The sequence below is a fragment of the Trachypithecus francoisi genome, unplaced genomic scaffold (assembly GCF_009764315.1).
Source record: "Trachypithecus francoisi isolate TF-2019V2 unplaced genomic scaffold, Tfra_2.0 Lachesis_group5, whole genome shotgun sequence".
Classification (NCBI taxonomy): domain Eukaryota; kingdom Metazoa; phylum Chordata; class Mammalia; order Primates; family Cercopithecidae; genus Trachypithecus; species Trachypithecus francoisi.
This window is the reverse complement of record NW_022681470.1, coordinates 87,915,367-88,047,080: the sequence shown is the minus strand read 5'-3', so window position 1 is coordinate 88,047,080 and position 131,714 is coordinate 87,915,367. Positions and strand designations below refer to the sequence as shown.

At 47.4% G+C, this 131,714-nt stretch overlaps 8 protein-coding genes across 15 annotated transcripts; 4 read left to right on the top strand and 4 right to left on the bottom strand.

Annotated features, from left to right (window-relative positions):
- Positions 1-2,262: 2,262 nt before the first annotated feature.
- Positions 2,263-11,648, bottom strand: ADAMTS4 (ADAM metallopeptidase with thrombospondin type 1 motif 4). Its single transcript, XM_033199791.1, has 9 exons — positions 10,504-11,648; positions 9,087-9,410; positions 8,701-8,833; positions 8,002-8,172; positions 6,466-6,752; positions 6,171-6,357; positions 5,748-5,923; positions 4,603-4,778; positions 2,263-4,102 (listed from the first exon to the last, which is right to left on the bottom strand). Exons 1-9 carry the CDS (start codon positions 11,134-11,136, stop codon positions 3,676-3,678), a joined length of 2,514 nt encoding a protein of 837 aa, XP_033055682.1. The 5' UTR covers positions 11,137-11,648; the 3' UTR covers positions 2,263-3,675.
- A 2,871-nt stretch (positions 11,649-14,519) lies between these two features.
- On the top strand, positions 14,520-29,900 carry NDUFS2 (NADH:ubiquinone oxidoreductase core subunit S2). 3 transcript variants are annotated; one of them, XM_033199792.1, is made up of 14 exons: positions 14,520-14,986; positions 15,943-16,049; positions 21,284-21,474; positions 24,359-24,479; positions 24,649-24,761; positions 25,022-25,096; positions 25,275-25,352; positions 25,496-25,581; positions 25,780-25,899; positions 27,852-27,981; positions 28,893-28,988; positions 29,152-29,235; positions 29,369-29,426; positions 29,665-29,900. In XM_033199792.1, the coding sequence occupies exons 1-14, from the start codon at positions 14,892-14,894 to the stop codon at positions 29,700-29,702; spliced, it is 1,392 nt and encodes a 463-aa protein (XP_033055683.1). In that variant the 5' UTR covers positions 14,520-14,891; the 3' UTR covers positions 29,703-29,900. The 3 variants fall into 3 exon arrangements, with proteins under 3 accessions (XP_033055683.1, XP_033055684.1, XP_033055685.1); XM_033199793.1 differs by having other exon boundaries at positions 14,849-14,986; positions 15,922-16,049; XM_033199794.1 differs by lacking the exon at positions 15,943-16,049 and having other exon boundaries at positions 14,858-14,986.
- Positions 29,901-30,416: 516 nt separating this feature from the next.
- Positions 30,417-34,667, top strand: FCER1G (Fc fragment of IgE receptor Ig). The gene is made up of 5 exons (XM_033199796.1): positions 30,417-30,573; positions 33,418-33,509; positions 33,674-33,709; positions 34,134-34,154; positions 34,300-34,667. Exons 1-5 carry the CDS (start codon positions 30,525-30,527, stop codon positions 34,360-34,362), a joined length of 261 nt encoding a protein of 86 aa, XP_033055687.1. The 5' UTR covers positions 30,417-30,524; the 3' UTR covers positions 34,363-34,667.
- A 3,029-nt stretch (positions 34,668-37,696) lies between these two features.
- APOA2 (apolipoprotein A2) lies at positions 37,697-39,082 on the bottom strand. The gene is made up of 4 exons (XM_033199790.1): positions 38,996-39,082; positions 38,751-38,826; positions 38,321-38,453; positions 37,697-37,925 (listed from the first exon to the last, which is right to left on the bottom strand). The coding sequence occupies exons 2-4, from the start codon at positions 38,800-38,802 to the stop codon at positions 37,808-37,810; spliced, it is 303 nt and encodes a 100-aa protein (XP_033055681.1). The 5' UTR covers positions 38,803-38,826; positions 38,996-39,082; the 3' UTR covers positions 37,697-37,807.
- Positions 39,083-41,341: 2,259 nt separating this feature from the next.
- TOMM40L (translocase of outer mitochondrial membrane 40 like) lies at positions 41,342-46,018 on the top strand. 3 transcript variants are annotated; one of them, XM_033196291.1, is made up of 10 exons: positions 41,342-41,534; positions 41,853-42,002; positions 42,286-42,353; positions 42,658-42,750; positions 43,035-43,136; positions 43,283-43,388; positions 43,585-43,707; positions 43,826-43,902; positions 44,114-44,216; positions 44,352-46,018. In XM_033196291.1, exons 2-10 carry the CDS (start codon positions 41,888-41,890, stop codon positions 44,489-44,491), a joined length of 927 nt encoding a protein of 308 aa, XP_033052182.1. In that variant the 5' UTR covers positions 41,342-41,534; positions 41,853-41,887; the 3' UTR covers positions 44,492-46,018. The 3 variants fall into 3 exon arrangements, with proteins under 3 accessions (XP_033052182.1, XP_033052181.1, XP_033052183.1); XM_033196290.1 differs by having other exon boundaries at positions 41,343-41,534; positions 41,753-42,002; XM_033196292.1 differs by having other exon boundaries at positions 41,367-41,534; positions 41,840-42,002.
- NR1I3 (nuclear receptor subfamily 1 group I member 3) lies at positions 45,066-54,044 on the bottom strand. Of its 3 annotated transcripts, none has more exons than XM_033196287.1 (9): positions 53,688-54,044; positions 52,433-52,572; positions 51,810-51,940; positions 48,563-48,732; positions 48,202-48,341; positions 46,732-46,874; positions 46,517-46,633; positions 46,212-46,332; positions 45,066-45,323 (listed from the first exon to the last, which is right to left on the bottom strand). In XM_033196287.1, exons 2-9 carry the CDS (start codon positions 52,537-52,539, stop codon positions 45,194-45,196), a joined length of 1,059 nt encoding a protein of 352 aa, XP_033052178.1. In that variant the 5' UTR covers positions 52,540-52,572; positions 53,688-54,044; the 3' UTR covers positions 45,066-45,193. The 3 variants fall into 3 exon arrangements, with proteins under 3 accessions (XP_033052178.1, XP_033052177.1, XP_033052179.1); XM_033196286.1 differs by having other exon boundaries at positions 46,729-46,874; positions 53,688-54,042; XM_033196288.1 differs by having other exon boundaries at positions 45,068-45,323; positions 46,212-46,317; positions 46,729-46,874; positions 53,688-54,041.
- A 20,603-nt stretch (positions 54,045-74,647) lies between these two features.
- On the top strand, positions 74,648-100,887 carry PCP4L1 (Purkinje cell protein 4 like 1). Of its 2 annotated transcripts, XM_033196934.1 has the most exons (4): positions 74,648-74,909; positions 77,147-77,192; positions 99,114-99,168; positions 99,775-100,887. In XM_033196934.1, exons 1-4 carry the CDS (start codon positions 74,648-74,650, stop codon positions 99,829-99,831), a joined length of 420 nt encoding a protein of 139 aa, XP_033052825.1. In that variant the 3' UTR covers positions 99,832-100,887. The 2 variants fall into 2 exon arrangements, with proteins under 2 accessions (XP_033052825.1, XP_033052826.1); XM_033196935.1 differs by lacking the exon at positions 77,147-77,192 and having other exon boundaries at positions 74,652-74,909.
- Positions 100,888-124,045: 23,158 nt separating this feature from the next.
- On the bottom strand, positions 124,046-129,284 carry MPZ (myelin protein zero). Its single transcript, XM_033196933.1, has 6 exons — positions 129,142-129,284; positions 126,541-126,707; positions 126,007-126,220; positions 125,628-125,763; positions 125,407-125,467; positions 124,046-125,276 (listed from the first exon to the last, which is right to left on the bottom strand). The coding sequence occupies exons 1-6, from the start codon at positions 129,236-129,238 to the stop codon at positions 125,175-125,177; spliced, it is 777 nt and encodes a 258-aa protein (XP_033052824.1). The 5' UTR covers positions 129,239-129,284; the 3' UTR covers positions 124,046-125,174.
- Positions 129,285-131,714: the final 2,430 nt, after the last annotated feature.

Genomic DNA, 131,714 nt, shown 5'->3' with positions numbered 1-131,714 from the left:
CACTGGGAACCATGTTTACTGGAGAGAAGAGAGTGTGGGCAGTCTTTCCTCATTGCTGCAGAGGAAGCAGGCGCTGTGCTGGCTGGTGTAGAGTACAGGGTGCTGTGTAAGGCACTGCCTGGTACAGAACTTGATTAGCAAAGCCCAGCTCCAGTGAGCATAGCACATATAACCACTACAACCTCCATGGCCTGCCTCAACCCCATAGTCCCAGCTTCACATTCCAAGCAGTGTTTGGCATCCCAGCCAGGGGCTGCTATGGCAGAATGAAGTGCCTTTGGTGCCCCCATTCTTCCTTCTTCCACCTCCACCTCCACCTCAGGGTCTTCTTTACCTATAATTTCTCCCTCAACCCCACATCAAGTACCTTCCCCAATCCCTAGCAGTACTGCTTCTGCCTCTCAAAACTCCAAATTCTTGCAGGGTCTACCTACCACCCTTGCCCATCCCTGTTCCATCCATGACACACGCAGGACTGCCCAAGTTTATTTATTTATTTTTATTTTTATTTTTTGAGATGGAGTCTCACTCTACCACCCAGGCTGGAGTGCAGTGGTGCAATTTCAGCTCACTGCAACCTCCACCTACCAAGTTCAAGCAATCCTCCTGCCTCAGCCTCATGAGTAGCTGGGGCTAGAGGCACTTGCCACCACACCTGGCTAATTTTTTGTATTTTTTTTTTAGTAGAGATGGGGTTTCACCATGTTGGCCTGGCTGGTCTTTAACCCCTGACCTCAGGTGATCCACCCACCTCAGCCTCCCAAAGTGCTGAGATTACAGGTGTGAGCCACCATGCCTGGCCCCCTTTTGTTTGTTTTTTTGAGTTGGTGTTTTGGTCTCTCACCCAGTCTGGAGTATAGTGGCACGATCATAGCTTACCATAGGCTTGAACTCCTGGGCTCAAGCAATCCTCCTATTTTAGCCTTCCAAGTAGCTGGGACTGCAGGTGCCACCATACCCAGCTAATTTTTCAATCTTTTTTTTTTGGTAGAGATGGAATCTTTCTATGTTGCCCAGGTTGGTCCCAACCTCCTGGCCTCAAGAAATCCTCCTGCCAAAGTACTGGGATTACAGGCGTCAGCCATCTCATCCAGCCCCAAATTCTTTCTCAAGCAATGCACCTTGCCCAGAGGGAAAATTTAGTCCCTCCCTCTCCTCGGGCATCAGGTATTCTGCCATTTTGGGGCACCTGGCTCCCTTGCCTCAGATCCTTTTCCAGGTTATTCTTTTTGCCTTCTTGCCTATTTCCTGCCAAACCACGTCCTGTTTTTTCGTTTTTGTTTTTGTTTTGAGACGGAGTCTCACTCTGTCGCCCAGGCTGGAGTGCAGTGGTGCGATCTCGGCTCACTGCAAGCTCCGCCTCCCGGGTTCACACCATTCTCCTGCCTCAGTCTCCTGAGTAGCTGGGACTATAGGCACCCGTCACCACGCCCGGCTAATTTTTTTTTTTTTTGTATTTTTAGTAGACACTGGGTTTCACTATGTTAGCCAGGATGGTCTCGATCTCCTGACCTTGTGATCTGCCCACCTTGGCCTCCCTAAGTGCTGGGATTACAGGCGTGAGCCACCGTGCCTGGCTGTTTTTGTTTTATGAAATTTTATTATAATCTCACATCTTCTAGGCATTCTGCTGAGTTTACACTGGCAGATTCTGGAGACCCCATTCCATCTTCAGGTAGTCACGGGGTAACCTCTCACATGGCCATGGCTATAACCTTTAGTATTTTGAAAATATTCTAGCATTTGTTCCCAGAACAACTCTGTGGAAGTAGATACTATTAGTCCCATATGAGCAATCTAAGGCTCAGCATCAGTGACTTACCCAACACCACTCAGCTAATAAGATGCCGAGCCCCAAATCAAATCCAGACCCGCTGGCTCCCACTCCAGTGCTCTTTCTACTGTTGTGAAACCCAGACCCCTCAACTATCACCCTTATTACTAAGCACTCATTTGTGTTGATGCAGTTGTTCTTGTTATCTGTTCTTGTTATCCTGCACCTTCATGTTCTTGTCAATTGTATTTGTAGCCATGTGTTTACTATGTCTCCTTCCTGTGATTGGGAACCTCCAGAGGTGAGGGATGAATTTTCCTTTCTCTGTTGGTCCCTCAGAACCCCAGATAGGGGTCTGCCAACAAAAGGAACGGACCCTGAGGATAAAGGCAGGCACCATGGATGTGGATCTTTGCCACCTTCAAGTGCATATAGAGAGTGGATGTGGACAGAAATTTGATAATAGTAAGTAACAGCGCTGCCATTTGTTGAGCACTTACTAGATGCTGAGCATTATGCTAGTTCTTTATTTACATTATTTAATCCTCACAACAAACTTCTAAGGGAGGTCTTATTATTGGCAAATGAGAAATCTAATGCTCGGAGACATGGAGTTAGGATGCAACCACATCTGTCTAACTCCAAAAGGATCATATAAATAGCAGAATTAAATTTAGATTTTAAAAATATGTGCCGGGCGTGGTGACTCACGCCTGTAATCCCAGCACTTCGGGAGGCCGAGGCAGGTGGATTAGCTGAGGTCAGGAGTTCAAGAGCAGCCTGGCCACATGGCGAAACCCTGTCTCTACTAAAAATACAAAAATTAGCTGGGCATGGCTGGGCACAGTGGCTCACACCTGTAATCCCAGCACTTTGGGAGACGAAGGCAGGTGGATCAACTGAGGTCAGGAGTTCGAGACCAGGCTGGCCAACATGGTAAAACCCCGTCTCTACTAAAAATACAAAAATTAGCCGGGCATGGTGGTGGGTGCCTGTAATCTCAGCTACTTGGGAGTCTGAGGCAGGAGAATTGCTGGAACCCGGGTGGCGGAGGTTGCAGTGGGCTGAAATCACGCCATTGCACTCCAGCCCTGGTGACAACAGCGAGACTCTGTCTTAAAAAAAAAAAAAAATTAGCCAGGGCGTAGTGGCAGAAGCCTGTAATCCCAGCTACTCAGGAGGCTGAGGCATGAGAATCACTTGAACCTGGGAGGCGGAGGATGCAGTGAGCCGAGACTGTGCCATTGCACTCCAGCCTGGGCAACAGAGGGAGATTCTGTCTCAAAAAAAAAAAAGAAAGAAAGAAAGGAAATAAAAAAAAAAGATAATCCCTCACTCCCTGAAGGCCCACCCTACCCTTTACTTTTCTTTTCCCAAAAAATAAAATTCAAGAAGAGGAAAGCAGAGCAGGTTGTACCTCATACATAAGCACACACACATTTTCTCTCACACACACACACACCACTTATACCTATCATCACCACCCTGGATTTCCTAGCCCCAGGGTGAGGGCTATGAGGGGTCAGGGGTCAGGTTCCCCCGGACCCTAGTCCTTGTTCCCTTCCCTGATGCTAAATAAAAGTGAATAAATACTAAATAAATACAACTGGGGCCCAGGCCCACCCTGCCTTCCCCCTCCCTCCTGTGACCCGCAGGGCAGAGGGGGCAGTTTAGATGGAGGGCTGTCTATCAGCCCCTTCCATCCACTAACCCGTCACTGCCTCCCAGGGCAGGAAACCAGGGCAGGGCCAGCCTGCACATTAGGGTGAGAGGAGGGGCAGGTCTCATGCCCACAGCCCCTCCCCACTGAGTCTTAGCATGAGGCAGCAACAGAAGCTCTCTCTTTCTCCCAGCTAACTCCGAGGCCCCGGTGCCCACAAAGGGCAGCCGGGATAGTGAGGTTATTTCCTGCCCGCCCAGGGGCGCCGCCGAAGGATCTCCAGAATCTGTGCTCTTCGGTGCAGCCAGTCCTGGGGAGTGGGGCGTGGTGTTGAAGGGGTTGGCCGGGGCACAAAGAAGCTGTATCGAAGGCGTGCATCCTGGGGGTTGCCAGCCACTAGGACTTGCAGTGTCAAAGGCTGGGCCAGTGGCCCATGGCCTGACAGTGTCTCTGAGGCTGCAGTGGCCCCGCTGTAGCGCAAGCTGACTGCCCCAGGCAGTACCACATCTGTGGGGGAGGGCATCAATGTGTATTCACCATTGAGGGCATAGGAGCCATCTGGCAGCTTCAGGGCCAAGTAGATGCTCCGGTGGCCAGGGTTTCCCTGCTGCCGGACAAGAATGTGGGTGGCCCCTGCGGGGATAGTGACCACACTGTTGTATCCATACCTGTGTGGAAGGAATAGACGGAGAGCTCAGGATCACCTGAATCCCCTCAGCTTTCTGAGCTGTGTTTATGTGACTACATGTTTGTACATGTGTGTAGATGGTTGTCACCCCATCCTATATGAACTGTTCAGTCTGGATCAGAGCTACATGCACATGTGCCCTTTTGCCTCTTATCTCTGGACCTTTACACCCACTGCCCCCTTATTGAGGTGCCCTTCCAAGTCCCACTTCCTTGGTACCTGTCTAATTCCTACCCCCCTTCTGAGACTCAGCTCAGAGGTCACCTCCAAGGAAGCCTTCCCTGATGTCCACAAGGGCACTCACAACACCCTGTTCCGACCTCGGATGAACACATGGGACACTGCACTGTAGCTGCCTACTCATCTATCTCCCGCTAGACTGTGAGCTCTTTGAGAGTGGAAACAGTGCTGAGTTCCCCTCTGCATCTCCAGGACCCAGAATGTCCAGGAAGGTAGAGAGAGGAATGACGGTGAAAGAACCTGAATTTTTTGAAGGAGCCTGACTGCTTGCTGCAGCCAGAACCGTCCCCTCCGCACACCATGCACTTGTCAAACTTCTTCTTGGAGCCAATGATGCGGTCACAGCCAGCATGGATGCAGCGGCCCTGGACACAGACCGAGGAGCTGTCCGGGGAACAGGGGGTCCCATCTACCACCTGAGGAGAAGAGAAAGAACAATGCCGAAGGTTCCTCCTAAGTCAAGAGGGGTTGGTAAGTCAAACAAGACCCATGTCCCATTAGGGAAGGGATGTCAGAAAAGTTGGATGAAGTAAGGGATGTAGATGGGTGAGTGCCAGCCACCATGTGGGTGATAATCATAACAATAATAATTATTATCACATATAACATCTAGCCAGCATTTTCAGAGCACTGAGTATGAATCACACAGCATGCTAAGTGTTTTACAAACACAAAAGTAAATCTCACCACCACTATTTGAGGTTTTTAGGGATGGAACGTTGAGGTTTAGAAAGGTTAAGGAACCTGTCCAAAAGCCATACAAATGGCAAGCAGAGGAGCCAAGATGGGAAGTGCAGGTCTGTCTGGTCCTAGCAGCAAGCCCTAAACCTTCATGGCACTGTCCCTAAATGGACGCTAGAGGGCAATCAGCCTGTAGAAATTCTCAGGTTGGGGCGAAGGGAGCAAAATGCTCCTAGGGCTTGTTTTTATTTGTGCAGCCTTCAACCCACCACCCTATCACAGAGACAGAATGTGGGGACTTCAGTCATCTCCAGAAGGCCTGTCCATTGAGGGCTGGTTGTCCAGGAGCTGAATGAGGCCACCACTGTAATTTGACAGAGGAGCCCATGGAAGAGGGGTCAAGGACTTGCCCCAAAGGCCACACATTCCATTCTCCCCAAATGCAGCACTAGAAGATGGCGAGTCAGAGGAAAAGAAACTACAGGAAATAGGATAGGCTAGAGGGACCTACTGGCCAAGTATCTGGAGTCTGGGGCTTGTTTTCCTGATACCCATGTACAGATAAGTCTGAGTGGAATCCTGGACTGGGCTGGCATGGCTGTGGGAACAGGGTTACTTTGGGGGATCTTTGTCATCAGAAAGCAGAGGGAGCACTGGGCGGGGGTATGACCATAGACAGGGCCTGGGGGTGTCCTGACCCTCACCCGTGGCTCCAGCACATAGTAGTAGCCCAGTGCCCGGGCCTGGCAGGTGAGTTTGCACTGGTCTTGGGGGGCCACGCCTGTGTAGCGAGGAACCCAGTCCATGGGCCCTGGGAAGCTCTTGAAGAGGTCGGTGCGGTGGTTGTAGGCAGCACACTGTTCCTCGCGGAAGGTCAGGGCTGGAGGGGTAAAACAGTCAGAGCCCCTCCTTCCTCACATCACCCCATACCCCTCCACCCAGCTCCTGAGAGCTTTAGACAGCACAGCTCTGCTCTTCCCCACAGACGGCCAAGGACAATTCCCAGAGGTTAAAGGCACTCCCCACAACAGCAGGGGAATCAACACCCCCTTGGTCTTGCACTCAAGGGACAGTCCTTCCGGCTCTACTGTCCCCTCCCAAGGGCTCCCATCCCTGCTACTCCTCACCTGAGCCAGTTGGGCAGTCCTCGGTGTTGCAGGAGCGGAAGCGGGTACGGCGGCCCTCACAGTACTTGCCACCATTCCGGGGGACAGGCCTAGTGCAGTCTCGGGAGGAGAACTGGACACCACCCCCACAGGTCCGAGAGCAGTCACCCCATGGTCCCCAGGGACCCCAGCCACCAGCCTGTGGAGTCTGCAAAGGCACAGAATGGAAGTGGGGCATAAGTGAACTCTCTCCCGGGCTTAGGGCTGATCCCCACACCCCTGGGCCCTTTACCCCACCCCTGCCCTAGGATCTCACATGGAAGTCCTGGAGCTGGTCCATGTGGAGGCAGCGACCACCCATGCAGGCTTGTGCGGGCCCGCAGGGTGTGCCATCGGCCCAGGGCGAGTGTTTGGTCTGGCACATGGCATGGCCATTGAGGTGGCCAGAGCACCAGAGGGCAGCACAGGGCGGTGGCAGCTGTGGACAATGGCGTGAGTCGGGCCCGAAGGTCAGCTGGCACTGGCGGTCAGCATCATAGTCCTTGCCAGGGAAAGTCACAGGCAGATGCAATGGAGCCTCTGGTTTATCTAAGAGACAGTGCCCTGAGAAGGGGGTTGGGGCATAAAGTCAGCAACAGGCTCAGGGGAGCATTCAGGATTGCCAGCAGAAAGCTTAGGCTCCCTGGGTCTTTATGGAGCCTATAAAAACAATCCTAGGACTATAAGAGGATTAAAATTTTTTTTATTTATAATTTATATTTTAATTACTTACTTTTTTTTTTTTTTTTTCAGAGACAGAGTCTTGCTCTGTGACTCAGGCTGTAGTACAGTGGCATGATCATGGCTCACTACAGCCTCAAACTTCTGGGCTCAAGCAAACTTCCTGCCTTGGGCTCCTAAGTAGCTGGGATTACAGGCATGTGCCATGTCCAGCTAATTTTTTGGAATTTTTTGTTGCCATAAGGTCTTGCTGTGTTGTCTAGGCTAATCTCAAACTCCTGGTCTCAAGCAATCCTCCCACCTCAGCCTCCCAAAGCATTGGGATTACAGGTGTAAACCACTGTGCCTAGCCCTGTAAGAGGCTTTAATGGGCAACTATAATTTATTGGATGCTTATTATGTGATGAGCATTGGCTAAATGCTTGACCAGCATGTATTTAACCATGGCAAATACCTATGAGATAGGTACCACTGTTATACTTATCTGACACATCAACTACAAACAGAGAGGGGTGAAGTAACTTACAGTCACACATCTACACCTGCTTAAAGAACAGAATAAGAGGCCAGGCATGGTTGCTCAATGCCTGTAATCGCAGCACTTTGGAAGGCTGAGGTGGGAGGATTGCTTGAGCCTAAGAGTTCGAGACCAGCCCAGGCAACACAGTGAGACCTCATCTCTATTTTAAAAACAAACAAACAAAATGGAATAATGATAGGAACTCAGTTCTGCCTATTCTAACCAACTATAGAATACTTGAGTTTGCTTCTCATCAACATCTCTGCCTAGTGGCAGTCATCCTGCTATTCTTGCATACCTCACTGCGTGACAAGGTAATCACGTCCTTCACAGCCAGCCCATTCCAGTGGTGGACAGTTCTGGCCCTCAGAAGGTCTGTTCTAATTCTACTGAGCCAAAATTCACCTCCTCTAGCTATGCTGTTTATTCTGGGAGGAAGTGAGAACTACACAAAGACAGAAAGACAGCAGCATTTCTCACCCCTTCCCACACTGCAGAGGAAGCACACTTGGGGGAGGCAATTTGGCCCATGCAGAATGCAGCAGAAGTGAGAGTGCCCTGGAGGACAGGAATTGAGTCCTACTCAGGGAAAGGTAAGTGCCATCTGCTTACCATAGCCATTGTCCAGGAAGTCAGTGATGAAGCGGGCACTGCAGGGGGACCAGGGCTCCTCAGGATCCACATGAGCCATCACAGGGGCCATGACATGGTGAGAGGTGCTCAAAGGCCCATTCAAACTGATGCATGGCTTGGAATTGTCATGGAGCATGTTGAAGACATGACCTGTGGGAGCAGAGGCCCTGATAGGATCTGAGGGTCCCTTCCTCATGCCCTGAGGGACTCCATCATAAATCTGGCTGCAGCTGTGGATGATCAGATCCATTCCCCACCTCACCCTGCCCCCAGTCCCTTCCTTTCTGGTACTCTCAGGGCTCCCAGTATGTAGCCCCGTCTCTTTCTCTGTCTCCTCTTCCCCAAAATATACTCCGAGCCCCTCCCTATCCATTTTTCCTTATAGCCAACATTCCCAACTCTGACCCCTCCCATTCCCTCTCTGACTTCCCCTCCAAATACACACACGCACAGAGAGAGAGAGAGAGAGAGAGAGAGAGAGATCACAGTAGTTTCTACCAACTAATTTAATAGAAAAATGTAAATGTATGTCTACACCTGGAGCAGAGAGGAGTAATAGCCCTATACCTAGGTCTGGGGGAAGAATACCTTGGGGCCCCCATTAACACTGTGGTGAACTTAGTAACCCCTCCCCCACCTTCTCCTCCCTAATACCTTTCTCATCCACCCCCACTTTACCCAGTTCATGAGCTGCAGTGAAGGCCGACTGGAGCCCATCATCCTCCACGATAGCACAGCTCCGAGCCGGGTCGCACACGGTGCCCACATCAGCCATACCCAGTGTGTCGCAAGTGGAGACTCCACACAGGTCCTGTGGAGAGGGATCATAGAAGGTGCATAGACAGCCAAGACACCTGGGTCCATTGGGTTGAGATCTAGATTCCTGGGGACCTGGGCACTGAGGACCCAGCGCTGTCAGGGCCTAGGTAGCCACACATGGCAGTGTGGCTGGGGCAAGGAACCATGTCACACAACTCCAGGAACATCATTTGCATCATAGTCTATGTAGTGGTGCTTCTTAGAATTGTGCAGTGCATGGCCTGCAGTGCTGACTGGGGCCTCACCTGACGGGTAAACAGAATGGCTGTGTCAAAGTGGTCAGGGTCCGAGTCCTCAGGGGTGTTGAGGCCCCGCTGCCAGGCACAGAAGCTGCGCAGGGTCTGGGCAGCACTGGGCCCCACTTGGGGCCCCTCCTCGCCTGACCCCAGGATCACTAGCCGAGTCACCACCAAGCTGACAGGATTGCGGATGCTTGGGTGCTTGAAGGCCTTGGCCGCTGCTGCCATCACTGTTAGCAGGTAGCGCTTTAGCCCTGCACCGTGGAATGCGGCCATCTTGTCATCTGCCACCACCAGCGTCTCCACGAATCTACTCAGTGAAGCAAAGCGCTGGAGAGAAAAAGGGAGAGGAAGAACCTGAAATAGCCTCTCAGACCCATGGGTTGGTCGATTCTCCAATCCCTCACTTCCTGGGTCTTGAACTCAGCGTAGTCAGCTGGGCGCCCCCCCACCCCCCCCATTCCTGACTCCTGGCGGGTCTTGGTTGGGCCCTTCCCCCAACACCAAATCCCAGGGCTTTTGTGGTAACTCTGAGGAGTCAGCAGCTGGTTCTAAGAAGGGGAGGAGAAAGGGACGCCACATCCCAGGGCTGCGGGAGCCCCAGAGGTGAGAGCAGCCTGGACTGCCATCAGGAGGCACTTTGGGGTTCTCCAGGCCTGAGTGTGTCTGGGACCTATCGGACCAGGGCTAGAGGGCTGGGCTGCAACGTGTCTGCCCTGTGTGGTTGGAGGAACGATTCAGTCAGCAGCTAGGGCCAGGGCCAGAGCTCAGCGTGGCGGGTGTGGAGCGAGCGTCTGGTCTGGATTAAAGCTGGAGAGGGAGGAGGGAGGAGGGAAGGGAAGAAGCGGGAGACTAGGAGTGGGAGGGAGGAAAGGATGGAGCCTCAGGCAGCCTCGCAGTCCGGCCACAGTGTGGGAAGGGGATTGACCAGAAGGAGGTATGGGATACCCTCCCTCTCTCGCCACTCCTGCCGTAGTTTGCAGTTTGCCACAGTGATTTTAAAGGCAGCATCAGAAGCCAGACACCAAGCCCTAGGGCCTCAAATCTCACTCCTTTAGCTGGGGGTGGGGGATGAAAATCAAATTTGGGGCAGAGAAAAGAGCCAAGGCCAAGGGGCTGTTAGGAGACCTTTACTGCTGGGGACTGTGCCAGTAGGAGATGCCATGGCCAGGAAGGGGTGGGGTGGAGAGGGGGAGCAGTTATTCCCAGCCCAGAGTCTCTGGCCCACCTCTGAAGGAGAAGGGTGAAGGGGAGAGGTCTGAGCCTTACCAAGAAAGGAGGCTCATGGAAAGAGGAAAGGCAGGCAGAAGGGAGGGAAGCAGAATGGCTAGAAGTGGAAGTGGGTGGAGAAAGGGTGAATAGGGGTCAGTAGGACAGACATGGCGGGAGGACACCGCAAGACACAGACTCCAGGGCTGCCTACCTTGGCTCTTCGGGGTCTGGGGCTGGGGCTTCCAGGAGGAGCCTTGACGTTGCACATGGGACCTTGGCCGCTGGCAGGACTCTTCCGGCGTAGGATGTGAGCCCCAGGTCCCCCAGCGGAGTTAGGGGTGCCTCCCTCCAGGGGCTGGAGGTGGAGTTCAGCCCCCCGATACTGTAACACCCCTAACAGGGCTCCCCCATCCCAGTGCAGAGATGCCACCGACTCCGGATCTCCATTGATGGTGCCAGTAAGGTAGGTGCCAGGCTCTGCTCCACCCAGCAGCTCAGGCGCCTGGCCCAGGTACTGCACTGTCAGCCCCTCGACCTGCACGCCGGAGTCCTGCTCCAGCTCTAGTAGCAGCGTCTCCCCAAAGGCCTGCAAGCGGCACAACAGCCTGGCAGGGGCGCCCGAGCCAGGCAGGATGCTGCCGTTGAGCTTCTCTGGAAACACGATCTCCTCCTCCCGGGGGAGGGGGCTGGCCAGCCAGGCCGAGGGCAGGAGAGAGGCCAGCAGTAGCAGAAGCAGCCACACCAGCCAGGAGAGCGGCACAATGGGGAGCAGGAGGCAGGGTTGGGCTCCCGACAGCCAGCGCCCCGCCAAGCCCCTCCCGGGATGCGCGCCTGTCTGGGACATGGCACTGGTACTGCAGCTGGGAAGGACTGAGGCCGTCTGGGGCACCAAGTCCTCCACACCCTAGCTTTGGAAAGCTCCTCTCTGTTAGCCTGGGGGCTTGGACTCCTGCCAAGGTCAGAGGCAGTTTTCAGAAGGGCTGGGGACCTTTAAAGGAAATGGAGAAAACTTAGTCCTGGGGCTTGGGAGAGGCGCCCAGGGGTCTGGCTTCTCCAAACTCTCCTCCTGAGCCCTCCTTTCCTGGATCTTTGTCTTTCCCTGCCTGTGTCTTCTGTAGCTTCTCTGGCCTCTCCCTCTGTAGGAGGACTCTGTCTGGGCCGCTTCTGTGCCTGCCCTGTCTCTGCCTTCTTCCGCTGTGCCTTTGTCTCTCTTTCCTCCTCTGTCTCTCTCGTGCCTATGGGTCTGTGGGTCTCCCTGTGGGTTCTCCCCAGCCTCTCTCCGCGCCAGCTCTTTTAAGCATGGTGAGCCTCTGCGATTGATTGGCTGATCTCTAAGCCACTCAGCTGAGCTCTGTCGGTGGGACTCAGATGGGTGTATCATCGCTTCCCAAAAAAATGGGACTTGCCCAGGGGAGGGGAATCTCTAGCAGTCGAATGGATAATAGGCACTGGGCCAGCTGATGACATAGCCTTTTCCCAAACTCCACAATCAGCCCTCAGCTGTCTCTTTCCCTTTTTGGTGGGACAGAGCCCCAGGAGAGGCAGAGAGTGAGGGAAAGGGCCTGGCCAGCATGCACAGATAGGATAACAGTCCTGGGAGAATTCCTGCTCTTATAGTCTAACCTAGCATGGCCTCTCTTTTCTCAAGGCTCCCTCATGCTGCCCTTTGGCCCCAGTGGCTGGTTTCCAGGGCTGCGGGGACTGAGTGAACTGCCTGAGAAAAGAGGGTAGGGAACAGGTAAGGAGACATCAAGAGGGAAGAACAAAGAAAGGAGGTAACTTGACATGGCTCAGGGTAGAACTGAGCAACTGGGAAGAGTAAAAGAGGCAGGGTAATGGGGGAAGCAAGGAGACAGTGATCATGGAGTTGACTCCCCAAAGGTAGGATGATCCTGCTTGGAATGAACGTACTGGAGGCGGCAGATGACAAGGCAGGAGGGGTTAAAGACTTTTCCTTTTATAGGCTGATCCAGGATGGCACCTCCTCTTTTCTAACGTCCCTTCTCTCCCTCAGGATCCCCCTTCCCGAGTTACCACTACCCACCCCCTCCAAAGCCCAGAACAGCCATTCCGCCTCCGTTTCCCCCCAGGGTTCCTCCTCCCCACTTCCTGACTCCCCATTTCCCTGGCCCAGCTCCCAGTAGCTTCCCCCAGGCTTTTGGCCCTTCTCCTACCCACTCCCAACTGCCCTAAACCCTCCCCCAGGCTCAAGTCAGCCAGCCCCCAGCATAGGCAAGACTTGCTCTCAGGAACCCAGATTCACCCAGTATCAGTCTGGGGGAATCCCCACCTGGCTCCCACCACCCACCCCACCTTGCTCTGAGAACCCAATGGTTCCTGGAATATCTAGTAATCTTTTCTTTTTAATTCTCCCTGTGGCAGAGAGAGGGTGGAGGCAGCATTGTGCTTATAGGGAAATTAGGGTACTGGGAGAAATCCATTGCCTGGGGTGGGAGAGTGGCTGGGGAGGAAGAGGTGGTGTTAGGGAAGGAAGCAAATTATTCCTTTGACTTTGAATAGGAGGGAACTCGCAAAAGAGGTCTTGGGTGTGAACTCTCAAGGCAAGGAAGGGTTCAGAAGTAGGGGCAATTTCTGCTCACCCCATCCTCTGGCTGCTTGTTTCCCCAGGAAATCCCCAGGAAGGAGAGTGCAGTCAGCAGTCCCTTTCCTTTCCCAGAAGTGGACCACCTCCTCCTGCCTCTATTCCCCTATTCACTCTGCTTTGTCACCTCCTGTCCCCTGCATATCATGTCCGTCAGAATACTTCCTTTCCCCCTCCCTTCCTGCTCAGGTCGGTAATACCTGCCCTGGTGCCTGTCACTTCCTGGATCACCCACCCCCTTGTGACTGCCAGACCCACCTCTTGACCCACCACTTGCCTGACCCTGGTTCTAAGCCAAGGGGGCTGGGACTAGAGGAATCAGACAAGGGATGGGAGACCAGAAGGGGCAGGGGCAAGAGGAGCTATCACCAGAGAACTCTACTGCCCCTTTCCACTCCCCTATTTGAGATGAGGACAAAGGGGGTGACTAAGCAGTGAAAGACAAAGGGCTTTAGAGTGGTTGCAGCAGTGTTTGTGGGGGTGTTGGCAGCCGGTAGAAGGCACAAAAGCTGCAGTGTCCTAGGCAGCCCCTCAGAAGCCCCCACGCCAGTCCCAGCTCTAGCTGCCCCCAGGGCCACGCAACCCAGAGTCTATCCTGACTTCTCCCAAGCTGGATCAAGGCAAATAAATGCAATCCTTCCCATCCCCCACCACCATGGCCACATTTGCTGTGTTTCAACAATAGACAGAAAGAAGGCCCAGGGAAAGAGCAAGGAATGAGGAGAGCAGAGGGACCAAACCTCTGCCCTGGCTCTGTGGCAGCTCCCTTGTCTAGCTCAGGTCCTAGTCAGTTCCCACAGCCAAGGATCTGGCCCCACCCTTTGGTACAGTTCCCATTAGGTCAATTCCCAGGCCAGAAGTCTGGCTTTCCCCTCTTTCTCTGCAGTGAAGAATTCCTCCGTCTCTGCTTCCTGGTCTGTCTGCCTCACCCTGCTGCGCTGCTGGTGGGCTGTGTCCCAGGGATCCTGTCTAGGGGATATCTGGGGAAGGCGTCTTTTCAGGCTCAGAGTTGGAGAGTAGTACAGACTCTACGGGTGGGTGGCCCAGCTGGAGTTGGGCTTAGAGGCAGAGGGAGAAAACAGGAACTAGCCTCTAAGGCTGGAAAAGTCTTTGTCCATACAGAATTGGGATCAGACTCCTGGTGCTACTACATTTCCATGCTATTGGCCATTACCCAGGAGGGCTATAGCAGGGTCAGAAAGACGTTAGGGAAAGGTGGCTGACGCAAGACGGAAGTGGGGTGTGAGGCATCTCTAAGGGTGCTTCCTGGGTCTATGATTCTGTAGGTTCGGGAAGCCTGGCGGATGTCAGGGTCACCCACAGAGGACCTCCATTCCCCCATGTGGGATGAGGTGGCTCCTACACACCCCCATACTCCCCTCCGCACCACCAATGCCGGTGGCCTTGGCAATCCTATTGTTTTTTGTTTTGGTTTGGCGGGAGCTCTCAGACCCGCCCAGCCCCACTTAGGCTCCTTTCTCCAATCTCAATTTAGGACATCTGGAAATTAGCTGGCTTTCCCGACTCCGATCTTTTGGATTCAGTAATGGGAAGGTAATTGGCAAAGCCTGGGGCTACCCTATAAGGGCAGGGCTCAGATACAATCCGAGAGCAGGACTGAAGCGGGAGGGCGGCTAAGGCGGAAGGGAGTAGGGAAGGAAGCGCCGCGCGTTTCCGAGATACGCAAGCGGGCTCGGCGAGAGAGCACGAAGTATTTGCCCCTCGCAGGAACGGCAATTTTCCCTTGCTCGCTCCTAGAAAAGCCAGCCAGGAGCTGTGGGAGGAACTGCCCTCAGTAAAGATGATGGCTGTCATCGTTATCTAAACGCAAGTGAAGCCGAGTCACAGGACCCGGATGTTGTCAGGTCGACGGTAAACGACCCTGCCAGCTTCCAAAAGGGCGGCTTCACTGTGCGAATAGGTGAGAAGCCAACAAGGAGGCGCGCTGGCGTCACTTCCGCCCGGTTCTCCTTCCCGCAGTCTACAGCCGGAGTAAGATGGCGGCGCTGAGGGCTGTGTGCGGCCTCCGGGGCGTCGCGGCCCAGGTGCTGCGGCCGGGGGCTGGAGTCCGACTGCCGATTCAGCCCAGCAGGTGAGATCGAGGGCAGCCCTCAACACACTTTCTCCAAGGCTAGGGTTTCTCAGGTTGGGGACGCTTTACTCCCCCAGAAAAGAATAACCCAAGACTGTGACCCCATTGTCCGTCCCTGATTTCTTGGGCTACAAGATGCGGTGTCGTCCACTCTGGCGAGGGAGGGGAGAGGGTCTAGAGTTCGTTCAGTCCAGAGGTGAAATCAGCGGAGTGGGAGACTCTGCTTTTTAGTCTCAGTAATTTGAATGCACCTCTCCTGTCATACCTCAGTAAAACTCAGCCAGAGAGCCAGAATGCTCGCTGTCTCTGTCGTTGACCTTGAATAAACACTTTTCTCACTTTCATGTTCACCTGGTTGATAATATCAATACGATGAAAATATAAAGAAGCTAGGATCCCAACCTTGCATGCTCAGGGGTGATGGGTGAAATTATTCCAGGAATAATTTGTTAGTAGGAATTGAACCTTTAGAGTTCCAGCTTATTTTGCCGAAGCTACATTAACTTCAGATCAGTGACTTGGCATTAAAAAAAACCCAGGACATTGGCCGGGCGCGGTGGCTCACGCCAGTAATCCCAGCACTTTGGGAGGCCTAGGCGGGCAGATCATCTGAGGTCGGGAGTTCGAGACCAACCTGACAAACATGGAGAAACCCCATCTCTACTAAAAATACAAAATTAGCCGGGCTTGGTGGCGCATGCCTGTAATCTCAGCTACTTGGGAGGCTGAGGCAGGAGAATCGCTTGAACTCGGGAGGCGGAGGTTTCAGTTAGCCGAAATCGCGCCATTGCACTCCAGTCTGGGCAACAAGAGCGAAATTCCGTCTCAAAAAAAAAAAAAAAAAAAAAAAAATTCCAGGACATCCTTCCTGGGTCCCCTTGAGAGTAAATGGGAACACAGGAACCACACACTGTTCAGGCCCTTTCTTTGTCTAGGATTTGTCTTTAACTCCCCAGAGGTGCTCGGCAGTGGCAGCCAGATGTGGAATGGGCACAGCAGTTTGGGGGAGCTGTTATGTACCCAAGCAAAGAAACAGCCCACTGGAAGCCTCCACCTTGGAATGGTGAGTGACCAGAGTTGCTGTCCCAACCCACACCCATCCCTGCCCCCAGCTGATTTCCTTTTCTTTTTGTGAGACAGGGTCTCCCTCTGTCTCCCTGGCTGGAGTGCAGTGGTGCAAAAGTGGCTCACTGTAGTCTTGAACTTCTGGGCTCAAGGCAACCTTCTGTCTCAGCCTCCCCAGAAAGCCAACAACGGGCCTGTGCCACCACAACTAGCTGATTTTGAAAGTTTTCCGGCCGGGCGCGGTGGCTCAAGCCTGTAATCCCAGCACTTTGGGAGGCCGAGACGGGTGGATCACAAGGTCAGGAGATCGAGACCATCCTGGCTAACACGGTGAAACCCCGTCTCTACTAAAAAATACAAAAAACTAGCCGGGCGAGGTGGCGGGCGCCTGTAGTCCCAGCTACCCGGGAGGCTGAGGCAGGAGAATGGCGTGAACCCGGGAGGCGGAGCTTGCAGTAAGCTGAGATCCGGCCATTGCACTCCAGCCTGGGCAACAGAGCGAGACTCCGTCTCAAAAAAAAAAAAAAAGAAAGTTTTCCTTTTGTAGAGACAGGATCTTGCTATGTTGACCAGGCTGGTTTCAAACTCCTGGCCTCAGGTAATCCTCCCAACTCAGCCTCCCAAAGTGCTGAGATACAGGCTTAAGCCACCATGCCTGGCCTCCAGCTGATTTCTAAGTGCTCTTGAGCTCTCTGTCTTAGGCAAGTTTTAGCCCCATCCTGTTTGTTTCTTTCACTATGAAATTCAACAGACATAATAGTGATAATAACAGGTATTTGTGAAGTAGAGAAGGAAAGGAAGGATGTTGCAGAAGAAAATAAAGAATGGGTCCCAGTAAATACCCAAAAGTCCTTATCAATTTAAATCTTTTTTTTTTTTTTGAGACGGAGTCTCGCTCTGCCGCCCAGGCTGGAGTGCAGTGGCCGGATCTCAGCTCACTGCAAGCTCCGCCTCCCGTGTTCACGCCATTCTCCTGCCTCAGCCTCCCGAGTAGCTGGGACTACAGGAGCCCGTCACCTCACCTGGCTAGTTTTTTGTATTTTTTAGTAGAGACGGGGTTTCACCGTGTTAGCCAGGATGATCGCGATCTGCTGACCTCGTGATCCGCCCGTCTCGGCCTCCCAAAGTGCTGGGATTACAGGCTTGAGCCACCGCGCCTAGCCCAATTTAAATCTTAATGCCAGCTTTTCCCATGTTCAATACATGTAAGGTTCACTACATTATCTCCCTCTCCAGACAAGGTGGTGGTTTTCCCGTTGGTACCCAAATGAAACCTATGTGAATACAAACCATTTTTTTCCTATCAAAACTAGCTCTTCCTTTTGAGTTTTGGTTTTGATCATTGGCACCCTCATTCCCCTAATCCCTCAGGATTGAAACTTTTTAGTCATCTTTGGCTGTTTTATCTTGCCATCCATGTCTATGTCCAGTAAGTTACCAAACCATGTAGATTCTTTCATAATGTCTCACATCTGGTCATCTCTCCTTTTTAATTTTCATTGCCATCATTCTTATTCAGAGTTATCTTGTATTAGACCCTGATTATTTTAGGAGTCTATTTACTGAGTTTTTGCCACTGATGTTGTCCCTTTTCCATCTATCCTATACAATGTCATCACCTTCATCTTCCCCAAACATTATTTTACCATGTTATTCATACTGTTGCTCAAAAACCTTCAAAGACACTTGCAGTTACTTTCCACAAACTTACAGTAACAATAGCTGAGTGCTTCCCATTTGCCAAACATTTTCATATGCATTATTTTGTTTAATGTTTACAACAGCTCTATGAAAGTATTACCCCAGTTGTGAGGAAAGCATGGTCTAGGGAGATTAAAACTTGATTAAAGGCCGGGCGCGGTAGCTCACACCTGTGATCTTAGCACTTTGGGAGGCCGAGGTGGGCGGATCACCTGAGGTCAGGAGTTCAAGACCAGCCTGGCCAGCATGGTGAAACCACACCTCTACTAAAAATACAGAAATTAGCCGGGCGTAGTGGCATGCACCTGTAATCCTAGCTACTCAGGAGGCTGAGGCAGGAGAATCGCTTGAACCTGGGAGGCAGAGGTTGCAGTGAGCCGAGATCATGCCATTGCACTCCAGCCTGGGTGACAGAGCAAGACTGTCTCCAAAAAAAAAAGTTAAGGACACACAGGCAGATTTGTACTCTTTGTGTCTGTCACACTCCAAAGCCCGTGATGAAGAATTTTGGTGGATAAGGTGGGCTCTGGTTTCAAATCTCAACTCTCAATTTACCAGTGAATAAAGCACCTATTTATAGCATTATTTTAAGGATTAAATGAGATAACATGTGCCTGGCACATGTAAGTCCCCTATAAGTGTTCATTGTTATTAATGATATGTACAGATAATTGAATCACTGCCCCCTACTTTGTCCCAATACTTATCGTCCCTCTCTTGGAAAGTCCCAATAAGAGTTCCACGGATGTTTACTTCCTTTTTTCTAAGATTTGGCCCATGTTGATTTCATAGCCTGGAATGCCTCTTCTCCCTTCTAGCTATCTAAATCATTTCCTATATTTAAGCTCAGATCCTACCTACATGAAATCTTCCCAGTGTTCTTTCCTTTTTTAAAAAACTTTTTTTTTTTTTTTTTTTTTTTTTTTTGAGACGGAGTCTTGCTCTGCCACCCAGGCTGGAGTGCAGTGGCCGGATCTCAGCTCACTGCAAGCTCCGCCTCCCGGGTTCCCGCCATTCTCCTGCCTCAGCCTCCGGAGTAGCTGGTAGTACAGGCGCCCGCCACCTCGCCCGGCTAGTTTTTTGTATTTTTTTTAGTAGAGACGGGGTTTCACCGTGTTAGCCAGGATGGTCTCGATCTCCTGACCTCATGATCCGCCCGTCTCGGCCTCCCAAAGTGCTGGGATTACAGGCTTGAGCCACCGCGCCCGGCCAGAAAAACTTTTTTTTTTTTTTTTTGTATTTTTAGTAGAGACAGGGTTTCACCGTGTTAGCCAGGATGGTCTCGATCTCCTGACCTTGTGATCCGCCCGCCTCGGCCTCCCAAAGTGCTGGGATTACAGGCTTGAGCCACCGCGCCCGGCCCCTTTTTTAAAAAACTTAATGGCTAAGGCACTTTCTTGGTTACTTTTTTTTTTTTTTTTTTTTTTGTTGAGACGGAGTCTCGCTCTGTCGCCCAGGCTGGAGTGCAGTGGCCGGATCTCAGCTCACTGCAAGCTCCGCCTCCCGGGTTGACGCCATTCTCTCGCCTCAGCCTCCCGAGTAGCTGGGACTACAGGCGCCCGCCATCTCGCCCGGCTAATTTTTTGTATTTTTTTTAGTAGAGACGGGGTTTCACCGTATTAGCCAGGATGGTCTCGATCTCCTGACCTCGTGATTCGCCCATCTCGGCCTCCCAAAGTGCTGGGATTACAGGCTTGAGCCACCGCGCCCGGCCTTTTTTTTTTTTTTTTGAGGCGGAGTCTCGCTCTGTCGCCCGGACTGGAGTGCAGTGGCCGGATCTCAGCTCACTGCAAGCTCCGCCTCCCGGGTTTTACGCCATTCTCCTGCCTCAGCCTCCCGAGTAGCTGGGACTACAGGTGCCCGCCACCTCACCCGGCTAGTTTTTTGTATTTTTAGTAGAGACGGAGTTTCACTGTGTTAGCCAGGATGGTCTCGATCTCCTGACCTCGTGATCCTCCCGTCTCGGCCTCCCAAGTGCTGGGATTACAGGCTTGAGCCACCGCGCCCGGCCCCTTTTTTAAAAAACTTAATGGCTAAGGCACTTTCTTGGTTACTTTTTTTTTTTTTTTTTTTTTTTTTGTTGAGACGGAGTCTCGCTCTGTCGCCCAGGCTGGAGTGCAGTGGCCGGATCTCAGCTCACTGCAAGCTCCGCCTCCCGGTTTTACGCCATTCTCCTGCCTCAGCCTCCCGAGTAGCTGGGACTACAGGCGCCCGCCATCTCGCCCGGCTAATTTTTTGTATTTTTTTTAGTAGAGACGGGGTTTCACCGTATTAGCCAGGATGGTCTCGATCTCCTGACCTCGTGATTCGCCCATCTCGGCCTCCCAAAGTGCTGGGATTACAGGCTTGAGCCACCGCGCCCGGCCTTTTTTTTTTTTTTTTTTGAGGCGGAGTCTCGCTCTGTCGCCCGGACTGGAGTGCAGTGGCCGGATCTCAGCTCACTGCAAGCTCCGCCTCCCGGGTTTTACGCCATTCTCCTGCCTCAGCCTCCCGAGTAGCTGGACTACAGGTGCCCGCCACCTCACCCGGCTAGTTTTTTGTATTTTTAGTAGAGACGGAGTTTCACTGTGTTAGCCAGGATGGTCTCGATCTCCTGACCTCGTGATCCTCCCGTCTCGGCCTCCCAAAGTGCTGGGATTACAGGCTTGAGCCACCGCGCCCGGCCCTTGGTTACTTATAAATTTGACCTCTGTTCGTAGTTTTTCACATGTACTTCTTTCCCAAATTAAAATGTAAGCTTCAGATTAGGTGGGCATGGTGGCGTGCGCCTGTGGTCCCAGCTACTCTGGAGGCTGAAGCAGAAAAATTGCTTGAATCTGGCAGGTGGAGTTTGCAGTAAGCCGAGATGGTGCCACTGCACTCCAGTCTGGGCGCAGCGTGAGACTCTGTCTCAAAAAAAAAAAAAAAAAAAAAAAAACAGTAAGCTTCTTAAGGGTAAAAGTTCGTTAGTGGGAGTAAGCATTAGGTATACATTTCCTGACTGGTTGGCCATTCATTGGATACATTTGGAGGGCAGTATATCATAGTAGTTAAGATGTTTGGATCCTGGAGCTAAACAGGTTGGGTTAAAATCCTGATTCTGCCACTTACTAGTTTTGTGATCCTGGAAAAGTCATTTAAGCTCCATGGCCTCAGTTTATCCAATAAAATGGAGATAATGATAGTACCTATTACTCATAACAGTTGTAGGAATTCAATCAATTAAAGTGTCTAAGGTAGTGCCTGGCACATAATAAAGCTATATATGTGTTATCTATTATTAAAAAGATATTGTATGCACACTGACTATGAACCATGAAAAAAGGTATTCTAGGACACACAGAGTGAGATTCATGGTGTCTGTCATCAGAAAGTTTAGATCTTCCTTTTTCCCATCTAAGGGTCCTCTTCTGGTTATAGTGGAGATTAGGAAATTAACAAAGTATGCAATGGTGAGTTAGAAGATCTATAGGAAGAGGCTAACTCCCTGCTGGTTTTTGGGGGATCCCAAGGGAATAACTGTTTGGCTCTGAACTATTTCCTACTTCTCAGATGTGGACCCACCAAAGGACACAATGGTGAAGAACGTGACCCTGAACTTTGGGCCCCAACACCCAGCAGCGCATGGTGTCCTGCGACTAGTGATGGAATTGAGTGGGGAGATGGTGCGGAAGTGTGATCCTCACATTGGGCTCCTGCACCGAGGCACTGAGAAGCTCATTGAATACAAGACCTATCTTCAGGTGTGGGGGGCGAACAGGGGCCTTTTGGTGGGATCTGGGGCTGCTTTAGCCTGGGGCTTTGCCAGTTTGCTCCCCTTAAAACCTGAGGGTAAGAGGGTGTTGAAAGGAGTAACCCGTTCAGGTTACTCTTGGTTGGGTGGATGGAGGGAAGTGGCAGGGGATGCTTGAGTCATCAGGATTTGGTTTATTCAGCAGCAGTGCTTTGAAGCTGGAGCTACACTCAGCTTTTCTCTGGCTTTTTGGCTGGCCCCTTTGCCATTACTTGAGTGCCTCAGTTTCCCTGCTCTTACGTTAGACTAGTGCGTCAAAGCCAGTGTCCCTAGGGGCAGGGAAAGAGAAGAGAGACGTTAACTTGCTAAGATTAACAGCTGATTCTTGTATCTTCCAGCTGTCTATGTTTGTTTTCAAAACATTCAGTGAGTCAGAGCAACTGAGAGGGGGTTTATGACAGAGTTTGCCATTTTTAGGAGAACTGTATGACCCAAATGATGAGGGTCAGATTTGAAGGAGTTGGATCTCTAATAGGAATCTGAAGTTTTTTTCTTCATGAAGAAAGGTCGTGATAACAGGATGGTAGGATTAGGATTTAGATCCAGCCCATTGTCGGGGTGAACAGTGACTAGAATGTGATTCCCCAAGAGAGTCTCAGCGATGACAGTTTCTGGTCCCAGAGTCTATGGGTTAACCCCTGTAGCATTAACCCTTGTCACAGTGACATCAGAATAAGAACAGGCTGTCCCAACTAGTAGCATCTTAGCTCCACCCTCTTCCTGGAAGCAGAAGCTGGTTCAGCAGACAGCTAGGACTTAGCTTTTTGGCATTCTGGAGGAAGGACCATTTCTACCTGGTGCTCTGTCTTCCTCAAATACCTCACTCTGGTTGGGCGTGGTGGCTCACACCTGTAATCCCAGTGCTTTGGGAGGCCGAAGAGGGTGGATTACTTGAGGTCAGGAGTTCGAGACCAGCCTGGCCAACAAGGTGAAACCCCATCTCTACTAAAAATACAAAAATTAGCCAGGTGTGGTGGTGTGTGCCTGTAATCCCAGCTACTCAGGAGGCTTAGGAAGGAGAATCACTTGAACCCGGGAGGCAGAAGTTGCAGTGAGCCAGAATCGTGCTACTGCACTCCAGCACCTGGGCAACAGAGCAAGACTGTCTCAAAAAAAAAAAAAAAAAAAAAAAAAAAGATAAAAAAAACCCCTCCCAGATATTCTTTTTTTTTTTTTGAGACGGAGTCTGGCTCTGTCGCCCAGGCTGGAGTGCAGTGGCCGGATCTCAGCTCACTGCAAGCTCCACCTCCCGGGTTTACGCCATTCTCCTGCCTCAGCCTTCCAGGTAGCTGGGACTACAGGCGCCCGCCACCTTGCCCGGCTAGTTTTTTGTATTTTTTAGTAGAGATGGGGTTTCACCATGTTAGCCAGGATGGTCTCGATCTCCTGACCTCGTGATCCGCCCGTCTCGGCCTCCCAAAGTGCTGGGATTACAGGCTTGAGCCACCGCGCCCGGCCCAGATATTCTTAAGACTGATTGCCTTTCTCCTTCAGTATCTCAGGTTTTTTGTTTGTTTGTTTGTTTTTTCCCCTGAAACGGAGTCTTGCTCTGTCGCCCAGGCTGGAGCGCAGTGGCATGATATTGGCTCACTGCAAACTCTGCCTTCCGAGTTTAAGCAGTTCTCCTGCTTCAGCCCCCGGAGTAGCTGGGATTACAGGCACGCACCACCATGCCTGGCTAATTTTTGTTTGTTTGTTTGTTTGTTTTTGAGACGGAGTTTCACTCTTGTTGCCCAGGCTGGAGTGCAATAGCGCGATCACGGCTCACTGCAAACTCCTCCTCCTGGGTTCAAGCGATTCTTGTTCCTCAGCCTCCCAAGTAGCTGGGATTACACGTGCCCACCACCACGCCCAGCTAATTTCTGTATTTTTGGTAGAGACGGGGTTTCACCATGTTGGCCAGGCTGGTCTCAAACTCCTGACCTCATGAGCCACCCGCCTTGGCCTCCCAAAGTGCTGGGATTACAGGTGTGAGCCACTGCGCCCGGCCAGTATCTCAGTTTTTTAATTTTTATCATTTTTTGAGATGGAATTTTGCTCTTGTTGCCTAGGCTAGAGTGCAGTGATAAAATCTTGGCTCACTGCAACCTCTGCCTCCTGGGTTCAAGTGATATTTCCTGCCTCAGCCTCCCGAGAAGCTGGGATTACAGGCATGCACCACCGTGCCCAGCTAATTTTGTATTTTTAGTAGATTACAGGCGTGAGCCATGTGCCCAGCTGGGGACTCTTGACAGTGGTATCCTGGAGCTAGCTCATACTGACTTGCAAGAGTGTAGTTGTGAAATTTTCAGGGGTTTTGTGAGCCAGTTGTTGAACACAGCCATTGTTAGAAATTAATTTATATAAACTTATGATTTAATACATTGTATTAAAAGCAAAGGTAACATTAAATATTCAAAGCTCATTACTTGATGTATCATTGTACAATAATGTTTTACCACATTGTACTATGCTCTGCCCTTGAGGTATTTGCTTTGAGGTATTTGTGTCTGTATGGTGAAAATACCGTATAATAGTGTGGTACTCTTCCCAGTGCTGCATTCAGTTACATGATATTGGTAACTTAAAATTGGCCATTGTAGGAGTAGTTTTACCACGGAAATTGGCAAACACAACAAATCAGAGTCCTCCCTCACTTTGGAGAGCCAGTTTTTCAACATTCACCAGCATACTACTGGTTTGGGGAATATTTTACCTGCCTTATTGGGGCTCCTAAAACTAGAAAGGCTTATGCAGCACCAACTTTTGGTGCCCACTGAGAGCAAGGCTTCAGGCAGCCAGACTGTGGGCTCCTGAGCCTGTTAGATGTGACCCACATTCTTCCCTCTTCCCAGGCCCTTCCGTACTTTGACCGGCTAGACTATGTGTCCATGATGTGTAATGAACAGGCCTATTCTCTAGCTGTGGAGAAGTTGCTAAACATCCGGCCTCCTCCCCGGGCACAGTGGATCCGAGGTATGGCCCCCTGGCTTTTTGCATGGCCCACTGTGAGCATAGCACAGTGCCTTTTCCACCACTTCCCCGTTGAACCCAAGCTTAGTGTTCAGACCTCAGGCTCTGCCCAGACCCCTCTGTCTGCCTCAGTGCTTGGCTCCTATGTATGGTCTTCTTCTTGTCTTCACAGTGCTGTTTGGAGAAATCACACGGCTGTTGAACCACATCATGGCTGTGACCACACATGCCCTGGATCTTGGGGCCATGACCCCTTTCTTCTGGCTGTTTGAAGAAAGGGAGAAGGTAAGGGAGGGAGGAAAGGATAGGAATAGGGAAGGAAGTGCAGGAAGTAGAGAAGGTATAAAGGAGACAGAAGATTAAAAGAAGAGAGAACATGGGAGAACATTTAGAGGGAGAAGGTATGTTTAACTTGGGCTATGTTTGTAGAGACTGTAGCATGGGGGGTTGGTTGGGCACAAGAAGGCAGAAGGTTGGAGGTGTAGGCCGTCATAGAACCTGGGGGCCTGGGACGTTGACACTGATTCCCAGCGTGTTCTATCAAGATGTTTGAGTTCTACGAGCGAGTGTCTGGAGCCCGAATGCATGCTGCTTATATCCGGCCAGGAGGAGTGCACCAGGTGAGCAGGTCCCCGGCTTCCCCAAACGTCCAGCCCAGGCCTATTTTCCCTGTGGCCACTGGAGGGCAGTGCTGGATGATGAAACTCCAAGCCTGTAGCCCTGGGGGAGGGGATGCTGAGCTGGCTGTCCTCAGCGGAGGCTATGCCACATTCAATAGCACCTCCGTTTGGCTTCTAGGACCTACCCCTTGGGCTTATGGATGACATTTATGAGTTTTCTAAGAACTTCTCTCTTCGGCTTGATGAGTTGGAGGAGGTAAGCTAGGAGTCAATGGGAAAAATCTCTCTTTCCCCAACAAGAAGGGCTTGTGGGGTTTTATTCCCCAGCTGTAAAGAAATACAGAGATATTTGAAGAGTGTAAGGAAGAGTGTTAACACACCAGTTTTCTCGATCAATAGATGCTGACCAACAATAGGATCTGGCGAAATCGGACAATTGACATTGGGGTTGTAACAGCAGAAGAAGCACTTAACTATGGTTTTAGGTGAGGGGAATACAACTTCTCTCCTTAAGAGTGGGGATGGGAGTGGGGGAGTTCCAGCCTAATATCTTGTCTTTTAAGACTAGGCATCCTTCTAGTCATACCCTGAATGTGAAGGAGCAACAGGGGAGCCTAAGGAAGAATGAGCCTCCTTACTTAGTTTGTGGAGAGTGGCCCTTATTCCCATTATGCTCTCCACAGTGGAGTGATGCTTCGGGGCTCAGGCATCCAGTGGGACCTGCGGAAGACCCAGCCCTATGATGTTTACGACCAGGTTGACTTTGATGTTCCTGTTGGTTCTCGAGGGGACTGCTATGATAGGTAAGGCCCCAATCCTTTCTCAGCTGATCATCCAGCTAGTTTCCCCTGCCTCTTCTCTTTGCTACTTCCTTCTTTACCCTACTTCTCAGTGTCTGTGGGAGCTCTTGTGTGTGTTAGATGAGGTTGCTCTCAAAACACTTGCACATATGTGGAATCTTAACTTATTTTTTTCTTTTATGAGACGGAGTTTCACTCTTGTTGCCCAGGCTGGAGTGCAACGGCACAATCTCGGCTCACCCCAACCTCTGCCTCCCAGTTCAAGTGATTCTTCTGCCTCAGCCTCCTTAGTAGCTGGGATTACAGGCATACGCCACCATGCCCAGCTAATTTTTGTATTTTTAGTAGAGACGGGGTTTCTCCATGTTGGTAAGGCTGGTCTCGAGCTCCTGACCTCAGGTGATCCACCCGCCTCGGCCTCCCAAAGTGTTGGGATTACAGGCGTGAGCCACCATACCCGGCCTATGGCATTTTAAAATCTTTACATTATCCTTTTCTTAGATGGAGCTAACTTTGGCTGCATTTTATAACTGAGAAAGCTGAGGCATAAAAGTTAGGGATTAGCTGGGATTATTCTGCAGGAGTGGTTGAGACTAGAATCCTCCTGATCCAGTGTTCTTTCTAGTAGATTCTAAGCTTCAAATTCTCTTCCTGGGCCGGGCGCAGTGGCTCACACGTGTAATCCCAGCACTTTGGGAGGCCAAGGTGGGTGGATCACTTGAGGTCAGGAATTCAAGACCAGCCTGGCCAACATGGTGAAACCCCATCTCTACTACAAATACAAAAAATTAGCCGGGTGTGGTGGTGCATGCCTGTAAGTCCAGCTACTTGGGAGGCTGAGGCAGGAGAATTGCTTGACCCTGGGAGGTGGAGGATGCAGTGAGCTGAGATGGAGCCACTGCATTCCAGCCTGGGCAACAGAGTGAGACTCTGTCTCAAAACAAAAAACCAAAAACAAAAACAAATTCTCCTCCTGTTTTCTCACCCTGAGTCAGATTTGTTACTGTGTATTTTTTGTTGGTCTGTTTGTTTTATTTTTTGAACCTCGTAGCTGCTGTATATTTTTGTTTGTCCATTTGACTCTCACCCATTCTGTGGTCCAAAAAGTGCTTAAGGAGGTAATTAAAGAAATAAGTACTACAGGCCATGTTCTGAGAAAATAAGGAGAGGGTTTGGGGAAGCACCCAAGAGTAGAAGCGAAAGACTACAGGGGGCTGGGCATGGTGGCTCACGCCTGTCATCCCAGCACTTTGGGAGACCAAAGCGGGCGGTCACTTGAGCTCAGGAGTTGGAGATCAGCCTGGGCAGCAAGGTGAAACCTCGTCTCTACAAAAAATATTCGAATGTGGTGGTGCATGCCTGTAATCCAGGCTACGTTGGAGACTGAGATGGGAGGATCACTTGAGCCCAGGAGTTCGAGGCGGCAGTAAGCTGTGAAACCCTGTCTGGAAAAAAAAAAAAAAAAAAAAAAAAAAAGACTGCAGGGTTTATAAGCCAAGCAGAGACGCTGTACTTGGAGAAAAGAGTGGGGGGGGGCCGGGCGCGGTGGCTCAAGCCTGTAATCCCAGCACTTTGGGAGGCCGAGACGGGTGGATCACGAGGTCAGGAGATCGAGACCATCCTGGCTAACATGGTGAAACCCCGTCTCTACTAAAAATACAAAAAAAAACTAGCCGGGCGAGGTGGCAGGCGCCTGTAGTCCCAGCTACTAGGGAGGCTGAGGCAGGAGAATGGCGTAAACCCCGGAGGCGGAGCTTGCAATGAGCTGAGATCCGGCCACTGCACTCCAGTCCGGGCGACAGAGCGAGACTCCGCCTCAAAAAAAAAAAAAAAAAAAAAAAAAAAGAGTGGGGGGAGTTGACCTAACCCTTTTGAGGGTGGCCAAAGGCCATCCTTCCCAGCCCCATACCTGCTCCTCTGACTGTTCTTCTCTTGCTCTGTCTCATCTACTTCAGGTACCTGTGCCGAGTGGAGGAGATGCGCCAGTCCCTGAGAATTATCACACAGTGTCTAAACAAGATGCCTCCTGGGGAGATCAAGGTTGATGATGCCAAAGTGTCTCCACCTAAGCGAGCAGAGATGAAGGTTGGCTGCAGGGAGGGGAAAGCTTGGGGTGTTGGAAAAGGGCCAGTGGCTGGGGAGGAATATCCTTGAATTAAATCCTATCTTTCAGTTTTCTTTCTTTTTTTTTTTTGAGACAGAGTTTTATTCTTATTGCCCAGATTGGAGTGCGATCTTGGCTCACTGCAACCTCCACCTCCCAGGTTCAAGCAATTCTTCTGCCTCAGCCTCCCAAGTAGCTGGGATTACAGGCATGTGCCACTATGCCCAGCTAATTTTTTGTATGCAGTAGAGACAGGGTTTCACCATGTTGGTCAGGGTGGTCTCGAACTCTTGACCTCAGGTGATCCATCTGCCTTGGCCTCCCAAAGTGCTGGAATTACAGGAGTGAGCCACCACGCCCAACCCAGTTTTCTTTTTATAGAGAATTCACTGTATAATAAGAGATTATTTAAAAAATTTTTTTATTATTACTATTTTTGAGACGGAGTCTCACTCTTCGCCAGGCTGGAGTGCAGTGGCGTGATCTCAGCTTACTGCAACCTCGGTCTCCTGGGTTCAAGCAATTCTCCTGCCTTAGCCTCCTGAGTAGCTGGGATTACAGGCACCCACCACCACGCCCAGCTAATTTTCGTATTTTTAGTAGAGACGGAGTTTCACTGTGTTGGCCAGGCTGGTCTTGAACTCCTGACCTCGTGATCTGCCCACCTTGGCTTCCCAAAGTGCTGGGATTACAAGTGTGAGTCACCGCGCATGGCCATATAAGAGATTCTTAATCTTCGGTATTTCTCCTGTTTTATTCTGTATCCTCTCTGCTTACTGACTGACATGTGGCTTTAGTCTCCCAGAGGGTAGAGATTATTTTCTGTGCTGGAGAAGGCCTAGGAGACAGAGTTTGGATTTAGTTTATTGATGCTCCTTTTTCCTCTCTTCAGACTTCCATGGAGTCACTGATTCATCACTTTAAGTTGTATACTGAGGGCTACCAAGTTCCTCCAGGAGCCACATATACTGCCATTGAGGCTCCCAAGGTGAGGAGAGGAGGGGAAGGAAAAGACCATATGTAAGGTTAGATGTTTATCAAGACGCTCATTCATCAATGAGAGAGAAAACAGGAGGATGAATAGAGGTTTTGTTGGCAGAGAAAAACACTCTTCCTGTTAATAGAGACATCCAACCTTCTTCCTTGAACAGGGAGAGTTTGGGGTATACCTGGTATCTGATGGGAGCAGCCGCCCTTATCGATGCAAGATCAAGGCTCCTGGTTTTGCCCATCTGGTAAGAATCAATCCCAGTAACTTTAACTCCATTTAATTAAACCTGACCTTGGTTGAGGTTTTTTTTGAACTCTTCTTTCTCCCCCCACCTTGCAAGTCTTAACCTAACATTGTTGCCATCTCAATCTCCCTAGGCTGGTTTGGACAAGATGTCTAAGGGACACATGTTGGCAGATGTCGTTGCCATCATAGGTACGAGGCCTATTGTGTAGTAGAGGTATCCTAGACAAAGGAGTTGGGGACGCCCACTGGGGATAGAAAGAGAACACTTCCTGTTTACCATAGGCCATGGCATGGCCTCAAGTCCTCAATCTCTTGAGCACAGTAACAGGTTCTGGATCTTGGGTAACACCACCTTCTTTGTTTGTTTGTTTTGCCTCACAACAGGAAGATAAGTAACACCACTTTTTCCCTCCATCCTCTCACCTAGGTACCCAAGATATTGTATTTGGAGAAGTAGATCGGTGAGCAGGGGAGCAGCATTTGATCCCCCGTGCCTATCAGCTTCTTCTGTGGAGCCTGTCCCTCACTGGCAATTGGCGTGTGTGTTTGTGTGTGTGTGTGTGTGTACATGTTCATGTACACTTGGCTGTCAGGCTTTCTGTGCATGTACTAAAAAAGGAGAAGTTATAATAAATTAGCCGTCTTGCGGCCCCTAGGCCTAAACTTCTGGTATGTGTTTCTCAGTATCTTAGTGTCCTTCACTTGGACTGTGAACCTAAGATTGTTCATTAACCCTCCATTCCTGTTAGATTCAGTCAGGTCTTTGCAATTTTTCCTGCTCGTCTCCACCCCCTTCTCTGACTCTTGTCCTTTCCACTTCTCTATTCCCCGTTTCCTCTTTCCCCTAGTTCCCTCCTTGCCCAAACCTTCTCAGTGCCCACATAAATTGGTAAACCGGAGACTCCAATCAAGACCTGAGGTGAAGTTCCAGTTGGGAGGGAAAGGGCTATAGTGGGGTCTGAGGGAGTGTCGACGGGCAGTTGAGCACAGATAAATCTCTGAACCAGGTGGAGTGGGAAATGGCAGATGTAGACAGTCTTTCCTGAGTGTGAGTCTCCTCATTCTATGGGTTAGGAGTTGGTCATTGAAGGGCTGACGCTTAAGAGCCCAGATCTCCCAACTCCCTTAGTTGGCCCTTCCGGGAGCCGCCCGGTCTCTTGCGCAGGAAGGGGAAGGGGCCAAAGCGTGGGGGAAGGCGTGGCAGGAAGGGGGGGACTCTGTGGTCAGGGAACTGCTTGCTGAGCACAGCTGCACAGTGCTGTCAGAAAGGCCGATCTCCAGCCCAAGATGATTCCAGCAGTGGTCTTGCTCTTACTCCTTTTGGTTGAACAAGCAGGTAAGAGGGTTTGGTGAGGATAGCGTGAGCTGGCTCCAGGGTGGAAATCCAGAGCATGGGTCTTAGGGCCAAGTCAAACACAGATGAAAGAAGACTGACAGTGGGCAGGTGGGCATAGGGAAACCCTGAGGCTAGTCCTATCCAGCCCCGACCCAGGGCACCAGACTCATATCTCCTTCTTTCTTGTTGCCCTCTTACCTCATTCTAGACTTTTCTTCATATTATTATTACTATTATTTTGGAGACAGAGTCTTGCTCTGTCACCCAGGCTGGAGTGCAGTGGCACAATCTCTACTCACTGCAACCTCCACCTCCTGGGTTCAAGCGATTCTCCTGCCTCAGGCTCTCGAGTAGCTGGGACTACAGGCGCCCACCACCATGCCCGGCTAAGTTTAGTATTTTTAGTAGAAACCGGGTTTCATCATGTTGACCAGGGTGGTCTTGAACTCCTGACTCAAGTGATCCACCCACCTCGACCTCCCAAAGTGCTAGGGATTACAGGTGTGAGCCACTGCACTCAGCTATTATTATTATTTTAAAAAGACGGTCTTGCTATGTTGGCCACATAGGTCTTGAACTCCTGGCCTCAAGCAGTTCTCCCACCTCAGCCTCCCAAAGCGCTACTGTGCCTGGTTGACTTCTCTTTTCAGGGTTGATAGAAAGTGGCAGGGGAAGGGTCTGGTTGTATGGCATGAAGGGCGGGTCTGGTGAAAAGCTTTGTTTCCCATGATCAGCGTTTCCCATGGGGTGCATTTGGTCTTGTCTGCTGGGAGCTGATCTCTAGCTGGTTTAATATACAAAGCACCCTTGGCGCCTGTAATCCCAGCTACTCAGGAGGCTGAGGCAGGAGAATCACTTGAATCCAGGAGGTAGAGGTTGCAGTTAGCCAAGATTGCACCATTGCACTCTAGCCTGGGCGACAGAGCGAGACCTCATCTCAAAAAAAAGAAAAAAAAAAAAAGACTATATATGTATATATAATCGTAGAGAGAGAGAGACAGAGAACCCTTTAGGAAGGTAGGAGTCTGTTCTTGTGCTTGGGAGTAAGGCAAGGATATAGCCAAGACAAACAGACGGGATTGCTTTTTCTATGGGTCATTGCTAATGCTCCATTCTGTCAGCAGTTGATATGAGGATGGGCAGCATGAGATGCCCAGTTCCAGAGACCTGAGCGTGAGCTAAGAAATAGAGGCAGAAATGGGAAGGTCTCTGCAGCTCTATGGCTCCAGTCACTAAGAATTCCCACTCTTGGCCGGGCGCGGTGGCTCAAGCCTGTAATCCCAGCACTTTGGGAGGCCGAGACGGGCGGATCACGAGGTCAGGAGATCGAGACCATCCTGGCTAACACGGTGAAACCCCGTCTCTACTAAAAAATACAAAAAACTAGCCGGGCGAGGTGGCGGGCGCCTGTAGTCCCAGCTACTAGGGAGGCTGAGGCAGGAGAATGGCGTAAACCCGGGAGGCGGAGCTTGCAGTGAGCTGAGATCCGGCCACTGTACTCCAGCCTGGGCGACAGAGCGAGACTCCGTCTCAAAAAAAAAAAAAAAAAAAAAAAAGAATTCCCACTCTTTGTTCACTCTGGGTTGTCTGTGCCAGATTGGTGTGTGTGTGTGTGTTGGTGGCAGCTGAGTGTCGGGGAGGAGGAGGTCAGTAAACTTCAGGGGAACTGTGGAAATTGAAAGACAATGACTGGGGAGGAATTCCAGCAGCCTAGCTGAGAAGGTGGGAGCAAGTATTAAGTTAACCACTGGTCTGCTGCCGTGGGATGAGGAGGGAGGAGGCCCGCTGAGGCCCAAAGGAAAGCATGGGCTTTAGAGGCAGAAAACCTGCATTTGAGTTCCAGCTCTGTCACTTAACTCTGTGGCTCTGAGTGAGTTACTTAGCTTTTCGGAGCCTTGGTTTCGTCACCCATAAAATGGCAATGATGATGTTTCCCTCACAGGGTAGTTTTAAGATTTGTGCAATATCATGTGTGTGAAAGAGTGTTGCAGAATAAAAAGTACTTGACCGATGTCAGTAATTGACCGGCATTAGTCACATGTTCCCTACTGGTCTTCTGATAGGGGGTGAGAGCAGTCTCTGGCGCCCAAACTTGATTTGATTTTTTTAAATTGCACAAAACTTCCCCCTCAGAGGCCCAGAGAGTGAGTAATAGGGCAGAGTAACAGGAGCTGGTATCCACATAGCTGTGGTCATTCCCCTAGCCTTGTGTTCAGAGCCAAAGGTATCTGTACGGTCTGGGAAAAACAGACACTTTTTTTTTTTTTTTTTTAAAACATATTTAAGTGTCTTGTGGCGGGACAGAAAGCAACAAGGCTGAGGCTAGGAGATGACCAATGACAGAGTAATTGCCTTCTCTCCCTTCCCCAGCTCACATCCTTCCTGTCCAGCCCTCAGCCACAGGTCACAGGACTTAGTAGAGACACTTCTGTGGTTTCTTCACTGAAATTTGCCACTGCCTCTCCCTCCCACTACCCCTCTTGGCTGAGGTTTTTGTTTCAGTCGGGTGGACTCAGATGGGTCCCTTGAGGTGGATAAATCGCTCAATGGTGCCTGAAAAACCCACAGTGCTACAAAGAAAAGGTTGGGGGCTGAGGGGGAAGGCCTCAATTATTAGTCCACGTAAGTCCCATCTCAATAGAACCCTCACACTTCCTATCCTAGCCCGACCCTACGGTTGGGGGAGAAGAGGGCAGTGGGAGGCCAGAGAGAAACAGAATTTCTTCCCTTAGACGGCTCCCCTCCAGGCTTTGTCCTACCTCCCAGAGCCCCTTCCCTTCTCTCCTCTGAGTACGAGATCCTCCCTGATGCCCCTGACCCTACGGGCACCCTCTATCCCCTCAGCGGCCCTGGGAGAGCCTCAGCTCTGCTATATCCTGGATGCCATCCTGTTTCTGTATGGAATTGTCCTCACCCTCCTCTACTGTCGACTGAAGGTAGCACTGGGCAGGGTGGGGTAAGGGGCTGGAAGGGGAAGTGGGAAGGGGGCAGCAGCAAGGATTCGAAGAGAAGGAATAAAAGGGGCTCCCCGACAAAGTTTGCAGGGAAGGGGGATGGGCCACTAACTTCCCCTTTTCTGATAACCTTTCCCTCATTCCAGATCCAAGTGCGAAAGGCAGCTATAGCCAGTTATGAGGTATGGACCCTCCCACACCTGGTGTCAACAACTTTTCAGCCCTTCAGCCCTTCTGGGGCTCCAGCCTGGGATTCCGGGCCTGTGGGAGGGCATGCCTCTCAGGTGCTGATCTGCATACACCTCAGAGGCCTCCCTCCCACCTTACCTAGCCAAGCCAGAAGTAAAATATTCGACAGGTGACAGGGAAGAATCAAGCATAGAGTGACAAAGAATATGTGAGAGACTTGGATGTGGTATGTCGGGTGTATATGTGTGCTTATAGCCATGTGGGCATATAGGCATCCATGGTCCAGAGCATCCATGTGAGTGCTCTCTCACATGGTGGCTGGCCGCCCACGCCCCATGCCTCCCTGGGTGGGGCAGATGCTGAGGGACCCTGGAGAAGGTGTGGGTCTCTAATGCTTTGCTTCTTTTGTCTCTGCAGAAATCAGATGGTGTTTACACGGTAAGTGTGCCTGCCTCCCCTACCTGGGAAGCCAGCAGAAGAGGGTGGGATTTTGAGCGATCTTTGGAAGGGGCGGGGCCTGCAGAGGTGGGAGGGGCCTTTGATGGGCTCCAGCTCCTGATCACCCTTTGACTCCCACCTCCAGGGCTTGAGCACCAGGAACCAGGAAACTTATGAGACTCTGAAGCATGAGAAACCACCACAGTAGCTTTAGAATAGATGTGGTCATATTCTTCTTCGGCTTCTGGTTCTTCCAGCCCTCATGGTTGGCATCACATATGCCTGCATGCCAATAACATCAGCTGGTCCTACCCCTATAATGATCCTGTGCCCTAAATTAATATACACCAGTGATTCCTCCTCCCCGTTAAAGACTAATGCTCAGATGCTATTCACAGATGTTTATATTCTAGTCTCACTCTCTTGTCCCACCTTTCTTCTCTTCCCCATTCCCAACTCCAGCTAAAATATGGGAAGGAAGAACCCCCAATAAAGCTGCCATGGACTGGACTCTATTCATTCATTCATTTATCATATATTTATTCAGTCTCTACTAAGCACCAGATACAGTTTTTCACTTCCAGAACTCATAGTCTAATGGACTTCAGGGCTATTTTGATGACTGAGGGGTAAACGTTGACTATGGCTGGGGGAGGGATAAAACCTTTGACCTCCAGGTGCTCTGAGGATGGAGCTAGAGCAGGTACTAGTGTGTTGGGAGTCTAGGCATATTTGGAAACATAAGAAATGACTTCTGTATCAGCATGGCCTTCTGTGTTTGACGATTGAACCAAGGTTGGGTTGTAGGGGAGCCTGGGTGTCCCCAGATGGTCACCAATCCAGACAGCACCAATCCAGTACATGCATATGGGAATTAGCATAGCTGAAAAGCCAAATATGCAGAATGGATGGTATGACTAGGCATGTGTGAAGCTCCTAATGGAAGGTTTTATAGGAATAGTGAATTTTCATGGCATCTGGGGCAAGTGGGAGCTTAGAGGGCCAGATGGGTTAGTGGTAGGTAAGGCAAAGGGAAATAAGTTGGGTCCAAATGGCGGGTCATCTCCCTCAAGTGCATGGGTGGTGGTCAAGGCCCTGTCAATGCCTGTCCTGTTTTCAGAGTTATGAGGAATATTTGCCTGGAAGAATGTAAACCTCAGGAGATGCTGCCAGTCCTACTTGTGACCCACAGTCTTTTCAGAATGGGTCTAGAGACTCCAAGCTTACCCCTGGCATAACCCCCAACCTCCACAGTGCTGCACAACACTTCACACTGCACAGCGACTTACACTTTTCAAAGTATTTTCCAGCTCATTGTACCATTTGATCTGCTAATTAACCCTGTGAGGAAATTCAGGCTCTTTGAGGTTAATTAACCTGTCCAAGTTCAGCTTGCAAGGAACCGACTGAGATCACTTTCGTCTCTGCACATTTTGCCACATGAGAAAAAGCAGATATTGGGAAAGAGAAGGGGTAGTGAGTAATCATGAATGGTGAGGGTCATGAAGGCCAGATGAAGGAGGTTGATCAATATCTGGAAGGAATTGGAGCCATCTCCAGTGTCTGCAGGGGAAAGGTGATTTCAGATGAGATATGAGAAATGAGCCAGGGTAGGAAAGTAACTTTTTCTTTTTTTTCTTTATTTTTTTTGAGATGGAGTCTCCCTCTGTTGCCAGGCTGCAGTGCAGTGGCGCGATCTCGGCTCACTGCAACCTTTGCCTCCCAGGTTCAAGCGATTCTTGTGCCTCAGCCTCCCAAGTAGCTAGGACTACAAGCACCACCATGCCCAGCTAATTTTTTTTGTATTTTTAGTAGAGATGGGGTTTCACTATGTTGGTCAGGATGGTCTTGATATCTTGACCTTATGATCTGCCCGCCTTGGCCTCCCAAAATGCTGGGATTACAGGTGTGAGCCACCAAGCCTGACCTGGAAGTAACTCTTTTGAAGATAAAGTGGGAATAAAATTTTATTGGAAAATGTTTCATTTTCCCTTGCTCTGCCTCTTGGGATTGTAAGTCTCTTCCCATCAGCTCAGACTGATTTCCATTCCATTTTCATTTAATCCAGGTATCACAGCTCCCAAAGTTTTTCTAGTCCCACATGTCCACCAAATTGGATACTTGCCAGGCCTTTAAATGGCTACCACAGCTACTAGTTCCAGGCTCCAAGATGGCTACCAGGCCAGTTCTATGAATAGTACCTGGATAGCAGTGGAGGAGAGGCTTGGAATGGGTCTTCCACAGGCAGTGTCTAGATAAGAGGATTTTTGTTTGTTTTTTGTTTGTTTGTTTGTTTGTTGGGACAGAGATTCACTCTTGGTGCCTAGGCTGGAGTGCAATGGCACGATCTCGACTCACTGCAACCTCCACCTCCCAGGTTCAAGCGATTCTCCTGCCTCAGCCTCTTGAGTAACCAGGATTATAGGCATGTGCCAACACTCCCGGCTAATTTTTGTATTTTTGGTAGAGACGGGGTTTCACCACGTTACCCAGGCTGATCTCGAACTCCTGACCTCAGATGATCTGCCCACCTTGGCCTCCCAAAGTGCTGGGATTACAGGTGTGAGCCACTGCACCCAGCTGGGCTTTTGCTTTTAGTTAAAAAAATATATATTAGGGGGTCTCACTGTGTTTCTGAGTCTGGTCTCTAACTCCTGGCCTCAAGTGATTCTCCCACCTCAGCCTTCCAAAGTGCTGGGATTACAGGTGTGAGCCTCGTTACCTGGCCTGGACAAGAGGTTTTAAATGGAGAAATTAGAGCACTTCCAGGGAGAGGAGCAAACTTGAGTCTTTTATTGTGGGAAAGGGGGAAACATAGTGTTGCCCTGGCTCAGAAGGGAAAGGAGGGTCTTGGTTGATACCTTGGGAAGCTTTCTTTTCTTCATAGACTAAGAGGAGATTCTGAGGGGTACCCTCGTTTTCTTTTTTTCTTTTCTTCTTCTTTTTTTTTTTTTTTTTTTGAGATGGAGTCTCACTCTGTCACCCAGGCTGGAGTGCAGTGGCACGATCTCAGCTCACTGCAACCTCCGCCTCCTGGGTTCAAGCGATTCTCCTGCCTCAGCCTCCCAAATAGCTGAGATTACAGGCACGTGCTACCACACCTGGCTAATTTTACCATGTTGGCCAGGCTGGTCTGGAACTCCTGATCTTAAGTGATCCACCTGCCTCGGCCTACCAAAGTGCAGAGATTACAGGCGTGAGCCACTGCACCCCACCGGGGTACCCTCATTTTCTATGACATCCAGAAATCGAGGGATTCAGTTTGTGAATTCTTCCTTCCTCTCCTAGTTCCGTGTGCAACACAAAGCCTCTTTAGTGTTCTCTTGCAGAGTCATGCCCAGCCCGTAGAAGACTCTTTGGGTTTGGAGAAGAATCATGGCACCCTCCCCCTGTCATTTTCATCAGTTGTGTCTTCAATCCTTTCTTCACCCCTCCACACCCAAACTTCTCTCCTTCTAGAAGCAGACTTTTCCTTTTCCTTCCTCTTCTCCTCCCCTACTCCCCTACTTTTCCCAGTCCCCCAAACATATCAGGCTCAGAGCTGGATTCATTCAGCATTTATTGTAGCAAAGAGTGGGTAGGGAGAGGAGCTCCAGGCCTGGCCAGTGGGTTCTAGAGGCCAGCTGGGGTTGGAAGACAATGGTCTGGACACCTCACTGGGTGGCAGGCTGTGTTCTAAGTTCCACAAAATAGCTCAAGAAGTTAACCAGATCCGTTCCAGCCTTCTTGACCAGGGGTGTCAGCTGCTCCTTTGATTTTTCAAAGTAAGCCCTGGATAGGTGAGGGGATTAGAGTTTAGTTTGAGGGACCCTAGGCACTGGCAGGGGCCTTGGTCGTGGTGGGAGGTCAGAGCGGACTGACTCAGGTCCCCAAACTCTAGTCCCTGGTCCATTGCATGGCAAAGCCCCTAGGTGGGAGTAGAGCCAAGACCTTTGCTGGGTAGAGGAACAGACCCTAGAGACTGAAATTCAAGGCCCAGTTCTTGCTGTTCCTCTCTATCTAAGAAACGTGTGGGATCTTTAGGCAACGAAGGACTTTTTCTCTCCAATTTAAGCCTAATCTGCCCTAATCCTCACCCCTGGGTTCAGTCTTCTGGGGGGCCTCTCATCTTCCCTTCTTCCTTTCCACAGTTCCACAGCCCCTGAACTCCTTGCCCTTAGACTTACTTGGCCTGGGCCTGAAGCTCTGGGCTCTTGACCTTCTCCATCAGGTCCTTGCCATAGTCAGTCACCGTCTGGAAGTACTGAGAAACCAGGCTCTCCACACTTGGCTCCTCTGCCTGTCTCCGAACCAAAGCTCCTGCACACACACACACACACACACACACACACACACACACACTCTTTTCAGCTGGGTCCACAGCAATAAATCTTGGCCTCTTGCCATACCTCTGCCAGTACCCACCCCAGCTCTCTGCCCCCTCCCCAAAAAGGTATCCAGTCAGATCTTTGGATGGGCTTTCTGGGCTTTAGACAGGGAATGATCTTCCTTTTAAGCCCTCTGGTTGCCAGACCTGGATATAAGAGTATAGGCAGATAGGTAGCTATAACCGCCAGCACATTCTCCCTTTTGGTCCCCTCTCCATATCACACCCACCTTCAAGGCTGCAGATGGTGAGGAGCAGCACAGTTGCTGCGAGCAGCTTCATGTTGGTGACAGTGGGGAAGGCGGCCTAGGAAGAGGGTGGTGGGGGTTGGGGGGACACTGAAGACAAATGGGCTTCAGCTCCTCCCCAGGGATCTCCCTACCTGCTGCCCATTTCAACCTGGCTCTCTCCCTCTCCACAACTGCAGCCCAAGCCTCTTTGGATGCTGCTTACACCTCTTGCCTCCTTATCTTACCTAGTCAGCGTCTCTGTCCTTGGCGTCTGTGCCTGCCCTGGCTGGAGAGGTAGGGGCTATATACCTGTCTGTTTACCCACCCCCTGTCAGGTGACAGGAACTATGATGGGCCCAGTAGGACAGGGATTATGTTAGGATAAACAAGTTGGACAAATGGGGGAGGAGAGGACAAGCACATGGAAGACTCATGGTGATGGGGTGAGAGGCAGGGGGTACAGCCCTTAGTGGAGGCTAAGAAGGTACACTTCAGGTATATCTGAGGTTCATTCTTTTGAGATCTGAGGTCCTTGGACTTGAATGCAGCAGGAAGCAGGATTCCAAGTTACTTCTCTGGAAAGCTCTGATATATCAACCCATGGAATACCATCAACCATCAATGGAAAGCTCATGGTATCTTTATTCCATTGTGGGTAGATCTCATTTCTCAACCTTATCTCACTTTACTGCAATTTGGCAGAGAGATATTGGGGAGCAGAAGAAAGGAGAAAGGAATTGAAATCAGGGACAGGGTTGAGGGCTATGGGGGTTAGGAAAATGAGGGTCGGGTAAGAGGCAAGTGTAAATGATTTTGTCCGTTTTTGAGTTAATGTGTAATGAGATGGGGAGAAAACAGGAGAGCCCAGAATGACCTGGATGCTGATCAGTGAACATACCCTACCCCCAGTAAAACAAATTCAGAAAACAGCTTCTGCCCATCCCCTCCCAATGGAGGGCTCTGGCAGGAAAAGAGGTGAACAAGAGGCTTCTGCCAGGGTAAAGGTTGAAGGTGCCTGGTCATTTGATCACCTTATCAGTTCTAGGCAGTGATCAGCCAATATTGAGTCACCAGGGGCAATGGCCCTGGCCCTTGTCTCACTCCTGTTGGGGGTAGGGGAGGGGGATAGGTACATTCTCAGGTTCAAAGCATTTGGGTGAAATCAGTTAAATAGATATCAGAAGCATTTGTATCTTTCACCCTTTTGCCCCCCCAAGCATACTCCCTGAGTATGTGGAACATTCCTGAGAGGTGAGAGTAGAGGGGCAGAGCTAATGAGGGAGGTAGTGATCAGAGACCAAGAAATCTTTGTTTTTTAACTTTTGTTTTAAATTCAGAAGTATATGTGCAGGTTTTTTTGTTTGTTTGTTTTCCTGAGACGGAGTTTTGCTCTTGTTGCTCAGGCTGGAGTGCAATGACATGATCTTGGCTCACTGCGACCTCTGTCTCCTGGGTTCAAGCGATTCTCCTGCCTCAGCCTCCCAAGTAGCTGGGATTACAGGCATACGACACCACGCCTGGGTAATTTTGTACTTTTAGTAGAGACGGGGTTTCTCCATGTTGGTCAGGCTGGTCTTGAACTCCCGACCTCAGGTGATCCGCCCACCTCGGCCTCCCAAAGTGCTAGGATTACAGGCGTGAGCCACCGCACCCAGCCTATATGTGCAGGTTTGTTACATACATAAACTTGTGTCATGCGGATTTATTGTACAGATTATTTCATCACCCAGGTATTAAGCCTAATATCCATTAGTTATTTTTCCTGATCTTCTCCCTCCTCCCACCCTTCACCCTCCAAGACCAAGAAATCTTACTCCATCTTCAATTATTCCCCTGTGGAGCGCTTAGTGCTTGAGGTCAGCCCTTTGGCTTGCCCCGGTCCTGGGAGGGAGTGCATTTGGGGGCCAGGCTCCATATTCCTAGATTTTATTGGCCAACTCTGCCTGGGGACTCAGGGAAGTAAGGGTTAAATACAGAGAGCAGCTCTTTCAGCGAATAGTTCTGCTAGAACTTACTGCTCTGCTCCAAACTCTCACACCGGTTTCCATTCCACCAAGTGGGCAAGAGCGGGAACTTCGAGAGATGCAGACCTCCAGAAGAGAAGGGTGGGTCCCTGTTCTAGGGAGTGCTGCGTTTAATGAGTAGTACTCATTTGGAGGTGTGCTGTGGAGGGCTGTGAGGGGGATTTCCCATGGGCTCTTTGGGAAGAGGGGAGCGATAGAAATGAACCAGGTTTCCAAAGAAGTCTTCATAATGGTTCTTTCTGCCACCCTTCACACAAAGCCAGTCTACAAGCTGTAGTTGCACTTTTCTCAAGGGTGAAAGAAACTACACGGGGGGAAGGAGCTTCAGTGGCCCAAGCTACAAGATGCTCCCTCTAGTGTCTTGCAGGCTCACAAATTTTCCCGACCTTGGAGAGGCCTAGTGATCTAAAGCCTTCCACTTAAGTCTAAGGGGCCACCAATCAAGTCCTGCCCGCCTCTGCAGCTCCAGGGTTGAAGCTCTTGGGCCGTCACACCTGCCACTCATTTTCTTCCTCCCTTCCCATTGGCTCGGGGTAGATAGAGAGGCTTTTTTTTTTTTTTCTTTCATTGATTGGGCGGGGCCCAATCAGGGGTGGGTTGGGTCTTGACCGCTTTCTTTGCCAGATTCAAAGATGGCGCTTATGGCCACGCTAAGAATGCAGCGTGAAGCTGCAGTTCTGCCATCACTCAAGATGGCTGCCCCCATCAAGATGACCGGGGTGTGCCGGGGCGGAAAGGGGCAGCATCATGGTCTGAGATGGTAAGGGATACTGCACCATTGAGGGCCTGGTCTTGCGGTCTGGGAATCAAGCGTAGAGAGACTAGGGAGCTAGGTGAGGTCTGCGGTGGGGGCTAGGATCAGAGAAAGGGAGAGAGGACAAGGGTGACAGGTGGGGGTGAGAGATCAAAGATGGGGCGGGAGTGTGCCTGGGGTTGTCTCTCCATGAGTGCTCTCCTTCCCTACTCTTCCCGTTCCAGGTCTAGCATCGGACCATGTGGAAGTTTCTGAGACTAGGGAGCCGGATAATGGGGGGTGGGACCCGTTGGAGGGTAATGGGGCAATAGCGTCCTTTCACAGGCTAACCCCGGCCCTTCCCCGTCCTCTGGACTAAAATGGGGAACACATTGGGCCTGGCACCAATGGGGACTTTGCCCCGCCGAAGCCCCCGCCGAGAGGAACCCCTGCCCAACCCTGGGAGCTTCGATGAGCTGCACCGGCTATGCAAAGGTGAGAACTTGGCATTGGGGTGTCTCAAGATGAAGCGGCAGAGGAGTGGAGGGTCTTGAATGCTGGATGTCCGGCGATGGGAGCAGGAAAGGGGAGATCACAGCTGGGGCATGCAGCATCAGGGAGGATCAGGTGCCCAAATGAAGTGGAGCATTTCACTGCAGGACTCGAAAGGAGGTTAATTCCTCCAAAGTGTTCCCTATGGAATTGAAAGGGGAGCCTACCTTTTGAGGTAGTGGTTCTTTATCTGTGCTTATTCCTTCCCTTCTCCTACCCCTTTCAGATGTATTCCCAGCACAGATGGAGGGCGTGAAGCTGGTTGTCAACAAGGTTCTGAGCAGCCATTTCCAGGTGCTCCCACTTCTCTGGCCCCTCCTTACTATTCCCTTTCCTGTCAAAGGAAAGGATCATCTTCTCCTTTCCTTTGTACTCCAGCCCTAGCCAGTCTATGTGGGACAAATGAGGGAGGATGTGGGGTTCTCTTTACCTCCCTGCCTGTGGGGCTTGTTGCTTTTAATCCGATGACCCTCTCTGTATATGTTGGAATATTTGGGATTCTTGAGAGGCCCTCTGAATGGGTAAAAGATGAAGGGTGGGATGAGGGATTGAAGTGGAGCAGGAATGCGCTTTTCTCCACTGACTCCTCTTTCCTCAGGTGGCTCACACTATACACATGAGTGCCCTGGGCTTGCCGGGATATCACCTCCATGCGGCCTATGCAGGGGATTGGCAGCTCAGTCCCACTGAGGTGAGGGCTCCACACACCTGGGTCATCTCCCTAAAAGCCAATCTGGGACCCAGGTCTGGAGGAAGAGGAATTGTGTGTGTTATGGGGAGGAATGGGCCGTAACCTGACTTTTGTGTCTCTTCTGAAAGGGAGAGTGTAGAGAAACATTTTCTGTGAAGAGCCCAGAGTGTGTCTTTGTGACTCCACCAGGGGGCACTGTGCACTCTTAATGAAGTTCTATATTTGGGTTTAGGCTGAGTGATGCCATCCGGCTCAGCCTTACTACTGTGTATACCCTTCCACAGGTGTTCCCCACTGTGGTAGGGGATATGGACAGCAGTGGCAGCCTGAACGCCCAGGTCTTGATCCTCTTGGCAGAGCGGCTCCGAGCTAAGGCTGTTTTCCAGGTGACCACAATTCCTGCCTCCGTCCCCTGAGGCACTTCCTCTTTCTCTTTCTTGGGTTTCCTGCTTTGAGGGCTTGGAAGGAGGAGCAGAGTCAATAATGATCATAAAGAGGGAGGGAGATTTTACTTCTTGCTCTTGCCATTCAGACGCAGCAGGCCAAGTTCTTGACATGGCAGTTTGATGGCGAGTATCGGGGAGATGACTACACAGCCACTCTGACCCTAGGAAATCCTGACCTGATTGGGGAGTCGGGTGAGGAACTGGGACAGGGTTCTTTTTATCTTGGCTGCCCATTTGCTAATGTTACTATGCCTCTTCATCTTCTGTACAGTTTGGAGTTTAGAAAAGGAACTTCTTGGGCATGCTGGGGTGGAGGTTATTGGGGGTGAGGGAGCAGGTCTGGGTGTTGTCTCTATGACTGACTCCATGTCTCCCCGTTCCCCCACAGTGATCATGGTTGCTCACTTCCTGCAGAGCCTCACTCATCGGCTGGTGCTGGGAGGAGAGCTGGTTTATCACCGGCGGCCAGGCGAAGAGGGGGCCATCTTGACACTGGCTGGGAAGTACTCCGGTATGGGGTGAAGTGAAGTAGTGGTGGGTAGGGGGGAAATTCTGAACTTTTCTGGGGTTCCTGGCCTGTGTCATACTACAGTTAACACTCCTTCCCCTCTGTACTTTGGATTTTACAGCTGTACACTGGGTAGCTACATTGAATGTGGGATCAGGCGGGGCCCATGCAAGTTACTACCACAGGGCAAATGAACAGGTGAGACCTCTGATCTCACTCCCCTCCTCGTCAGCAAGTCAGTCGTGAACTTTTGCTCATCTGGACCTCTGTTGCCCTGCTGACCTATTTTTCTTCCTACCACGCTGCGTATATATTTCCACGCATGCCTTCATTCTGCTGATCCCCTGTCAGGACCCTTCTGGTCTTCACTGATACTGATCTCTCTCTCATCCTTGCCCGTGGTTCTCAGGTTCAGGTTGGAGTGGAGTTTGAGGCAAACACAAGGCTACAAGACACAACATTCTCCTTTGGTTACCACCTGACTCTGCCCCAGGCCAACATGGTGTTTAGAGGTGAGGGTTATTGGGAGACATTTGGCTATGCTGAGGAATGGGGGATGCAGAGGGAGGGAAACTTGACCTTATTTCTGGTGACTACTTCCTCCAATCCCTGTTAAATAACCTAGTGGGTATTCTCTCCCCCAACAGGCTTGGTGGATAGTAACTGGTGTGTAGGTGCTGTGCTGGAGAAGAAGATGCCACCTCTGCCTGTCACCCTAGCCCTTGGAGCCTTCCTCAATCACTGGCGCAACAGATTCCATTGTGGCTTCAGCATCACTGTGGGCTGAGGTTGTCCAGAGCCAGCCCCCACAGCAGCTGGAACCTCTGAGTCAGGTGCCCTAGGGCCAGAGACTAGGCCCCTCTCCAGAGCCTACCTTGCTGGGTGACCTCTAGGACCCAGGAGCAGAGTGGCGGATAGGACCATGCCCTCCTCAGAACTGGAGCTGCCACAGGGGCAGTTGATGAGGCAGAGGTTTGAGGATCCCCCCTCTGCTACCAGCCCCAATATCACCTTCCCCATGCTCTTGTGGCTCTGGACTAAGGGGAAAGGATTAAGGGGTATGGCTGAATTCCCCCTGGCACCCCTTGCCTCCAGGCTTCCTTCTTCCTTTCCCTTTGGTTAATCCTGCATGGGATTAGCTGACCGTCCTGTTTTCCATCCCAGAGCCTCCCAAGGCTGGGAAAGTAGGGCTGAAGGGCTAGATATTTGGTCTCAGAAAGTAGGGCCCACCCATTCCCAGAAGGAGCTTCTTTACCTCTTAGCCCTGAGGCTTCCTCCTTCCCATCTTCTGTGCTTCCAGAGAACAACTTTGTTCCTATGGCCAACCCCACTATCCCCATGACCGCATGAAGAGGCAGTTATTGCTTTAGTCTTTCATTGCAAACACTGGGCTCCCTTTGAACCCGGCCCAATCTTTGGTCCCAGCATTTCCCCGCTCCAGTGTATCCAGGGTGTCCCAGGTGAGCTGGGGAAGGAAGTGAGCCTGGTCTCAGCTGCAGATCTCCTGGAGCAGTGGCATCATGGCAGACAGGCCCTGGATGTGCTGGATTTGGTACCCGTAGGCCTCATTAATGCTCCGGAGCTCAGCCAGCAGGCCCAGCAACTTCGCATACAGAAACCTTTGGAGGAAGTAGTGGGGTTGCCAGGAAAACAGGAGGGAAATAAGGCATTTGGGAGTCTTGTCTTGAAGCCCTGATCCCCTGAACTATTCCTCAGTGAAGCCAGGTCTGAACATTAGAGAAAATCATGCTCTGGTATGACAGACGATCAGAGGTTCCAAAGGTCCTCCAGGGGGCCTCAGTCTGACTCTGTCTTCTTTCACCATGCTCAGTTTTTTCTGAACCCAGAGCTCTGAGGGCCACGTGTGAAGAAAGTTCCAGACTTGGCCAGAACTCCAACTGTGTGGAATCTGAGGGCCTGGCCTTCTAGAGCAGGTTCTAGAAGGTGGATGTGTTCTATGGTATAAAGCATCCCCTTTCTGGCCAAAGTAGCTTTTGGAGGAATGAGCAAAACAGAAGCAGTGCATACCTCAGAGCCTGGATAAATCACAGACTATTGAACCTGGAACTGGCTTTGGCCATGAAACTGTGAATTGCCATAACTTCAAGGGAAATGAAAAATCAAAGGAACTGGGCCAATGGCGAGGAGAGGAAAGGCCAAGGCAAGAGAAATGTCTGCGTTAGTCTGGAGAAGTTGGACTAGTGAGGTGATGGATGTCATCAATCTCAGGAATGCTATTACCCAGAGCCTCTGAGCTACTACTTTGCATCTGTACTGAATAAAAAAAAAAAAATCTGGAAAAAGTGAGATGAAACAGCAGTATCCAAATTCAGTAATTTGGAGGCTGAAACGATGTGAGACAGGGATGGCCAGGGGGAAGGACTAGACCCCAAGATACCTGAATTCCCTAAGGAAAGGACAGTAAAAAACATTCCTCCCAAGCTCAATGTTTCGCCAACCCATGCCTGCCCTGGTGTGGCCTCCAAGCCCTCAGTGTCCCACCGTACCGATCCCGGGGCTTTTGCTGCTGGCCCTTGATGTAGCTTTGCAGAGTCAGTGCCATCTCCTCTTGCAGCTGATCAATCTCATCTCTCTGGGTAACTCCAGGTCGGTCTGTAAGATAGGGAGCTGGGAAGGACAAGGTGGGTGGCAGGGGTGGGCCTGTGTGGTGCCCCAGGGACCCAGGCTGGGATAGACCTAGTCTGCAGGTTTGACAGCTAGGCTAGAAGGCCTGGGGTGGATGGACTCAAGGAGCTGAATGTTTGGGCAGAGGTGGTGCAGCAAAAGGCTCTGGGCTTTGGGAGATGCTCACCAGGAGAGAAGAGGGCCATGGCAGCCAAGAGCACATACTCAGGCTCCTGGAGCTGCAGTTTTCGTAGTGTTCCATGGAAGTGAAAGAGCAACTCCAAAAACTCTACCTGGAACCCCACTGCGGGAGATACTAGGATTAGGAGCCTCTAGGTCATCTGACCACATACTGTACCATGAGGACACATGCCCCCTACTGCTCTAGCACCATCTCACCACGGGCTGCATCTTCAATGGTGTAGCGAAGAGGCCCGCAGAGGAAGTTTTGTGTTTGGAGACAGAAAGTGGTATTGAGTACGATATGACAGATTTCCACAGCTGCTCCCTTGAGAAGGGAGATCTGGTCTTCAATGGGCAGGGAACTGTGCAAAACAGGAAACAAGGGCACTTTTCAATTTTTTTTTTTTTAGACAGAGTCTTGCTCTGTCACCCTGGCTGGAGTGCCGTGGCACGATCTCTGCTCACTGCAACCTCCGCCTCCCTGGTTCAAGCAATTCTCCTGCCTCAGCCTCCCAAGTATCTGGGATTATAGGCATGTGCCTCCATGTCTGGCTAATTTTTTGTATTTTTAGTAGAAATGGGTTTTCACCATGTTGGCCAGGCTGGTCTCCAACTACTGACCTCAGGTGATCCATCTGCCTTGGCCTCTCAAAGTGCTGGGATTATAGGTGCAAGCCATCGCGCCCGGCCCACTTTTTAATTTTTTGTTTATTTATCTTTGTTTTTTGTAAAGATGGGGTCTTACTATGTTGCCCAGGCTGATCTTGAACTCCTGGGCTCAAGCAATCCTCCTGCCTTGGCCTTCCAAAGTGCTGGGATTATAGGTGTGAGCCACTGTGCCCAGCCGACAAGGGCACTTTATTATTATTCTTATTAATTAATTAATTTTTGAGACAGAGTGTTGCTCTGTCACCCAGGCTGGAGTGTAGTGGCCTGATCTCAGCTACAGCAAACCTCCTCCTGGGTTCAAGTGATTTTTCTGCCTCAGCCTCCTGAGAGGCTGGGATTATAGGCGCACACCACCACACCCAGCTGAGTTTTGTATTTTTAGTAGAGACGGATTTTACCATGTTGGCCAGGCTGGTCTCAAAGTCCTGAGCTCAAGTGATCCACCCGCCTTGGCCTCTCAAAGTGCTGGGATTACAGGCATGAGCCACTGTGCCTGACCTATTATTATTATTTTTAGCTCTCATTTTTTGAGACAGACTCTCACTCTGTCACCCAGGCTGGAGTGCAGCGGTGCTATCTCGGCTCACTGCAGCCTCAACCTCCTGGGCTCAAGTGATCCTTCCACTTCAGCCTCCCGAGTAGCTGGGACTACAGGCACCCACCATCATGCCCCGCTAATTTTTGTATTTTTTGTAGAGATGGGGTTTTGTCATGTTGCTGAGGCTTGTCTCAAACTTCTGGACTTAAGCGATCTGCTGGCCTCCACCTCCCAAAGTGCTGGGATTACTAGTGTGAACCACTGCGCGGCACCTCAAGGGCACTTTAGATGCAAGCCTGTACTTCAGAGATGGAGAAGAGCTCCCAGTTCTGATTGGCACAGTTAAAAACAAAGCTGGGAATTCAAGACCTAATGCTTGGAAAGGCTGAGGCGTGTGTTAATTTGTTGTCAGTGACTTTTCCGGGTGGATATACAACTTACTGAAGTGTTTGCCTCCTGAAAGATGAGGGGAGGTCACTCACCGGAAGACAGGCAGGTCCTTGGTAAACTTGATGACTTGCTGTACCATGAAAGTGTTGATGTCTGCGAAGTGTGTGACCAGAGGCAGCACAGGGGCCAGGGTGGGCAAGGGCTGGTGATGGATGAACAGATGAGCTGGAGGCTGCAACAATCAGAATATTAGCTAGAGGCCCTGGCCCTAGGGCCCTCCTTTAGGCCTCGCCAGCCTTATCTTGGAAGAGTTCCTTGCTGAGAAGCCTGCTTAGGCTGGGGTTCTGGAGATCCATCCTCTGTATCGGTGTATGGCATATACCCCTCTCTCTCAGACCAGCCTTTTTGGGTGCCCTTTTCGTTGTATTCCACCCAAATCCTGTCGGTGCTCACCCTAAACTGCACAAACTGTTCAAACATGGTGCCCATGTGGCGGGTGTGGGCCCCCAGGAGTGTCTGGATCAGCTCTTCTTGCTCATTACTCAGTTGCATAGGTGTTTGCTGTGCCCGCCGCTGGGCCTGCTTTGCTCGCCGCAATGCCAGGGCTTCTGCCGACAGTATCACTGTGCAGGGCAAGAGATCATGACAAAGCTGTTGAGACCAGCAGAGCACTTCTCTCTGCTGGTCCCTGATCTGGGGCCCCTCAGCCACCCTGCACAACGAAGGATGGGGGGAATGGGGGAATTCCTGAGGTTTTCTTGGGCTTGGCTAAAGTCCTAGAGGCTCCAGGAGGCAGGGGGTTCCTACACACTTCCACCAACCGTGGGAGAGAAGGGAAGGGTGGCGAGGAAAGTAGGAAAGATGTGAGGAAAGGTGCGAGGGCTTTTGGGGAAACAGTGTAGAGGGAGGGGTCTTGATACCTAGAGCATCACCTTATGTGATTTTTTTTTTTTTTTTTTTGAGACGGAGTCTCGCTCTGCCCCCAGGCAGGAGTGCAGTGGCGCGATCTCAGCTGGCTGCAAGCTCCGCCTCCCGGGTTCACCCCATTCTCCTGCCTCAGCCTCCCGAGTAGCTGGGACTACAGGCGCACACCACCACGCCCAGCTAATTTTTTTGTATTTTTAGTAGAGATAGGGTTTCACTGTGTTAGCCAGGATGGTCTCGATCTCCTGACCTCGTGATCCGCCTGCCTCAGCCTCCCAAAGTGCTGGGATTACAGGCGTGAGCCACCACGCCTGGCTATGTGATATTTTAAATGATCCTTCAAAAATAATCAAATAATCCTTTCAAATAAACACTTACCTGATGTTTTAGCAAAATTTCAAAACTTCTGAGGTTAAATTCCACTGAATGAAACAACCACAGGATAGGCAGGGCTGGTATTAATCATATATATATATATATATATATAATATATATATATATTTTGTCTGTTTTATTTTGTTTTGAGGTGGAGTCTGTCACTCAGTCGCCCAGGCTGGAGTGCAATGGAGCAGTCTTGGCTCACTGCAACCTCCACCCCCCGGATTCAAGCAATTCTCCCTGCCTCAGCCTCCAGAGTAGCTGGGATTACAGGCACCCACCACCACACCCGGCTAATTCTTTTTTTCTTTCTTTCTTTTTTTTTGTATTTTTAGTAGAGACAGGGTTTTACCATGTTGGCCAGGCTGGTCTCAAACTCCTGACCTCAAGGGATCCACTCACCTCGGCCTCCCAAAGTGCTGGGATTACAGGCGTGAGTCACCATGCCCAGCCTAACTAATCATTCATATATATACACACACACACACACACACACACACACACACATATATATATATATATATATATTTTTTTTTTTTTTGAGAAAGAGTTTCACTCTTGTTGCCCAGGCTGGAGTGCAATGGCGTGACCTTGGCCCACTGCAACCTCCACCTCCTGAGTTCAAGTGATTCTCCTGTCTCAGCCTCCCAAGTAACTGGGATTACAGACGCATGCTATCACGCCCAGCTAATTTTTGTACTTTTAGTAAAGACGGGGTTTCATCATATTGGTAAGGCTGGTCTCGAACTCCTGACCTTAGGTAATCTGCTTGCCTCAGCCTCCCAAAGTGCTGGGATTACAGGCGTGAGCCACTGTGCCCAGCCCAGTCACAATTTTTAGAAATGTAGACAGGCTTAGATTCCAGTGGCAGGACCAAGGTCATAAAATAAGTAATGTAGATTGAATTCAAACCAAAATCTTTTGACTTCTACAAAAGATCCAAGATCGAACCAAGATCTTGAATTCAGACCAAGATCCTTTGACTTCTACAGTTTCCTTTCATTCTTCCACAGTGAGAATCGTGTGATATGGAAAAAACAAGTTTGGGAGTCAGGTAAATTTGAGTTTGAATACTGACTGTACAACTTCTTCCTTCTTCTTTTTCTAGAGAGGGCATCTCTGTTGACCAGGCTGGTCTCGAATTCCTGGCCTCAAACAATCCTCTTGGCTCAGCCTTCCAAAAGTGCTGGGATTAGAGGCGTGAGCCACCGCGCTTGGCCTGCACAAGTTTTTAGTTGAATTAACTTGGGCAAATTAACTTCTGTGAGCCCCAGTTATATCATCCTTTGGGAGCATAGCACAGTTACTTGGCACAGAGAAAACATTAACTAATTCAATTATTGAGCACCTACTAGGTGACAGGCACTATACTCAAGAGATAGAAAATAAAAAACACGGCCGGGCGCGGTGGCTCAAGCCTGTAATCCCAGCACTTTGGGAGGCCGAGACGGGCGGATCACGAGGTCAGGAGATCGAGACCATCCTGGCTAACACGGTGAAACCCCGTCTCTACTAAAAAAAATACAAAAACTAGCCGGGCGAGATGGCAGGCGCCTGTAGTCCCAGCTACTCGGGAGGCTGAGGCAGGAGAATGGCGTAAACCCGGGAGGCGGAGCTTGCAGTGAGCTGAGATCCGGCCACTGCACTCCAGTCCGGGCAACAGAGCGAGACTCCGCCTCAAAAAAAAAAAAAAAAAAAAAAAAAAAAAAAAAAAAAAAAAAAAAAGAAAATAAAAAACACACCTGTAATCCGAGCACTTTGGGAGGCAGAGGGGGGCAGATCACCTAAGGCTAGGAGTTTGAGACCAGCGTGGCCAACATGGTGAAAGCTCTTTTCTACTAAAAATACAAAAAATTAGCTGGGCGTGGTGGCATACGCCTGTAATCCCAGCTATGCAGGAGGCTGAGGCAGGAGAATCGCTTAAACGCAGGAGGCGGAGGTTGCAGTGAGCCAAGATGGCACCACTGCACTCCAGCCTAGGCTACAGAGTGTGAGACTCCATCTAAAAAAAAAAGAAGAAAAGAAAAGAAAAAAGCTAGCCATGTGGATATCTAGGACAAAAGCATTTCAGGTAGAGGGAATGGCAAGTGAAAAAGCCTTAGGGAAGAGTGTGCTTGGTGTTTCTAAGGATGACAGTGAAGCCAGTGCAGCTAGAATTGATTGAGTAAGGGGGGAAGAGTCTGATAATAAAGTCTGAAAGGTGTTGTGGGAGAGCTAGATCATGAGATCATGTACTTTGTGATGGGGAGCCATTGGAGGTCTTGAGTGAATACTGACATAATCCGACTAGTTTCAAAAAGAGTACTGTGCCTGCTATGTAGAGAATGCATTGTTGGGAACAAGGACAAAGTCAACAGACACAGTCAATGCATTCTTGGGATGTAGGGGGCCAACTCACTGTCTTTCCTCATGCCAGCATCTAAGCACTTCTGCAACCTGCAGGCTGGGCAGTGGCGCCTCTGAATCTTGCTGACTTCACAGCTTCCAGCAAAGGGGCAGGTGGGACCAATGCTTTTGCTGACTGTTCTCCTGTGAGACACAGAGATGTTGTTAGAGTCTGGGATGCAGTGAACAGACACATGGATAGGTGAGGGGCTGAGATGACATGGTCTAAAAGACCTGGGAATCTGGTGAAATGGACTAATCTGAGCTGTGCCCAAAGGTCCCCAGGGGTGGATAGGGTCCAACACATCTCAAGCATTTCCATGACAACACAGGATCACTCCAGAAAGCCTACTTGATGTATACTAGCTAGGTGCTTCACAGGCAGTGGGTACATAATAAGTGCTCTTGACTAATGGGCTGTGTCCATCAGACAAACATTTAGCCTTCCCTCTGTTATGCTGCCAGTTTATACAGTGATGTGTTTGACAAGATGTAGGTTGCCATCCACAGGGTAATTAGACTCTCAGATAAAGGAGTAATGTAGCTGGACAGGCTTGGGCACCAGCGAGGGTGTAAAGGCTGACTGATAGGGAATTTGGTTTGAAGGGCTGTTTCCACTGGGGAGGAGACTCTCACCTGAAGAAACCCTTGCAGCCCTCACAAGTCAGCGCGTTGAAGTGGTAGCCTGTGGCCTGGTCCCCACATACCACACAGTTCCTCAGCTCATCTTCCCTACTGGCCATGACGTCAGGTGTTGGGGTGGCTGTTACAGACTCCTGAATGTGGGAGGGGTCAGCAGTCAGTTCTGGGCCACGCTTGACCCTTTTCTGTCCCTTCTACAGAGTCTCTTTCCAAACCAAACCAAACCTGTCCTTGACTTGATCCCCAGCATTATCTTTTGTGTGTTTCTTTTTCTTTTTTTTTTTTTTTTGAGACAAGTCCTCATTCTGTCACCTAGGCTAGGCTGGATCTCTGCTCATTGTAACCTCTGCCTCCTGGGCTCAAGCTATCCTCCCACCTCAGCCTCCTGAGTAGCAGGGACTATAGGTCTGGACCACCATCTCCAGCTAATTTCTGTTTATTTATTATTATTAATTTTTGTAGAGATGGGGTTTTGCCATGTTGCCCGTGTTGATTTTTGGTTTGTTTGTTTTGTTTATTTGTTTGTCTGTTTTTTGAGATAGAGTCTTACTCTGTTGTCTAGTGTTGCCTAGGCTGGAGTGCATCATAGTTCAATGTAACCGCACACTCCTGGGCTCAAGGGATCATCCTGCCTCAACCTCCTGAGTAGCTGGGACTATAGGTACACACCATCACACTAGGATATTTTTTCTTTTCTTTCCTCCCTCTCTCCCTCCCTTATTCCTTTATTTCGTTTTTTGTTTTGTTTTGTTTTGTTTTGTTTTGTTTTTTTTCCTGAGACTGAGTCTTGCTCTGTTGCCCAGGCTGGAGTGCAGTGGCGCAATCTTGGCTCGATACAACCTCCGCCTCCCAGGTTTAAGCGATTCTCATGCCTCAGCCTCCTGAGTAGCTGGGATTACAGGCACCCGCCACCATACCCAGCTAATTTTTTATTTTTAGTAGAGATGGGGTTTCACCATATTGGCCAGGCTGGTTTCAAATTCCTGACTTCAAGTGATCCTCCCACCTTGGCTTCCCAAAGTGCTGGGATTACAGGCGTGAGCTTCCGCGCCTGGCCTCTTTTCTTTCTTTTTTGTAGAGATGGGGTCTGTTATGTAACCTAGGTTGGTCTTGAACTCCTGGGCTCAAGCGATCCTTCTACCTTGGCCTCCCAAAGTGCTGGGATTACACACGTGAGCCACCATGCCTAGCCCCCAGCATTATCTGTACTTTATTGCATTTAGTCTTTGGCCCCCAACAGATTTCCTACCTGCTTCTCTTAGGCAGCATATCATCTGCAGGCCACAGAATCCAGTATGGAATCCCTTTCCCCAAACTCCCACGCTGTTGCTGGTTTTCCTCTGATCTCAGGAGTTACCAGTGATTGGAGTTAGGGATTATGACCCTTAGTACCTGGAAAACAAGAGATGTCTGTTTTATGTGGCCTTCAGTGGCTCTCAGTGACTGTGGGGTTAGGGCACAGACTCTGGACTCTGGGCAAAGGTCTGGGTGGGAGGTTTTCCCAGCATGACAAAAGTGCTGGTTGGTGGCACATGGGGAGGGACTCTGGTGGGCGGGAACCTTGTGACTCATTGGAAGCTGCTTCTTATTAGAGTCATCGAGATTTTTCCCTGTTGATGAGTTTAAGGCTACATCTGCAGCCTCCTGTGTACAGAGATCCTGAACAAGCTGGGAAGAGAGAGAAAGAGAGAGAGACAGAGACAGACAGACAGAGCAAGCTTTTTCACACATAGTAGGTCAGTACTAAAAGAAGAGGTGTAACAAGGCTCCCCCAAAAAAAGTTTTTAAGAGACTAGGGGCCGGGCACGGTGGCTCAAGCCTATAATCCCAGAAATTTGGGAGGCTGAGGCAGGAGGGTCACTTGAGGTCAGTAGTTCGAGACCAGCCTGGATAACATGGTGAAACCCTGTCTTTACTAAAAATACAAAAATTAGCTGGGCATGGTGGCACATACTTGTAATCCCAGCTACTTGGGAGGCTGAGGTGGGAGGATCGCTTGAACTCGGGAGGCGGAGGTTGCAGTGAACTGAGATCATGTCACTGCACTCCAGCCTGGGCAGAGAACAAGTGAGTCTCTGTCTAAAAAAACAGAGAGAGAGAGACTAGGATCTAATTAAGAGCTTATGCAAAGAGCCCTCTCACTTCCTAACTAGGGAGGGCTGAGAATTAAATCGGAGTGACCACAGGGCACAGTGACATTCCCTGTACATCCCCCCTACTCTGGAGATAGGTAGAGGATGGTTTGAGCCCAGGAGTTTGAATCCAACCTGGGCAACATAGCAAGACCCTATCTCTAATAATAATAACAATAATAAAGAGTGCTATTTTTTTTAAATAATTTTTTTTTGGCCGGGCAGGGTGGCTCATGCCTGTAATCCCAGCACTTTGGGAGGCCAAGGTGAGCAGATCACGTAGTCAAGAGGTCTGGCCAACATGGTGAAACCCCGTTTTTACTAAAAATACAAAAATTAACTAGGGATGGTGGTGCATGCCAGTAGTCCCAGCTACTTGGGAGGCTGAGGCAGGAGAATTGCTTGAACCCGGGAGGCAGAGGTTGCAGTGAGCCAAGATCGAACCGCTGCACTCCAGCCTGGGTGACAGAGTGACCACGCCCGGCTAATTTTTGTATTTTTAGTAGAGACAGGGTTTCACCATGTTGGCCAGGCTGGTCTCAGACTCCTGACCTCATAATCCACCTGCCTCGGCCTCCCAAAGTGCTGGGATTATAGCCGTGAGCCACTGCACCCGGCCTATTTTTCTTTGTTTTGCTATTATGTCTTCTGCTTCTTTACTTGCGTTAAATTATAATTAATGTTTCTCTAAAGGTGAGTTAAAACCCCAAGTGCAGGCTAGAGTCATAAACACACACACACACACAGAGAGAAAGAGAAAGAGAGAGAGAGAGAAAGACTGAGTTAAAAAGATCCTTGTTTGGTTTACCAGAATGAATTGGTAGAACCCCTAATCTCAAGTGGTATAGCATCTAACTATGCATAACTTTGCATTTTGAAATAAACTGAGTTCCAGAGAGCACAGATGCTTGGATCTGTTCCTTGGGAGATGGTAAGAATATTTATGTGTATGTATCTGTTGGTGTCTTTGTGACTCTGACAATTCATACTAGTTTATTCAATCAACAAATATTGTCCAAGAATCCACCTATGTCTTAAGACACTAGAGTTAAAAGATGAGTAAGATGCTCTCCTACTCTCATGAATTTTAATCGCTAATGGGGGAAATAGACCTTTACACTTATATAAAGAAATAGAGTCAGATCAGTGATGGTGCCATGCACAGAGCATTACGGCACTGAAAAAGTAGGGCACTTAATTCTGCTTTGGCGAAGGGGTATTGAGGAAGAGGCAGGAGAGACTTTCTGGAGGTGTGGCAACTGAGTTGACTTTTAAAGGGTAATGATGAGTTAGCCGGGGGGAAATATAACAGGCAGTTGAGGCAGAGGGTGCAGCCTGAGATGGTCAAGAAGCCAGATACAAAAAGGTAGATGTGGTAGAACCACAGATGGGCCTCTCTTGCTGGAGCATAACATTTCAGGCTGGGAGTGGGAAGAAATAAGGTTGGAGAGGTGTGATATAAGGCTGAGATGTAGGCAGATCACAGGAGACCTCATGTGTCAGGCTAAACACTGAGTCCATCAGGAAACTTTGAAAGAGAAAGCTGTGAAATGACACTGTCATATCTTTTTTTTTTTTTTTTTCTGAGACGGAGTCTTGCTCTGTCGCCCGGGCTGGAGTTCAGTGGCCGGATCTCAGCTCACTGCAAGCTCCGCCTCCCGGGTTTACGCCATTCTCCTGCCTCCGCCTCCCGAGTAGCTGGGACTACAGGCGCCCGCCACCTCGCCCGGCTAGTTTTTTTTTGTATTTTTTAGTAGAGACGGGGTTTCACCGTGTTAGCCAGGATGGTCTCGATCTCCTGACCTCGTGATCCGCCCGTCTCGGCCTCCCAAAGTGCTGGGATTACAGACTTGAGCCACCGCGCCCGTCCCATTGTCATATCTATATTCTAGATAGTTTATTCTGCTGGATGTTGGATTTGAGGGGGCAGGACTGGAGGCAAAGAGACCAGTTAGAAAGCTATAGCCATAATGTAGGCGAGAGAAGATTAAGCTTGAGCTAGGATAGTGGAAGGATGTAGGAGAGGAGAGAGTTTTGAGAAATACGTGGAAAGTGAAATTATTGGAATTTGGTGACTATTATAATGCCTGGATTAAGAAAGAAGACAAGGAATTAAAGATAACTCCAGGTTTCTGGCATGGGTGACTGAGTGGACGGTGGTACTGCCAACTAGGAGAGAGACTACAGGAGGAGGACAAGGGCCCTCCATACTTGGGTGCCAATCCATTTTCACAGTTGACAATTTACTCCAGTAATAAGTTATCAAGTGTCCACTCATGATTAGCACCAGAAGGAGAGACAAAAGAGAGTCCCTATTACAGACACTTCCAGATTAATTATGAAGACTGAATAAATAAATTGAATTCCTAGGTCTTAAAAGAAAATATATAATCAAACAAATGTTGTGGTAAAGACTATGTATAATATTATAGGTATTAATTGCTCCCTTAATTTATTCTTCTTGTGTACCCAGTATGAGCAGAGTACTATGTAAAATTCCTTGCCTGTGTTAACACTGTAAGATAGGTAGTATTGTTATTTTGCAGATGAGAAAACTGAGGCTCAGATTGTTTAGATAACGTATACACGGGCCAATATACCCAACAGTTTATTAGATGACTCCACTTGGATGTCACATAGGCACCTCAAATTCAATATGTCTAAAATTGAATTGTCAACCCTCCACAAACTAACTTTTCTTATATTACCTAACTTGGTGACTAGTCCAACGTGAGAAAGTGGAAAGAACATGGGCTTTGGGGTCATATAGACTTAGGTTCAAATTCTGACTGGCTCTTGCTAGCTGAATTACTTATTTTTTGCCACTTCTCTAATTGTTTGCCATGTCTGAGACCCAGCTCCATGGGGCCCTGGGAATCAGATATCATCAGGCTGAGCCAACACTGGACCAGGGAAGGGAGGCATACTTCCTCTTCCTACATCAGCAGTGAATACTTAGGGAGAAGCTAGGCTAGAAAGATGTTCTGGTCCAGGGCTGCCCTTCACCTAGGGCCAGGGATTATACCGAGCCTTGTTCTTCTTGCAGAAGTCCACCCTGAAGTTCTTTGAGATGGGGTTTCCTTTGGAACAGACTGCTTTGGGTTTGCTCTTCTGTGTACAGAAACCCTCCCCTGGCTTCAGGGTCTCTGCTGTAAAGCAGACAGAGAGTGGAATCTGCTGCAGGATGCCCCTGGCATCCATAGTGAACAGGCTTTCAGGGTTAACTAATACCCTCACCCTCTTCCAACATGCCTCTTCCAGGCCAGGGTCTGAAAAACACCTGTGAGGATTGTGACCTGATGGGTTAAACTCTCTGAATTTCAGTTTTCTTTCCTGGAAAAAAAAGGGTTAATAACACTCGTTATCCAGGTTTACTGTGAAGACTAAACAAAGTAATAAAGTAGTAAAATGTAAAATTCTTTACACTGTGCTTGAAACATGCAAGGAAATCAACACATATTCATTCTCTTACCTTCTTCCTTTCCTCCCCCTTTTACTGCTGTCTTCTCCCAGATGCCAAACCACAAATTGGTGAGTCACCTAGTCTCCTTTCTCTCCCTTATTCCCTATAAATGACCAAATGCCATGACCCATCATTCCTATCTTCTGACCTCTACATGCCCACTACCTCTTAGCTGCGTTTAGGCCCTCATCATTTTCCACTTACTGCTGCAGCAGACTATTCAATTATTCTCCCTGCTCCCAACCTCATCTCCTTCCAACCCATCCTCCATGCTGTTGCTATTTCTAAAATGCAAATTTGATCGTGTCTCTCCCCTGCTTAAAATTCTTCATTTGCTTTCCATCACCTTCAGGATAAAATCCAATCTCTTTAGCATGTCACACAAAGTCCTTTGTGATCTGGCCCCTATTTAATCACTCTGGCTTCAACTATTCTGTCTCCACTTCCCTCCCCTGACCTAGTACATCACACTTTGGCTCTAGATGTGCTTAAGCATTTAGAGTTCCCTGAACAAGCTGTGCTCACCCACCTCTGAACATCTGCCCTTGTTGTTCCCTCTGGTTGGAATCACCTCACACACCCTTCTTTTCAAACCCTCCTCCCTCATCCTCCTGATCCTCTTGGTCCTTCAGGCCTGGGTACTGCAGATCACCTCTGTGAGCCTAATAGAGCTACACCTCTGTACACAAATTTGTCACAGCACTTATCACACTCTAGGACAACTGTCTGTTTCTTTCTGACTCTGTCAATCAACTGTGAGTTGATGAAGTCAAGGGCTGCACCTGTCATGTGGGGATCCTTAGGGTTTTATGTACTCCAAGCATATATAATAAATATTTATGGAATGAATAAATGGACTGGGATACAAATTAAGATCTGATTTCAAATCCATGCTCTTTTCATGCAACATCACATGCTATTGTTTATGAATGAGTACACTCATTCATTCAATAAATATGTAATGGGTATCTACTTTGTGCCAGGCATTGTGCTAGCACTATCTTCTGAATACATTTCTATTTCCCTTTTAGCTGCTTTCTTTTTTGAGATGGAGTTTCGCTCTTGTTGCCCAGGCTGTGAGTGCAGTGGCGTGATCTTGGCTCACTGCAACCTCTGCCTCTTGGGTTCAGGCAATTCTCCTGCCTCAGTCTCCCAAGTAGCTGGGATTACAGGCATGCACCACCATACCTGGCTAATTTTGTATCTTTAGTAGAGACTGGGTTTCACCATGTTGGTCGGGCTGGTCTCAAACTCCTGACCTTAGGTGGTCCACCCGCCTCTGCCTCCCAGAGTGCTGGAGTTACAAATGTGAGCCACCACACTTGGCCTAGCTGCTATCTTTCAAAGCTTGTTTTTTTTTTTTTTTTTTTTTGAGACAGAGTCTCACTCTGTCACCCAGGTTGGAGTGCAGTGGCTTGATCTTGGCTCACTGCAACTTTCGCCTTCTGGGTTCAAGTGATTCTCCTGCCTCAGCCTCCTGAGTAGCTGGGACTACAGGTGCACACCACCATGCCCGGCTACTTTTTGTATTTTTAGTAGAGACAGGGTTTCACCATATTGGCCAGGCTGGTCTTGAACTCCTGACCTCATGATCCACCTGCCTTGGCCTCCCAAAGTGCTGGGATTACAGGCATGAGCCACCACACCCGGACTTTCATAGCTTTTTAAAAAAAATTCTGAGACATGACCACTCCGGGAGGCGAGGCAGGTGGCTCACTTGAGTTCAAGACCAGCCTGGCTAACATGATGAAACCTTGTCTCTACTAAAAATACAAAAAATAGCCAGGTGTGATGGTGGGTGCCTATAATCTCGGCTACTCAGGAGCTGAGGCTTGAGAATGCGTCGAACCTGGGAGGCGGAGGTTGCAGTGAACTGAGATCTTGCCATTGCACTCCAGCCTGGGTGACAGAAGAAGACTTTGTCTCAAAATATATAATTAATTAATTAAAAAATAAAACAAAATAAAATAAAATAAACTCTGAGACAGGTCTTGTTCTGTTGCCCAGACAGGAGTGCAGTGGTGTGACCACCACTCACTGTGGCCTCCACTTCTTGGGCTCAAGTGAATGAATTTCCTGCCTTGGCCTCCCAGGTAGCTAGGACTACAGGTGCATGCCACCACACCTGGCTAATTTTGTTTATTTTTGAAGAAACAGGGTCTCACTATATTGCCCAGGGTGGTCTCGAACTCCTTGGCTCCAGCAATCCTCCTGCCTGGCCAGACTCACATTAGTCTTCTAGTCCTATTCCTGACTCCTTTCATACTTCTGAACTGTTCCTACCTGCTGTTCCTACTTGCTATGTTTGCATTTGCTATCTGACTGACCTCACTCAAGTATCTATCAAGCCAAATATCCAGTCTGGGCCTGTTGTGTCCTGTTTAGCCTCCCATATTCTGGCACAAACACTTCTTTGAACAGGAGGAGTTCCTTTCTTTTGAGCCTTATAATCTGGTTTTAATCTTCTTTCTTTAAATTTACCACCAATCTCCTATGGTCTATTGAATTCAATGGGCTTTCTTTCATGTTTCTCCCAATCAACCATCCTCCCTTCTGCTTTTGACCTCCTAACAACTACTTTCTCTTCTTTGAAACTTTTCTCCCTAACTTCTATGATATTATGTATTCTTGGTTCTCCATTTGTATTTCTAAGAGGTCTTTGTTTCTTTCTTCTCTAATTGATCCTTCTTTTTTCTAGGCCCATGAGTTAGGAAAAACTATGAAAACTATGGAAACTGTGGGGTTTTTTGTTCCCAAATGCTCCTTTTTTAAAAAATTTTGAGACGGAGTCTTGCTCTGTCACCAAGCCTGGAGTGCCGTGGTGTGATCTCGGCTCACTGCAACCTCCAGTTTCTGGGCTCAAACAAGCCTCGTGTCTCAGCCTCCAGAGTAGCTTGGATTACAGGCGCCTGCCACCACCCCTGGCTAATTTTTGTATTTTTAGTAGAGACAGGGTTTCGCCATGTTGGTCAGGCTGGTCTCAAACTCCTGGTCTTAAATGATCCGGCTGCCTTGGCCTCCCAAAGTGTCAGGATTACAGGTGTGAGCCCCCACGCCTGTGACCTAAACTTGATCTTCCCACCCTTCTTTCATGTTCTTCGCTAATGCTTAATTTCTACATGAGGCTCTGGTAAAAAGTAAAAATGTCTAATATTTTAACATCACAGTTTACAGAGTTTATATGCTTCATTTCATTTACCCTCATCTCAGTATGTGAATGTCTCCAAAATCTACAACTCTAGTTCCAGGAAATCTTGCTGTTCTTTTTATTTTTTATTTATTTATTTATTTTTATTTTTTGTAGATATGGCATCTCACTATATTGCCCAGGCTGCTCTTGAACTCCTGGGCTCAAGGGATCCTCCTGCCTCGGCTTCTCAAAGTGCTGCAATTACAGGCATGAGTCACTGTGCCTGGCCAAATCTTGCTGTTCTTAGTAGTCACTCTTTTTTATTTTTATTTTTTTGAGACAGGGTCTCACTCTGTCACCCAGACTGGAATGCAGTGGTGCCATCATGGCTCAATGCAGCTTCAACTTCCTGATCTCAAACAATCCTCCCGCCTCAGCCTCCTAAGTAGCTGGGACTAGAGGTACACACTACCACACTCAGCTAATTTTTATTTTTATTTTTTGTAGAGATGGAGTCTCACTGTGTGGCTCAGGTTGAGTAGTCACTTCTGATGCCTCTGTAGATTACATTTCATTCTGTTCCTTTCTCTGGACTCCCACTGCACTTGCCCAGACTTCTATCAGGTAACCTATAACAATACCATGCCTTTGCATTCACATGACTGTCTCTCCTCTACTACACCATAAGCTGTATGTTGTGTAGGTTTTTCTATCCCAACACTCAGCATCTGTCCTGGTCATAATGTGTGCTTAATAGCCAATGAAAGATTGAAGAATTTTCCCAATTTCCCAATCTTGAATTCCAAAGTCACTGTGAATCCTCCTGTAAATCTTTCTAGTCACCAAGTCTTGTAGATTTCTTATGTCATGTGTTTCTTGATGCTGTGTCTTATCTTCTGTTACTGTCACTACACTCACCCAGGATCCTACACTTTGTACAACTGCAGCGTCCCCATCTAGGCCTTCCTGCTCTTAGTGTTTCTCTTGTCAAATCAGTCCCATGTTTCTTCTGCAAGAATAACCTAAAGGTGCTATTTGTATAAATTAGCCTTGTATGAAGGCTAAATTTAAATTCCTTATTCTGATACTCAGGACCCTGCCATATTGCCTGCAATTTCTCCATTCAAAACCTGAGTTTTCGCTCACTATTTTTTTCTTATTGTCACCCAGATACCAGAGAGACACATCTTTTCCTCCTTCTTCTCTTCTGTTCTCCATTTGTTTATATTCTACTCTTCCTTTAAGGCCTAACCCAAATTTCACTTTCCCCAGGAAGTTTTTGATTATTTTGGTCCCGGCTGATGTCTGTCTTCTTTGACTTATTTATTTATTTATTCATTCATTCATTTATTGAGACAGAGTCTTGCTCTGTCGCCCAGGCTGAAGTGCAGTGGCATGATCTTGGCTCACTGCAACATCCACCTCCTGGGTTCAAGCGATTCTCATGCCTCAGCCAACCGAGTAGCTAGGACTACAGGCGTGCGCCACCATGCTTGGCCAATTTTCAGTAGAGACAGGGTTTCATCATGTTGGCCAGGCTGGTCTTGAACTTCTGGCCTCAAGTGATCTGCCTGCCTTGGCCTTTCCAAAGTGCTAGGATTACAGGAGTGAGCCACTGCACCCTGCCTGTCTTCTTTGACTTATTACTATTTTTTTTTTGGAGACAGAGTCTTGCTCTATCCCCTAGGCTGGAGTGCGGTGGCATTATCTCAGCTCACTGCAACCTCTGCCTCCAGGGTTCAAGTGATTCCCATGCCTCGGCCTCCTGAGTAGCTGGGATTACAGGCACCCGCCACCACCCAGCTAATTTTTGTATTTTTAATAGAGACGGTGTTTCACCATGTTGGCTGGGCTGGTCTTGAACTCCTGACCGCAGAGATTGGCAATTTATGGCCTATGAGCCAAATCTGGCCTGCTGCCTGTGAGCTAAGAATGGTTTTACATTAATATTAAACATTTTTTAAGGAAGAATATTTTGTAACACATAAAAATTACATGAAATTTAAACTTTAGTGTCCACAAATAAAGTTTTACTAGAACATAGCCACAGCTATTTGTTTACATATTGTCTATGTCCTCTTTCTTTCTTTTCTTTTTTTTTTTTTTGAGATGGAGTCTCACTCTGTTGCCAGGCTGGAGTGCAGTGGCGTGATCTCAGCTCACTGCAACCTCTGCCTCCCTGGTTCAAGCGATTCTCCTGCCTCAGCCTCCCAAGTAGCTGGGACTATAGGCACATGCCACCACACCCAGCTAATGTTTGTATTTTTAGAAGAGACAGGGTTTCACCAGGATGGTCTCGATCTCCTGACCTCGTGATCCACCCCCCTTGGTCTCCCAAAGTGTTGGGATTACAGGCGTGAGCCGCCACGCCTGGCCGTCTATGTCCTCCTTCAAGCTATAAAGGGAGACTTAAGTAGTCTTGACAGAGAACATATGTGGCCTGCAAAGCCTAAAATATTTATCATCTGGTTGATACAGAAAAAGCTTACTGATTCCTGATCTCAGATCTTGAATTCTCTTAATAATCTTCATAGCTGTTTAAGAACTTTGGAAAGGTCTGCTCCACTATAGATGAGCTTTTGACGCTAATTAATGGTTCATTAGAACAGTGGGGGAAGTTGGAGTAGTAGGTTTTATAGAGTGTGTAGGAGCTATCCTAGTTAGAAGCTTAGTAACTTAGGCAACTGGATTCCCATTGGAAAGTGAGAGTCAGAGGATCTCAGGTGGATGAGGGAAAAGACGTGATCTTTTTTCCATGTTCTCTTTTTCTGACTTAGCAGAGGAAATGTAAAAGCAAATGGGATCTAGCTACAGAAAGGACTATTTGAGGTCTTACCTGAATCTGGTTGTTGAGAAGAGATCAATGGTTGCTGACTGAGAGAAGCTCTACTATTAATGACACAGTTATAATAGGCAATGAAAGAAATCATCAAAAGGGTATAACTGCTAAAGCTGAAAGTGGCCTTGGCTAACTGAAGCTCTAAGTAGGCTAAGAGGTTTTACAATACCTAGGAGTATTATAGGCATGATAATTTAAAGGATTTCTTTAAAGAAGAAAAGAAAGCTAGATATTTAGATAAACAAGAATAGCAACTGAAGTTATTGGAAAGTTCGTGACTTTTACCAGGTGTTCTATTTCTTCTCATCTTCCCCTAATCATATTGTTTCCTTAAAATTATTTAGCATAGGAACCTTTTTTTTTTTTTTGATATGGAGCTTCACTCTTGTTGCCTAGGTTGGAGTGCAATGGCATGATCTCGGCTCACTGCAACCTCTGCCTCCCGGGTTCAAGCTATTCTCCTGCCTCAGCCTCCCGAGTAGCTGGGATTACAGGCATGCACCACCATGCCCGGCTAATTTTGTATTTTAGTAGAGACGGGGTTTCTCCATGTTGGTCAGGCTGGTCTCAAACTTCCAACTTCAGGTGATCCGCCTGCCTTGGCCTCCCAAACTGCTGGAATTACAGGTGTGAGCCACTGCACCCGGTCCACAGCATAGTATATATTTATATTTAGTAACAAATTATATAGATCGGATTGTGGGGCCCATCTTTCACATCTGCCCCGTACACTTTGACAGAGTCCACTTGGCTAGTTTGGGTACTCAAATATGGACCACCAGATGGTGAGTTGCTACCTGAAATGTGTGAAAAAACAAGCTAGGCTCTAGGAGACAGGACTTGCATATTTTAATGGAAATGATAGGTGCAACATCTTAAGAAGTGTCTTTTTAAAAACAGCTTCACAGCCTTGACACAGTGGAGAGCACATTGTCAGACTGAGACTGAATGAATAAACAGTTGTAAATTAACTTTTGTTGGGCGTCATTTACCTATTCAAGGGGACACTGGAGATCTTCATTTTGTTGGAGTGAGTTTTTGTTTTTGCATTGTGTGGGAGGTAGTGAGAAGTGAAGCCCGCTGGACTTCTGGGTTGGGTGGGGACTTGGAGAACTTTTCCGTCTTACAAGAGGATTGTAAAATGCGCCAATCAGCACTCTGTAGCTAGGATTGTAAAGTGCACCAATCAGCGGTCTGTAGCTAGAGATTTGTAAAATGGACCAATCGGCACTCTGTGAAGTGGACCAATCAGCAAGACATGGGTGGGGACAAATAAGGGAATAAAAGGTGGCCACCCCAGCCAGCAGCAGCAACCCGCTTGGGTCCCCGTCCATGCTGTGGAAGCTTTGTTCTTTTGCTCTTCACGGTAAATCTTGCTGCTGCTCACTCTTTGGGTCCATGCCACCTTTAAGAGCTGTAACACCGTGAAGGTCCGCGGCTTCATTCTTGAAGTCAGTGAGACCAAGAAAACACCAGAAGGAACAACCCTGGACACATCTTGGCAACCTAGATGGGACTATTACCAAGTGGTGAGTACCATTGGACCCCTTTCGCTTGCTAGTCTGTTCTATTTTTCCTTAGAATTCGGGGGCTAAATGCTGGGCACCTGTTGGCCAGTTAAAAGCGACTAGCATGGCTCCCGGACTAAAGACATGGGTGTCAGGCTTTCTGGGAAAGGGCTCTCTAACAACCCCCGACTCTTCTGAGTTGGGAGCATTGGTTTGCCTGGAACCAGCTTTCACTTTTTCTGTACTTCTGGGCTGATCCAAGGGTCGACAGAGAGGAAAGCCACTCAGGTCCGGGTTCCTGACAAAAAGTTAGTTGACCATGTAGCCATGAGCGGAACTGTCAAAGTCACATTGCCCAAGCGAGACTCGCCCATCTATCCTGTCTATCCTGACCCTTGCCTCCTGGGTTCTAACGCCTGTCAGACAACTTCCTCCGGCGTCTCTTCTCTGAGGCTAGTCCCACTTCTAAAAACCACTCCCTGCCTCTGGTGCTTTTCCAGTTTCTCCTATAAGAATGACTTCTAGTATAAATTTCGGGACTCAGTTCCTTTCTTTAGGCACCCAGGCTCACCAGTTAGACATAATTTTTGCCCAAAGCCCTGTCAGATGGGGAGACCAACTATCCTTTTAGGATCCCTCCTCAGACAAGCGGGCCTAACAGAGGCTATTCCTGGAGCTAGGATATGGGGAGCCTCAGAAATGATATCCTTCCTATTCATATGATGAGAAGTGAGGACAAAAGGCGTCACTCTTCCAACCCTGGAGATCCCTTCCCTCCCTCAGGGTATGGCCCTCCACTCCATTTCTGGGGCATATCATCTTTATAGGACAGGGGTAAGGTCCCAATACTACCAGGAGGTTACACTTAGGACTCTAACAGGTTTTTGAGAATGCGTTGTTGGTAAAGGCCACTAAATCGGATTTTTCTTGGTCCTCTTTGTGGTCTAGGAGGAAAACTAGTGTTTCTGCTGCTGCGTCAGTGAGCACAACTATTCCAATCAGCAGGGTCCAGGGACCATTGTGGGTTCTTGGGCGGGAGGTGAAAAACAAACCTTTCAAATGGGAAACACTCAGGCATCAACAGGCTCACCCTTGAAATGCATCCCAAGCCACTGGGACCAATTTGACCCTCAAATCCTGAGAAAGAGGCGGCTCATTTTTTTTTCTGCACTATGGCCTGGCCCCAATATTCTCTCTCTGATGGAGAAAAATGACCACCTGAGGGAAGTATAAATTATAATACTATCCTGCAGCTTGACCTTTTCTGTAAGAGGGAAGGCAAATGGAGTGAAATACCTTATGTCCAAGCTTTCTTTTCATTGAAGGAGAATCCACAACTATGCAAAGCCTGCAATTTACATCCCACAAAAAGACCTCTCAGCTTACTCCCATATGCTAGCCTCCCTATAGCTCCCCTTCCTACTAATGATAAGCCTCCTCTAATCTCCCCTACCTAGAAGGAAAAAGCAAAGAAATCTCCACGGGACCACAAAACCCCCCGGGCTATAAATTATGTACCCCTTCAAGCTGCAGGGGCAGGGAAATTTGGCCCAATCCAGGTACATGTCCCCTTCTCCCTCTTTGATTTAAAGCAGATCAAGAGCTGGACATGGTGGCTCATGCTTGTAATCCCAGCACTTTGGGAGGCTGAGGCAGGCAGATCACCTAAGGTCGAGAGTTTGAGACCAGCCAAGCCAACATGGAGAAACCCCGTCTCTACTAAAAATACAAAAAAATTAGCTGGGTGTGGTGGTGCATGCCTGTAATTCCAGCTACTCGGGAGGCTGAGACAGGAGAATTGCTTGAACCTGGGAGGCAGAGGTTGCGGTGAGCTGAGATTGCACCACTGCACTCCAGCCTGGGCAACAAGAGCGAAACTCCATCTCAAAAAAAAAAAAAAAAAAGCAAATCAAGGTAGATCTGGGGAAGTTTTCAGATGATCCTGATAGGTACATAGATGTCCCACAGGGTCTAGGGCAAGCCTTTGACCTCACTTGGAGAGATGTCATGCTATTGTTAGATCAAACCCTGGCCTTTAATGAAAATAATGTGGCTTTAGCTGCAGCCTGAGAGTTTGGAGATACCTGGAAATGGACAAATTCCCAACCGGTCAGCAAGCCGTTCCCAGGATAGATCCCCACTGGGACCTCGACTCAGATCATGGGGACTGGAGTTGTAAACATCTGCTGACTTGTGTTCTAGAAGGACTAAGGAGAATTAGGAAAAAGCCCATGAATTATTCAATGATGTCCATCATAACCCGGGGAAAGGAAGAAAATCCTTCTGCCTTCCTCGAGCGGCTATGGGAGGCCTTAAGAAAGTATACTCCCCTGTCACCTGACTCCCTCAAGCGTCAATTGATCCTAAAAGATAAATTCATTACCCAATCAGCCACAGATATCAGGAGAAAGCTCCAAAAGCGAGCCCTGGGCCCTGAACAAAATCTGGAGGCATTATTAAACCTGGCAACCTCAGTGTTCTATAATAGGGATGAAGAGGAACAGGCCGAAAAGGAAAAGTGAGATCAGAGAAAGGCCATAGCCTTAGTCATGGCCCTCAGACAAACCTTGGTGGTTCAGAGAGGACAGAAAATGGAGTAGGCCAATCACCTGGTAGGGCTTGTTATCAGTGTGGTTTGCAAGGACACTTTAAAAAAGAGTGTTCAACAAGAAACAAGCCGCCCCCTTGCCCATGTCCGCTCTGCTGAGGCAATCACTGGAAGGAGCACTGCCCCAGAGGACAAAGGTTCTCTGGGCCAGAAGCCCCCAACCAGATGATCCAACAACAGCACTGAGGGTGACCAGGGCAAGTGCCAGCTCATGTCATCACCTGGGTACATTTAACCATTGTGGGCCAGGAAATTGACTTTCTCCTGGACACTGGCATTGTTTTCTCTTGTCCTGGACAGCTGTCCTCAAGGCCCGTTACCATCTGAGGAATCCTGGGACAGCCTGTAACCAGGTATTTCTCCCAACTCCTCCGTTGTAATTGGGAGACTTTGCTCTTTTCTTTTTCTTTTTTCTTTTTTTTGAGATGGAGTTTCACTCTTGTTGCCCAGGCTGGAGTGCAATGGTGTGATCTCTGGCTCACTGCAATCTCCGCCTCCTGGGTTCAAGCTATTCTCCTGTCTCAGCCTCCCGAGCAGCTGGGATTACAGGCCGCCACACCCAGCTAATTTTGAATTTTTAGTAGAGACAGGGTTTCTCCATGTTGGTCAGGGTGGTCTCAAACTCCCAACCTCAGGTGATCCACCCACCTCGGCCTCCCAAAGTGCTGGGATTACAGGCGTGAGCCACCGTGCCCGGCCAACTTTGCTGTTTTCACATGCCATTCTTGTTATGCCTGAAAGTCTCACATCCTTATTAGGGAGGGATATATTAGCCAAAGCTGGAACTATTATCTACATGAATGTGGGGAACAAGTTACACATTTGTTATCCCCTGTTTGAGGAGGGAATCAACTCTGAAGTCTGGGCATTGAAAGGACAATTCGGAAGGGCAAAAAATGCCCACCCAGTCCAAATCAGGCTAAAAGACCCCACCACTTTTCCTTATCAAAGGCAATATCCCTTAAGGCCTGAAGCTCATAAAGGATTAGAGGATATTGTTAGACATTTAAAAGCTCAAGGCTTAATAAGAAAATGCAGCAGTCCCAGCAACATCCCAATTCTAGGAGACTAGTTCAAGATCTTAGACTGATCAATGAGGCAGTAATTCCTGTATATCCAGTTATACCAAACCCCTATGCCCTACTGTCTCAAATACCAGAGGAAGCAGAATGGTTCACTGTTCTGGACCTCAAGGATGCCTTCTTCTGTATTCCCCTGCACTCTGACTCCCAGTTTCTCTTTGCCTTTGAGGATACCACAGACCACACGTCCCAACTTACGTAGACGGTCTTGCACCAAGGGTTTAGGGATAGCCCTCATCTGTTTGGTCAGGCACTGGCCCAAGATCTAGGCCACTTCTCAAGTCCAGGCACTCTGGTCCTTCAGTATGTGGATGATTTACTTTTGGCTACCAGTTCGGAAGCCTCATGCCAGCAGGCTACTCTAGATCTCTTGAACTTTCTGGCTAATCAAGGGTACAAGGCATCTAAATGAAAGGCCCAGCTCTGCCTACAATAAGTCAAATATCTAGACCTAATCTTAGCCAGAGGAACCAGGGCCCTCAGCAAGGAATGAATACAGCCCATACTGGCTTATCCTTGCCCTAAGACATTAAAACAGTTCCAGGGGTTCCTTGGAATCACCAGCTTTTGCTGACTATGTATCCCTGGATACAGTGAGATAGCCAGGCCCCTCTATACTCTAATCAAGGAGACCCAGAGGGCAAATACCTATCCAGTAGAATGGAAACCAGAGGCAGAAACAGCCTTCAAGACCTTAAAGCAGGCCCTAGTACAAGCTCCAGCCTTAAGCCTTCCCACAGGACAAAACTTCTCTTTACATGTCACAGAGAGAGCAGGAATAGCTCTTGGAGTCCTTACTCAGACTCGTGGGACAACCCTGCAACCAGGGGCATACCTAAGTAAGGAAAGTAATATAGTAGCAAAAGGCTGGCATCACTGTTTACGGGTAGTTGTGGCAGTGGCCGTCTTAATATCAGAGGCTATCAAAATAATACAAGGAAAGGATCTCACTGTCTGGACTACTCATGATATAAATGGCACACTAGGTGCCAAAGGAAGTTTATGGCTATCAGACAACTGCCTGCTTAGGCACCAGGCACTACTCCTTGTGTATTTGAGGGACTGGTGCTTCAAATACACACATGTGCAGCCCTTAACCCTGCTACTTTTATCCCAGAGGATGGAGAACCAATCGAGCATGACTGTCAACATCTCTTATGACTGCCAACAAATTACAGTCCAGACTTATGCCGCCCAAGAGGATCTTTTAGAAGTCTCCTTAGCTAATCCTGACCTTAACCTATTTACCAATGGAAGTTCATTTGTGGAGAATGGGATACGAAGGGCAGGTTATGCCATAGTTAGTGATGAACAGTACTTGAAAGTAAGCCTCTTCCCCCAGGGGCCAGTACCCAGTTAGCAGAACTAGTGGCACTTACCAGAGCCTTAGAACTGGGAAAGGGAAAAAGAACAAATGCGTATACAGATATCAAGTATGCTTATCTAATTCTACATGCCCATGCTGCAATATGGAAAGAAAGGGACTTCCTAACCTCTGGGGGAACCCCCATCAAATATCACAAGGAAATCATGGAGTTATTGCATGCAGTGCAAAAACCCAAGGAGGTGGCAGTCTTACACTGCCGAAGCCAAAGGAGAAGGAGAGGGGAGACAGTAGCATAAGTGGCTGGCAGAGGCAGGGAAAGACCAGCAGAGAAAGAAAGAGAGAAAGAGACAGAAAGTCAAAGATTGGCCGGGCGCGGTGGCTCAAGCCTGTAATCCCAGCACTTTGGGAGGCCTAGATGGGCGGATCACGAGGTCAGGAGATGGAGACCATCCTGGCTAACACGGTGAAACCCCGTCTCTACTGAAAAATACAAAAATCTAGCCGGGCGAGGTGGCGGGCGCCTGTAGTCCCAGCTACTCCGGAGGCTGAGGCAGGCGAATGGCGTAAACCCGGGAGGCAGAGCTTGCAGTGAGCTGAGATCCGGCCACTGCACTCCAGCCTGGGCGACAGAGCGAGACTCTGTCTCAAAAAAAAAAAAAAAGTCAAAGATTGAGAGAGAGTGGAAGAGACAGACAGAGAGAAAGAGAAAGAGAGAGGGGAAAGATAAAGTCAGAGAAGGAAAGAGAGAAAGAGAGAGAGAGAAGTACTAAAGAAAAAACAGTGAACCATTGAAGAGGTGGCCACACCCTTCACACCTGTGAGTGTTTCTCGTCAGGTGGGATGAGAGACTGAGAAAAGAAAATAAGACACAGAGACAAAGTACAGAGAAAGAAAAGTGGTCCCAGGTGACCGGCACTCAGCATACGGAGGATCCGTGCCAGCACTGGTCTCTGAGTTCCGAGGACCAAGGACTGGTACCGGCACTGGTCTCTGAGTTCCCTCAGTATTTATTGATCATTATCTCTACCATCTCGGAGAGGGGGATGTAGTAGGACAATAGGGCAATAGTGGGGAGAGGGTCAGCAGGAAAACATGAGAGTAAAGGTCTCTGTGTCATAAATACGTTAGAGGAAAGGTGCTGTGCTTTGATGTGTGTGTACACAAACATCTTGGTGCATTAAAAAGCAGTATTGTCGCTAGCATGTCTCACCTCCAACCCTGAGACGGTTTTCTCCTATCTCAGTAAATAGAACATACAATTGGGTTTTACACCAAGACATTCTATTCCCAGGGATGAGCAGGAGACAGATGCCTTCCTCTTATCTCAACTGCAAAGAGGCCTTCCTCTTTTACTAATCCTCCTTAGCTTAGACCCTTCACAGGGTGTTGGCTGGGTAACAGTCAGGTCTTTCCCTTCCCAGGAGGCCATATCTCAGGCGATCACATGGGGAGAAATCTTGGACAATACCTGGCTTTCCTAGGCAGAGGTCCCTGTGGCCTTCCGTAGTGTATTGTATCCCTGGGTACTTGAGATTGGAGAATGGCGATGACTTTTAACAAGCATACTACCTTCAAGCACTTTTTTTAACAAAGCACATCCTGCACAGCCCTAAATCCATTAAACCTTGAATTAATATGGCACATGTCTCTGCAAGCACAGGGTTGGAGCTAGGGTTACAGATAAACAGCATCTCAAGGCAGAAGAATTTCTCTTAGTACAGAACAAAATGGAGTCTGTTATGTCTACTTCTTTCTACATAGACACAGTAACAGTCTGATCTCTCTTTCTTTTCCCCACACACCCCATTCCTTTAGAAACCAGAGTAAATTTAAAACCTATAATTGATAATTGAAGGTCTCTGTGACCCTATAACACTCCAATACCACCCTGTTGTCTGTGTAAACAACAGTGTAGTCCAAAAGCACTGAGGCCACTGACAGCCCATAGCCTTCCTATCAAAAATCCCTTAACCCAGTAGGTTTCCTAACAGGGAATCTAAATCTTAATTAATTACCATACAAACATCTGACCAGACCTAGGAAGAACTCCCTCCAGGACGGGATGATAGATGGTTCCTCCTTGGCGATTAAGGGAAAAAGACATAATGGGTATTTGGTAAGTGAGAAGGCAACTCTTGTAGAAGCAGAGTTAGGATAATTGCCTAATAATTGGTGTGCTCAAACAGGCAAGCTGTTTACACTCAGCCAAACCTGAAAGTACTTACAGAATCAGGAAGGAGCCATCTATACAAATTTTCAGTTAATATGGACTGAAGGAAGTCTTATTAATAGCAAAGAATAATTGAAATCCCAAACTTACAAGGTTTTCAACAAAAGTAAAGTTTGCTAAAAGTTAACAGTGTAACACGTATTATACTAACTTCTAATCTTGTGGAAATCAGACCCTATCAGTGCCCCTCAAAGCTTCCATCAGCGCAGAGCCATACAACTAATACCCCTACTTATAGGGTTAGGAACGGCCACTGCTACAGGAACCACAACAGCAGGTTTATCTACTTCATTATCCTACTACCACACACACTCAAAGGATTTCTCAGACACTTTATAAGAAATAACAAAATCTATCCTTACTCTACAATCCCAAATAGACTCTTTGGCAGCAGTGACTCTTCAAAACCGCTGAGGCTTAGACCTCCTTACTGCTGAGAAAGGAGGACTTTGCACCTTCTTAGGGGAAGAGTGTTGCTTTTATATTAACCAGTCAGGGATAGCATGAGACACCGCCTGGTGTTTACAGGAAGAGGCTTCTGAAATCAGACAATGCCTTTCAAACTCTTATACCAACCTCTGGAGTTGGGCAACATGGCTTCTCCCATTTCTATGTCCCGTGACAGCCATCTTGCTATTACTCCCCTTTGGGCCCTGTCTTTTTAACCTCCTTGTCGAATTTGTTTCCTCCAGGATTGATGCCATCAAACTACAGATGGTCTTACAAATAGAACCCCAAATAAGCTCAACTAACAACTTCTACTGAGGACCCCTGGACCAACCCACTGACCCTTTGGCTGGCCTAGAGAGTTCCCCTCTGGAGGACACTACCACTGCAGGGCCCCTTCTTTGCCCCTATCCAGCAGGAAGTAGCTAGCGTGGTCATTGCCCAATTTCCAACAGCAGTTGGGGTGTCCTGTTTAGAGGGGAGATTGAGAGGTGAAGCCAGCTGGATTTCTGTGTCAGGTGGGGACTTGGAGAACTTTTCTGTCTTACAAGAGGATTGTAAAATGCGGCAATCAGCACTCTGTAAAATGGACCAATCAGCAGGACATGGGCTCAGACAAATAAGGAAAAAAAGCTGGCCACCTCAACCAGCAGCAGCAATCTGCTCAGGTCCCCTTCCAAGCTGTGGAAGCTTTGTTCTTTCGCTCTTCACCATACATCTCGCTGCTGCTCACTCACTCACTCACTCACTCTTTGGGTACGGTGCCACATTTAAGAGCTGTAACACTCACTGCCAACCTTTGTAGCTTCATTCTTGAAGTCAGCGAGACCCAGAACCTACCGGAAGGAACTAACTCCGGACACAGTAGGATTTGATGAATACTAAAATGTCTTCCAACTCCTAAGATCTATGATCTTCCATATCAAACAGGCACTTCACAATTTCTCTGTTCTTTGCAGAAGAACACTGTCCATTTGCTCCAGTCTCTCTCTCTCTCATTCTGTCTCTCTCTCTCTCTTGCCCTAGCCTTCCTCCCTCTCTTGTGCTGTTCTCTAGTCCAGGGTGCTATCCTACTACAAAATCTTAATCTGCACCATCTCTTGCCTTTACCCCTTTCATTCACTGTTTCCTGCTTTTGGTGTACCCTCTTAATTTCCTTCCAGCTCTTCTCTTTCTCAGATTCACACACTCCTTCCATTCCACTCCCCTCCTTGCTTTCTTCGTGTAGATCTTCCTTTCTCTCTTTTTTTGCTCCCCCTAGTTCATTTTCCATCCGCGCATCCCCGATGGTCTCCCCCTCCTTCCCGCTCTCTGTCTTACCCTAGTTTGGAAATGCAGCAGACCTCTAAACCTGCCAGCATTGGATGCAAGAGGCTGTCATGCTACGGTAGGAGGAGCTTCTATTGGTCGGGCTGGAGGCGGGTACCGAGCTGAGTATAAAAGATGAGGCCGGAGGCGGCGCGCGGAGAGGCTCTGACAGGACGGGTCGAAGAGGGTCGCGTGGCCGGAGCCGGGCGACGGAGAATCCCGGGTGCCAGCACCAGAGCAGCGGCTCTCCGCACTAACTCGCCTCTCCTGGTCAGCCGTAACCCCTGCCGCAGAGCCCGGCAACTCTCAGCTGTCGCCCGCGGAGCCCGGAGGGCCCCTCGCCTCACCTGTGCGTGCGGCGCCTGGCGCGCCCTGTCCAGCTGCGGAGATGAGCGAGGTGAGCGGCGCGCCCCCGGGGGTCTCGGCAGAGCTGCCGCGGGGAGGGGGCTGAGGCTTGGGATGCCAGGGAGGCGAGGGAGAGTGAGGCAGACCGTGGCCGCGAAGAACCCTCCAGGGGCGCCCCACTGCCCTCCTAGGAAAGCTCCCACCTCGGGGCGCTGGGAAACGATTGGAAGACGGGGTGCTTTCAGTCTCCCTACTGTGAACGGTGCTTTTGGGGGTAACTGGAATCGGCTGTAGAGTTGGGAAGTGGGGATGCTGAGCTCGCGTCATCCCCTTGGGATACTGCCCCCTGCATCTGTCTGGCTCCCCTTACCCCCTCACTTCGCTTCTGTCCTCTCTCTTCTAGGGATGTAAGGCACTCACATTCCTTACGTAGCATCTAACAGGAACTCCATCCCTGGCCCCCGGGGAGGGCCACTATGCCCCTTTTAGAAAGGTGGCATCCTGCCCTCCACTCATTCAGTCAGGAACGTTGGAGGGATCTTTTCCGGTATTTAGAAGCCCCTGCCAGCTCCTGGGGAAATTTCCCCTTCAAGAATAGACCTCCCTCTGCAGTGCTTGTTACCAGCTAGGTCTTCTGGCAGGCTCTGTGGTGTTCATCGTGCCCAGACCCAGTCCATTAACTGATTTACTGTTTTCAAAGAACACTGTTCATGGGGTGGGGGAGTAGGTGGTCAAAGCAGAGACGTTGGAAAGACGTCTCCTATTGTCTATTTGTAGGCACAGTCTCATCTCCAGAAACAAGGATCAGCCTTCCCAAGTGAAGTCAGTCTGGTTACTGGCATCACAAGCTTGCCCTCTGCAACCTCTTTCCTAGTACCCACATCGTTGTGTTAAATCTAACTCCCCTGCTATATGTCAGATATGTGTGTAGGTCTGCTACTTACCTGTGATGTAGCCTTAGGCAAAGTACAAAACCTTTGTTTCATTTTTTATCTGTAAAATGGGGATAATATTGGTTGTAATAGTTAAATGAGATAATATATGCCAAATACTTCAAACGGGACCTGGCACTCAATCTATATTAGCTATTATCTTACTGGTTTTTTCCTCCCCCATTAGAATATTACAGAAATTTAACAGAAGATTTCCCAAAGACATTAGATTACTGAAGGAATAGGACCCTGGAGCCTGGGTTCCAGTTTAGACAGTAAAAATGAAGATCTCTACTGACTCCTACCGAAAGTTGTCACCCAGGGAGCTAATTAGTGCCAACTGCTGTGTTGTCTTGGTTGCCATGTTCACTAATTTTATCCTGGAAAATTCAGCTAGTCTGGGGGCTGCAGATGAACCAAAGTGGTTTCCAGTCCCTCAGCTGGTTGTAACTCTGACGATGGCAGTCTTTCAGAAAGAAAAGAAAAAAACGCATCAACCTCCTCTTTCAGCTCTAATGTGGGAAGAGAGGTTTTCTTTGCCCTCTTTTCACTGAGGTCTAGGGTTCATACTACTCCTCCCACCCCGAGCATTTTTTTTTTAAATTATACTTTAAGTTCTAGGGTACATGTGCATAACATGCAGGTTTGTTACATATGTATACTTGTGCCATGTTGGTGTGCTGTACCCATCAACTCGTCAGCACCCATCAATTCATTATTTATATCATGCATTTCTAAATCTGAAAGTCGTAATCCAAGCCATCCCCTGGGAGTTTGTGATCTGAAGGCTGTGCCAACGTGAGGAATTGCGGTTAGCTTGTTTTTTCTGGGGAAAGTGCACAGTCCCTTTGTAGGACACACTACAGGGGCTGGCATTTAGGGTGGTATTTGGTGGAATGAGAAGCCTGTTTTGTGGCAAAGGAAACAATTTGGTGTTTGAGGGGAAAGTCAAGTCTGAGCCCTCCTGACTCAGCAGCTGCATTTGGTTAGCCTTCATCAGGGGCTCAGTAGAATGATGAGAGAAGGATCCACGGATGGAGACTGTCAGTGTACCCAAGTATGCCCAGCCTCCTAGGCTATCAGAGCGAACTGGTTTTAACTAGCAATTTAGTCATAGAAGCTGTCTCCTAATATGGAGCTGAGCCTGGTCTCAGGGATGAGTACTTATAAAATCCAGAAGCAGCTGTCTCTGAATCAGGTCACAAAGGGGTCTCTGCTTCTCTAGGAGCTGAGACCCAGCCTGTTTTCTTCCTCTTGTAAAAGCTATGGTAAAAGATGAAAGTGTTGCCCAGAGCTCTAGGGAGACTCCAATCTGCTTCATTTCTCTCAGCCCAGCCCCATGGGGCTCCTTTTTCAGGTGGAAGAGCCCGGCCCAGGAAAGCCCTGTGTACCTTGAATCTTACGTAAGTTTCACCTCCCCCAACTGCTTATTTTCTTGCTACAGAGAAACTGCATGAAATGAGGCGATTTGGGATGTCTTAAGAGACTCCTAATTCAACTGAAGAACAAAACCAGGGAGGAGTCTCCAGACCTAGAACAACCAACAGTGCAGGGGTTCTGGTGGGGCTGCTGGGGAGGATCTCTGACTCTGCCTTGCCTTTGTGGCTCTTTGCTGTCGCTCATTACTGCAGTAGAGCATTTCCCTGTGAGTATGTGTGTGCGCGTTCATGCACGAAGGAGCTGCAGGGACTCATCTCCAATTTGTCTGCATTCACAGCTGCAGGCAGGACTTGATTGCTGTGGATCACACTCTATCTCCTGTGGTTTAATAACTTTTCCCTAGTTTCAGTGACAGATGGGAATGGGAGATGTGTTCAATTCCTGAGGGCTCTTTCCTGTAATCCTTTTTCATACAGTGTAGCTGGCTGCTTAAAGCAGAATTGCAGGTTCTTTTGTAATCCTGTTGCATTTCTCATCTGCGAGGAGCCTAGCTGGGGGAATCCCTTGGTTCAGCAGTCATTCTGCTGAAATGGGAGTCATGGACCACTAGTGACAGTCTTCATGGTGTCTGTCCTGTGTTTTGGCTGTCAGGGACTGGGGCAAGGGACAGATCAACTAGAAATTTCATTTAGGGGACAGCTTAAACCTGATGCTCCTTCATTATCCTGCTTGCTCTCTTCTCACCTAATGAGAATGGGATATCACACTTTGGAGATCCACACTCTCTTTCCTGTGCACATGTGTCTGCATCTGCCACCTTCCTAACAAGGGAAGTTCAGTCAGAATGATACTATTCTGTTATGTCTCCTGTGAACCAGTTGTTAGGGAACCTGGTGTGGACTTGGAGGAGATCCAAGTTTATCTCTCTCATTGGTATGTTGCTTTTATTATGGTTATATTGGATATACAAAATAGAAAATCTAGTCACTTACTGCTATTGAAATGCCTTCTACCGGCTGGGCGTGATGGCTCACGGCTGTAATCCCAGCACTTTGGGAGGCCGAGGTGGGTGGATCACGAGGTCAGGAGATGGAGACCATCCTGGCTAACAAGGTGAAACCCCGTCTCTACTAAAAAAATACAAAAAATTAGCCTGACGTGGTGGTGGGCGCCTGTAGTCCCAGCTACTCGGGAGGCTGAGGCAGGAGAATGGCGTGAACCCGGGAGGCAGAGCTTGCAGTGAGCAGAGATCGCGCCACTGCACTCCAGCCTGGGCGACAGAGCGAGACTCCTTCTCAAAAAAAAAAAAAAAAAAAGAAAAGAAAAGAAAAAAAGAAAAGAAATGCCTTCTACCTCTGGAAACATCTGCTTTGGAGTGAGGAAAATGAGAACTTGCTCATCCCTTTCTTAGTCTCCCATTTATGTTGCTGGTTTTAGCTGCTTAGGCAGGAGCCTCTAACTAATAGAAGTGGATGACTGTCATCCTGTAACCTGGAAATGTGGATGATTCCTTCTCTCAACTACAGCTGTGATTTGTTAGCTCTTAGAATGTCATCTTTATAGGGTCAGGCAGCCATAAGTAATATGGCTGAAGTCTAAATACACAAACTTGATGCGTCTTTCACCTCTGCCTATGGAGGCTCCTAACTGATGGAAGTGGTGGAGATAGAGTTGCAGGCAGAGAGGATGAAGAAAGATGAATAGCTGTCTCTTCAAGGTGGTGGTTCTATGAATGCCTCCCTCTATTTTCTTTTTACTTTTCTATGTTTCTAAATTGTCTTTCACGAGTCTATTTCATCATAGAGAAAAATAAACTTAGTTCTGCAAAAAGTTCTTCAAAATAGGAAAATATATCTTTCACCAAGAAAACCTCAAACAAAATATCAAAACATTTTAGTGATGCGATTTTAGATTTGTTAAGGAACACTAAAGATCATCCGGTCCAGTATTCTCATTTTACAGGTGAGAAAACTGGGGCCCAAAACTTACCTAAGTTTACACTGTACTAGAACCAAGACTAGGGCACAGTACTTCTGACTTCTCATTCCAAAAGAACATTCCATAGGACTCTTTTAACATTTTACCTCAGTAAATACAGATTTTTTTTTTTTTTGAGTTGGAGTCTTGCACTGTTGCCAGGGCTGGCTGGAGTGCAATGGTGTGATCTTGGCTCACTGCAACCTCTGCCTCCGGGGTTCACGCGATTCTCCTGCCTAGCCTCCCAAGTAGCTGGGATTACAGGCACGCGCCACCACGTCCGGCTAATTTTTTGTATTTTTAGTAGAGATGGGGTTTCACTATGTTGGCCAGACTGGTCTCGAACTCCTGATCTCAGGTGATCGGCCCACCTCAGCCTCCCAAAGTGCTGGGATTGCAGGGGTGAGCCACCGCACCTGGCCATAGAATTATTTAATTAGCATGCAATCTCTTAATATATTTCAAGTACTTTTCTTTTCTTTTTTTTTTTTTTTGAGACGGAGTCTCGCTCTGTCACCCAAGCTGGAGTGCTGTGGCCGGATCTCAGCTCACTGCAAGCTCCGCCTCCCGGGTTCACGCCATTCTCCTGCCTCAGCCTCCCGGGTAGCTGGGACTACAGACGCTGCCACCTCGCCCGGCTAGTTTTTTGTAGTTTTTATTTATTTTATTTTATTTTATTTTTTGAGGCGGAGTCTCGCTCTGTCGCCCGTACTGGAGTGCAGTGGCCGGATCTCAGCTCACTGCAAGCTCCGCTCCCGGGTTTACGCCATTCTCCTGCCTCAGCCTCCCGAGTAGCTGGGACTACAGGCGCCCGCCACCTCGCCCAGTTAGTTTTTGTATTTTTAGTAGAGACGGGGTTTCACCATGTTAGCCAGGATGGTCTTGATCTCCTGACCTCGTGATCCGCCCGTCTCGGCCTCCCAAAGTGCTGGGATTACAGGCTTGAGCCACCACGCCCGGCCACTTTTCTTTTTTTTTTAAGACAGTGTCTCTGTCACCCACCCAGGCTGGAGTACAGTGGCACAATCATGGCTCACTGCAACTTCGAGCTCCTGGGCTTAAGCAATCTTCCCACCTCAGCATCCCTTGTAGCTGGGACCACAGGTACATGTCATCATGCCTAGTTAATTTTTTTGGTATTTTTTGTAGAGACAGGTTTCACCACGTTGCCCTTGCTGGTCTCAAACTCCTGAGCTCAAGCAATTCACCCATCTCAGCCTCCCAAAGTGCTGAAATTACAGGCATGAGCTACCATGCTTGGCCTCAATACTTTCTTTCCTTTTTTTTTTTTTATTTTGAGATGGAATCTCACTCTGTCACCCAGGTTGGAGTGCAGTGGCACCATTTTGGCTCACTGCAATCTCCACCTCCTGGCTTCAAGCAATTCTCCTGCCTCAGCTCCCGAGTAGCTGGGATTACAGGCGTGTACCACCAGGCCCGGGTAATTTTTGTATTTTTTTTTTTAGTAGAGACGAGGTTTCACTATGTTGACCAGACTAGTCTCAAACTCCTGGCCTCAAGTGATCCACCTGTCTCGACCTCCCAAAGTGCTGGGATTACAGACATGAGCCACCATGCCTAACCTCAAGTACTTTCTGTAAGAAATATAGGCTGGGTGCAGTGGCTCACGCCTGTAATCCCAGCACTTTGGGAGGCTGAGGTGGGTGGATAATGAGGTCAGGAGTTCAAGACCAGCCTGGCCAACATGGTGAAACCCCGTCTCTACTAAAACTACAAAAATTAGCCAGGTGTGGTGGCAGCCTCCTGTAATCCCAGCTACTCGGGAGGCTGAACCAGGAGAATTGCTTGAACCTGGGAGGAGGAATTTGCAGTGAGCCGAGATAGCACCACTGCACTCCAGCCTGTCACAGAGCAAGACTCCATCTAAAAAAAAAGAAATATAAGCAATGTGGCTGAGTGTGGTGGTTCACACCTGTAATCCCAGCACTTTGGGAGGCTGAGGCAGGAGGACTGTTTGAGCTCAGGAGTTTGAGGCCAGCCTGGGCAACATGGCAAAACCCCATCTCTACTAGAAATTAAAAAATTAGCTGGGCATGGTGGCGCATGCCTGTGATCCCAGTTACGTGAGAGGCTGAAGTGGGAGGATCTCTTGAGCCTGGGAGGTCAAGGCTGCAATGAGCCGTGATGGCACCACTACCCTCCAGCCTGGGCAATAGAGTGAGACCCTGTCTCTCACACACACAAAAAAGAAATATAAGCAGTGTGATCTAATAATGCTGAGCAAGAGGAGAGAGACAAGAGACCAACATTAGGTAATATTTTATCAACAGGGTACATTCTGGTAGAATACTAGCCAGGGCAGGTACTATCCATCCTTATGCAGGATGCCTAGTCACCTTAAAAGTGGGTGCAGAAAGTGGGGTGGAGTAGGTAAGCTGATAGGAGTGAAGGAAGTAGGGAGCCTGAAGGCCCTCTTTTCATGAGTTCTTAATTTCGATGTTCATCATTGATTCCCATAATTGCAGAAAAGCAGGTGTCTAAATAAAATTGGTGCACCTGATGACCAAACAGCCTCTGGATATTCAGTCCTCTTTCGTTTGGCCGTTTGACTTCCAAGTTGGGAGTTCAAAGGCTTTGGAAAGAGAATGGTGAGGCCAGATGTGATGGCTCATACCTATTATCCCAACACTTTGGAAGGCTGAGGTGGGAGGATTGCTTCAGCCCAGGAGTTTGAGACTAGCCTGGGCAACATAGCAAGACTCTGTCTTTACAAAAAATGAAAAATTAGCCAGATATGGTAGTGTGCATCTGTAGTCCCAGCTTGGGAGGCTGAGGTGGGAGGATTGCTTGAGTCCAGGAGGTCAAAGCTGCAGTTAGCCATGATCGTGCCACTGCACTCCAGCTTAGGCAACAGAGCACAGCCCTGTCTTGGGGCGGGGGGGGAAGGCCAAGAAAGTGGGGAAAGAAGAATGAGAAGAATGCATTAGGCTGGCAAGGTAAGTGATGAAATCTTACTGGGATTCAAGCATCCTGAGTGCATGATTTTCTAAATCCATACTCCAGACCTGCTGCTGAAAATGGCTTGACTCAGCTGGAATTATTTTAGTTACAAAAGTAAGCTAAATCAGAGCAGATCCAAAACCATATTTCTTTTTTTTTTTTTTTTTTTGAGACAGAGTTTCGCTCTTGTTGCCCAGGCTGGAGTGCAGTGGCATGATCTCGGCTCACTGCAACCTCACCTCCCAGGTTCAAGTGATTTTCCTGTCTCAGCCTCCCAAGTAGCTGGGATTACAGGTGCCTGACACCACTTCTGGCTAATTTTTTTTTGTATTTTTAGTAGAGATGGGGTTTTATCATGTTGGCCAGGCTGGTCTCAAACTCCTGACCTCAGGTGATCCACCTGCCTTGGCCTCCCAAAGTGCTGGGATTACAGGTGTCAGCCACCGTGCCTGGCCTCAAAACCACTTTTCTAAAAGATCTGCATCCCAGAAAGATGCCCATAAACAAGTACCCAGAAATCTAGACCTTGTCACAGTGTCCTCACTGAAGCCTGATTTCTATTTCCCTCTAGGCTTATTCCTGAAGGCATGCCCAGTACCCCACCCAGGGAAAAGGGGTGCCATTTACCATTCTGTTGTCTTTGGTGCTGCCTCCCTCCCACACAAAGCCCTCCAGCTAAGTGTTTGCTTTGTAGGCTGCAGGGGGGATTAATACGTTTATTTTGGGACGCTAACCATGGGTGGGATGCACATTGAAGATTATAGTAATAAATGATGCTTTGGCACTACTCTCTCTCCCCCATTCCCTATACCCCAGTGTGGGGTGAAGGCACAGCTCTAAGTTGTGTGCAGAGCACCACAAATAACCACTCATTAAAATGTGGCAGCCCATGCTGGGGGGAACAGGCTGGGGCTGTTGACTCACTGCTTATCATAAGCTGGCATGGCCAAGGAATTCTGCATCTGACTCCAGTTGGGGGTACTTCTATTCCAGGAAACAGGGGTGGGGTGGCTAAGAGGCGAGGATCAGACAACGCGGCTTGGGAGGCTGTTTACGTTCTAATTCTGTCTTAGGATGCATCTGAGATATAGGGTATTGGGAAATAGTCTATATATTAAGAGAGGAATGTGTGTATGTAGAACCTGGAGTAAGGATTCCTAGTTCTTTTTCTGTTTTCTTGAGGGTGACCTTGAACAAGTCTTTCTGAAGCTGTTTAAGGACTGCAGCTGGTTGCTGCACTGAAAGAATTGAAACAGTTCCAACAGTGCTGCAAAAACAGCAGTCTAGGGTCTTCTAGGGGCACTAGAGGATCCCAGAAGCCTCTATAAGGTTTTTTAGCGTTACCTTCATTTAACATTGGAGGAGACTATGTCAGAAGGGATAAAGGGTCCCAGGAGTGGAGTGGGAGGGTGCAAAGCCTCTTTGTCACCACTTGGAGGCAGACCCACTAACTCCTGTCCCCCTTCACTTCCTGCACCTCTAGCAGGGAGCTTAGGAAGCCTAGGATTTATGTTAATACAAAGGCAAGGAAAGGGATTTTTAAAGGCTAGTATTTAGGAGTTTTAGGATTCAGTCCCTTTTTAGGTTTTCTGCCTTGGACTGTAGGACAGGATTCTGAGTTTCTGTGCGTATTCATCTAAACTAAGTAATTCTGGCAGTAAGTACCAAAATGTGTTTATAATGTGTTTTTATTTACACAGCATCCAAACTATGTCATGCAAATACAGGTATAAGTAGTCTAGGTATGATGAGGTGATTCTTGTTCCTATTTGTTGCTGCTGTTAACAGCCCATGATCTCTCTTTAAAGAGCCCAGTGGGCTGAGGAATATGGGGAAATCTGAGTAGTATCCTTTCCAGGGTTCTAACTCACTGCTTGGAGCAGAAGGGACGACACTATCTTCCCTTTTCTGGTGACAATGGTTGCTGTGGCAACACTATTAAAGATGAAAGCCACAAAGGAAGGAGGAAACACAGCCCAAGAAGGGAGCAGGGAAGATTGGGCCTGGAGTTATAGGGCATCTGTTCCCCAGTAGTGGTAGCGGGAAAACAGCACCAAAGTTGCTACCGTTTTGACTGTCTAGGTGCTTGCTACCACAATACTATGTTTCGTTTTTGTTTTTGTTTTGTTTTTATTTTTTTAGACAGAGTCTGGCTCTGTCGCCCAGGCTGGAGTGGAGTGCAGTGGCGCGATATTGGCTCACCGTGACCTCTGCCTCCCAGGTTGAAGCAATTCTCCCACCTCAGCCTCCTGAGTAACTGGGATTACAGGTGATCGCCACCATGCCCGGCTAATTTTTGTATTTTTAGTAGACACAGGGTTTCACCATGTTGGCCAGGCTGGTCTCAAGCTCCTGACCTCAGGTGATCCCCCTGCCTTGGCCTCCCAAAGTGCTGGAAGTACAGGTGTGAGCCACCGCACCTGGCCAACAGTACTATCTGGTGAGGCAGGGAATAGACTTACACAATCATCTTCATGACACAAAAGTGGACGAAAGGACTCAATCAAGGAGATATAGTTTGTTTACTCCTGAGTGCTAATCTCCTTCTCCTTGTGGTGTATAACTTAAAAAAAGAGATGTCTCAGGGTTCCCAGAGGTTTAGAGCCATTCTCAGCACTTTTGGGGGCAGACATTGGGAAGACAGGGAGACTGATTTCTAGGGCTTGTTTAGAGGAAAAAAAAAAAAAGAGCATTTATGAAACTCCTACAGTAGCAGAATAAGCCTCCAGGGCCCTTCGAGCAATCCCAGGTATTCTCTTCCTCTTTCAGTTCCACTTTGAGAAGAACTACTCTGTGGCAACTCCACTCTCTGACACTAGTATTTTAACCCTGCAATAAATACTTCAGCATCTTGACCTAAACCTATTCTTATATTCAACCCCAGGGTATATTACTTTGGAATAATAACTATTTATTGCAATATGTGCTAGGTATTTTACATACATTTTCTCTGGTTCCTCTTACCCTTTTTTTTTTTTTTGGAGATGGAGTCTCACTCTTGTTGCCAGGAGTGCAATGGCATGATCTCAGCTCACTGCAACCTCTACCTCCTGGGTTCAAGCGATTCTCCTGCGTCAGCCTCCCAAATAGCTGGGATTACAGGTATGCACCAACATCCCTGGCTAATTTTGTATTTTTAGTATAGACAGGGTTTCACCATGTTGGTCAGGCTGGTCTGAAACTCCTAGCCTCAAATGAGCCACCCGCCTTGGGCTCCCAAAGTGCTGGGATTTCAGGTGTGAGCCACTGTGCCCTGCCCTTTTATGTTTCAAGATAGATATTACCTCTCTCCTGCAGATGAGAGATCAGAGCACAGCAAAGCTAAGCAATTTACCCAATGTCACACAGCTAGGAATGACAGAGCTGAGATTTGAACATATAGTCAATGCAGATCCAGGGTATGAATCCAGATCTGTCTGACTTGTGTGCCACATTGCTGCTCCCAGGAATTTGAAGCCTAACAGAATTTTATTTTATTTTTTTTCATTTATCCTCATCCTCTATGTGATGATAAGGCCTAAGCAAATTTTAATTCACATAAATATCCATTAAGTACCTACTATCACAAGACACAGGTTGTAGTTATTGTAGGCTAGACACAAACAAATGGAAAACATGGATTGTGCTTCAAAGGAAATAAAATCTAGCAGGGTGCTGAGGGTAGGGAAGGGGAGGTAAGACATATTACCTGTACTACAGGTACAGGTAATATGAAATATACTTCATGAGAGGGTCTTTCCTTCAGTCTCAGCTCCTTTTCAGGCACATATGTTAAAGTGAAGGAAAGCAGTGACCTGGCTTCTGAATCCCTTTTCTATAACTTCTGAACTGCCTACAGAATGGAGGCCCTCAACTGTCTAAAAGCAAATTTGATTTCAGGAACTTAGATGACGTTGCAAATAAAACAGAGAGCCCCCTTCATTTATTTAAAAAATACTTAATGTAAATCATGTGTAAAGGATCAAAAAGGATCAATAGGAATTAATGACACAAAAAGGAGGCAGGCATAAGAGAACCATATGCCAAGGTCCTGAGGTAGGAAGGAACATAGTATGTTCCAAAGATGAGGTCATTGAGGTAATCAGAGGCTAAGTAATGTAGAGCCTTTTAGGCCGTATTAAGGATTTGGGGCTGAGTGTGGTGGCTTACACCTGTAATCCCAGCACTTTGGGAAGCTGAGGCAGGAGTACTGCCTGAGCCCAGGAGTTTGAGACCAGCCTGGGCAACATGGCAAAAACCCATCTCTACAAAAAATACAAATATTAGCCGAGTGTAGTGGTGTGTGCCTGTGGTCCCAGCTACTCAGGAAGCTGGGGTGCGAGGATTGCTTGAGCCCAAGAGGCCAAGGCTGCAGTGAGCTGAGATTGTACCATTGCATCCCAGCCTGGGCAAGAGTAAGACCCTGTCTCAAAAAAATAGTAATAAAGGACTGGGCGCAGTGGCTTACACCTGTAATCCTAGCATTTTGGGAGGCCGAGGTGGGCAGATCACCTGAAGTCAGAAGTTCAAGACCAACCTGGCCAACATGTGAAACCCCATCTAAAAATACAAAAATTAGCCGGGCATGGTGGCACGTCCTGTAATCCCGGCTACTCGGGAGGCTGAGGCAGGAGAATTGCTTGAACTCAGGAGGCAGAGGCTGCAGTAAGCTGAGATCATGCCACTGCACTCCAGCCTGGGCAACAGAGAGAGACTCTGTCTCAAAAAATAAATAATAATAAAATAAAAATTAAAAAGAACTTCATCTTTTATCCCAAGAGCATCAGTAACCACTTGGGTTGTTACAGTTGCTCATGTCAGAGCCAACTGTGTTAGGGTGTGCAATGGTCTGAATGTTTATGTACCCCCAAAATCCATATATTGAAATCCTAACCCCCAAGGTGATGATACTAGGTGAGGCCTTTGGGAGGTGATTAGGTCATGGGGACAGAGCCCTCATAAATGGGATTAGTACCCTTATAAAAGAGACCCCAGGCTCAAAAAAAAAAAAAAAAAGAAAAAGAGAGCGACCTCAGGCTAGGTGCAGTGGCTCATGCCTGTAATTTCAGCACATTGGGAGGCTGAGGCAGGCAGATCACAAGGTCAAAAGATTGAGACCATCCTGGCCAACATGGTGAAACCCCGTCTCTACTAAAAATACAAAAAAATTAGCTGGGCGTGGTGGCATGTGCCTGTAGTCCCTGCTACTTGGGCAGCTGAGGCAGGAGAATTGCTTGAACCCAGGAGGTGGAGGTCTCAGTGAGCTGAGATCGCGCCACTGCACTCCAGTGATACGGCGAGACTCTGTCTCAAAAAAAAAAAAAAGAAGAGAGACCCCAAAGAGATCCCTCTCCTCTTCTACCATGTGAGGATATAGCAAAAGACGGCCATCTACAGATGGAAAGTGGACCTCAGCAGTCATTGAATTCAGGTTGTTTCCAGTTTTTGGCAATTACAAGTAGAGTTGCTATAAATATTAATTTACAAATGTATGTGTGAACATAAGTTTTAATTTCTCTTGGATAAATAGGAATAGGATTGGTGGGTGGTATGGTAAATGTATGCTTAAGAAATTGCCAAAGTAACTATACCATCTTGCATTCCCACCAACAACGTATGAGAGTTCCAGTTGCTCTATATCTTTGCCTCTACATGGTATCGCCACTAAACAGAAAATTTTTAATAGATATGTGGTGATATCTCATTGTGGTTTTAATTTCCATTTCCCACTTGATGATGATGTTATATATCTTTTCATGTGCTTGTCATTCATGTATCTTCTTTGGTGAAATGTCTGTTCAAATATTATATCCATTTAAAAAATCTGTGTTTTTAATTATAGAGATTTAGAAGTTCTCTCAAAACTTGTTCTGGATGCAAGCCATTTATCAGATATTTCATTTGCAAACATTTTCTTCTAGTCCGTAGTTTGTTTCTTTTATTTTCCCCCGCCCCCTGAGACAGAGTCTTGCTCTGTCTCCAGGCTGGAGTGTAGTGGCACAATCTTGGCTCATTGCAACCTCCGCCTCCAGGGTTCAAGCAATTCTCCCGCCTCAGCTTCCTGAGTAGCTGAGACTACAGGCACATGCCACCGCACCCAGCTAATTTTTGTGTTTTTAGTAGAGACTGGGTTTCATCTTGTTGACCTGGCTGGTCTCCAATGCCTGACCTTGTGATCAGCCTGCCTCAGTCTCCCAAAGTGCTGGGATGACAAGCGTGAGCCACTGTGCCTGATCTTCTTTTTTTCTTTTTTCTTTTTTGAGAGAAGCTCTCACTCTGTCACCCAGGCTGGAGTGCAGTGGCGTGATCATAGGTCACTGCAGCCTTAATCTCTGGGTTCTAGTGATTGATCCTTCTACTTTTCCTACCTTAGCCTCCCGGGTAGCTGGGACTACAGGTGCATGCCACCACACTTGGCTAACTTTTTTTTTTTTCTTTTTTTAGTAGAGACAAAGTCTATGTTGCTCAGGCTGGTCTCGAACTCTTGGCCTCAAGTGACCCGCCCTCCTCAGCTTCCCAAAATGATGGGGTTACAGGCGTGAGCCACCGTGCCCTGCCTAATTGTACATATTCATAGGGGTATATAGTGAGTGATGTTTTGATACATATAACGTGTAGTGATCACATCAGGGTAATCCCTAACCTTTTTTTTTTTTTTTAAGCAAATTTTTCTAGATCCTGATTTCTTTTTTCTTTTCTAAAGCATTTCCCTAAACTTTTAACATTGGTATTCCTGGGCTGGGCACAGTGGCTCACGCCTGTAATCCCAGCACTTTGGGAAGCCGAGGTGGGTGGATCACGAGGTCAGGAGTTCAAGACTAGCCTGGCCAACATGGTGAAACCCTGTCTCTACTAAAAATACAAAAATTAGCCAGGTGTGGTGGCAGGCACCTGTAATCCCAGCTACTCGGGAGGCTGAGGCAGGAGAATTGCTTGAACCCTGGAGGTGGAGGTTGCAGTGAGCCGAGATCGCGCCATTGCACTCCAGCCTGAGCAACAAAAGTGAAACTCTGTCTCAAAAAAAAAAAAAAGTTATTCCTCAATATTGACAATTCCTATTGTCCTAGACCTGCTTCTTTCCTCTCTAATGGTAGTTGGAAAAGAAATTCAGGTTGAGGGAGGCTTTTATTTTATTTATTTTTTTAACTGACATCCTAAGTCATATATTTATTTGGTCCTTAAAGAGAGAGGGAAGCTTTATATATAAGAGAGTAAAGGGAACTGATTGTCAAGATTCCTGAGGAGGAGAAGGGTGATGGGATCTAGAGCTCAGATGGAAGGACAAGACATCATCTGGCAAATGCTCTGAGAAGAGGTGGATAGGCAAATGTGTGGTGTTTCTCTTTCCTGGAAGTGGAAGGAAATGAAAAGGGTAGGTACTCCTGGGGAAAGTATTAGGGAAAGGGAGAAGGTTACTATGTCATGTTCCTCTCTGCAATCTCAAAGCCTAAAGAAAAAAAGACCCTTAAGCCAACAATACTCTCCTTCTTTTCCTTCTTCCCCATGGGAAGGGAGAATCTGCAACTTTGAGCTGCAGAGGAAACAAAAGAGTACTCATGGGGAACTGGCAGCATCACCAAGATGATGGAATGGAACATTGATACACATCAGGCTCAGAAGCAAGGAGAAAAGAAATATAGGAAAGTAGGTAAGGAAAGCAACTGAAACCTTCTGGGGAAAATAAATTAAGGAAAAGAATGAGTTGATGGACCTCACAGTTGCTAATTAGTGTTTGGTATCTATTGAGAAATGAGAAACATTTAATCCTGGCTGGGAAGGGTGTGGGTGCCTCACACCTGTAATTCCAGCACTTTAGGAGGCCAAGGCTGGAGTATTGTTTGAGTGAGAACCTGTTTCAAACAACAACAACAACAAAACCCCCAGAAATCCCATTCAGTCCTGTGTGGGCAGTGAGGCTGAACTGAACCAAGCTCCAAGCTCACTAGAAACTTGGACTAACAGGCTTGAATGACAGTGAGGGAGGCATTTGAAATAGAAGCCAGTAGAATGATCCTTCATATGGAATTCTCAGACTCTGAAGGACTGGGTTCTGGCTCTGTGAGTAAAGAACACATATGTAAACTGTGGCTGTCCTCCGGGAGTCAGTCTTGTGTGTCAGGAGGCCCACTGAGCAAACATTAAGATGAAAACCAGAATCAGAGTGATTAGATCAATTAACAGAGCAGAAATGTGAGTGACACGCATGGTCTGGGATCAGGTTGTCAAATATTAATAACATGTAAAATTGCCCCATAATGGCAGGCACGACTGGACCCTGTTCCCCAAGTTCCCTTTGGAGTATATGTGAAGATAGCATTGTATATGCATGCACATACATGCTCATACTTTTGATTGGAGGTTGAGAGATAGCATAGGATAGTGATCAAGAGCATGGATTCTAGAGCCAGACTGCCCAGGTTCAAATCCTAGCTTTGTGGCTTGTTTGTTCTATGGCTTTGGGCAAGATAACCTCTCGACTTCAGTTTCCGTCTCTGTGAAATAGAAATAATAATTATACCTATTTTATAGGGCTGTTATAATCATTCAATGTGTTAGTGTTTATAAAGTGCTTAGAAAAGTAGCTGGCACATAGTGTATTATATATGATTGTTCATAAAGTAAAGTGAAGTGACATTCTGAAATCCTTGATTTCTTCCAGTTCCCCCAGTTGGGTCCTATAAGGAGAAGGAAGGATTTGCTCAATCATTTCTTTGTTATTTCTGGTCGGAAAAGCTCAGTATCGAAAGGAGTAGAAGGCTAGGCACTCCAGCCTGGGTGACAAGAGCAAAACTCCGTCTCAAAAAAAAAAAAAAGGAGTAGAAGAGCACCTGAGAAGTTTGTCATCCATACCTGGCTAGAATGAGGAGCTGAGAAATGCTCACCTGTTACAGCTCTTGCAGTTTGGCCTCACTCCTCTGGAGGTATGAGTTTTTGTGAGAAACACTAGAGTACGTGGTCTCTGGTTCACTCAGAGTGGACCTCCATGCCTCCTTTGTTTATGTGAAGTATGGTTAGTCTGATGGCTTGCAGATGCATATACCAGAGGACCTTAATTCATCTAAAATTGCTGCATTTCTGGAAGATAAACAGGAGGGTTGAGGCAGAGATCAGGAACTAATAAAGGACTGAGCACCACATAGAGGGTGGGAGCAGACAACTTGTGATCTAACTGCCCCAACCCCTAACCTCAGCAAATCATAAACAACTAGATCCAGAAGAATGTCTAGAGTGGCTATTTTGAGAACTGGCTAGAGAGAAAGAGAGAAGAGGGTCAGGAGGTAAAAGCTCCTGCAGCCCTTTCAGTGGAAGATAAAAGGGAAATTTCAAGGGGCATTGTGAGTAATAGGAGTTTTCTTCTCCTTACAGCATCCTTTTCTGGTTTCCCAAGTGGAGACCCCCACTTTTAGATTATTATCTCTCATAAATGTAACCTAAATGGAGCTAGAAACTCCGGGGGTGGGGGGACCAGATGGCAGCTGAGCCACTGCTCCATTCCAGAGCCAGAGATATCAGGAGAGACTTGGGAGGGAAGCAGCTGGCAGGGCAGAGGGAAGGTGGCAGCCTGTGTGGTTTAGTCCTGACACACATTCCTGCTTATTCTCAAGGTCTGCTGATACGAGAAGGAATGTAGAGGAAACAGCCACCTAAGGGAAGATATTTAGAATCAGTCCAGATTTTCCTTTAAAGAGGAGGGGTTGGGGTGAGAGAAAAGATCTGATAGATTAAGAGAATAGGCTTAGAGTCAGACAGAGGGATAATGGCTAAATCATGGATCAGAGTCCGAGATTTACTGGGAAAAGAGAGCATAGGATTTGAAGTCAGAGATCATGAGACTATAGAACTTGCTTCTTAACCTATGACCCTCTTGTCTGGACAGTTGCTGTTATCCTATTAACTGCATACTCCATCTAGGTCATACTTTTTTTTTGAGACAGAGTCTTGCTCTGTCACCCAGGCTGGAGTGTAGTGGTGTGATCTCAGCTCATTGCAACCTCCACCTCCCTGGTTCAAGCAATTCTCCTGCCCCAGCCTCCCCGGTAGCTGGAATTACATTTGCCTACCATCACGCCCAGCTAATTTTGTGTTTTTAGTAGAGATGGGGTTTCGCCATGTTGGCCATACTGGTCTCAAACTCCTGACCTCAAAGGATCTGCCTGCTTTGGCCTCCCAAAGTGCTGGGATTACAGGCGTGAGCCATTGCGCCCGGCCAGGTCATACTTTTATAGTGTGGACAAACCTCTTGTGATGACAATATTCCTGTGGAAGGTGTCACCTCAGTAACTATTGGGACATTTTATCGACTATGTGCAAAATTAAGAATAGAAAAACATTTGACCACAGGGGGATTATGGGGAGAGAAAGAGTAACAACTGGGCCAGTCTCCTAAGTCTCAGAACAGTCCTTCCTGTCATAGAATGTTTCTTTTGGTCAAAGGGGAACAAGTAGGAATTCCATAGGGTTTCAGGAACACCTTTATGTATGTTCTTCCAGATTTTAAAATGAAAATGTATATGGGCCTGGCACGGTGGCTTGTGCGTGTAATCCCAGCTCTTTGAGAGATTGAGGCAGGAGGATTGCTTGAGTTCAGGAGTTTGAAACCAGTCTGGGAAGCATAGCAAGACCCAGTCTCTACAAAACAATACAAAAATTACCCAGCTGTAATGGTGTGCCTGTAGTCCCAGCTACCTGCAAGGCTGAGGTGGGAGGATCCCTGGAGCCTGGGAGATGAAGGCTGCAGTGAGACATGATTGTGCCGCTGCACTCCAGCCTGGGTGACAAAGCAAGACTAATCTCTTAAAAAAAAAGGAAAATCTGTGTGTATATATATTTTATTTATATATACACACACATATGTGTCTTACACAAAATTTGGACCATAACTGAGTTTGAAAAACTTGCCCATGTCAAATATAATATTGCATTAGCATTTTAAATAATTTTTTTCTAAATTATTATTTTCTTTCCCCGTAATGTTTTATTGGAACCATTTATCAGAATTGAAAGAATAGTTCAAGCCAGGTGCAGTGGCATTGAACCTATTATCTCAGCTATTTAGGAGGCTGAGGAGGAAGAATTGCTTGAGCCCACCAATTTGAGACCAGCCTGGGCAGCACAGTGAGACCCCATCTTGAACAAACAAATAATTAGAGCTAATAAATGATTTCAGCAAAGTTGTTGGATACAAGATCAATATATAAAAATCAATGGTGTCTCTAAACACTATCAATGAAAACTCCAAAAAAGGAAATTAGGCCGGGCGCGGTGGCTCAAGCCTGTAATCCCAGCACTTTGGGAGGCCGAGACGGGCGGATCACGAGGTCAGGAGATCGAGACCGTCCTGGCTAATACGGTGAAACCCTGTCTCTACTTAAAAATACAAAAAACTAGCCGGGCGACGAGGCGGGCGCCTGTAGTCCCAGCTACTCGGGAGGCTGAGGCAGGAGAATGGCGTAAACCCAGGAGGCGGAGCTTGCAGTGAGCTGAGATCCGGCCACTGCACTCCAGCCTGGGTGGCAGAGCAAGACTCCGTCTCAAAAAAAAAAAAAAAAAAAAAAAAGGAAATTAAAGCAATTCCTTAAGGAAAGAAAAAATAGTTCAATACATATCCATATGTCTTCCACTTAGATTCAGTAATTGTTAACATATTAGCATATTTGTGTCAGCATGTGACAATATTTGGTCTTATGGAGACAGTACAGCCTGTTGGCTAGGAGTATGGAGTCGGTCTACCTGCGCTCCAAAGCCAGATTCACTGTTTTCTATTGTGTGATTTGACTTGGGCAAGTTCCTCAACATCTTTCTAAGCCTGTTTTCCTCAACTATAAGATAGGGTGCCATCTTAGAGATTTCAGAGGATTAAATGGGATAATGTTTGATATATAATAAACAATAAATATTATTTGGGTCCTTATCTCCTCTAAAATCACTTAGCCTGGAGGATAGGAACAGTATCTGGATTGGGTTCACCTTAAATTCATGGCCATTAACTCCCAGTGTGCCCTTTGTGCTATCTGGTAATCCTGCTACATCTTCAGGGTCTAGTTGTGTTGCCTAGGCTGGTCTTAGATCCCTGGGCTTAAGTGATCCTCCTGCCTCATCCTATATCTCACCAGCTCACTCACTCTCCTTCTTAGATAATCCTTTCACTCATTCTCCTCTTCCCTCAAACATTTAATACTTCCTGTGCCTTCTTCACTCTCAGCTGACAACTGTCTTTTGTGTTTCATTAAGACAATGGAAACAATCAGAAGAAAACTTTTATACATTTCTACATCTGCCACCTTTCCTGTTTCTATGCCTGCATTCCTATATTGTAGATAAACTGTATGTATTCCTATCGAAGGGCAACCCCTCCACTTATGCCTCAGATCTATTTCCTCTTGCCTATTTAAGACATCACTCTGGTAATTATCCCCTCTCCTGTATCATCAGTTTTTTTTCTTCCTTACTAAATCACTTCCATCAGCATTTAAAATCCCCCATCTTACCAAGCCTTCTCATAACTCAACATTCATCTCCAACTAACTTCCAATTCCTCTGCTACCCTTTAGAGAAAGGATTTTTTTTTTTTTTTTTTTTTGAGACGGAGTCTCGCTCTGTCGCCCAGGCTGGAGTGCAGTGGCCAGATCTCAGCTCACTGCAAGCTCCACCTCCCGGGTTTACACCATTCTCCTGCCTCAGCCTCCCGAGTAGCTGGGACTACAGGCACCCACCACCTCGCCCGGCTAGTTTTTTGTATTTTTTTTAGTAGAGACGGGGTTTCACTGTGTTAGCCAGGATGGTCTCGATCTCCTGACCTCGTGATCCACCCGTCTCAGCCTCCCAAAGTGCTGGGATTACAGGCTTGAGCCACCGTGCCCGGCCTAGAGAAAGGATCTTTGATAGAGCTCTCTGTACTGAAAAATATACAGGCAGGTCCAATTTATTTTTACTATGAAACTTGTCTCAAGTGTTAACACTTCCTATTATCTCCATCACTACCACCCCCTGGGCCCCATCATCTTGCTTGTACCACTGTGAGACCCTCTTAATTGTTTTCCCTGGTTTCTCTCTTGCCCCTCTATTTTCTTTCTTTCTTTCTCTCTCTCTCTCTCTTTCTCTCTGTTTCTCTGTTTCTCTCTTTCTTTTTTTTTTGAGATGGAGTCTCACTCTGTCGCCCAGGCTGGAGTGCAGTGGCTCGGTCTCCACTCACTGCAAGCTCCGCCTCCTGGGTTCACACCATTCTCCTGCCTCAGCCTCCCGAGTAGCTGGCAATACGGGCACCCGCCACCACACCTGGCTAATTTTTTGTATTTTTAGTAGAGACGGGGTTTCACCGTGTTAACCAGGATGGTCTCCATCTCCTGATCTCATGATCCACCTGCCTTGGCCTCCCAAAGTGCTGGGATTACAGGCATGAGCCACCGCGCCGGCCTATTTCTTTCTTTTTATAGAGATGGGGTCTCGCTGTGTTGCCTGGACTGGTCATGAACTCCTGGGCTCAAGTGATCCTCCCATCTCAGCCTCCCAAAGTGCTAGGATTATAGGCATGAGCCACTACACCCAGCCAGTAGTCTTTTTTTCTACCCATCTGTCAGAATTATCCTTTAAAAACATGACAGACCATGTTTTCCTCTGCCCCAAAACCTATAATGTCTTTTCATCAGCTCAGAAAAAAATTTAAATTCTTTGTCTTGTTCCAAAGACACATATTCTGGCCATCTACCTAACCTCATTTCTTATATTTTCTCCCTTACATAGCTCCAGCCATGATGATCTCTCTTTCTTTTTCCTCTTCCCCTTCCCATTCCCTCACTCTTGTGGCTTAGGCTGGAGTGCAGTGGGGCAATCTCAGCTCACCACAACCTCCACTTTCCAGGCTCAAGTGATCCTTCCATCTCAGCCTCCTGAGTAGCTGGCACCACAAGTGCATGCCACCAAACTTGGTTAATTTCTATAGTTTTAATAGAGATTGGGTTTCACTATGTTGCCCAGGCTGGTCTTGAACTCCTGGACTCAAGCAATCCACCCATCTTGGCCTCCCAAAGTGCTGAGATTACAGGCATGAGCCACTGCATCTGGCCCGTGATGATTTTTTTACTCTTCCTTGAACATAACAGGCACAAACTTGCTTCAGGGACCTTCTACTTGATCTTTCATCTGCCCACAGGATCTTTTCCCACACATTCACATAGCTTGTTCTTACATTGTCATTAAAGCCTCTACTCAAATGTCAGTCTTCAGAGAGACTTCCCTAGACTACTCTGCTTTATTTTCTTTCATGGCATTTGTCACTAACTGATGTATTTGTTGAATAAGTGCAGGGACTTTCTTTTGCTCACTGCTGTATGCCCAAAGCCTATAACAATACTTGCCATGTGATTAGGCACTGACATATTTGTTGAATGAATCTTTTGCTTCTTTTATACCTCTTTAGTTTATAGAACAGTGCTGAACACAAGTAAGTGCTTGATAAGTATTTATTGAAGTGAGATGGAAACAGCATAATCTACAGAACATAAATTGGATTCTATCAGTTTCTTAAAGCAAAACGCTTACCTCTGGCAGTCATTCAACAAAGGTTTGCATCTGTAAAAGAGGGGATGATAATAAATACTCCACTAAGCTGTTTCAAGAATTAGATGAGAAAACATTTATGAAAGCACCCAGTTTTTGTATTTTGTTAAATATAAAGTACTTAAAATTGTGAAGTGAATAAACAGACTCCAAAGGTACCAAGTGCAAGAGTGACTCTGTCTCCAGATGAACCATACCTTGAGACTGATGAATGTCCAGATGAAGTAGCCTTATTAATATAATTTTGAGGAAGGGGAATTACTATTTTTTTAGAGAGCTAGGGTCTTGCTTTGTCTTGCCAGGCTGGCCTTGAACTCCTAGGCTCAAGGGATCCTCCCAAATAGCTGAGACCACAGGTTTATGACATTATACCTGGCCTTACTATTACGTTTAACTCTCCATCTGAGCAGGGAAACTGGAAAAAAGCATACATATCAGCTGATTAGTCTCACTTCAAATTCATGACCTCCTGCCTTATGAGGGGCCTTAACGTCTCTAGCAATCCTATCACTGTTCCTTAGTCCATTTACTGTCCTACTTGCCTAGGTGAGTATTTCTCCCTTCCTTTCTTTAATACCTCTTCCTTCCTCCTCTTGGATGATGACCTTGTTACATATTTGACTTCAAAAAAACAGAAGCAATTAGGTCTCCCTCCAAATGTTCCCTCTGCTTTCGCCTGGGCCTGTAAACTCTGCCTTCCCTCCAGTTCCTGTGGGTATCCTAGTCTAGCTCTTATTTAAGGCCAGCCCTCTATTGATGCACTAGATCTCACCGCCTCTCTCCTATTCCAGTAATGATCCTCTTTCTCTCCTACAGTTTTTCCTTGTCTACTGGATCATTTCCATAAGAACACAAGCATTCTGTAATTTCTGTCATTTTAAATAAAATCTTCTTGTGACCTCATATCTGCCAGAAGTTATACACCCATCCCCATTTTTGGAATTCCTTCTATATTTGCTGCTGCAATTCCTCTCTTCCTTTTCCCTCTTGAGCCCATTACAATCATTCCCTCCCCTTTCTCCCCTCCTTCATGGAAAATTCTCTTATAAGTGTCACCAGTGATCTCCCCATAGCAAAACTCAAATGGTCAATCCTGTTCTCATCTTACTTGACTTACCTGCAGAATAAGACACAGTCATTCTCTATTCCCTGAAATATTTTCTTCACATGGCTTCCACATTACTATAATCTCTTGGCTTTTCTCCTATCTGGCTTCTTCTCCATCCTGTTGATTTTTCTTAATTTCTACAATTCTAATCACTGGGATACCTCAGGATTTTATCCTCTTCTCTATGTGAACTCACTTTCTTGGCGATCTCATTCAGTCTTGCAGCTTTAAATGCTATCCATATATCAATAGCTCCCTAATTTATATCTGTAGTCCAGGTCCTTCTCTTTAACTCATCTTGAATATTCAACTGGTAATAAAAGCATCTTCTCTTGGACAATTAATAGCCATCTCAAATTTGTTAAAAAATAAGCTCCTTATTCTCCCCCTAAAACCTCCTCTCCCTGTTTTCTACATCTCAGGAAATGGCAGCTGTATTTTTTTCAGATCATCAGGCCAAAAAAATTTGGAATCGTCCTTGGTCCATCTCTTTCTCACAATGCTGTTTTTCAAGTCAACAAACCATATTGGTCATAGCTGGAAAATATACCCAGAATCCAACCATTTACCATCTTCATCGCCACCATGTTGAATCAAGCTACCATCGTCTCTTGCTTGGTTTTCTGCGATAACCTCTTAACAGATTTTTCTGCCTCCTTTCTCATTTCCCTTTTATGCAAATCAGAGGTCTCCAGTGACTTCTCATCTCACTTGTAGTAACAGTCAAACTCCTTAAAAAGGCTTCTAAAGCCCTACATAATCTGCTTCCACCCCCAGTTAACTCTGTTCTCATCCCCATTAATCTTTCCTCTTTCCTCTCTCCATTCCAACTACACTGGTCTGCTATTCCTCAAACAGGCTAGTCACACTTCCAACCCAGAGCCCTTGAAAACTCCTGCCAGATATCTATGAGCCTTACTTCCTCAGCTCCTTCAGCTCTTTGGTCAAATGCTAGTTTTCGGAGAGGCTTTTCCTGACTACTTTATCTAAAACTGTATTCCTCCATTTCCACCCCAATACTTACTACCACCTTTCTCTGCCTTTTCTCCATAGCACTTATCATCACACTAGTCATTTTATGTGCTTTATTTATTTGTCTCTATATACACTGGGATGTAAGCTCCATGAGGGCAGAATTTCTTTGTCTGTTTTGTCCTCTACACTTTCTAGCATCAATAAATCTTTGTTGAATTTTGATAACTTTTCCTCTGGTCTCTGATCTCAAGACTCGCTTCTTCAAAAGACTAAGGAAATGCACCTGGTGATAGGAGGGCTTGAGAGTGTGTAAGAGATCTGTGGTGATGGCGCCTTCAAATTACTTCCATGAATATCTAATATTCTGATATTCTAATATTTTTTCCAGCTTAATACCAAAACATCCCCAGCAACCAACCAGGCAGCTGGCCCAGAGGAAAAAGGTGAGTGGGGTTGGGCTAGGCAGTTTGTAGAGCAGGTGACTACAGAGACATGAAGACAAGTAGAGTGAGTCTGGAATTTCCTGAAGTCAGACATGAAAGGAATAATAATGTGGATAAGTGACACAAAGGACTAGGTTAGAACTATAGTACTATATCTATAGGCTTCCTTCTCTTTTTCGTAGGAAGTAAACCTATCAGTATTTACTCCTTGATTTTAGAAACTGGGTCTGGAGTGTTGGGGGAGAGAGGTACAAGATAAGAAGAAACTCATCAAAAGTCCCAGCATTATCCCCATCAGAAATTGAGGGAAAGCTGAGGAAAGTGAGTGTGCATTGGAACTTGAATTTATGAGTAAGTGATGAAAGAAGACATTTGTTGTTTGGTCCAAGAGTAGCAGAGCTCCCCTAAGTAACTATAGCTAATTCCCAGCCTTAGTACCTTGACTCAGACTTCTAGGGGAATTATCAGGCATTCATAAGCCTAGCAAAAATTGGGGGACCCCAGAGTCTGGCACAAGGTGGACCTTACCCACTGTATTGGGGACCTGGAGAAAGGGTCTGGAGCAGGTCAGATTAACTCATTAATGAGTCTCCCAACTATCTGCAGGAAAAGCTGGCAATGTCAAGAAGGCGGAGGAGGAGGAGGAGATTGACATTGATCTGACAGCACCAGAAACAGAGAAGGCTGCTCTTGCTATTCAGGGCAAGTTCCGGCGATTTCAGAAAAGGAAAAAGGATTCCAGCTCTTGAATGGCCAGACTTGCCCTTCACCTTCACCCTGGTCCCTTCTCTCCCCTTCTCCACACCCATGTATCTTTACCCCTTGTCCCTCTAGCCTTTCCTTGAGGCAAGTTCAACTCTTATATATTCTTGTATCTGGCCCCCTCAAGCCATCACAGAAGTAGAGGCACAAGAGAGGCGGAGAAGATGAAGACTTCAATCAGCAGTCACTTGTCTAAGGGTGGAACAATTTCTTCTTGGGATAAGGTTTTTTGATCAGTAGCTATGCCTGCCCTGTAGGGTTGAACAAGAGGCTTTGAGGCTGAGAGGTCTCCCCAAAGAACAATGTGGGAAGGAGGTGAAGGCCTTCAGAGTAGGGTGCCTGAGAGTGGGACATATGCACTGTTCTGCTAGTTACGGTATTCACACTTTAGGTCACATTTTTTTTCCCCTTCAGATCCTTCTGCACCAACTCCAACTTCCCCTCCCAGGATCTAAGCCACAGTGGGGACTGGAGCCTCCCTTTCCCCCTAGGCAGACCTAAATCAATCAGTTTATCACAATAGTGCATGCTGAGTAGATTAGTTCCAAGGAAGGGAGACTGGAATGGTGGTGTCAAGGAAAAGGCTCCCTCATCATCTAGTCTAGGACCATAACGGGCAGAAGCAGACGAGGTTCCAGGGTCACAGGCAGGGGAATGAGAAGTAGGGCACATATAGGGAGGAAAGAAAAGTGAAGAAGGGGGAAATCTCTGAAGCCACACATTACTGCTGGGAAAACTGTACTACATGAAGGATTATTGGGGCTTTGCTAACCTGCTCACCTCTTACCCCCCAAGTCTAGCCATCCCCAGAGGCCATACAAACCAAGTGGCTCCTGTAGTTCCCATTTGCCCCACTATGGAGTCAGAGTAAAAGTGGAATAGCCACTCCATGTGATTTTAGCATGTTTAATAATTTTAACAATAAACCACCCCACAAATGGGGTCATTTAACCTCTACTAATGTTTTTTCTTGGGAGGAACTCAGTGATTATAAGCCTGAGCTGGCCTCAGGGAGTGGGGTGGAGGAGCAACTGCGTTGATTGCCTGGTGGCACAAGAAACTAACACTGCCTGAGCAATTTTCAGACTGAAGCCAACCCTCCCTTTCCCCACCCTTACGGACCTTGCCTTCACCTTGATTTGCCACCCCATTGTCTCTGTGCTGCTGTCACCGCCCCCAGGGTGCACCTGCCAGAGTGCTCATTTTCCCTTTCTCCTTCCAGCTGAGAGCGTGCTGGGTACACATCTCTCTGAAAACAAACCTGGTCTTCCTTGCTCCGGATTCCCAAATGACCTATCCTAGATTTCCTTCTTGCTTTGTCTTCCTCCCACATTCTCCCCTCCCCTCCCTCTTGTTTATCAAATGGAAGGGAAGGAAAAGACTCTGGTCACTAGAGAGCACCACTGTTACACTAAAAGTTTAATCCACTAACTACATAAAATTATGGCTTTCAAGTAGCTTAAATTGCTGAGAAATTCCTCTATATGCTAAAACCAGAAGTCAAATGTTTAAAGATTGAACAAAGAATGATCTGGTTTTTTGTTTGTTTGTTCGTTTGTTTGTTTTTGAGATGGAGTTTCGCTCTTGTTGCCCAGGCTGGAGTTCTATGGTGCAGTGTGGGCTCACCGCAACCTCCACCTCCCAGGTTCATGCAATTCTCTTGCCTCAGCCTCCTGAGTAGCTGGGGTTACAGGCATGCACCACCATACCTGGCTAGTTTTCTATTTTTAGTAGAGATGGGGTTTCTCCATGTTGGTCAGGCTGGTCTCGAACTTCCAACCTCAGGTGATCTGCCTGCCTCTGCCTCCCAAAGTGCTGGGGTTACAGGCGTGAGCCACCGCACCTGGCCTTTTTTCCTTTTCAATTGTTTTTGTTGTGGTAAAACACACATAAAATTTTTCATCTTAACCATTTTTAAGTGTACAGTTTAGTGGCATCAAATACGTTCAGTAATACTGTGTAACTATCATCGCTATCCATCTCTGTAACTCTTTCCATCTTGTAAAACTGAAACTCTACACCTATACCCTTTAGACAATAACTCCCCATCTCCCCTCTTCCCAGCCTCTGGCAACCACCATTCTACTTCTTATTTCTAAGTCCCCTTACTTCTTCATATTTACCTTTCCCTTCTTGATTTAAGAATATAGAAGTCAGGCCAGGCCCAGTGGCCCATGCCTGTAATCCCAGCACTTTGGGAGGCCAAGGTGGGTTGATCACCTGAGGTCAGGAGTTCGAGACCAGCCTGGCCAGCATGGTAAAACCCTGTCTCTACTAAAAAAAAAAAAAAAATTGGCCGGGCGCGGTGGCTCAAGCCTGTAATCCCAGCACTTTGGGAGGCCGAGACGGGTGGATCACGAGGTCAGGAGATCGAGACCATCCTGGCTAACACGGTGAAACCCTGTCTCTACTAAAAAATACAAAAAACTAGCCGGACGAGGTGGCAGGCGCCTGTAGTCCCAGCTACTCGGGAGGCTGAGGCAGGAGAATGTCGTAAACCCAGGAGGCGGAGCTTGCAGTGAGCTGAGATCCGGCCACTGCACTCCAGCCTGGGCGACAGAGCGAGACTCCGTCTCAAAAAAAAACAAAACAAACAAACAAACAAACAAAAATTAGCTGGGCATGATGGCAAATGCCTGTAATCCCAGCTACTTGGGAGGCTGAGGCATGAGAATCGCTTGAACCCAGGAGGCGGAGGTTGCAGTGAGCAGAGATAGTACCACTACACTGTACTTCAGCCTGGGTGACAAGACTAAAACTCCGTTAAAAAAAAATATATATTATATATATATACACACGCATATATATATATATATATATGTTAGCTGGAGGCTGAGTGCAGTGGCTCATGCCTGTAATCCCAGCACTTTGGGAGGCCAAGATGGGTGGATCACCTGAGGTCGGGAGTTCGAGAACAGCCTGACCAAAATGGAAAAACCTCATCTCTACTAAAAACACAAAATTAGCTGGGCATGGTGGCACATCTTTGTAATCCCAGCTACTCGGCAGGTTGAGCAGGAGAATCACTTGAACCCGGGAGGCGGAGGTGGTGGAGCCGAGATCATGCCATTGCACTCCAGCCTGGGCAACAAAAGTGAAAATCCGTCTCAAAAAAAAAAAAAAAAGTCAACTGGGCATGATGGTGCATGCCTATAATCCCAGCTACTTGGGAGACTGAGGCAGGAGGATGGTTTGAGCCCAGGATTTCAAGGCTGCAATGAGCTATGATCACACCACTACACTCCAGCCTGGGTGACAGAGGGAGACCCTGTCTCTGAAAAAAAAAAAAAAAATGTGTGTGTGTGTAAACCATGTGGCAGCTATGAATGGGAAACAAGGGACAATATCCCTAGAAGGTAACCTATAGCTCAAAGTTTACTCATGCCTAGCAAGCCCATTGCCATAGGATATTAGGAGAATTGACCAGTAATTCATGGGAAGGTCCTATGTTAAAGGAATTCCCCACTTCTTCTGATGCCAGGGAAAAGGAGGAAATTTTACTGTTACCTTTGGAATCTGTTTTGAGTACAGTATGGTAATGACGGTGGCCTTTGGTCCCAGCCTCATAGGCAAATAAAAGGATAACCTAATTGCCACACCTGCTGTGTGTCCAGTGTGTCTGATAAAGCTGGAGTACTCCCCCTTCCCTTGTTCCATGGACATAAGATGAGAATTGATGGGTGCTGTACCTGTTCTGCCCCTGTGGGCACTAAGGTAAGGCAGGGGCTTCCTCTTTCTGGTGAAGTGAACTTCTGTGGCTGGTGCTAAGGCAATGCTGGAGTTATCTGCCACCAGCTCCTCTCTTGGAGACTCTGCTGCTTGGAGGTATCTGTTTGTTTGTTTGTTTTTGCCACACTGATCTGGAGCATAGTGCTGAAATGATTTTTCCCTTTATCATCTCTTGCTTTAAAAATGTTATGCTTGTTCTCATGCTCATACTCATCTTTTTACTAAAGGGCATGGTAGCAAAAACATAGTCATTGCTTCGGGAGAGTTCTGACCGGAAAGAGAGACTTGGGCATCTTTTGCTGAACAAATGGTATGAACATGTTCAGAACAATGAACACTGAACACTGTTTTCTCTCTGCCAGGCTACTTATTCCTACCATGGGCACTCACACTGAGCCTCTTTTCTCTAGCATGCCTGTAACTCCTCCTTGGGGCCCTGGGCTGAGGCTGGGATCTTGGGGCTCTAGAACCTTGCTTCTCTTCCCTGTCCCTCTAGTACCTACTACTGAAGAACTAATCCTCAAATACTAATCACTGAGGAATTATTCTTGAGTGCTTTCTTTTGTGAAGCAAAAACTGAGTATTTGGGGAATTGGTGAATGCCTTTATAAATGGCTTAGCAGAAAATACAAGCATAAGAAACAGTCAAGGAAGAAAGCTAAAAAGAAAAAATTCATTTTTCTTATATTCAGCACTTCTGACACCAAATGTTTGAGTTTTCTCCTCCCATTAGGCAATTCTCCAATTCTGGACACCAACTGGGTGTCCTGCAATCCAATTATGACACTACACAGACTTCACACTAGTTGCAAGTCTCAGATTGTGACCTATACTTCTGGCAAACTGGCTGTACATCAGGGGTTCCCATGACCATGCCTCAGGTTCAGTAATTTTCTAGAATGGTTCATAGAACTCAGAAAACTGCCTTACTTACTGTTATTGATTTATTAGAAAGGATACAACTCAGGAACCAACCAAATGCAAGAGATGCATAAAGCAAAGTATGGGCATTAGGGGTGCATGGGGTGTCCATGCTCTCTCTGGTGTGCCACCCTCCCAGCACCTCCATGTGTTCACCAACCTGGAAGCTCTCCGAATCTCAAGCCCCATTGTTTAGGGTTCTTATGGAGGCATTACTATGTAGACATGGTTGATTGAATCATTGACCATTGTTGATTGAGTCAATCCCCTCTGCCTTTCCTGAAGGCCTGATGGGGGCTGGGGGGCACTGAAAGTTCCAAACCTCTAATCACAAGGTTGGTTTTTCTGGCAACCAGGCTTTCATCTTCTGAGAGTCACCTTATTAACATAAACACAGGTAAGGTTGAAAGGGGCTTATTAGGCCAGGTACGGTGGCTCATGCCCGTAATCCCAGCATTTTGGGAGGCCAAGGCAGGCTGATCACCTGAGGTCGGGAGTTGGAGACCAGCCTGACCAACATGGAGAAACCTCATCTGTACTAAAAATACAAAATTAGCCAGGCATGGTGGCACATACCTGTAATCCCAGCTACTCAGGAGGTTGAGGCAGGAGAATTGCTTGAACCTGGGAGGCGGAGGTTGCAGTGAGCTGAGATCACGCCATTGGACTCCAGCCTGGGCCACAAGAGCAAAACTCCATCTCAAAAAAAAAAGGAGAGGAGGGCTTACTACAAATAGTAAAAGATGCTCCTGAATGTTACATTCAGGACATTCTTTAATTTTTTTTTAATTAAAAAATTTGTTTTCAGAGATGAGGTCTCATTATGTTACCCAGTCTTCAGTACAGTGGCTATTCACAGGTGCAATCCTCCCACCTCATCCTCCTGAGAAACTGGGACTACAGGCATGCACCACTGTACCTGGCTCACTTAGGAAATTCTAAGGGTTTTAGGAGCTCTGTGCTGGAACCCACTGTGCCAAAACTGGAGGAGGAAAACCAAATATATATTTCTTATTATATCACAATATCACATCCATATCACTGATATCTGTTTTGGTATTTTTTTCAACTGCGTAGGGGTGGCAGAGCTGGGATAATAGTCCCATCTATATGTGGGAGAGGTCTGGCAATCCAAGCAGGCGATATACTTGTAATTATGTTCCTGAAGTCCAAATATGTATGTCTTGGTAAAGTTTCAGGCAGCTAAAGGTAGAAGGATTCTGCTCCCTGGATGATCCTGCAATTCTAGTTTCAGAGACTTGGTGTTGCTGCTGGGTAGGACCCTTGATGTCCCCTTGATCTTGCCCCAATCTAGAGCCAGCTCTTTCCACTTTCATCTCTTCCATCTCCTCCTCTTGCAACAAATCCCTGCCCTAATGTCCTTTTTTGGGAGCTGCCCTCTGTGCCCACTTATTTGCCATTCTCTCCACCCTCTTGCCCTTGCTGAGTTTCCCTTATTTTTGGAACTGTTTGTAGTGTGAGTGGCTCCTGGTAGCTCCCTTGTCCCTGCTGTGCTCAGTCCCTGAAAACTCACCCTCACAGGAAGCACTCTCCAGTGAGCTGCTGTCTTCCTTCATCATCATCTCTCCAAATGTAGTTCCTCTGCTGTCTGTGCCTCTGAAAACTGAGGGCTGGGGTCAGGAGGTTTGCTTTTTGTAGTAAGATGTTGCCTTTCTTTCTGGTTGTTTAGGTGGCAGCTTTGACTCCAGATCTACAAAGGCAGAGATTCACAGTCCACAGATAAGTAGAAAGTCAGCCTGTTCACTAGGGTGCAGGAAGAGCTCCCTCATTCCTTTGTTGGCTCTTTCTCTCCTGCAGTCATCAGGTTAGGGTGAACCCTTCCTCCCAGCATCATGCTTCGATCATCATCATGGTCATCATTATCACAGGCTTTCTTTACTCACCAATCCGCATGAAGCAAGGGGAGCCACCCCAACCTGATCACTTGAGAGTATCCTTACCTGCAAGTAGCTCTTTGTTGGCTCAGGTTACATCAGACTTAGGGTCTTCAGGGATGCTCACCCCCAAGTTGGGGTGATTCCTCAGCCTTATGTTACCTACAGAACATGAATGGTGATGATAATAGTAATATCTAAGATTTGTAAGTTGTTGTGTGTCAGATCCCATTCTAAGCACATTTACATATATTAACTCATTTAATTCTTGCTGCTTGATGACATAGATACTATTATTATCCCCATATTATAAATGAATAAACTGAGGCACATAAATATTAAATAATCTGCCCAAAACAAGTAAATCTTTGAAGTAGGAACAGAACTCAGGCAGTCTGGCTCCAGAATCTGGGCCCTTTGTTTTACCCTGATAAGGAGCTAGATAAGTGAAGGGCAGTAGATTGGTTGTCAAGAATGTTGTCCAGCCTAGCTTATAGGGCAGAGTTTCCCTTAGCTGAGCTCAGGCATATCCACTTGGTCCCTCATAACCTAGACAGGTAAGATCTGTACCTTCTCTGGTCCCTCATCCTTCCAGGGAAGAACCAGATCCTGGCTTTACCTGACTGTCCTAGCAGATTCCTTCCAGAATTGTATCAGTGCCTTGATCTCCTCCTCTAGCTGCCTCTCCTGGTACTCTAGGGAACATGTGACCAGGCTCTATGGAATTAAAAGTGGTTTCAAGTGAAATAGATAGAGAAATGGGGCTCAGAACTTGCAAAGTAGGGCTGAAATGCAGGCCTAGAAGGAAAGAAGGGTCAACGGGCTCCCATTGGTGTATGACAGTGAGTAGGTGTGGATATCCTGAAGCTAAGGTAAACTCTCCACTTAACTCATGGGACGGTCCTAGGCCTCATTTATTCTTCTAAATCAGTTCTCAACAAGGGGGTGCACTGCCCTCTAGGGGATATTTTGGGAATCTGTGGGGGTATTTTTTTAGTTGTCACTGTGTGTGTGTGTGTGTGTGTGTGTGTGTGTGTGTGTGTGTGTGTGTGTATGTGTTGGGCTGGGGGGTGGGGTGGTGATGGTGGTGGTGAAGGTTCCTGGTATTTAGGAGCCAAGGATGCTAGACAATACTGCAACGACCAGGACAGTGCTGCACAAAAAAGAACTGTCCCGCATCTCACGTGACTTTTAAAAGTCCCATTGGAGGCCAGGCGCGGTGGCTTACACCTGTAAGCCCAACACTTTGGGAAGCCGAGGCGGGCGGATCACCTGAGGTCAGGAGTTCTAGACCAGCCTGGCCAACATAGTGAAACCCCGTCTCTACTAAAAATACAAAAATTAGGCGGGCGTGGTTGTGGGTGCATGTAATTCCAGCTACTCGGGAGGCTGAGACAGGAGAATTGCTTGAACCTGGGAGGCGGAGGCTGCAGTGAGCCGAGATCGTGCCACTGCACTCCAGCCTGGGCAACAGAGCAAGACTTTGTCTTTAAAAATAATAATAAATGGCCGGGCGCGGTGGCTCAAGCCTGTAATCCCAGCACTTTGGGAGGCCGAGACGGGCGGATCACGAGGTCAGGAGATCGAGACCATCCTGACTAACACGGTGAAACCCCGTCTCTACTAACAATACAAAAAACTAGCCGGGCGAGGTGGCGGGCGCCTGTAGTCCCAGCTACTCGGGAGGCTGAGGCAGGAGAATGGCGTAAACCCGGGAGGCGGAGCTTGCAGTGAGCTGAGATCTGGCCACTGCACTCCAGCCTGGGCGACAGAGCGAGACTCCGTCTCAACAACAACAACAACAACAACAATAATAATAATAAATAAAAAATCCAAAAATTAGCTGGCCGTGCTTGTGTGCACCTGTAGTCCCAGATTCTCGGGACACTGAGGCAGGAGAATCGGTTGAACCAGGGAGGCAGAGGTTGCAGTGAGCTGAGATCACACCACTGCACTCCAGCCTGGGTGACAGAATGAGACTCTATCTCAAAAGAAAAAAAAAGTCCCATTGGATATTAATGTAGGTAAATAAAGCCCGTTATAATTGGAAGGAGCCTAGAACACAACTCCATTTTACATATAAATGCAAAGTATTTTTGTCGTTGTTTTAGATCCTGAATTTCCAAGAAATACAAGTTATGTGTAGATTGAAGGGACATCATAATTTGTTTTGTTCAGAACTTTACCAAGAGTTGTTTGCCATTTCAGGAATCCATGTCATCAAGACAATGCTATTTGTGGTATCTGAGTCTCTAATACCTACCTATCAGTTTGTATGTGTTACTGTTGCATTCACAGCAGTTTTTTGTTTTTTTGTTTGTTTGTTTTTGAGACTGTCTTGCTCTGCCTCCCAGGCTGGAGTGCAGCATCTTGGCTCACTACAGCCTCCATCTCCTGGGCTCAGTTGATCCTCCTGCCTCAGCCTCATGAGTAGCTGGGACTACAGGCCTGTGCCACCACACCCAGCTAGTTTTTGTATGTTTTGTAGAGAAGGGGGTATTGCCATATTGCCCAGGCTGGTCTTGAACTCCTGGGCTCAAGTGATCTGCCTAATAAAAATTAGCCAGGCATGGTGGCGCTTGCCTGTAGTCCCAGCTACTCATGAGGCTGCGGCAGAAGGATCACTAGAGCCCAGGAGACCAAGGTTGCAGTGAGCCAAGATTGTGCCACTGCACTCCAGCCTGGGCAACAGAGTGAAACCATGCCTCAAATCAATCAATCAATCAGTCAATCAATCTGACTTAAAATATCCTACATGACTCCAGAACACTTTTGAAGGAAAGAAGGTATTAATGAAGATTCTGAATCAGGTGCTTTTATGGTAAATAACTTTTTTTCTCTAACACCATAATTTGACATTCAACGTTTCCCTTGATTCTCTAATAGTTATATATTATTACTCCTATTTTATAGATTAATAAGGATTCATAGGGAGAGACTAAATAACTTCCTTAAAACTTTAGGCCTTTCTGACTTCACAACTCATATTTTATTTTAGACCCCTAATGCTCCTCTGTTGGTCTCCTGAATTCAGAAATAAACTGCGTAGCTGGGTGTGGTGGTTGATGCCTATAATCTCAACACTTTGGGAGGCTGTGGCTGGAAGATTGCACGAGGCCAGGAGTTTGAAACCAGCCTGGACAACATAGTGAGACCTCATCTATACAAAAAATTAAAACTAAAAAATAATTTTTAAAAGGAAGAAATTGGGCCGGGCATGGTGGCTCATGTGTCTAATCCCAGCACTTTGGGAGGCCAAGGCGGGCAGATCACCTGAGGCCAGGAGACCATCCTGACCTATATGGTGAAATCCTGTCTCTACTAAAAATACAAGAAAATTAGCCAGGCATGGTGGCGCACAACTGTAGTCCCAGCTACTCAGGAGGCTAAAAATCTCTTGAATCTGGGAGGTGGAGGTTGCAGTGAGCCGAGATGGTGCCACTGTACTCCAGCCTGGTCAATGAAGTGAGACTCCATCTCAAAAATAAAAATAAAGTAAAATAAATAAATAAGATTAAGAAAAAAGGAAGAAATTTACTCTGCTCAATATGTGACCCTGGGCCGGGTGCAGTTTATCATGCCTGTAATCCCAGTACTTTGGGAGGCCAAGTTGGGTGGATCACCTGCAGTCAGGAGTTCAAGACCAGCCTGGCCAACATGGTGAAACCCCATTCCTACTAAAAATACAAAAATCAGCTGGCTTGGTGGCACACACCTGTAATCCCAGCTACCTGGGAAGCTGAGGCGGGAGAATCGCTTGAACCCAAGAGGTGGAAGTTGCAGTGAGCCGAGATCTGCACTGCAGTCTAGCCTGGGTGACAGAGCGAGACTCCGTCTCAAAAACAAACAAACTATACACACACACACATATATATATATATGACCCTGACTTGTAGACCAGGGTGGCACACTCAGCTCCCTTAAACGAACTCAGCAGGAAAAGAAGATTAGAAGACGTCAGGTAACTATGGGGCCGTAGCTTCTCCTCATGAACTGGATGTTGTTTAACTCACCTAACCATAATATTGGGTGTACACAGCAGCATTTTTTTTTTTTTTTTTTTTGACAGAGTCTCACTCTGTCACCCAGGCTGGAGTGTAGTGGTGCAATCTTGGCTCACTGCAACCTCCGCTGCCTGAGTTCAAATTATTCTCCTGCCTCAGTCTCCCAAGTAGCTGAGATTACAGGTGACTGCCACCACGCCCGGCTAATCTTTGTATTTTTATTAGAGATGGGGTTTCTCCATGTTGGCCAGGCTGATCTTGAACTCCTGACCTCAGGTGATCCACCCGCCTTGGCCTCCTAACGTGCTGGGATTATAGGCGTGAGCCACCACGCCCAGCTGCAGCATTTTTTTTTTTTCTGAAACAGGGTCTCACTCTGTGGACCAGGCTAGAGTGCAGTGGTGAGGTCTCAGCTCACTGCAACCTCTGCCTCCCAGGCTCAACTGATCCTCCAACCTCAGCCTCATGAGTAGCTGGGACTACAGGTGTGCACCACCACACCTGGCTAATTTTTGAATTTTTTGTAGAGATAGGGTTTTGCCACATTGCCCAAGCTGGTCTCAAACTCCTGGACTCAAGTCACCCACATGCCTTTGCCTCCCAAAGGGCTGGGATTACAGGCATGAGACACTGTGCCCAGCCACAAAGCAGCAATTTATCATTAAATGGAAATGGTTATATGTGATGGTTAATTTTAAGTGTCAACTTGACTGGGCCACAAGGTGCCCAAATTTTGGTTCAACATTATTCTGGGTGTGTCTGTGAGGGTGTTTCTGGATGAGACTAACATTAGAATCAGTAATCTGAAGCAGATTATTCTCCCCATTATGGGTGAGCCTCATCCAATCTATGGAAGGTGTAAATAGAACAAAAGGCTGAATGAGAGAAAATTCATTCTCTCTGCCTGATGGTATGCAAACTGAGACATTGGTCTTCTCCTGCCTTTGGACTTGATTTGGAACTTATGCCATTAGCTTGCTGGTAGTCAGGCCTGCAGACTGCAGGTTTTGGAACTTCTCTGCAGATCTTGAGAATTCCCAGCCTCCAAAATCATGTGAGCCAATTTCTTATAATAAACATATATCTATGTCTATATTGGTTTATATTATAGATGAAGAGATATATGAATGGAACACAGAATGGATACAGACTGTGAAAAAATTTATGTTCCAGGTGACTGTCCACCAAAAGCCTCTTTTCCTGGCATCCCCAGTTGCTGCTCAATAAACCCTTGGATAAAGTGGCCATTTTGGCAGGCATGGAGCCTATGCATGGGCTCAACAACATAGAGTTTCCCTTACCAAGGCTGATCTAATTAATGCTACTGCTGAGTGCCTAATATGTCAAGAGCAGAAACGAACATTGAGTCCCTGATACACACTATTTTCTGAGGGGACCACCTTCCCACTTGATGCTTAATGGCAGGTTAATTACACTGGCCTTCCTCCATCATAGAGGGGGCAGAGGGTTTTTTGTTTTGTTTGTTTTGTTTTGTTTTGTTTTGTTTGAGACAGGGTCTTGCTCTGTCACTCAGGCTGGAGTGCAGTGGCACAATCACAAAATTACAGCTCACTGCAACCTCTGTCTACTGGGCTGAAGCAATCCTCCCACCTCAGCCTCCCGAGTAGCTGAGATTACAGGCATGAACCACCACGTCCTGCCAAAATATACATTCTGAATATGGATCTGCTTTCTTTGTCCACAATGCATTTACCAGGACCACCATTTGTGGGCTCAAAACATGCCTTATCCATAGTCATGACATTCCCCATAGCATTGTATCTAATCAAGGAACTTATTTCACAGCAAAGGAAGTACAGTAACGGGCTCAATGCTCAGGGAATTAAGTGATCTTACCACATTTCTCATCACCTGGAAGCAGATGCCTATTTAAAACATGGACTGACTTACTAAAGACTCACAGCAAAACTTGGGAGACAATACCCTGAAACAATGGGGATCTATCTTACAAGGTGCAGTATGTGCTTTGAATGAGAGGCTGTTATATGGTAGTGTTTCCCCCATAGCCAGAATATATGGGTTCAAGAGTCAGCAAGTAGATGTGGGAATGGCTCTTCCACTGTAACACTAATAACCCACTCATTGAACTTTTGTTTCCCAGCAGCTTTGAACTCTGCTGGTTTGGAGGACTTTGTCTCCAAAGGAAGATTTTGTCCACCAGTGAACACAGCAATGGTTTCATTGACTTGGAAGACAAGAATGCCACCTGGCCATTTGGGGCTTTATATGACACTGAACAAAAAAGCCAAACAAACGGATTATAATAGTTCCCCCATCCACTTATTTATGGCTTCACTTCTCAAAGTTTCAGTTTCCCACAGCCAACTGTGGTCTGAAAATATTAAATGGAAAATCCCAGAAATAAACAATTCATGAATTTTAAATTGCATACTGTTCTGAGTAGCGTGATGAAATCTCACGCTGCCAAAGATGTAATCATCCTTTTTCAGCATATCCATGCTGTATACATTACCTGCCCTTTAGTCATTTAGTGTCTATCTCAGTTATCAAATCAATTGTCCAAGTTCTTGTATTCAAGTAACCCTCATTTTACTCAATAATGGCCCCAAAGTGCAGGAGTAGTGATGTTGGCATACTGTTATAATTGTTTTCTATTATTAGTAGTTATCGATGTTAATCTCTTACTGCGCCTAACTGGTAAATTAAACTTTATCACAGGCCAGATGCAGTGGCCCATGCCTGTAATATCAGCACTTTGGGAGGCCGAGGTGGGAGGATCACCTGAGGTAAGGAGTTTGAGATCAGCCTGGACAACATGGTGAAACCCCGTCTCTACCAAAAATACAAAAAAATTAGCCAGGTGTGGTGGCACACACCTGTAATCCCAGCTACTTGGGAGGCTAAGGCAGGAGAATCGCTTGAACCAGGAAGGCAGAGTTTTCAGTGAACCAAGATTGTGCCACTGCATTCCAGCCTGGGCAACAGAGCTAGACTCCAACTCAAAAAAACAAAAACAAAAACAACAAAAAAACTTTATCATAGATATTTATGTATAGGAAAAAACATAGTATATATAGGGTTCAGTACCATTCCTGGTTTCAGGCATCCAGGAAGTTCTCGGAATGTATCCCCCACAGATAAAGGAGGGCTACTATATTCCGCTGGCTGATGTGACTGATCCTGATTACATAGCGGAAATTGAATTGCTGCACAGTGGGGACGGACAAGGAAAGTTATTTCTAGAACCCAGAGGATTCTCTGGGAGTACCACTTAGTACTTCCCAGTCCAATAGTAAAGGTTAATGGACAAATACAGCAACTGAAAAAAAAAAAAAGGCAAGATAATTGAGAACTCAGACCTTGAGCGAGAAATGGAAGTTTGGGTCCCTGCATGGTGAAGAACTCTGACCATCTGAGGTTCTGAGTGAGAGTAGGGAAATATAGAATGAGTAGAAGAAGTGGAATATGGCTTTTGATCCAATTATGGAAATGAGGACTGAACTGTAGGAAGTTGGCCTATTTTCTATTTGCTTATTATAATAGATATGTGTTTATGTTAGCCATTTATTCATCTCTCTTCTCTTCTTTTTATATTATTAGATGAGTTACTGGAAGTGAACTTTACAATATAGTCTACATCATAGAATATTTGGTGGGACTATGACTGAATTAACATAATCAGGGATGAATACAATCACTATTGGCCTATTTGAAGAACCGTGAAAAGCTCTGTGTTTGTAGTCTGCCCATGCCTTTCCTTCTCCAACCTTACTTCTACACATGAATATTTGTCCAACAATTTCTCAGATGTTTTAAGGCAGGGTAGCAAACTCATAAGGCAGGTAAGGAAATGAGGGAAGTGAGGATTTAGACCCCATCTAAAGGGGAAAAACAATTTTCAGTTCAAAGTTATTGTTGTCTGGTGACAATCAATTGTAGCATTATTTGAATAAACAAACACATAGGACAAACAAAAGATGTTTTCCATTTGTTGCACTCTCTGATTTAAAGTTAATTTGTCGGCCAGGTGCAGTGGTTCACGCCTGTAATCTCAGCACTTTGGGAGGCCGAGGTGGGCGGATCACTTAAACCCAGGAATTTGAGACCAGCCTTGCCAGCATGGTGAAACCCCATCTCTACTAAAAATACAAAAATTAACCGAGTGTGGTGGTGCATGCCTGTAGTCCCAGCTATTCGGGAGGCTGAGGCAAGAGAATCACTTGAACCCCAGAGGTGGAGTTTGCAGTGAGCTGAGATCCTGCTACTGCACTCCAGCCTGGGTGACACAGTGAGACTATCTCAAAAGAAAAAAGAAAGAAAAAAAAGAAAAGAAAGTTAACATACATTTCTCAAAGAGGTAGGAGAAAAATCAGGATAGTGTGTTTCAGGGAAGTCAAGAGATAAAATGTTGGCCGGGTACAGTGGCTCACGCCTGTAATCCCAGCACTTTGGGAGGCTGAGGTGGCCGGATCATGAGGGCAGGAGTTCGAGACCAGCCCGGACAACATGGCGAACCCCATCTCCACTAAAAATACAAAAATCAGCCTAGTGTGGTGGTGGGTGCCTGTAATCCCAGCTACTCAGGAAGCTGAGGCAGGAGAGTCGCTTGAACCCTGGAGGCAGAGGTTGCAGTAAGCCAAGATCGCGCCACTGCACTCCAGCTTGGTGACAGGGTGAGACTCTGTCTCAAAAAAAAAAATGAGAGAAAGTGTTAACAGAAAGAGGAAGTGGCTGGTAATGTTGAATACCGCTGAGAGGATGAGGAAGACAACAGTGACCACTGAATCTGCAAAATAAGCATCATGAATGCCCTTTGAAACAAGCAGTTTTTTTTTTTTTTTTTTTGAGACGGAGTCTCGCTCTGTCGTCCAGGCTGGAGTGCAGTGGCGCAATCTCGGCTCACTGCAAGCTCCGCCTCCCGGGTTCCCGTCATTCTCCCGCCTCAGCCTCCGAGTAGCTGGGACTACAGGCGCCCGCCACCTCGCCCAGCTAGTTTTTTGTATTTTTTAGTAGAGACGGGGTTTCACCGTGTTAGCCAGGAGGGTCTCGATCTCCTGACCTCGTGATCCACCCGCCTCGGCCTCCCAAAGTGCTGGGATTACAGGCTTGAGCCACCGCGCCCGGCCGAAACAAGCAGTTTTAATGGAGTGATGAGGATAGAGACATGATTGAAGTGGGTTGAAGAAAGAACGGGAGGTATTAAAGATAGTATCCTAGACTTGTTTAAGGAGTTTTGCTATACAGGGAAGCAGAGAAATGGGGCAGTATCTGGAGGTAGAAATTTCGGAGATATTAAGAAGTGTGTAGAGGCCAGGCGCAGTGGCTTACGCCTGTAATCCCAGCACTTCGGGAGGCCGAGGCAGGCAGATCATGAGGTCAAGAGATCGAGACTATCCTGGCCAACGTGGTTAAACCCTGTCTCTACTAAAAATACAAAAAAATTAGCTGGGCGTGATGGCGCGCGCCTGTAATCCCAGTTACTCAGGAGGCTGAGGCAGGAGAATTGCTTGAACCTGGGAGATGGAGGTTGCAGTGAGCCAAGATCTCACCACTGTACTTCAGCCTGGTGACAGAGCAAGACTCCATCTCAAAAAAAAAAGAAAAGAAAGTTAACATACATTTCTCAAAGAGGTAGGAGAAAAATCAGGATAGTGTGTTTCAGGGAAGTCAAGAGATAAAATGTTGGCCGGGTACAGTGGCTCACGCCTGTAATCCCAGCACTTTGGGAGGCTGAGGTGGCCGGATCATGAGGGCAGGAGTTCGAGACCAGCCGGACAACATGGCGAACCCCATCTCCACTAAAAATACAAAAATCAGCCTAGTGTGGTGGTGGGTGCCTGTAATCCCAGCTACTCAGGAAGCTGAGGCAGGAGAGTCGCTTGAACCCTGGAGGCAGAGGTTGCAGTAAGCCAAGATCGCGCCACTGCACTCCAGCTTGGTGACAGGGTGAGACTCTGTCTCAAAAAAAAAAATGAGAGAAAGTGTTAACAGAAAGAGGAAGTGGCTGGTAATGTTGAATACCGCTGAGAGGATGAGGAAGACAACAGTGACCACTGAATCTGCAAAATAAGCATCATGAATGCCCTTTGAAACAAGCATTTTTTTTTTTTTTTTTTTGAGACGGAGTCTCGCTCTGTCGTCCAGGCTGGAGTGCAGTGGCGCAATCTCGGCTCACTGCAAGCTCCGCCTCCCGGGTTCCCGTCATTCTCCCGCCTCAGCCTCCGAGTAGCTGGGACTACAGGCGCCCGCCACCTCGCCCAGCTAGTTTTTTGTATTTTTTAGTAGAGACGGGGTTTCACCGTGTTAGCCAGGAGGGTCTCGATCTCCTGACCTCGTGATCCACCCGCCTCGGCCTCCCAAAGTGCTGGGATTACAGGCTTGAGCCACCGCGCCCGGCCGAAACAAGCAGTTTTAATGGAGTGATGAGGATAGAGACATGATTGAAGTGGGTTGAAGAAAGAACGGGAGGTATTAAAGATAGTATCCTAGACTTGTTTAAGGAGTTTTGCTATACAGGGAAGCAGAGAAATGGGGCAGTATCTGGAGGTAGAAATTTCGGAGATATTAAGAAGTGTGTAGAGGCCAGGCGCAGTGGCTTACGCCTGTAATCCCAGCACTTCGGGAGGCCGAGGCAGGCAGATCATGAGGTCAAGAGATCGAGACTATCCTGGCCAACGTGGTTAAACCCTGTCTCTACTAAAAATACAAAAAATTAGCTGGGCGTGATGGCGCGCGCCTGTAATCCCAGTTACTCAGGAGGCTGAGGCAGGAGAATTGCTTGAACCTGGGAGATGGAGGTTGCAGTGAGCCAAGATCTCACCACTGTACTTCAGCCTGGTGACAGAGCAAGACTCCATCTCAAAAAAAAAAAGAAAAAGAAATGTGTAGAAAGACATTTCATATGTCTTATGTTTTATACATCATCACCAGTTGCCTTTTGCCTTTGTTTATAATGCATTTTGCCATTAAAGAGGTTGAACTAGGTTGGGTGTGGTGGCTCATGCCTGTAATCCCAGCATTTTGGGAGGCCGAGGCGGGAGGATCATTTGAAGTCAGGAGTTTGAGATCAGCCTGCCCAACATGACAAAACCCCATCTGCACTAAAAATACAAAAATTAGCTGGGCGTGACGGTGGACACCTGTAATCCCAGCAATACGGGAGGCTGAGGCAGGAGAATCACTTGAAACCAGGAGGCAAAGGTTGCAGTGAGCCAAGATTGTGCCACTGCACTCCAGCCTGGGTGACAGAGGGAGATTCCATCTCAAAAAAATAAACAAACAAACAAAAAAACCAAAAAGAGAGAGATTGAATTTTTTTTTTTTAAATGTAGTCAACTTTGTTCTCCTTAACCCACAAAACAGAGTCTTTGCTTGTACAAGCATCACTAGTTACAGTCTCGCGCAGGCCTCTGCTGGGGTGGGGAAGTTAGTCAGAGGCCAGAACTCCTGCAGGGTCTCTTTAAAATGCTAACCCCCGGGTTAAAAGACTCCGGCAAGGGTGGTGCTGGAGCTGGCAGGGCCCCCACCCTGAAGAGCAGGGGGAGCCGCCTGCTCTTCTAGGAGGGCACTGGGCGCAGGCCACAGCGCCCAGAAATTATGAGGCGGCAGCTACTATACAGTGCCACATCTTCAGGGCCCGCAGCCTCAGGAGGTTGAACTTTTTATCACTTTCTTTTATGATTTCTGGATTTCCTGTGTTGCCTAAAGACCTTCCCCATTTGGAGATTAAACAAATATTTTTATTTCCTTCTAATATTTGTCTTTTTAAAAATTTTATTTTATTTTTGTATAGGATGTGAGGGAAAAAAAATGTTACTTTGTTTTCTTCCAGGCATATAAGTCAATTGTGCCAATGCCAATATATATATATATTAAATAATCCATTCATTTACAACTAAACTGAAGTGCTTTTTTTTGTTTGTTTGTTTGTTTTTGTTTTTTGTTTTTTGACACAAGATCTTGCTCTATCACCGCGGCTGAAGCACAGTGGTGCGATTTCGGCTCGCTGCAACCTCCACCTCCTGGGCTCAAGCAAGCCTCCTGCCTCAGCGTCCCGAGTAGCTGAGACTACAGGCACGCACCACCACGGCTGGCTAATTTTTTTTTTTTTTTTTGAAACGGAGTCTTGCTCTGTCGCCCAGGCTGGAGTGCAGTGGCGCGATCTCGACTCACTGCAAGCTCCGCCTCCCAGGTTCACGCCATTCTCCTCCTAGCTCAGCCTCCAGAGTAGCTGAGACTACAGGCGACCGCCACCATGCCTGGCTAATTCTTTTCGTATTTTTTAGTAGAGACGGAGTTTCACCGTGTTAGCCAGGATGGTCTCAATCTCCTGACCTCGTGATCCGCCCGCCTGGGCCTCCCAAAGTGCTGGGATTACAGGGCTGAGCCACCGTGCCCGGCCACGACTGGCTAATTTTTGTATTTTTTGTAGAGATGGCAGTTTCACCATTTTGCCCAGACTGGTCTCGAACTCCTGGACTCAAGCAATTCACCTGCCTTGGCCTCCCAAAGTGCTGGGATTACAGGCGTGAGCCAATGTGGCCAGCTGACAAAGGTTTTTAAAGGCAAAATGAGGAGGCTCACATACTTGTTTTGAAATAATAATTATCCTTTGCTACAATAATCAATAAAGACAATGCCAGTTGGAGAGTTGACAGACAGTTGTTAGGCAGATGTCCTTGTAGATGTAATTTTTGTGTAAGGTTGTGAACAGCCTTTGGGGCAAGGTTGCAGTTTTTCCATTTTTTTTTTTTTTGTTGTTGTTCGTTTAATTTCAACTTTTATTTTAGATTCAGGGGGTACATGAACAGGTTTGTTACATTGGTATACTGTGTGATGCTGAGGTTTGGGGTACAAATTATGCCATCACCACGTAGTGAACACAGTACCCAATAAGTAGTTTTTCAGCCCTTCCCTCCTCTTTCTTTCCCCTCAAATAGGCCCCAGTGTCTATTGTTCCCATGTCCATATGTACCTGATCCTTAGCTCTCACTTGTGAGAACATGCAAAGATAAAGAAAAAAATTTGGCTGCAATATAGTAGGCAAAATTCATTTGCAAGGAGATCAGAAAGCCATTTGATTATAGCCTAATCCAAATAGATTTATCATTTAATTTAATAATTAAATGGGGGAAAGGGAATATTTCAAAAACGTTTAATGTTTATTTCTCATAGAATTAAAAAAAAAAAATTATTTCCGGCCAGGCGTGGTGGCTCACGCCTGTAATCCCAGCACTTTGGGAGGCCAAGACAGATGGATCACCTGAGGCCAGGGGTTTGAGACTAGCCTGGCCAACATAGCGAAACCCCATTTCTACTAAAAATACAAAAGTTAGTTAGGCTTGGTGGATGCCTGTAATCCCAGATACTCGGGAGGCTAAGGCAGGAGAACTGCTTGAACCCGGGAGGTGGAGGTTGCAGTGAGCTGAAATCGCACCATCGCACTTCAGCCTGGGCAATAAGACCAAAATTCAGTCTCAAAAAAAAAAAATTATTTCCATAGGTTTTTGGGGTACAGGTAGTGTTTGGTTATATGAGTAAGTTCTTTAGTGGTTATTTGTGAGATTTTGGTGCACCCATCACCTGAGCAGTATAAACTGAACCTAATTTGTAGTTTTTCTATCCCTCATCACCCCTACCCACTCTTTCCCCTGAGTCCCCATTTTGCATTCTTTTGTCATAGCTTTTGTTATCATACATAAGAACCTGTTTCTTCATAGCTCTTTCTGGCTCTGTTTGTCAGGGTTCTCTTTTGTTTTGTTTTTTTGTTTGTTGGTTTTTTGTTTTTTATTTTAGATGGAGTCTTGCTCTGTTGCCCAGGCTAGAGTGCAGTGGCATGACTTCGGCTCACTGCAGCCTCCACCTCCCAGGTTCAAGCGATTCTCCTGCTTCAGCGTCCTGAGTAGCTGGGATTACAGGCGAGCACCACTATGCCTGGCTAATGTTTTGTATTTTTAGTAGAACGGAGTTTCACCCTGTTGGCCAGGCTGGTCTTGAACTCTTGACCTCAAGTGATCCACCCACCTTGGCTCCCAAAGTGCTGGGATTACAGGCATGAGCCACTGCGCTTGGCCCTGTTTTTCTTTTTTAACTCGAGTGTCTCCATTTTGATTCTGACAACTTTCACATATTGTTACTTAATAAAAATTATAATTTTTTTCATACAGGTTATGTACCTTTCTTGTTAATTTTTGTTTCTGTTCTTTTTACTGTCATCAGTGGGCTTCCCCCTTATTTTCATTTCTAGCTATAGACTGAAATTAATTTAATTTGTAATCACACCACCAGATTGACTTCTTAGTTCAATACTTGTCTAGTTGCATCTTATGGATTTCCTAGAAACACAATTACATTATCTGCAAATAAAGATAAGTTTCTCATCTATGTATACAGGTTGTTCCTTGTTCTTGGTTTATTACACTAGCTAAATTCTTCAAATATAATATTGAATATTATTAGTGATAATATACATACTGTCTTTTTTCTGTTTTAATGACAATGGCTGCAATGTTTCATATTTAATATGCTTTTTAAATGATTTTTGAAAAAAATTATGTTTATTTCTATTCCTATTTTACTTAGAATATTTTGTAGGAATAGCTACTAAAAAACAATTGCTTTTTTTTTTTACATCTTCTCTTGATAGAATTACGTTTTTTCCCCATGGTTTTTTTTTTTTTTTTTTTTTGAGACGGAGTCTCGCTCTGTCGCCCAGGCTGGAGTGCAGTGGCCGGATCTCAGCTCACTGCAAGCTCCACCTCCCGGGTTTACGAGCCTGTAATCCCAGCACTTTGGGAGGCCGAGATGGGCGGATCACGAGGTCAGGAGATCAAGACCATCCTGGCTAACACGGTGAAACCCCGTCTCTACTAAAAAATACAAAAATCTAGCCGGGCGAGGTAGCGGGCGCCTGTAGTCCCAGCTATTCGGGAGGCTGAGGCAGGAGAATGGCGTAATCCCCATGTTAATATAACATTCTGTTAGTAGATTTCCTAACACTGAACTATTCTTTCATTCCCAGAATAAATTCTTCATGGTCATAATTCATTGTTTTATTAACTCATTGTGGAATTCTCTTTTGCAAATATTTTGTTTAGACTTTTTATATGTATATTCATAAGTTGGGTTATAATCTTGGGGTTTTTTTTCATGGTTAACACTGAAAAAGTCTGTAAATTATTCTTAAAGTGCTCACATGCTTGGGCAACATTATTGCTATTATTAACAATACACTGAGGATTGTGAAAGATTTATTTCAAAGTAATAATCAGATGGGATTCAAAGTTTCCCATATAACAATGTGATTTCCCTTTACCTAAAGTCTAGACTTTAGTTAATGCTTTACTGCAGAGGAAAGAAAGGGGGGATGTGGCTTACTTTGTTGAGGATTGTGAAAAATGGGCAGAGTCCTGGAAAAATCCACATTAAGTGTGCAATGCTTGTGAAAATGCCTAATGCAAAGGTTGCAAAATGTTGTCCCAGGGTACCAGGATTCTTGATGGAATAATAAATATTAAAATAATTGGGTAAACTGAGCTAGCAAAATGCAGGTGGCTGATAAATTTTAGAACGAAAGTGTAATTAAATGAGAAGCTTTGAGCTATACTCTAGTTCATAAGTTGTGGGGAAAAGAGAGGTCAGCCTGTTACTGTGTTTATATAGAAAGAAGTAAATTTAAGAGACTCTGTTTGGCTCTGTATTTGAGATGCTGTTAGTCTGTGACCCTACCCCCAACCTTGTCCTTGCAAGAGACATCGCTGTGGTGATGTAAGGTTTAAAGGATTTTGGGCTGTAAGGAATGTGCTTTGTTAAACAAATGCCTAAACGCTGCTTGTGGTTAAAGGCCATCACCATTCTCTTAAATCTCAGTAAAAGAAAAACATCTGTCTCCTGCCCGTCCCTGGGAAATGGAACATCTCCGTGTATCTGTATGTCTTACTGCTGATTTACTCCCTTATCTTTTGAGCAATACATACTGAGGGAACTCAGAGACCGGTGCCGGTGTGTGTCCTCTGTAAGCACAGCACCGGTCCCCTAGGCCCCGCTTTTCTTTCTCTATACTTTGTCTCTGTGTATTATTTCTTTTCTCAAGTCTCTCGTTCCACCTAACGAGAAGCACCCACAGGTGTGGAGGGGCAGGCCACCCCTTCAATAAGTAGCGTAATGTTTCATTTGACTCTCTCTCTCTCTCTTTTTTTTTTTAATGAGACATAGTCTCGCTGTGTTGTCCAGGCTGGAGTGCAGTGGCATGATCTCGGCTCACTGCAATCTCTGCCTCCCTGGTTCAAGCAATTCTCGTGCCCTAGCTGCCCAAGTAGATGGGATTAGAAGGTGTGCACCACCATGCCCGGCTAATTTTTGTATTTTTAGTGGAGACGTTTAGAGAGGTGTTTAGCCAAGTTGGTCAGGCTGGCCTCAACCTCCTGGCCTGAAGTCATCTGCCGGCCTCAGCCTCCCAAAGTCCTGGGATTACAGGCGTGAGCCACCGCATCCAACCTCATTTGACTCTCCTGACAGCCTGGGAAGTTTAAGCAAGGAACCCAGCTGCAACTACCTAATGAATAATGGACAGTTTAGCATCTTAACTAATAAGGAATGTTGGGTTTAAGATATTCCCAACTTTATTACTAGGTTGTGACTAAGTTTCTTCTCCCACTTCCCCCCAACAAAAGGCTATATATAATCTATTAGCTTTTATATTTAAATGAAGGAAAATTGATTTTTTTAAAGACATTGAAGACACCCCTCAAACAAATGGAAGCACTCTGGGTTTTGGTAGAGCTGGTGTTAATCATATATTTAGCTTCTTAATAAGGGGAAGAAATTACTTGTGGGCATTTTGGGTTTTCTTGTGCCATCGGTAATTCCCAGGGGCAAATGATACATATATGTTTTTCCACAATCAGTTCAGGATACCAGGATATTAATGGTATACCTAAATTGACATACCAACAAACTAGCTAATGAGGTATTAACAGTATACCTATTAATAGGTAAAAAGAGGTAAAATCATGTACCAACAAAACAAAGCAGTGTTTGTTCAGAGAGGTGAATGGGATTTGTGCTAATTTGTAAAGTGTACTACCTTAGGCAAGCACTAGAAACAAATATTAAACACCTTAATATTTAGTTGTATATCAACTTACAGTTTACAAAGTTTTCCATACACAGGATCTCATTTGATTATTACAAAATCCCTAGGAATTAAGCAGGGCAGATATCATTATCTCAGTTGTTTACAAGTACATAAATAAGCTTACCAAAGTCAGGTAACTGTCCTGGGGATCACACAGCTAGAGAGTGGCTGGGATGTTTTAAAATTCAGATCTTGGTGAAGACAGCTTCTGCATTTTAACTCATGCAAAAGCAGAGACTGACAGAGTTTACAACGTAGTATAATCTCACTGATATTGAAGGTATGAATGTGTCTTGTGAGGCTATTTCAGAGTTCTTTCTAGTATACCATATAAGCCCACCCCAAAAAAACAAACTCAACAACCGAAGCCAAGTATGGTAGGTTGGGGATGGGATAAGGGGCAGGAATTATTCCCAGGAGAACTAGGAAATTGTAGACGAGGCAGCAGCTTCTGGAAATGTCAGTGTTTATTAAACATTTAAGGACATTTGGAGGTTTGAGAAGAAATATACAGAGTGTAGAAAAATCCTAAGAATCCCCTGTGGCTGGAGTGCAGCCTCTTCCTCCCCCCCAACCATTTGTTTTTCCTGCTTTTTGTTTGGTGGTTTAGAAAACATTTCTTAAGGCTCATTTTCTCCCTCCTGCACTCCTTAATCTATGAGGATCCATTTTCTCTCTCTCTCTCTCTTTCCTCAAGACCTGGAGTCCCAGAACAATGCTCCAAAGTGGTCAGGGGGCACCAATGCTATACCGAAGTGTGAGGATGAGGGGCCCCTCTGCTTGGGCTGAATCTTCATTAAGGACTTAAGGGGGGGTGACAAATTGCAAAAGCCACATGACGTCATTTGTCCTCAGTCATGGGTGTAAGGGCAGAGGATGAGCACAGGTAAACAAACAAAGAATGGATTAAAAAATAAAAAACAATAACCTAAATAAACCCTGAAAGAGAGTCTGATCTGAGTGCTCTGGGTATTAGCTGGGGGGGACAGAGTATGGAGCTGGGTCACCTGGTAGAGGGAAGGGAGGGACAGGAAACAGCCAGGGGGACAGGCTGGGGGATGCAGGAGATGGGAATGCCAGGTGGCTTGGACTTGAGGCAGAGGGTATCAAGGTGCCTTTCTTCTCGGTGCCCAGGCGGACAAGCACCAAACACACAGCTCCTGGGGCAGGTGAAGGGTAGGATTAGCTCCTGGGCTCCCAGAAAGCCAGGGGTGAAGGTGGGGGAGAATACAATTGCCTGGGGAATGAATTCTGGAATGAAACTTACATCTCAAAGGGAGGTGAGGGCAGGGCAGGGCGGGGGAGCAAGGAGGGAAAGCACCTAGACCGGGGTAAGAGGAGCCTAGGTCCCCCTGCTCTGGCAGGGCCTGGGGTGGGGGGTGGCGATCACTTGTCCGAGTCCAGGCCCATCATGTTTTTGAGGGCGTTTTTGAGGCTGGTTCTGCTGGGGGACTTGACAGCAGGCCGGAGCTCCGAGCTCTGCTCATCCTTTCGTAGCTCCATCTCGATGACCACCACCTTTGAGCCTTTGGCGGACTCCACCCCTAACCCCCGATCCCCCGCCCGGCCCGCTAACCGCTATTTCTTATCCTTGCGAGACTCCCCCAGCCCCTTGGCCTTCTTCTCACTGGCAGCTTTGGTGCTTCTGCTGTGGTCCAGCATGGCATACAGCACTGGCGTCTGGGGGAGGGGCGCACACATCAGTCACCGAGCGATTGGGGCTTGACTGTTCCCATCCCACCCCTCACTGCTGCCCGGCGGCTCCCAGGTTTCTCCTTCTCATCTTGACGAGGCCCCAAGTCCCACTAACCTGCCGCCCGCGCTTCGACGAGTCCTTTGCTGGCTTGTGCAATTTCCCCTTCTCCATGGCGCTGCAAGAAGACAGACTGCTATACGTTTGGCTTCGCCGGAATCCCTTGCACCGCGGACACAGCTTCCTCTTCCCCTTGGCCCTCCCACTCGCTGGAGTAGTCTCAGCCCAGAGCCGGGAGAGTGGGGAGAGTGGGAGCGGAGCTAGGCTCCGCCCCTTACCTGAGCCTCCTCTGCAGGGCCGCCTGCCTGCGTAGCCAGCAGTACCGAACCACGTAGAAAACCAGCAGCAGCAACAGCACCACCCCGAGGACACCCCCGATCACAGCTCCCAGAACCACCCCGTACCTAGTTGGCACTAGGAGGGGTGAGAAAAGAAATGGGAGAATGAGCAGGGCCCTGTATCTGTGGTTCCTAGTCCGCGTCTATGCCCTGCATTGAGGATGTAGAACTCCCAGCCAAAACTGCCTTCTGCCCACGCTCCCAGAGCCTGAATGAAGGTCCTTAGGGCGGGCTTTTTGCCTCTTCCCCCAACCTGTCAGTCCTCCCTGATCCCCTCCCAAACTGCTTCCCATACCCTTGTCCCCATCCCCTCTCACACCTTTTTCAAAGACATACAGCGTGACCTGAGAGGTCTTGCCCACTATGTCTGGAGGGTTTTTGACGTCACAAGTGAACGTGCCATTGTCACTGTAGTCTAAGTTGTGTATGACAATGGAGCCATCCTTCCAGCGAGGGTCCCCTACCCACTGGATGCGCTCTTTGAAGGTCCCCACCTCGTCAATGTAGGGTTGTCCCTTGGCATAGTGGAAGATCTACGAGGAATGAGGGGAAGCATGTGAGAGGACTCTAATGAGAACACAGCTGTCAAAGCTTAGCTCCATAATTTGTTACAGAAAGGGGGAAAAAAAAAAAAAAGCTTCGCTTCAGCCTCAGGGTAAGGGATCTTGGGCTGGAAAGGGTAGTGCTGGGGAAGGGAGGACAATGTAGTCAGGGTGACAAAGATTGCTATTTACCTTGCCAAATTTGGGGTTATGGCTCAAAAAGGATTTCCCCCTCCTTAGCCCAAGTTATCTTTTTTGTTGTTCTTTGAAGCACTTTGTTTTCCAACCCCAGAATTCCCCCAGGCACTCACCGAAATGGCATCTCTGCCCCCTTCAGGCTGGTAGCGCCAGGTGAAGGAGATGTCATCTGAGACCCACTCGCTGGACCAGAAGGAGCAGTGCAGGGTCACCCGGGAGCCCACAGCACCATGGACCTCCCTGTCGGTGTAAACCACGATGGCCTGGGCCGGGGACAGCACTGCAAGCACAAAGTGGGGAATCAGAGGCACTTATGGGCCCAGTAAGGGATACAGAGGAAGTAAAATCAGTAGGAAATCAAGGGCCGAGTCACAGGTCAGAGGCCAATTTGGAAAAGAAACAACAAATTCTGAGCCCCAAGTCTCTGGGGACTAACTGAACAGATGATCATAAATGCTGTATCTGTCAAGCTCTCTTCAGCATGTCTGTAGAGGAGATGAAATCAGCAGTAACAGAATTCTCTTGAGGACTTCCAGAGATTGGGTTCTGTCTCTAAGTCTCACTTCTTCTTTGGGTCAGTATCTAACTCTTAAGCTATCCTTTACATGCAGTGTTCTACATTTTTAAAATTTATTGTAAATTATACAGGTAATACATATTGTGTTCTTCTTATAAACTATTCAAGCAATAGAAATAAAAACAAAAGTCTCCTTTGACACTCAGCCCAATAAATTCTTTTCCTGTATTCCCTTCCAAGATGTAATAAGTTATCCATTTAATATGAAACAAACTCAGTATAAACTCAATAAACTCAAGATATACATGTACTTCAACAAATAGTTTTGTTTTGTGGATTTTTTTTTATGTACATATTGCATTGTATTCTAGCGTTTTTTTTTGCTTAAGAACTCATGTATCTGGAGGAGCTTTCCCTATTGATTCATAGATAGCAATCTTATTTTAACAGCTGCATTGGATTTTGCAATACAGCAAACTCAAATTTCTTGCAGAAAAAAATGAAGATAACTAGAAAATATAAGTCCTCTTCCTTGGTACAACAGTCCTCATTGCTGAATCCCTGGTTGCCATACAGCTTGCTCTTGACTGGGAAGTCAGGAAGGGAAGAACCTCATACCCTATCAGCTGGGTGCAGAGCAAGACCCCAAGCCTGCAGCTCAGATGACTCTACATGTGAGCCCTCTGTGGTTCAACCGTCCTCACCTTCCTCTTGTCCATTCTGGCCCAGTGCCACCCCCAAGACTTACCCACACAAGGAAGGTCATTCCAGAGAGACTATGTGTGTGGGCTGGCCCCAGGGAGGGGCAACTGTAGACCTTTTTGTTCTACAGGAGGGGGAGGTGGCAACCAAACAAAGTCCCATTGTCTGACCAACGTTGGGGGGCCCATGCCACCCCCACTTCCAGCCCAATTGTCCTGAATCTCTCACCTCAGCATGCAATACCATGTACTTACTTCCTGGAACTTCCACCTTAGAACCTTCTTGGGAATCCCCCTTGTGTAACAAGGGAGATAATTCACTGGCTATAACTCCTATTCCTCCTGTTACAATATCAGCCATTGCCCTTCTCAGCTCTGCTCAATGGTTCTATGAGTGGAACAAGTGTTGAGACAGAACTCTCCTTCTTCCTTATACACCAATATTCCTCCCCCCATTTCCCTCACTATGCCCTTCTCCAACTCTCTATCTTTAACATTTTCTCAGGGTACCCCCAAATAGCCCAGTACAACCCAGAAAAGTCTAGGGCTCAAGCAGCTGACAGCAGAGAACTGTGGGCATCCTGGCCAGCCCCCTTTCCCTTGATGTCCTCCCCACCACCCCCACTTGCCTATGGCTCACTCATTGCACTAGGATTCAGGTCAGTTCAGAGAAGGGAAGGGGCCATTCCAATAATCCTGCTTTGACCTCTTGCTCACCCAACATCTGCCAGGGGCAAGGAAAGGGCTGGTCAGCTTATGAAGGAAGACAGCTTTAGAGGGATAAGATCCCAGAATCTCACAGAACCTCGCTGCATTCACCCACACAACAGGTGAGGAGCCACAAAGAGACAAAAAGTCTGAGGAGCTGAGATCACAAACCTGGGCTCCTTACTTAGATCACACTCTCTTTTTTCTTCTGGGAAACTAAGGTTAAGGCACCTGCTGTACTGCTAGGGCACGAGTGGGAATGAAACCCAGATGATGTTTGAGCCTGTTCCTTTACGTAATCTAACACGGCTTTCCAACAGGCTCTTAGCATGGCTCTGGGGGCATGCTACTATTTCCAACCTGGGTCCAGCCATGTCCACCACTCAGGGAAGCTTGCTACACTCTCTTTTACCCTTTCTCTTCAAATAAAACCTCTACTGCCTCCCTCCAAATGCATATTTTTTTCTTTTTTCTTGTTTTTCATATATATATATATATATATATATATATATAAATTTTACAGATGAAGTCTGGCCATGTTGTCCAGGCTGGTCTCCAACTCCTGGGGCTCAAATAATTCTCCCACCTCGGCCTCCCAAAGTGCTGGGATTACAGGCGTGAGCCACGGTGCCCAGCCGGCCGCATATTTTTTCTTTCTGAATATAATGTCACCTTCCTGCTCCTGCTTGCTCTTTCTTTGGTTGCAGTGGGGAGTGCAGCAAAGGCAGTGGGGATTGCTGAGAGACACCTGAGTCCCAAGGCTCCCAGAGTAGGGTGGCTCCACTTACCCAAAGAAGAGAAGAGCAGCACAGCCAGGATAGGGCTGGGGCTGGATGAGGGAGCCCCAGGAGCCATAGCTGGGGTAGGGGCAGGGGCCCGGAGCATCTGTGGGGTTGAGAAAGTGGGGGACCAGAAACTGAACGAGGGGTTCCTGGAACCTGCTTAAAATCCCCTGGAGCCCCAGGATGAGGGGGCTGTCCTCAGCGAGTAACCAATTGCAGCCTGGCATGTGCAGTTGAGAGGTGGTGGGGAGGGAGACAGAGTGCAGGGAGCAGAAGGGACATTGTATAGTATGGGTGGAGGGGTGGGGGTACACATACCACCCCATACACAGAGGGCTTTGTGTCCACTGGCCTCCCCCTGCCCCAGGCTGGAATGTTGCGGGGGGGCAGGGGGGTGGTGAGGGAGAGGGACAAAAACAGGGACACAGACACACTTCTCTGAGGGATAGATAGGGAACCTCAATTTAAAGGCCATTAAAAGGGATTCCTCCTCAGTCTCCTTGCCTGAGAGGTGCTGAAACTCAGAGCCCTAGGAACTAGAGACAGGTTTTCCTGAGAGAACTCTGAAAATAGGATATCCTTTGTTATCTCCAGTAATGTGGGCTGCATTATAGACTTCTTGAGATGACCAAGTCCTATGGGAGTTTTATTCCTCGCACCTCCCTGCATCCTGTGCAATTCTTCCCAGATAGACTTTTTTCTCCACTGGACTATTTCCAGGCAAGAAGCCCCTGACCTTTCCCTCTTTGTCAAGAAGTCCTTCAGTGCTTCATGCTGCTGTTGAAGTCCATTTCAGTTTATTTCAAGGCTACAAAATTGTGTTGAGTGCCAGCAATATGTAAAGTATGATAATGCAGGTAACAGAGGAATAAAAATTAAGTCCTTCCCGCAAGGAGTTGAAAATTTGGTTTGGGGAGGTGGAGGTGGGAGGATCAGAGGACAAACCCATCAACAGTCAACTATAATAAGCCATGATACTTCCATTAGTAATGAACAAAATGCTGGGAATACAAAAGAGGAGTGCACACAACTGCAACATCAGGAAGACTGAGTAAGTTATATGAGATATTAAAGACAAAGTAAACTTTATTTAATAAATGAAGTTTATGTCAGACACAGTGACTGACACCTGTAATCTCAGCACTTGTGTATTGGTACGCTTATGCAGGAGGATCACTTGAGTTTAGGAGTTTGAGACCTGTCTGGGTGACATAGCGAGACCTCGCCTCTACTAAAATTTTTTAAAAAATCAGCTGGGCATGTTGTCACATGCTTGTAGTCCCAGCTACTTGGGAGGCTGAGGCAGGAAGATCGCTTGAACCTGGGAAATCAAAGCTGCAGCAAGCTATGACTGCGCCACTGCTTTCCACCCTGGGCTACAGAATGAAACTCTGTCTCAAAAATAAATAAATAAGTAAATAGTCAAACAAATAAATAGTTCAGAGGGAAGAATAGTTGCGTCTAGGAGACAATGTTAGATATGAACCAGTCTTGAAGGATGACTATCATTTTGGAAAGGGAGATGGGGAGGTTACCAGAAGATAGAACAGCAAAAGCAAGGACAAAGAGGTGAGAGAGACAGAGAGAAAGAGAGAGAATGTGTGTGTGTGTGTTTGTGTATGTGTGTATACAAGATGTAGGTTTCTGAAGTGTTGGATATATTCAGGGCAGATCTTGTGCCATCCACTTTGACTTGATTTGGGGAAACTTGAAGTGGCATAGTCGGAAATGAGACCAGACAGGAAAGTTGAATTTGTGAAAGGCCTTAAATGACAGGTGAAAGAAGGTGAATTCAATTTGGCACATCATGAGAATCTAAAGGTGTTGGGATGGAGTTAGCAATGGGGATGTCTACATAACCAGAGCTGAGGATTTTTTGTTTGTTGAGGCAGTCTCGCTCTGTTGCCTAGACTGGAATGCAGTGGCATGATCATGGCTAACCGCAGCCTTGACCTCTGAGGCTCAAGCAATTGTCCTACCTCAGCTTTCCAAGTAACTGGGAATTACAGGCACATGCCAGCATGCTGGCCTAGTTTAAAAAAAAACTTTTTTTTTTTTTTTTTCCAGAGGCAAGGTCTTGCTCTGTGGCTCAGGCTGCAGTGCAATGGTGTGGTCATAGCTCACGGCAGCCTCAACCTCTCAGGTTCAAGCGATCCTCCTGCTTCAGCCTCCAGATTAGCTGAGCGACAGACAGGCCCCACCACAGCCAGCTAATTTTTCAATTTTTTGTAGAGATGGGGATCTCACTATGTTGCTCAGGTTGGTCTTGAACTCCTATACTCAAGTGATCCTCCTGCCTTGGCTTCCCTAAGTACTGGGATTACAGGTGTGAATCACCGTGCCTGACCTCTAGAGGTTAATTTAAGTGGGGTGGTCATTGTTATTCCTGCTATGAGACCACTGCAGGCTCACCCAGTGAAGGCCAGTGTCCTGGTACCTTCCTGGCATCTCATTAGACTACAGTCCTGGTGGGTTTGGTCAATAGTATTAGATTTGGGTTATGGAGTTCTAAATATGGGATTGCTTATGAAGTCCATAGGCAAAATCATCATCATTGACAAATGTTTACAGGGTGTTGT

Excerpts from the sequence above, each read along its gene's own strand:
- ADAMTS4 (XM_033199791.1), bottom strand. The coding sequence starts at position 11,136 with ATGTCCCAGACAGGCGCGCATCCCGGGAGGGGCTTGGCGGGGCGCTGG. Across the intron at positions 5,924-6,170 it reads GGACTGCCCAACTGGCTCAG|CCCTGACCTTCCGCGAGGAA; the intron begins GTGAGGAGTAGC and ends TTACCCCTCCAG. Across the intron at positions 4,103-4,602 it reads GGCTCCTTCAAAAAATTCAG|GTATGGATACAACAGTGTGG; the intron begins GTTCTTTCACCG and ends CCTTCCACACAG.
- FCER1G (XM_033199796.1), top strand. The coding sequence starts at position 30,525 with ATGATTCCAGCAGTGGTCTTGCTCTTACTCCTTTTGGTTGAACAAGCA. Across the intron at positions 33,510-33,673 it reads TCCTCTACTGTCGACTGAAG|ATCCAAGTGCGAAAGGCAGC; the intron begins GTAGCACTGGGC and ends CCCTCATTCCAG. Across the intron at positions 33,710-34,133 it reads CAGCTATAGCCAGTTATGAG|AAATCAGATGGTGTTTACAC; the intron begins GTATGGACCCTC and ends TTGTCTCTGCAG.
- NDUFS2 (XM_033199792.1), top strand. The coding sequence starts at position 14,892 with ATGGCGGCGCTGAGGGCTGTGTGCGGCCTCCGGGGCGTCGCGGCCCAG. Across the intron at positions 14,987-15,942 it reads CTGCCGATTCAGCCCAGCAG|AGGTGCTCGGCAGTGGCAGC; the intron begins GTGAGATCGAGG and ends TTAACTCCCCAG. Across the intron at positions 25,353-25,495 it reads GGCTTGATGAGTTGGAGGAG|ATGCTGACCAACAATAGGAT; the intron begins GTAAGCTAGGAG and ends CTCGATCAATAG.
- APOA2 (XM_033199790.1), bottom strand. The coding sequence starts at position 38,802 with ATGAAGCTGCTCGCAGCAACTGTGCTGCTCCTCACCATCTGCAGCCTT. Across the intron at positions 38,454-38,750 it reads CACCATCTGCAGCCTTGAAG|GAGCTTTGGTTCGGAGACAG; the intron begins GTGGGTGTGATA and ends GTGTGTGTGCAG. Across the intron at positions 37,926-38,320 it reads GAGCTTCAGGCCCAGGCCAA|GGCTTACTTTGAAAAATCAA; the intron begins GTAAGTCTAAGG and ends TCACCTATCCAG.
- TOMM40L (XM_033196291.1), top strand. The coding sequence starts at position 41,888 with ATGGGGAACACATTGGGCCTGGCACCAATGGGGACTTTGCCCCGCCGA. Across the intron at positions 43,708-43,825 it reads ACTGGCTGGGAAGTACTCCG|CTGTACACTGGGTAGCTACA; the intron begins GTATGGGGTGAA and ends TGGATTTTACAG. Across the intron at positions 44,217-44,351 it reads GGCCAACATGGTGTTTAGAG|GCTTGGTGGATAGTAACTGG; the intron begins GTGAGGGTTATT and ends CTCCCCCAACAG.
- MPZ (XM_033196933.1), bottom strand. The coding sequence starts at position 129,238 with ATGCTCCGGGCCCCTGCCCCTACCCCAGCTATGGCTCCTGGGGCTCCC. Across the intron at positions 126,221-126,540 it reads GGGGCAGAGATGCCATTTCG|ATCTTCCACTATGCCAAGGG; the intron begins GTGAGTGCCTGG and ends CATTCCTCGTAG. Across the intron at positions 125,764-126,006 it reads GCTGTATGTCTTTGAAAAAG|TGCCAACTAGGTACGGGGTG; the intron begins GTGTGAGAGGGG and ends CACCCCTCCTAG.
- NR1I3 (XM_033196286.1), bottom strand. The coding sequence starts at position 52,539 with ATGGCCAGTAGGGAAGATGAGCTGAGGAACTGTGTGGTATGTGGGGAC. Across the intron at positions 46,634-46,728 it reads CATTGAAGATGCAGCCCGTG|TGGGGTTCCAGGTAGAGTTT; the intron begins GTGAGATGGTGC and ends TATCTCCCGCAG. Across the intron at positions 45,324-46,211 it reads CAGCAAAAGCCCCGGGATCG|GTTTCTGTATGCGAAGTTGC; the intron begins GTACGGTGGGAC and ends CTTCCTCCAAAG.
- PCP4L1 (XM_033196934.1), top strand. The coding sequence starts at position 74,648 with ATGAGGCCGGAGGCGGCGCGCGGAGAGGCTCTGACAGGACGGGTCGAA. Across the intron at positions 77,193-99,113 it reads CTGTGTACCTTGAATCTTAC|CTTAATACCAAAACATCCCC; the intron begins GTAAGTTTCACC and ends TATTTTTTCCAG. Across the intron at positions 99,169-99,774 it reads AGCTGGCCCAGAGGAAAAAG|GAAAAGCTGGCAATGTCAAG; the intron begins GTGAGTGGGGTT and ends AACTATCTGCAG.